This window comes from Dipodomys merriami, unplaced genomic scaffold, assembly GCF_024711535.1.
Source record: "Dipodomys merriami isolate MVZ:Mamm:240054 unplaced genomic scaffold, mDipMer1.0.p SCAF_481, whole genome shotgun sequence".
Classification (NCBI taxonomy): domain Eukaryota; kingdom Metazoa; phylum Chordata; class Mammalia; order Rodentia; family Heteromyidae; genus Dipodomys; species Dipodomys merriami.
The window spans coordinates 579,455-723,633 of NW_027206048.1; the positions used below are offsets into that span (position 1 = coordinate 579,455).

Here is a 144,179-nt window from a genome sequence, read left to right on the forward strand (position 1 = left end):
TTATCCTGATTGGAGATAATGTTTTAACATATTCATTGGCAGAGAAGTAAGCATTCAAACAATCAAAATCTTAAGTTTTGAAAAACTCCCTAAATTTCTATGCTCATTATGCAGCTTGATTTTCAAGAACTATAATTCGTTTTGGGATTGGCTTTTTCTGTTGAAGAAATGAAAAAAAACTATAACTTGACCTTGGGATTTGATATTTATGTGGTTCAATATGGAAGTTGGACAGCATTTAAAAATCCCTTCATTTGCCTCTTTAGGAAGTACGAGATCCTTAACCAGCCTTGTATGAGAAACTGTAAGACTATGGCAGCATTTACAAGACCACCAGGATTAAAATCTGCCCAGATTGGGACACTACTGGACCTCTACAAGATTGCATAGGTGAAAGTGGGACGAGTGAAGTAATATCTTAAAATGTCTAAATTGGTGCCGTTTCAGGTGTTAGAAAAGAATGAAAAGAGGCTGAGAAAATGCAGTCACCATGGAGACGCAGCCAGTATGGGCAGCAATTAACCCTCAAAAGCAAGGCTTAGAACAATTTACCAGATCTCAACCGTGGCTCCTTGCCCCCGGTTACCCTGAAAGTGAACCATTCAGGAGTATGCAATGCCTTGACTCAACCACTTCCATAGCCCTCATGGGCTGGACGCCAGGTTACAACCAGGTTTACAAGGGGAAGAAGCTAGCTGAACAGATGTTTCAAGGACTTATTCTTTTTTCTGCAATAGTTGGATTTATCTATGCATAAATGGCTGAACAGTTTGGATGGACAGTCTATATAGGTATGGCCGGATTTGCTATTCCATGTTTGCTGATGCTTCCTCCATACCCATCTATGCACGACACCCCCTCAAATGGTTATCTGTTCAAGAATCAAGAACAGAAGACAAGAAAATTGGGGATAGAAAAATTAAGAGGTATGTTAAAAAAAATTCATTGGGTTTTTACATTTGTTTTCTCTGAGATGAGCTAAGTTGACATCATACCCAAATCATGAGCCTAAAACTCCCTATGCTCTTAAACACAGATTTCTTTATATTTTAGTTTTCTTTATATTTCTTTTTTGTTATTGTTTTGTTTTCTACCCCTAGTTAATTGAGTGTTGATTAGTTACAAAATAGTCTCCTATTGTTCACTTCTTATTTTGAAGAAGAAGCCAAAGCCAAGCCTGTCATAGTAGCACTAGCCTGGCCCTTCTCCTAGCCATCTGTGAGCATTCATGAGTGACAGTCAGGTTCAGCACATTCTTGGCTTTGCTTCTGTCTTTTTTGTACTTTTTTAATTCTAAAAATGCTGTATAGAGTGGTTACAGTTCATGAGCAAGGTAATAAGTACATTTCAGCTCCCCTATGAACCAGAAATTCCACTTTGGGGCATTTACGAAAGGATCACAAACAAGGCCATACTCAGGCTACCAGCACAACTATGATTATAACAGCATTATTTAACATAGCTAAGATATTGAACCAAACCATATGTCCTTCAATAGATGAATGGATCAAGAAAATGTGATATAGATATATATATATACATATATACATATACATACATACATACTATATATACATATATAAACATACATACAATGAAGTTTTCTTTATATTCCAAAGGCAGTTAGAAATAACTCAGTTGTATTTGACTTACAAATATTTTAGACAAATATTTTAGACTTTTGGAAAACAAAAGTACATGTATGCAATGTTTCTTCCAGGTACAAATAATAATAAATGCCACATAAATGACAGCCAAAAAGGAAAAGGTATGATAGGAAAAAGGTGTATTTAAGAACATAATTTTTGTGATATCAAAGACTATGCATTCAAAGATAATAGGCTACTTATAATCTAATTGGCTTGAAAAAGGGAATGCAAAAGTTACAGTAGATTACTGGTTTATTTGGAGTTTTAAGCCCTATCAATAATTTCCTTTAAAAATTGGGAAGTTGAAAATGACTTTAGAGTGTGATAATATGTTGAACTGGGTGGTTCATACATAATAATACCAGTTACTAAGGAAAATTATCTCTAAGTACCCATCAAAACGCAGGGAGTAATTTGTAGTTTAAGTGGTAAAGTACTAGCCTTGAGGAAAAAAGCAAAAAGTGAATAAGGCTCTGAGTTTGTCAACCTGAACTAGCATGTGTGTGTGTGTGTGCGCGCGCGCACACACACACACACACACACACACATACACATACACGCACACGCATGCTCATGTGCAAGGGATGTTGAAAGACTCAGAAAGAGAAATGGAGTGTAAGTCCTTTCATATGTATATTAGATCTAAAATATGACCATGAAATTTGAAAAAAGTAAAACACATGTCCATTAATTATATATGAGTTCAGACTATATAGTACAGAAAGCAGTAAAATTTTATGTTGAATTAATTTTTTTGTGACAGTATTGTACAGAGGGGTTACAATTACATGGGCAAGATAATGAGTACATTTCTTATCAAGCATTGTAGCCTCCTTCTTTTTGTCCCCTTCCCATCCCTTCCCATCCTCCCCCGCCCCCCCAATCCTCCCAGGCGACCACCCCTCTGCACCAAAGTTTTAAAGTTCATTTTCGACATAATGACTCAATTTTATGTTCTAACCTCTCTGACATAACAGTATCATATGTGAACAGTAAAAAGATGAAGCATATCTTGTCCTTGGGTAGGTGTTAAAGGAGACATGGAAAGAGGCAAAGTAATAGGGAGTAGATGGCTTGGAAAATACAACATAAGATTCAATGCACATATGTGAAAATGGAACTAGGAAAGAAAGGGGATGGGTGGGGTTTTTATAGACTAGAAGAGTCGATGGACACTATGACAAAGTCTAAGAGGCATTGTAAAAACCAATTGATACATTGTACAACTGTTTAAAAAAAACTATCCATGAGGCCTGTAATTCTAATTACTCAGGAGGCTGTGAAATGAGGATTGTGGTTTGAAGCCAGCCATGGCAGAAAAGTTCATGAGACTCTTATCTCCAACAAACTACTCAGAGAAGGCTGGAAATAGTGCTGTGGCTCAAGTTGTACAGGGCTAACCTTCAGCACAGAGAGGTTTTGGAACAGCATTTTGATCTTGATTTGAAGTGCCAAGACAGGCACAAAAACAAAACAAATCAAAAGATAAAAAGAAACAAACCAAAAACAAAAAAGATCTTAATTTTTATATTTTTGAAAATTACAAGAAAAACCCATGTTCCACCTACTTCAAATAGTTAGATAATATACATTACATGGCTGTGCTTATGATGGATGGAAATTTTCTCATTCATGTAGCATCTAATGTTCAGTCGAGGCATGGTTTTTCATGCCTCCCAGGCTATGACTTGTGTAGGCTGAGGTTATGGGCTTGGAGCTGCAGATGCTGATACCCTTCTCAACCAGTGTTTCACCTCTTAACAGGGCAGTCATACCCAAGGGCTCCTTCAACTACAGCTTCATGACCTCTTCGTGGTCCTGTGGGCCCAGTTGGGGGTGCCATCCTGGATACATGTGATTTGAAGTAAGTTCATTCTACTCATTCTCTATGCCAAAAGAGTCAAGTGTGAGAGGGTTTGCAGACATTTGAAGTAATGTACATACACGGTGCTCCAGTGGCCCCACATACCTACCCAGCATATGCCTGTGTATCCTAGGATTATTGGTCTGGAGCAGGGGATGCTTCCAACATATTCCCTAACTAGTGCTTCACCTGCTAAAGTGAATAAATGATTGAGAGCCTCTTGTTTACCTTAAGGAAATCTAAATTCCTGATCTGTGCCAGGCCACAACAGATGCCATCCCACATGCCCCCCATTTCATTTTATGTTAGACATCTCCTGCCACACTGTGGGAACCAAATCACTGGTGAGCAGTTGTGCATGTATGTACACACATTCACACTAAGGCATGTACATAGTGTCAGATTTGACTGGTTGTATACTATATATTATAGTACCAAAGTGAAAGAAGACTTGGAGATTCCTTGACTACGAGCTGTCCTGTTTTGCTATTTAGCTGTGTCCTGTATAGCCCAGGGTTGTGGGATTCGAAGTGGGCATGCGTCCACCTTCCACAACCAGTGCTCCTCCTCCTACAGGGAGAGCATACCCAAAACCCTGTTCTTTCCCTCTTGGACTAACATCTTGCAGGTCCTTCTCTGAAGACCGAGGTGACAGTGCCATTCCAGATGCCCTAGTTTCTATGCAAATAGGACCACTCTCCCTTTGTGGTAACTGAATATTTGTGTGGGGTTGAGTGAGTATATCATTGTGCTTGTGTATACACCAGTTTGTGGAACACAAGGACCTGTGGCAAGATTTTCCCACTTGGGTGCTGATGCCAGCCCAAGGGAAGAAAAGCATAGAGAGTAGGTCTTTCATGTCTCCCTTGCAGAGTATGGCCTGTGCTGCTTGGGATTACCGGGCTGGAGTTTGGCATGGTGCTGCACTTTCTAACCAGGGCTTATCCTGTTACAGGGAAGCCATACAAGGCGGCCAGTTTTTCTTCACTTTGGGACCTCTGGCTTCCTGGTATGAGTCAGCCCATGTGCAGCTATATGTGCCTATGTCCTTCTCAGTAAGTGGTTCCACTCCCGGTTGGAACTGTGGGAATCCAGTTGTGATATGTGTTGTGCATGTGTGTATACACATTCACAGGAGGGCACAAATGTGGTGCCATAGTGGCCTTGTTGTGCAATATATTGGATCCAGAAGAAGGGAAGCCATAGCTTGTCCTTTTTCCTTAGCTGGCTAATTTCAGTGTAGCCTTGGGAGGCCTTCAATTCAAAGTGATTCCATTCCCTCCTCTGTCCTGTGAAAATGAACTAATGGGTCAGGGATTTTGTGCATGTGTATACACATGTTCCCATGAAAGCACTTAACCTATTTTTAAATTAGATAGGTCCTAGGTGTTTTTGGACCCAAGAGAAAAAGTCTGGGGTTGGAGACTGTAAAACATCCCTTTCACAGGCCTGTGGAGCCGGGCTTATATGCCTGGGACTTGGGGTGCTGCCTACCTTCCTAAATGTGCTTACTCCTGCTAAAGAGAGGTCGTGCCTGGTAGCTTGTTCTTCACCATGTGGACTACTGTCTTGCTGGTCCCTTCTGATAGGCCTATGCGCCAGTACACACTTTCATAAGAGGGCACATACATGATGCCAGATAGGCCTGATTGTGGGCATATTGGGCCTGGTCCTGTGTCCATACCCCTGTAATTCCTTTGTAGCTTGGGGTTATTAACTTGGATCTGGGTATGTTGCTACCTCCCTAACTAGTCGTTTACCTGGTACAGTGACTTCATAGTGAGGACCTCTTCTTGTTCATGTAAAGGAACTCTTTATTCATGATTTGTCAGCCTCAGAGACAGTGCCATCTGAGATATATCCATTTTCATGTAAAGATTGCTCCCACCCTGCCATTCTATGGGAACCCATTCATGGAATGTGGACACATGATTGTGTCTATGTGGTGCCAGTTGGACTAAGGGTGGGCTCTAGCGGGCAGAAGAGATGGCACATTGGAGCTTGGAGTATGTCCACCACCCTTCCCAACTATAGCCTATATACTGGGATTATGAGCCCTGAGCAGGGGATACTGTTGCTCACCCCATCCAGTGCTTCCCCTTCCACAAACAGGTCATGCCCAGTAGCCTGTTTTTCTTAATCTTGCAAACCTCTAGCTTCATGATTTGTGTTGTCCTAGATGCAGGTACCATTTGCAGATGACCCCAATTCAAAGGAAGCTGTTCCTCTCCTGCCCTTGCCCTGTGGGAACTGAATTGCAAAACAAAAAAGAAAACATTACGAACTAGTAAGTAGTGGGGTACTTGAAGTTATTTCACAAATGAGGGTCCTTATTAAGGCTTCTTACCCCCTTTTTTCTTCCTTGAAAAATTTTCCAGTGTACTAAAAATCATCACAAATACTTATGACAGTGCATATTAATTGTGATGTACTTCATATTATGTATGAAAATTTTCTTCATGAATTTTAGTCAGTGGTGTTTGATAACTTTTACTCCTCTATATGCAGTTTGCATAATGATAAAGTTGGTATCAATATCCACATATATTCTTATATAATCCTTCTCCAATCATTTGGTATTGTCCAGTATATTTTTAACTTTTCCCTAGTCTGACAAGTGTGATATCTCTTTATTGTTCCTGATAGAATATTTTTCATAAATCTTGCCACATCACATATGCCTTTTCTTGTGAATTGCATGCTCAGATATTTTATTCAATATCATGTATCCTATCTGTCATCTTCTTGATTGAAATGTTCCTTTGTTGAATACATACTATTTAAATGTCTTCAGCCTTAAGAGAGGATGTTTATATTTTTCTTGATATTACTTACTCAACCAAAGGTGTTGCTGTAATGTAAACTTATTGATATTTTCCGACCTTTGTATTCATTTCCTTGGGGAAAATCTCCATTCTTAAAATGTACTCTTATTTCATTCTTAAAGCTTTTAAGTGTTGCTTTCTACCTTTGCCTCTTTGTTTTTAGGAATTGTTTGCTACGGCTTTAAGTTAAGGTCTATTTTGTATCTTATTCCATATAAATAGATAGCTCATCCAAATAGCTATTTGTTGAATAGTCTAATGTCAAATCTCAGGATTCTACATGGGCTTGTACTCAATTCTCTACCCTGTGTAATTCTTTTTCTTCAGCTGTAATACCAGATTGTCTTGATTACTAGGCTTTAGTATAACAAATCCTCATTTTGAGTTATGGTGTGTCCCCAAAATTGTTCTTTCATATTCTTTGTGTCTTTTGATCTTTACAAATCCTTCCCCTCCTCTGTTAGCGGGGACCAAACACCGAGTCTCTTGCATTTAAGGCAAGCACTCTACCACTCAGCAACTCACCTCATAACTTTGAGGAACAACAGTCACTGGGTCCAGGTGAGGTTTGGGGAAGTTTCCCTCTATCAGTAGAAACTCTTGACTTAGGGTCCTTGGTCACAGAATAAAAATTTGCAGAGTAGTCACCATGGTAAGAAAACTTGGCAATACTTTATTGAGTTAGCAAGCAAACAAACAGATAAGCAGATAAACAGGAAGACAGAGGCACACTCAGAGTGTGAGTGCTCTTAACAGTAGGCGCAAAGAGCTCTTTGACATCAGTGGCATTTATATAATAAAAGCAAGTCCTGTTATAAAGCCATATATATAGGTGTTTATCTTTGCTCTTAATCACTCTGGGGTTATACCATCTGAGTTCTTGGTTATTTGGTGATTCAGTCTTTAGTGTATTTCTTTTTTTGGGGGGGAGGGTCCAGTCATGGGGCCTGAACTCTGGGCCTGGGCACTGTCCCTCAGCTCTTCAGCTCAAGGCTAGTGTTCTACCACTTGAGCCCCAGCGCCACTTCTGGCTTTTTTCTTTTTTCTTATGTGGTGCTGAGGAATCGAACCCAGGGCCTCATGCATGCAAGGCAAGTACTCTAACACTGAGCCACCTTCGCAGCCCCTTTAGTGAATTTCTTACAGGAAAGAATGCATATATTTTTGCCATAGAACAGATGCTCATCCTTAAGATGATGAATGCATCCTGAGTTAGAAGCAAAGAAGATAGTGCATGTATTATTCTAAATGTATTATTTCTATCAGAGTTCCTAGATGTCATTTTCCAGGTCTCATTTTTTCTAAGCTATGCAGCCTGAAACTATAAAAAGTCCTGATAAGACTTCTCATAAAATTCCATTCAATTTATAGATTGATTTGATAGAAAACAATACATTCTTTAGATATTGAGTATTCCCATGAATGATTTTTTTTTGGAGGTCCGGTCATGGGGCCTAAACTCTGGGCCTGGGCACTGTCCCTCAGCTCTTCAGCTCAAGGCTAGTGCTCTGCCACTTGAGCCACAGCGCCACTTCTGGCTTTTTTCTTTTTGCTTATGTGATGTTGGGGAATCGAACCCAGGGCCTCAAGCATGCAAGACAAGCACTCTACCACTGAGCCACCTTCTCAGCCCCCCATGCATGATTTTGACATGGCTGTATTTTGCTGTTTTTCAGTTATTTTTTAATGATTAATGTTTGTTACATAGTATTATATATCTTTTGTATGATATGCTTCTTTGTGTGTTTTTGTTTGTGTGGTTTGGTTTGAACAACGTGGGGAATTGAACTGGTGTATGGGAGGAAAGCATTCTACCACCTAAGCCACAATATAGCCATGTTAGTAACTATTGAAGCTACTTAAAATAATCATCCATCTTATAATTTGTTATTTTTACCTTTTTTTCATCCTGGGGAACTGAGTATAGGAGTCTGGTTTGTGTGTGTGTGTGTGTGTGTGTGTGTGTGTGTGTGTGTGTGTGTGTGTGTGTGTGTGTGTATGCACATGCATGCATATAAGTGTATATGTGCCAATACTGGGGCTTGAATCCTCTTAACTTTTTCCAGCCAAGGTTAGCATTTACCATTTGAGCATGTATACACCTTCAGTGTGGCTTTTCTGGTTAAATCCTACTCAGGAGGATACACATGGCAGTTCAAAGCCAGCCTGGGCAGAAAAGTCCAGTAGTCCTAAGAACTACTTTGAAAAACTACTATGAAAAACCTGGAAGTGGTACTATAGCTCAAAAATAGTGCTCAAGCTTTGAATTGAAGCCCTCAATCCTTAGGGCCAGCACATACAAAAATTAATGAACTTTGAATTGTATAACCGTGATGTATTTACACGATGATCTACAGATCTCAGCCTCTCAAGTAGGTAGCATTGTAGGTGTGATCCTGTAGTAATAATAAGTCATTTATTATTGTTACTAATGGATATATTTTAAAGACATAAGTGTATGCTAGTGGCTCAAGTCTATAACCCTAGCCAGTCAAGAGGCTGAAGTTTAAGAATCTCTGTTCAAAGCTGACCCAAGGGAGAAAAATCTATGTGTCTTATCTCCAATTAACAACCAAAAAGTTGGAAACACAGCTGTAGCTTTAGTGGCATAGTAGTAACCTTAAGCAAAAATGCTTAGGGACAGTGCCCAGACCCAGAGTTCAAGTCCCAGAATCAGCCCCCAAAATTAAAATAAATAGAACACAGAATAACTCCAGGTATAGCTAGTGATAGTATGCGTAGTTTGCATGAAATTCTGAATTTGATTGCCACCAGCAAGAAAAATACACAAACCAAGAAAAAATGTTTCCAAAGTCAGAGGGAATTTTTTACTGATCCTTACTAACAGACAATTTTTTTCTTACACAATTTCATTTAGAAAGTTAGCCCAAGGCAGGTGCTAGTGGCTTGGCTCATGCCTGTAATACTAACTACTCAGGAACTTGAGAATTGAGGATAGTGGTTCTTGAGACTCTTCAATAAGCTACTCAAAAATAAGTGGAAGTGGCCTTATGGCTCAAGTGATAGAGAGCTAGCCTTGAGCTCAAAGAAGCACAGGTACAGGGGCCAGGCCCAAAGTTCAAGCTTCATGGACAACAAAAATAAAAATAAAAAGCCAAACAATAACTCCAGTAGAAGAGAAATGATTATGCAATGACTACTTTAGCAAGAATGCATTTCTCAGTTTAAAATGAGGTTTCACTTTGTATAACCTTATAAATATAAGATAATTAAATTTCAAGTAATTATTTAACTTCACTATCCACTAAGCAGCAACAAAAATGATCCTTATCAGAAAAAACAATGTTGGAGGAATATCAGTACCAAATTTCAAACTCTACTACAAAGCCATAGTAATCAAAACAGGTGGTTACTGGCGCAAAAACAGACCTCAGGACCAATGGAATAGAATTGAAAACCCAGAAATGAACCCATCTAATCTTCGATAAGGGAACTCAAAAATAGAATTGAAGAAAGACAACCTCTTCAGTAAATAGTGCTGGCAAAGCTGGTTAACTACTTGTGGAAAACTAAAGCTAAATCCTTATATATCACCCAGCACCAGAATCAACTCCAAATGGACCAAAGACCTCAGAGTCAAAGCAGACACCCTGAAAACATTACAGGACAGAATAGGAGAAACCCTGGGTTTCCTTAGTGTATGCCAAAATTTTCTTAATAGATATCCAGAAACACAATAAATCAAAGAAGTTTGTTCAAATATGCTTTCATGAAATTGCAGAGTTTCTCCATGGCAAAGGACATAGCTAGCAAAATCAATAGAAAGCCCAGGGATTGGGAGAAGATCTTCACTAGCCATACAATGGACAAGGGTCTCATATCTAAAATAATAGTTTCATTTCATTTAAGTGTTTTTTTTTCTCAGTGGTGGGGCTTGAACTCAGAGCCTGGCCACTGGCCCTGGCCCTTTGTGTTCTCGAGGCTGGTGCTTTACCTCTTCAACCACAGCACCACTTCTAAGGAAGAAATGCTTCTGGGGGCTGGGCACTATAGTCTCACCTCTCTAATCCTACTCAGAAGGCTGCTATCTGAAGACTGAATTTGAAAGCACACAATTATCTCCATTTAGCCATCAAAACTGTGGTAATATAGCCTTAGCTCAAGGGATTGAACACCAATCTTGACAGAAAAAAACTAGAGGATAGTACCCAGGCCCTGAGTTCAAGTTCTCATACAAGCACAAAAAAAAAAGAAAACAGCGAGGTCGAGTAATAATGGAGCTTCCTGTTTTCATACCTTTCCAGGACTGCATGGAGGAAATAATCCTGTTATGTGAAAAGAAGTCCCCATTGAAGCAAATGAGTGAATAGTGGAAAATCTTCAGCAGCAACACAAAAGCTTTCAAGGTGGATGACAGGCATAGCAAAGTTAATGAGTGTTAGTAACATGTCTTTGATGTCCTTGTATTAAGGTAAGAAATGACTTGAAATTGCTTCCTACTTCTAAGCTTACTTCACTGAGCGAGGAACCTAAGCATGCCTTTCTTCTACAGTAATCTGGAATCTTTATAAACTTGCAGATTAAAGTTTGATGCTTAAAAAGAATACTTATAATTTGTGCATTAAAAGAGATTGATTATTAGTAAAAAGTTATTATGCATTAGGTTAGTATTGTTTTTTTAGTACTTGGGATTAAAAGCAGAGCCTCTGTTAGAGAAGTTCTGCACCTGTTTCTTTGAGACTGAATCTTCCTGTGTGTGTTACCCAGGATGTCCTTCAACTCCTGGGCTTGAATGATCCTCCCACCAAAAGTGACCAGCCATTGGTAGGATGAGGTATATGATCAGCTATTGCAGGGGACTGAGCTAAGGTTCAATGCTAATACTTGGTGTAGGTCTCAGGAGCGTGAGTAAACCAGATGTTCCATTTTGAATTTGAATTCCAATCCCAATAATCTAGACTATTGTCCTAAAGAAGGAGGTGTTAACATTGACTTAGATGGCCTGTAAGGAGAGTATCTTTCATGAAGCTGGAAGTGAGCCTAACAGTGGTCTGCTAAACAGAAATTCTGGACTAAGGAAAATGAGGCTAAGGATGGGAGGAATTTGCCACATTATGTTAACTCTCAACAAGAGAATGGATAAGGGATATCATTCCTTTTCCCTGCAAAGTCTTGAAGGTGATTTGGCCTTCAAGATGGGCTATTTTTAAGCCCATGGATTGGGAGAAGATAAACTAGACATACAACGGACAAGGGTCTCATATCTAAAATATACTTGGAACTCAAAAAATTAAATCCCCCAACAACAAATCATCAAAGAAACAACTGCACAAGAAATAAGTGGGCTAAAGACTTAAAGACAAACTTCTCTGAAGAGGAAAGAAGGATGGCCAATAGACACATGAAGAAATGCTCAACATTCCTCTCCATAAAAGAAATGCAAATCAAAGCAACACTTAGATACCACCTCACTCCAGTTAGAATGGCTAAAATCACGAACTCTAATAACAACAGATGCTGGAGGGGATGTGGACAGAAGGGAATCTTACTGCATTATTGGTGGGAATGTAAACTTGTTCAACCACTTTGGCAAGTAGTATGGAGGTTCCTCAAAAGACTCCACATAGAGCTCCCCTATGACCCAGCAATCCCACTTTTGGGCATTTACCCAAATTTATACAAACAAGACCACACTAAAGTTACCAGCATGACTATGTTTATTGCAATATTATTTACTATAGCTAAGATATGGAACCAAGCCCGATGCCCCTCAGTAGATGAATGGATCAAGAAAATGTGGTATATACACACACACATACACACACACAATGGAATTCTATGCCTCCATCAGAAAGAATGGCATTGCCCCCATTTGTTAGGAAATGGAAAGGCTTGGAAAAAATTATATTAAGTGAAGTAATCCAGGCCCAGAGAAACATAGGTCCCATGGCTTCCCTTATTTGCAATATCTAGTATATGTCTGAGTTAAGCAGTAAACGTCAGATAAGGTGATGTTAGGGAAATGAAACCTAAAATATATATTCAAATTTTTTTTTCTTTCATGCGATTGTTTCTAACATTTATAAGATTATTTCTTTGTTGCTATGTATGTCCCTTCCCCAAAGTATAACCCCTGCTTTCACTGTATTTGATGTCAGTATAATTTGTGGAGGGGAAGGGGAAAAACAAATCGTTTAAATAGGGATACAGGTGGACCCATTGCAACAATGAGATGTACAAGTGTTTTGTCGAAAACGAACTTTACAACTTTGTTGGGGGGGCAGGGGGATTTGGTGGAGGGGGCGGGGAAGATGAGAAGGAATGGGAAGGTTAAACAGAGGAGGAGGTTACAATGCTTGATAAGAAATGTACTTATTATCTTGTCCATGTAATTGTAACCCCTCTGTACAGTATTTTCACAATAAAAAAAAACTAATTAAAAAATGGGCTATTTTGACACAAGCGATAGAATGGATTATATGAATTCTCTGGTCTTTCTAACCAGGATACAGGGGGACTCAAAAGGTAGAGAGCAAACTGCAAAAAACCATGTCTCTGCTAGCAGGCTTCCAAATTCACTGTATCCTTAAAATTTGAAACAAATTAGTTAGAACAGAAATCTTTTTTTACATGTCTCCAATCTAAATGTTTCTTCCTTGGGTTTAGAACACTTCATAAACAAGCAAGAGCTAAGATAACACTGTATGACTCTCTCTTCCCCCAGAATTGCAGTTCTGCAGTGCTAGAACAAAGACTGTGTGTGAGGAAGGGACTGGACATATGTGTTTCTTGGATGAGAAAACTAGAGCTGATAAATTGCAGAGAACAGAGCAGATGTCATTCCTTTTCTTCCTTTCCTTGGGTAAGACTGATTCAACCATGATGCAAGATGCTGAACCAATGAATGAAGAGGGCATGCTGTGCAGCAGGAGGGGTTGCCCATGCCCAGGTGCAGCTGGGAACTTGGAGCTATTGATTCAACCTAAGGAATGTTTTTTTTTTTCATAAATATTAAGTCCCATTTCAGACTTCAGCACTGTCTGTGGCTGCTGTTCTGGTCTGTTTGTGTCTTGCTCTTTGGCTTTTTCCTTTGGTTACAATAGAAACTGCAGATGAAATGGAGAGTGTTGAGTGTGAGCTCAGCCATTGGGGATTAGTGATGGACTTTCCAGGCATGGGCATGCCTGTGGGATTGGAGTCTGCCTTTGACAAGCAGGGCACAGAGCGGGTTGTGCTGAGTAGAAAATGGAAAAGTCCTCTGATGAGAAAAATGCTCCAGAGAGACAATTAGCTCTAAAATGTATTGTTAACCTTCATGTCCCCAAAAAATGCTGGGGGATATTGGAGTAAATGGTTATTTTACTATAGAGATGGTGAACCTTCTGAAAAGATAAAATGGTTTAGGTCTGGGTGTAATGTTTTAAGCAATTGACAGCTACTCACAAGTTTGACTATTGATTTATTTCCATACTGATTGTTACTTTTGAGTATCTCTATTTTCCTTAGTAATTTTTTTTCATATTGCCCACATTGGAATAGGTATTTTTTTAACTTGTACTATTATTTCTTTGATTTCATGGTACATTATACATAAGGAAAACAGGGCAGAGGTAAATTAATTTCTTAGGCATGACTATGAATTAATTTCAATAATATGCATTGAGTATTTAAATTCTTCAACATACAATGTATGATCTAGGCTCAGTAGTTTATTCTAGAGGGAGTTTACCTTCATGAGCTAAGACAAAAGACAACTTTATGTTTTGCATCTCTATGCATAATTCCTGTAAAAAGAACTGTCTTTGAAGACTGGAAGGGTATGATTCTTATTTTGATTGGTTTCATAGAAAAATATCTCTACAGGTTGAGAGCCTTCACTTTACATCTAGAAGTTTTCTTGTTCTGTTTATTAGACCTGGAATTCAGCTTCAGGAAACCTTACTTCTTTTATGGGGAGGCAGTCAGTGTTATTTGTTATGATAATTTGCGTGTATTTGTATTTATATATGTGTTTAAATGCATGTACATACATATATATGCATATATGCATAAGTACATACATATGTATGTGTATGTATATATTAAAAATTTAGCTCAGAGTCCCTGGGTAAAGCCCTGGGAAGGGCAGAGAATGGAGCCACATAAAGAAACTACTTAGGTGTTGATGTGATGCAGTTTATGCCAACAGGCTGGTTTCTGAATCATTTTTCTTGTTTCTTTCTGGTAATTCAGGATGTACATGTTTCTAAGAGCAATATTAACAAGGCCTGTCTAGCATGGAGTTTGGTGAACTTGGCCATTGGGCACATACTTTCTGACCTGGGAAAGGTGACATTTGGGTTAGTTTCTACAGAGTATAGAATAATACAATTGGCATAATTTTGAAAGTTCTTTGGGGAGTTGTAATTGAGAGCTACATTTTGATTGACATTCATCTGGGACTGATATTCATCAGCCTCCAGATAGAACTTGGGACATAAAACAGATTAAGTCCTGACTGGATGAAACTCTGTAATCTCCAGGTGATTGTTCTCTTTTCCTCTGCCTTCCCTTTTAACATCTGAAGGGATCTTCAGTACTGTATATGGAGATGAGGTTAAAAAGGAGCATGGCTGCAAAAGTTCTCCCATGTGTTCTGTTCTTCACTTCTTATCTTTTAATATAACATAATAATCCCTTCTATGGAAAGAGAATCTAGCAGTCTTGAGTGCCCATCACTTACTCATCCAATGGGTACTTAGGAAGTACCTCCTGTGTTGTATTCTGATGTCTGCTTTTTAAGGGTATAGCTTTAAGAAATACGACATATCCTGACTTACCTTTGAATACTCAGACTGTACACCACCTGAAATAGAGAAATGTTTTTAATCTCTTCTTCAGTAGTACCCATTTCTTAGTACTGTGGACAAGGATTAAGGAATTTGGTAGCATGGAAAGCACAATAGGCACATGTCGTCTGCAGTTAGATGTTTGCTTATTTCTATTTAAGTAATGTTAAGAATTATATGACATATAGAATGTGGAAAAATTTAAAGAATGGTTTAATAATAGAAAATTTAAAACAGATTGACTGTCCTTCCTACAAAATACTTGAGAAAGGAGATATTTTGAATTTCAGATATTGGAACATTTGCATATATGTGATAAGGTAACTTCGTGCTGGGATTAATTCTAAACATAAAATGCATTCATTACTTATATACCTAGACTGAAGATAACTTTATATACTTTTAGTGTGCCTTGATGTTTTTTGTTTTCATTTCCTTTTGTGTTGTACCTGAGGCTTGATCTAAGGAACTGAGCACTTACCTTGAGCTTTTTGCTCAAGGCTAGTGCTCTACTACTTGAGACACAGCTCCATGTCTACATTTTTGTGGTTAATTGGGGATCAGAATCTCAGAGACTTTTCTACCTACACTGGCTCTGAACTGTAGACATCCTTATATCTCAGCTAGCATTACAGGCATGAGCCCATAGCAGCGTGCTCCTATTTTGATGGCCACAGTCACAGGAAGCCCAATGTGGAATCTTCTCACTTGAGACAGCATCACAACACAAGATCCTCAGATTAGAGATGCTCAGCCTACATCTTACTTCTTAACCCCATTGGTTTGTCTGTAGCATTCCATTTTGAATACCACAGTTCTGAAGAAGTCCATAAAAGCATTTCTCCTCCTTCTCAGGGAGGTATTCCTGGGGTTTAGATCTTTTTAAACTCAAGTTATTTTGTTGTTTGTTAGCTTAGCTTCCTGATGCAAACTTATGCCCCCAACCCCTACCCTTTGAAATAAGAAAGTGGGTTAGGGTAAAGTAGAGACAGGTGTTTATAATGGCTTTTGTGCTGTCATTCTGAAAGGTAGGGGAGGGAAGGTGTAAGATTTTTGGGAAGGTCACAGAACATCAGCACTGGAACCCACCAATGGGAAGTCCTCATGACCAAGCCTCTTCTCCAATCAGAGCCCTCCAGGAAGGCAACCCTTTCCAGTTGTTTGGAAACTTTCTTGTCTCTGGGCAGTCACAAGGACAAAATGTTGGTGTGAGGAAGATGGAGCTCTACAGCTGTAGGAACCAAGTAGGCAAGTTAGTTGGAGGCATTGATTCTCATGACCCCATCTGAAGTCTTACGTGCCATGAGTGTGCATATGCCTGCATGTATTCCCTCTGGGGGAAATAAGAGGGACTCCCCTTTCTCCATGTCAGGGCAAAGGCCTGATGCCCAGCTGCCAGACTCAGGTGAAGGTTTGCAGGAAGTGCGATTATTCTCCCCTGTTAATTCTATAGGACAATGCCCAGAGACTCTCTTTGTGTGTCTAAGGAAGCTCACCTGTGCCTTGCTTACTCTTTGCAACCTCTGATCACTGGAGCTACTTCACATTTGTTGACAAGGTTTAATTCTTCCTGCTTACTGACTTAAAATTACCTCTAATTGTCTGTGTTCGTATGAAATTCTGTAAAGTTAACTTTCTTCTCTTTGTCTGAAGATCTACTTTTAGGTCTGTATGCTGTAAATCAGCATGTGATATGTCAACAAACTTTGTCCATACCCACATATTGTGGTCCACTTTCTGCCTATTGATCATGCGTTCCCAGGTCTCACTGAGGAATTGGCAGCAATTTGGGTTACATCTGTTTCCAGAACCAGACTAGCATCCCTTACTCCCTTTTTAATAAATCATGCAAAAAAAAAATGGCTTTGAAGGCAATGTGTTTGCAATAAGAATTGTTTGCAGAATGTTTGCCCTTCAAACTGATCATGCCCACATGCCCTGGCCATTGTCTATTGGCCATTGTCTATTGACCATTGACATTGGTCATTGTCCCAAATGTCCTTAATATGTTAAGTTTCCCACAGTTCCCCCTCAGTACCCAGCTAAGGAAGGTAATCCCATTACCACCATATTCTAACAATGAGATCAAACAAGCCAGGATTCAAAGCCAGGCCCTCACCACCAGCCTGCATGCCTTGCTCTAAGGGCATACACTTCACTATTAAGAATAAACACTCGGTGTTTTCTTGTGAGCTGGGGTTCATAGCTATAATCTTAGCTGCTCAGAAAGCTGAGATGTGAGGGACCATGGTTCAAATTCAGCCAAAGTAGTGTGATTTGTTTCCCTTTTTTGTAGGTGGTTGTATTTTCCCACCTCCTGAGCAGATGTCAGGGACTGCATGAGACACCAAATTTGTGGCAGAGCAACCAGTCCCAGGACAGCACCAGTGAAACAGATAGTGGGAACACCACACTTTTAGTTGTGACAGGATAGCAGTTGCTCTGTTTTTGCATTTGGCATAATTATCTTGTGTCTAGAGCAAAGGAAGCATCATGATCTTGAAATATCACAAGTTAGTCTAAGCTGGTTCTGTTGAGTTGGTCTGCTTTTCCTGTAGCCATTCCCTTAAGTGTTTGGCAGGGCACCTGAAATGCTAGAATGACTGGGCATCTGTGTGTGGAGTCCTCAGAGACTGTCGTGTATACATGGTCTCTGGTGGCCTCAACACATGGCAGCTCATAACTGCAGCAGCTAAAAGGTGGCAGTGACTAGACCTTCTTCAGACTTAAGCCATAATTCTGTGGCTTGCCCTCAGATGAGACAAGTGAGGCCCATCTAATTCAAGAAGAGGGCCAGTGCCTGTGTGCTTGACTGGAAGCCACCAGTCAGACAGAAGCTGGGGGGTCCTTCAGAAGCTGAGGCTACTTCCAGTCACTGTTGGAGGCAGCGATTGGATGAGAAAGGCACCAAGGGCCTTCAAGAAGGTTCTGAGGAATTCTATTCGTGGATTTCACATCTGTTGAACCAATAACGTATGGGGGACAGAGCATTCCAAGGCAGAGCCCCCTCCTGTGCTACCATATGGCCTGGAAAATGGGATGCTATCCTGTCACATTGGTGCCAGTGAACAGCAGGCTCCTGTCAGATCCAACCTATGGTGCGATTTGCAACTGTTCTTCCCTAAGTGCGTTCTCTGGAGACCTCACTCTTCCACTTGTGTGGTGGTGTCATTCAGCAAGAGTATCTCAAAGTAAGTGTCTGCACCTGCAGGGAAGTTAGGGTTATCTTGCCTTGGCTCCTGAAAGAAAGGCCTTGATATCCTTCACCATCAGGAGAGGTCCCTTTCCAGAACCCTGAGGAACTTTGGGCTGTGCAGTGGCTTCCATTGATTCATGTCCAATCCTTCCCATGTCGCTCAGACCTCAAATGGTTTCAGAGAAGGTGTCACCATATTAGGGGGTGTAGTGACTATTTGCCTATCAAGCCTGTAGAGAAGGAGATTCCAACTCAGTATGTGCACACAGGATTGTGAATCCAATGGTCACTACACTTGTCACATTGAATTGTCTGTTTGGAGGGACTGTTTTGAGTCTTCCCTGAGCACAGTCTTTCACCAGATACAAAGCATGTATCTGTTGTTGATTTCACGGTTTTGACTGCTATTTCACAATGATTCAGTGTAGCTTCCCTCCACAAAGCCAGGAAGCTGTCACGTTGTTATGTAAGTGAATGACCAAACCAGGCTCATGGTTTCATAGATGAGTTTGCCAGGTATTTGGTGAGAACGATTTCAGGTTCTCAGGTGAGGTGGATTCTATATGTCATGATGCAGATAGGGTTTGGGAAATGGGGTACTTGACATGCAGATTTTATTGAGAGTTGCTTAGAGATGGACTGTGAGAAAGTGAAGGGGCGCAGGGTCAGAGCAGTCACTATTGGGCAAATCATGAACATAGATGTGATGGGAATGTGTGTAGCCAGCCTACTTTGGGGTGGTTGTTAGACATTCAAAATGCATAATACCCCTTAGCTGGCTAAGTATTTTAAAGTTAGAAGCACAGGATTTTATGTTTTGGGAGAAAATTGTAACACATGTATTGAACTTTTTAAAAACCAAATTTAGGCTCTTAATTTTGTTTTTAATAAAAATTTCATCCCAGCTACAGGGAAGGGCTAAAATCAGGAGCATTGACCTTTCAGGATAGCATGGGGAGAAAAATTGAAAAGCTGAGGGTGGTGGCATGCATCTGTCATCCAAGTGTGGCATGACATGCAAGTAAGAGGATCCCAGAATGTCTGGTCTTGGCATAAAGCATCACACAAAGGGATGTGGCATGGCTACAGTGGTAGAGCACTTGATTATCAAGAATGAAACACTGAGTCAGATGCCAATAATGCCAAAAGTACACAAATTAAGAGAATGAATCTAAATAAACCCCTCATGCCCACTGAATGGCCTTCATGAAATTCAAGGCCACCATTTCCTTCATCATTAGTGATTTTTGAAACACCACATGGGAATATTGGAAGGGCTGTCTGGGTTTTCCTGCTTCCTCTGCTGAGAAACCTGTCCATATGTTTTTAGATTTTAAGAACTACTATGAATTCTTTTTTTTTTTTGGTATTCACGTAAGGGGTAGGTTTATTCAAGATGGCACCAGGCCATCTTGGCCTTCCACAAGGCTGGGAAAGGCCTGGGAAAGGCCTGGGAAAGAGTTGGGAAAGAGCTGGGAAAGAGAACTGGGAAAGAGAGAGCTGGGAAAGAGAGAGAGTTGGGAAAGAGAGCATCTGGGCCTGGGTTAGGCCTTATCTGGGGTATGGGTGGAGAAAGGTGTGGCCACATCAAATTCAGATGTGACCTCAGTGGATGCAGATGTGACCTCTTCCAGGCGTTCCAGGCACCTAGGTAATGCAGGTACTCAGTGGAGACTTTGCTCTCCATCCAGGAGCAGACCTTACATTCCAGTCTTTTAATAATCATGAAATGGGGCACGGATTCTCTCTGGCTACTTCCTGCTGAACAGGGGCATTGACATTAGGGATAAAAGTCTGAAATTTGGTCCCCTCCCAGAGAAGGCAGTGAGCAGCTGCTGTCCCTTGGTGGTGTGAGTCCTTAGATGAACTCTGGAGAGGTCTCATGAGGCATTGAAGGGCTGGAAAAAAATACTAGAGAGCAAATAAATGGCAAGAGGAAGGACTGAAAATGTTGGTTGAAATGTCTCTAGCTACTTATGATATCTGGCAACTAGGTAGAGGATAAGTCAAGTGACAAAGACAAGAATATAAATTCCTGTTCAGTTAATAGGTAGACAGGTATAGACATTGGATGGGCAGGCTTCTTACTTCTATTGACCTCCCAACTGTGGTTAATTTTGAAAGGGCAGGCACAAAGTAGCTGTTTGACAACATCTCCTCTTACACCTATCCATGGTCCCTTGTTCCCCAGACTGGCTGAGTCTAGGTGCTCGTTGCTGGGATGGTTGTCCCAGTTGGTATTCAAGGAGGTTTGAACTCAAGGCCTGGGCACTATCCCTGAGCACTTCTACTCAAGGCTAGTGCTCTATCACATTGAGTTAAAGTACCATTTCCAGTGTTTGGCTGGTTAGAGATAAGAATCTTGAGCCATGCTTCCAACCTGGCTCTTTTCAGGTTAGTTGGGAGATGGAGTCTTAGGGATTTTTCAGCCCAGGCTGCCTTTGAACTGCAATCTTTGCAACAAAGGCCCTTTATTATTTCCAATAAATCAACAAGGAGAACAAATAGAATAGAGAATAGAGCTTACCTGGTCCTTATCAAGAATTGACCAACAAATATTCTGCAATGACTAAACTTGTTAGATGTGATGAAAATTTTAGCACAGATAGGCCCAGTATTTTAAAACCACGTAGTTAGTAGTAGAATACACAACATAAAACAAAAAAGGCAAAACTCAAAATCTGAATTTTTTTTAATTGTGAAAATATTGTACAGAGGGGTTACAATTACATGGGCAAGATACCGAGTACATTTCCTATCAAGCATTAACAACAGTGTGTAGACATCTTTGGTAACAAAGCACATCAGATGGTTGGGCCTCACTTACCAGGGCCTGAAAAAGAGCAACTTGTTAGCAAGATACCTTAGAATAGATGGATGGAGTAGTAAGCTTGGTGGAAGTTGAAGGGTCAGATGGGGCCAAACCCTTAACCCACCATGTGTGGCTTCCCCACTTCCCCAAGAGCCCTCTAGAGAAAAAAGGCCAAGTCCCAAAACCAAGCATCCTAGGCTTCAGAGGTGAGTGGCCTTTTTCAGCTAAAGGCTGTAGGAGCTCTCTGGCATGGTGCCATGTCTGGACAGAGACTGAGCAACTGAGAATTGTAGAGAGTAGTTTCACTCACCAGAGTAGAGAAGTGGTGTGGACGTGGATGTGAAGGCCAGCAATGGTATCGGTGTGATGTGTCCACAGCAGACAGACCAATTCGCAAAAGGCCATCAGAACTGTGGGTATTCCTCAGAGCAAAAAGGGAAAAACTAGCAAAAAAAAGAAAAAAAGAGGAAAAAAACAGAGAGGAATCCCACCTATCCTGACTTTAAGCCCTTTATCCGAGTCATGACACCATTTATGTTAGATTTTTAAAAAGAGGTAGCTGAGTAAGAAGAGCACCACGCACTTGGTATTCAGGTAAGGGGTAGGTTTAGTCATTGTTCTGGCTGGCACCAGGCCATCTTGGCCCTCCACGCGGCTGGGAAAGGCCAGGAAAGACCTGGGAAAGAGCTGGGAAAGAGAACTGAGAAAGATCGCTGGGAAAGAGAGCTGGAAAAGAGAGAGAGCTGGGAAAGAGAGAGCTGGGAAAGACAGAGAGTTGGGAAAGAGAGAGCTGGAAAAGAGAGAGTTGGAAAAGTACTATGAATTCTTGAATCATTTCTAGGAAGAGGGATTATGGGAAAGTTTGCAGGTATCAGGTCTTTGTTATGGTAGGCGTGAGGTTTCTACACAGCAAACATAGAGCCTCCATGATTTAAGGAGCCTTTCATTGGGTCTGGTACTCTTTAATTCTGTTGAAATACTTTCCCTTTTTCCTCTTGAAAAATAAGTTCCAAAATAGAGTTTATTTTAACTTCCATCACTGAAAGTTCTTCCTTTTACTCTATGGGCAGTTCACACATGACCAAAATATAAACCAGCTGGTTTTACTGCATCATATACCTTTGCTATGTATCAAATTTTTCATCCTAATCCTCAAATCATGTAATAATTTGCCTATTTATGACTGAATTGTAGTTCCTTTATTAATAAAAGCTAATGGGAAAGGATTGTGTATTTAGTTGATGAATAGACCTACATTTTATTTCCCTGAGATACTGTAGCAGAGTATTAAAAGGAATGTAATATATATATATATATATATATATATATATATATATATATATATATATATATATATATATTTGGGGGGGGTCCCATCGAGGGGCCTGAACCTGGGCCTGAGCACTGTCCCTCAGCTCTTCAGCTCAAAGCTTGTGCTCTACCACTTGAGCCACAGCGCCACTTCCAGCTTTTTTATTTTTGCTTATGGGATCCTGAGGAATCTAACCCAGGGCCTGCAAGGCAAGCGCTCTACCACTGAGCCATCTTCCCAGCCTGGTATATAATATTTTATTGATAAGTCTATCCCTTAAAATGAATATATTTTGGGGCTGGGAAGGTGGCTCAGTGGTAGAGCACTTGCCTTGCATGCCTGAGGCCATGGGTTTGATTCCTCAGCACCATATAAGCAAAAAGAAAAAAGCCAGAAGTGGCGCTGTGGCTCAAGTGGTAGAGCGCCAGCCTTGAGCTGAAGAGCTGAGGGACAGCGCCTAGGCCCAGAGTTCAGGCCCCACGACGGGACCCCCCTCAAAAAAAGTAATATATTTTAGGATGTCATTATTTTAATGTGAATTATGTAAATGTTGATAATATGCTGTTGGTTATACATTTAGTTTTCAAGAGTTTCACTTAATTGCTTTTTTTGCCCACATATAATACAAGTCTATTTGCAATTGTTTTTTAATGGCACTAATAGTATAGTTTATATAGAGAAAATAGAGTTATTTTAGGACCCTATGATTGGTTATAGTATTAATAACACAATTAATTTGAAGTATCAATATTTCTCACCAATTACTGACTCTTAATGAGGTTGCGTGTGGAGTTTTGGAGTGCAAATGAGATGGTGGATGTATAGAGTTGTAAGGAAGTGTTTAGGGACCATTAAAAGGCATTGGGTGACCCCAAAGTGTAGGTCCCTGGTCTTCTGTGAGTAACTAGCTCTAGGAAGGTCTCAGGAGAGATCTGCATTGCTTGAGACACATTGTGCTCCTGATATGCATACCCCTGGCCCACCTAGATATGTCCTTTCTGGAGGCCTGGCTCTCTTGTGACTTTATCTATGAAGCACCCAGCCCTCATGGGGGATTTGATATTTCAGTAGCTCTTAAAGCCTAGGCAGAATAGAAGACAGAGCTAACCTCTCCCAGTTCCCAGGTCTTGCTTTGAATGGATGGATGGAGAATAGGGGAGATATGAAGCTGTAGGTCAAGCAGGAGTGGCTCAGGTCATGTGCCAGAATCCCAGATGTTCCTTGTAATTGTAGAAGACTCCTATAGCTTCTACAGTGCAGTGCAGGGCAATGAATATTGGCATTGAAGGCAGGGACAACATCAGGTACCAGATGTGTCTCCTTTAAACATGTCCAGGCCTCAGCCTGCATTTCCTCCTCTGAGAAATTGGGATGGTTTTCTTTCCTGATGGTCTTGCTTTGTGTCTATGAGATCCACTTGGAAGTCTTGCTGAGAAGGTGATGCTGTGATTCCCTCATCTGGGCAAGGAAGGCAGGAGGAAGAGAAGAGAGTGTGAGAAACAGAATCCTTCTCTAAGCTTGTCCTAAGGAGGTCTGTCTATGTGGTAGATAGTGCTTCCAATCTGGCTTTGTGTCAGAGCCTCTGCTACCTGCCTCTGGCTTTACTGGATGGCACCCTTGGCTGCAGAGAGTATGGGCTCGGCTTGAATGTTCCTTGTCTCTTGTGTGTTGGTATACTAACCCGGCATCCTGATTGACGGCTGAGAACCCTATCTCACTTGGGGGTAAACTTATCTCCAAGAAGCTCCAGACCAGTCACCCCTCTGGGCATTTGATTTACTAGGGAACTAAAGCCTGAGCATAGCATGCACACAGCTGCTGCATTAGGGTGCCTGACAAACTCATCAGCCCTTTAGTGCTCATTTGTGCATACTTGTTTATGTGGTGCCTGGAGCCTACAAGTCCAGCTTCCTTGTTACCCTGGAGCATTGAGGACTTCAGAGTGAGTACTCAGTGAGTACCTAATGGCGCCCAGTACAGAACTGCTCTGTGTACTCACAGTAGTAGACATAGTGCTCAATTACTGTAGGTGATTCATAAGTGAGTTAAGAGGGCACATGGAAGAAGGATTGGTTAGCTTGAGTTCATACCAAAAATAGATGAGAAATATTTAGGTCTTCACAGGAAGGTGATATTGGTTCTGAATATTGGGGGATGAGATATTCTTTGGTGGTCTCTGGGAAGAGTCTGAGGCCCTGGCAAGCTGTGCACTATTCTATTTGGTTCCTTGGTGCCAAATTGCCTGTCTAATACTAAATGGTTCCTGTTAGCTCCAATCAGATCCTATTATACTAGTGCAATTTGAGTTCCAGCATCAAAAGCTCCTTGTTCAGTTAGCCGAGCTCTTTGAGTTAGTTAGTAAATCTGTCTTTTGTGTGAAGCCTGCATGCTTGTTGTGGAAGAAAGTGCTGAAACATCAAATTATTTATGAAGCCTGTTTTCTTTGCTTACTCATAAAGGGATATATAGCAGTTTTGGAGCCACAGTATTGGCCGGAAAGGAGGAACAATGGCTCATTGTCTTCTCTAGTTCTGAAGGATCACTGTTCCCATGGGGCTCTAAAACAGAGCTAGCTGTGGGTGTGATGGGTTTAATCAAAACTGCTACAAAGACTTTACAAATAGGGCACAAACTCTTGAGAGTGTTTGCATAGATATGAGTCTTTTTTGTATTCATATAAGTAAATCAGTAGTACATTCCTCAGAATAAATACAATTTGTGCATTGTAGAAAATGTGTGTAATAGAGATAAAGCATGATGAAAAACTAATTCCAGGGGTTCCGGGAAGATGGCGGAGGAGAAGCTGGAATCTGAACAAGCTCTCGCATAGAAAGCAGTTTTAGAGTTCCAGTGAACAGGAATAAGCCAGAGAATCACACCAAGTGTGCCATCACAGGACAGAGAGTTAGACAAGAGAGGGGAAGCCAAGGAAACACATCAGCTGCCGCTGCGGCGGCAGGGTCGCGGCGGCGACCACCTCAGCGGGGTCATACCTGAGACACAGAGAGTCCGGGACGAAGGAGCCAGACGCAGCGGACGAGCGGATTCTACTCAACACCAACAAGAACCAACAAGGAGCGGACATCTTCATCCTGCTGTTTGCAGACCAGAGACGACCAGGATCCAAGACTCGGCGTGAGTACAAGCCCGACGTCCTCACTCCTTCTCAGGGAGCAGAGGAGGGAAGGCCACCCCTCCCCCCCCAGCACCGGTGATCTCCATCTTGGATACCGACAAAGCTCGGAGGAGCTGCTAGCTCCAGCTCAGGCCTTGGAATAAAACGAGTCATTTAGCAAGTCACAAGAACTTAACGGCGAAGTGACCTGCCAGACTCAGCTCCATCGAGGGAAAAGTCACCCAGCTCAGGCGCCAGCCATTGGAGTGCCTTGCCTCACTGGGTAACCAGAGCCAGAGGCTGCCCCTCCCTCTAGCAGTCTCAACAATCAATTGAAAAACAGAAACCCTGAGAATGGCTCCAGGCTGGGCGCTGTGAGCTTTATCACAAAATAGCCCCAGGAAAAAGCTACTGTTTGTTGAAAGGCCTCAACTCTACCCAGAACCTAGCCTCATCACCACATCCCCCTCTTTTGTGATTCTCAAAGCAGATCACCCTCCCAGAAAACTAACCTGGGAGGGGGATCTCAAAATCTTGGGTAAAGCAGAGCATTATTCTGCCTCTTCCAACCAACCGAATTAAGAAACCAATCAAGCCACAGGACCTCAAGCTGACCAGAGACTCCAACAAGAGACTGGTTACAGACAAAAGAGAGATACAGGATTCTTCCCACTCCTCCCCCCCCAAAAAAAAAATCAAAAGACTTTTTTTTCTTTTTTTTTTCTTCTTCTTCTTTTCTTTTTTTTTGCTTGTTTTTTGTTTTTTGTTATCTTATATATATATATATATATATATATATATATATAAATTCTTTTCCCTTCTAAAACTTTTATTAATCTTTAATTTTTGCCTCTTCTGAAAAAATAATTGTTTTCCAGTAACTTTTTTTTTCTCATCTTATAATTTTTATTTTAGGAATATGTGAATGAGCGTTTTCCTTTCTTTTCTTGTCTTCTTTCTCTTTTTCTTTCTTTCTTAATTATCTTTTTGTTTTTTGTCTAGCTCTACTGAACTTCTGATCTTTTCTTCTCCCTTTCCCTTCCTTAAAGTTTTTCACATCTCCTCTATGTCCCTCCCCTTCTCTGAACATATTCACATTCCTCTCTAAATAGACGGTCTTTTAACCTCTATAATAACATTAATTTTTACATTTCTATTTTTTTTCTGGTCTCTCTTCATTCCCCTTTCCGTCTCTTCTTTTTCTCTCTCTCTCTACTTGCATCCTACCCAACCCATTTCCTGCATTGTGATTAGGACATAGTTAACTCTCCCTGTGCCTCCCCACACCAATCTACTCCTATTTTTTACCCACATCTCTCCTTAATCCTAATAATTTCTGGTTTTCCAAATTCTTTTCTGTGGTTCGAAGTCCTTTAACATATAGTTGTTTGATGTTGAATAGATGTATCTGTTGAACTAGATTGTATCTGTAGACTATTGACTGTACAAACGCAAACTTTGGTTGATGGTTGCCTTAAGATAGTGTTCTAGCACAAAACTGTTGCAATCTTCATCTCAAATGGGCCGAGTAAGCCGGAAAACACAAGAAAAATGGCAAATTCGGGTATCTCAATTCCCAATCTTGATAATCAGGGATTAGAACAGATAAAGAATAATCCAGAGGAGAGTTCCCAAATAGCTCTACAAACACTAATAGCAAACATGATAAATGAGAAGTTTGACAATGTACAAAGGACTCTGTATGAGCGTGATAGGGAGAGAGAGGAGGCATCCCAGAAGTTTATACAGGAATATCACAAGCGTGAGGAAGCTACTCAAAAACTGATACAGGATTTGCGTGAACAACTTGAGAATACTCAAAGAGAAAGGGAGGAATGGCGTGAGCAGGCAGAGAACACTCAAAGAGAACTGCAGGAATCCCACGAACGGGAAGAAAGAGAACTGCAGGAATCCCACAGACGGGAGGAAGCTAATCAAAGAGTAATTCAGGAATTGAGAGACCAGGTAGAGAATACACAAAGATCACTAAAGGCATTCATGGAATCCATTAACAAAGAGCTGAAGGAAGTCAGGGAGACCACAAAGGGAATGCTGAATGAAACCCAACAGAAGGAATGGGAGTCCAAAGAAACCATAACCAATCAACTAAGTGATTTGAGAACAAACACTGAACACCAAATTAAGGAAGTAAAGAAATTCATACAAGACCTAAAACAGAGCTTCAACAAAGAACTTGAAGCCATCAAAGCTGACCAATTAGAAGGAAAAGAGATAAAAAACAAAGTAGAGAGTCTTGACAGCAGGTTAGACCATGCAGAAGATCGAATCTCAGGGATTGAAGACAGCCTAGATATTATAGAGAAAGAACATACAACCATCCAAGACAAGTCCAAGAAATATGATAGGTCTATCCAACACATGGAAGACACCATCAGAAGGTCCAATCTAAGGATAATGGGTGTAGAGGAGCACCTAGAAACAGAAGTTAATGGTCTAGGAAATTTGTTTAACAGGATCCTAGCAAAGAACTTCCCAAACATACAAAAAGATAGGACTATTCAGATACAAGAAGCTTTTAGAACCCCAAATAGACCAGACCAGAATAGGACATCCCACCGTCACATTATAATCCACACAGGATCAACCCAGACCAAGGAAAAGATCCTTAAAGCTGTCAAGGAGAAAAGGGTAATCACCTATAAAGGGAAACCAATTAGAATCACCTCAGATTTCTCAGCAGAGACAATCAAAGCAAGAAGAGCCTGGAATGAGGTATGCCATGCCCTAAAAACAAACAACTATCAACCAAGAACACTGTACCCAGCTAAACTCTCCTTCATAACTGAAGGCCAAATAAAAACCTTCCAGAGCAAAGAAAAATTGAAACAATACATCTCCACCAAACCAGCCCTACAAAAGATTCTTAAAGATGTCCTACACATAGAAAACTAACAAGACCCCAACAAAGGCCAAGAAACTGCACCCAAACTGAGAATCCAAGAACCTTAGGAAGAACCCAGTTTTCACAGCCCCCAAGAAGGTGGATAACATGGCAGGAACTCCCAAATACCTCTCAGTCCTATCTCTTAATGTTAACGGACTGAACTCTCCAATTAAGCGACAGACTGTCTAGTTGGATTAAAAAACAAGACCCTTCTATCTGCTGCCTGCAGGAGTCACATCTTGCCCGTAAAAACAAACACATTTTCAATGTTAAAGGCTGGAACAAAATCTACCAAGCAAACGGCCCTCATAAACAGGCGGGAGTTGCAATCCTAATATCAGATAAAATAGACTTCAAATTAAAATTCGTGAGAAGAGATAAAGAAGGTCGCTACATACTAATTAAAGGATCTCTCCTTCAGGAGGATATTACAATTCTAAATATCTATTCGCCAAACAATGGAGCACCCAAATTTATCAAAGAAACACTACTTTCCCTCAAATCCCATATAGATCCAAAGACATTAATTGTTGGGGATTTTAACACACCACTCTCCCCACTAGATAGATCAACTCGGCAAAAACTCAACAGAGAAACCGCAGATCTAAACAGCTGCATAGATCAACTAGACTTAACAGACATTTACCGAACATTTCACCCAGCAGCATCAGAATACACGTTCTTCTCAGCAGCACATGGAACGTTTTCTAAAATAGACCACATTTTAGGCCACAAAGCAAACTTGTCTAAATTCAGAAACATTGAAGTTATACCTTGCATTCTCTCTGACCACAAGGGAATAAAATTAGAACTCAACACCAAAAGCCACCAAAGAAAGTCCGGTATCACATGGAGGCTGAACAGCACACTGCTGAATCATGAGTGGGTCATGGAAGAGATTAGAAAGGAAATTCAAATGTTCATGCTATTCAACAAAAATGAACACACAAATTACCAGCTCCTCTGGGACACAGCAAAGGCAGTACTCAGAGGCAAGTTTATAGCTCTGAGCTCCTACATCAACAAATTGGAGAGATCTGAAACTAACAATTTAATGACACATCTAAACCTCCTTGAAAAAGAGCAGCAAGATAAACCCCAATCCAGTAGACGGAAAGAAATAATCAAAATTAAATCAGAATTAAATGAATTAGAATCCAAAAAAACTATAGAAAGAATCAACAAAACAAAGAGTTGGTTCTTCGAAAAACTTAACAAAATTGACAGACCTTTAGCAAACCTTATCAGAAAAAGGAGAGAACACACCCAAATTAATAAACTCAGAGATGAGAATGGAAACATCACCACGGAAACAACCAAGATTCAGAACTTTATAAGGGAATACTTCTCAAAACTTTATGCTAATAAGTTTGAGAACTTGACAGAAATGGACCTTTTCCTAGCAAATATTGACATGCCAAAACTAAATCAAGATGAGTTAAACCAGCTTAACAGGCCCATATCAAGCATTGAAATAGAAACAGCAATAAGAGACCTCCCAGCTAAGAAAAGTCCAGGACCAGATGGTTTTACAGCGGAATTTTACAAGGCCTTCAAAGCAGAGCTCACACCAATACTCCTCCAACTCTTCAATGAAATTGAAAGAGAAAGCTCACTACCGAACACATTCTATGAAGCCATCATAACCCTCATCCCAAAACCAGGCAGGGACTCATCAAAGAAAGAGAACTACAGACCCATTTCTTTGATGAACATTGATGCAAAACTTCTCAACAAAATTTTGGCCAATCGACTTCAACAATTCATCCAAAAAATCATACACCATGATCAAACAGGATTCATTTCAGGGATGCAAAGCTGGTTCAATATACGCAAATCAATTAATATTATTCATCACATCAACAGGAGCAAGAATAAGAACCACATGGTTATCTCAATAGATGCAGAAAAAGCATTTGACAAGATCCAACAACCCTTTATGATGAAGGTTCTGGAAAAATTAGGAATCCATGGAACATTCCTCAATACAATAAAGGCTGTATATGACAAACCTACAGCCAGCATTATACTCAATGGTGAAAAACTAGCCATTTCCTCTTAACTAAGGAACAAGACAAGGATGCCCACTGTCTCCACTTCTTTTCAATCTAGTATTAGAATGCCTAGCTACAGCAATAAGACAAGATGCAGACATAAAGGGGATCCAAATAGGGAAAGAAGAAATAAAACTCTCCCTCTTTGCAGATGACATGATCTTGTATTTAAAGAATCCCATAGACTCCACTCCCAAATTACTCAAGCTGATTCAAAACTTTGGCAAAGTAGCAGGTTATAAAATTAACCCCCCAAAATCAAAGGCTTTTCTATATGCCAACAATGAGAAAAGTGTGGCTGAAATTAGGAAAGCAACTCCATTTGTAATAGCCCCACAAAAAATAAAATACCTAGGAATTAACTTAACCAAAGAAGTGAAGGACCTCTATGATGAAAACTTGAAAATCTTGAAAAAGGAAATCAACACAGAACTTAAAAAATGGCAAAACCTCTCATTCTCCTGGATTGGCAAGATTAACATCGTGAAAATGGCAATACTTCCCAAGGCTATCCACAAATTCAACGCGATACCTATCAAAATTCCACCCCCATTCTTCAAGGAAATAGAAGAGGCAATCCCAAAATTCATATGGAACAATAAAAGACCCCGAATAGCAAAACGCTCCTCAATGGAAAGAACACTGCTGGAGGAATATCAATACCAAATTTCAAACTCTACTATAAAGCCATAGTAATCAAAACAGCTTGGTATTGGCATAAGAACAGACCTCAGGACCAATGGAATAGAATTGAAAACCCAGAAATGAACCTACAGACCTATAGCCATCTAATCTTCGATAAGGAAGCTAAAACAATAGAATGGAAGAAAGACAGCCTCTTCAGTAAATGGTGCTGGCAAAATTGGTTAACTACATGTAGAAAACTAAAGCTAGATCCTTATATATCACCCTGCACCAGAATCAACTCCAAATGGATCAAAGACCTTGAACTCAAAGCAGACACTCTGAAAACATTACAGGATGGAATAGGAGAAACCCTAGGTCTCCTTGGCTCAGGCCGAAATTTTCTGAAGAGAGACTCGGAAGCACAACAAATCAAAGAAAGGTTGGACAAATGGGATTGCATAAGGTTGCAGAGCTTCTGCAGGGCAAATGACATAGCTAGCAAGATCAATAGAAAGCCCACCGATTGGGAGAAGATCTTTACTAGCCATACAATGGACAAGGGTCTCATATCAAAAATATACTTGGAACTCAAAAAATTAAACCACCCAACAACAAATCCTCAAAGAAACAACTGCCCAATAAATAAGTGGGCGAAAGACTTAAAGAGAAGCTTCTCTGAAGAAGAAAGAAGGATGGCCAATAGACACATGAAGAAATGTTCAACATCCCTAGCCATAAAAGAAATGCAAATCAAAACAACATTCAGATATCACCTCACTCCAGTTAGAACAGCAAAAATCAAGAACTCTAGCAACAACAGATGCTGGAGGGGATGTGGACAGAAAGGAACCTTACTTCATTGTTGGTGGGAATGTAAACTTGTTCAACCACTTTGGAAAGCAGTATGGAGGTTCCTCAAAAGTCTTCACATAGATCTCCCCTATGATCCAGCAATCGCGCTTTTGGGCATTTACCCAAATTTATACAAACAGGACCACACTAAAGCTACCAGCACAACTATGTTTATTGCAGCATTATTTACCATAGCTAAGATATGGAACCAACCCAGATGCCCCTCAGTAGATGAATGGATCAAGAAAATGTGGTATATATACACAATGGAATTCTATGCCTCCATCAGAAAGAATGACATTTCCCCATTTGTTAGGAAATGGAAAGGTTTGGGAAAAATTATATTAAGTGAAGTAAGCCAGGCCCAAAGAAGTATAGGTCCCATGGTTTCCCTTATTTGCAATATCTAGTATAGGTATGAGTCAAGCGGAAAAGGTCAGATAATGTGATGTTAGGAAAATGAACCCTTAAATATGTATTTTAATGTTTTCGTTTCTTTCATGCATGTGTTTCTAACGCATTTATAAGATTATTTCTTTGTTGCTTTGTATGTCCCTCCCTCACAGTGTAACCCCCGCTTTCACTTTATTTGATGTCAGTATAACATGTGGAGTAGATGGGGACAAACAAGTCGTTTAAGGATTCAAGTGGACCTGTTGCAACAATGAGAAGTACAAAATGTCATGTCAAAACCAACTTTACAATGTCGGTGTGTGGGGGGGAGGGGGGTATAATTGGGTAGGGGGAGGGGGGAGGCTGGGAAGGGAGGTGAAGGGTAAACAAAGGAGGAGGCTGCAATGCTTGGTAAGAAATGTATGCATTATCCTGCCCATGTAATTGTAGCCCCTCTGTACAGTATGTTCTCAAATAAAAATAAATTAAATTAAAAAAAAAGAAAATGCAAAAAAAAAAAACAAAAAAAAACTAATTCCATATCTCAGCAGAAAAAATGGAACACTACCAACACCTTAATGTACAATGTTTTAAATGTCTCTAAGCATGTGTGTCTATCTTACCTTTAGCATACCTACTAACACTTTTAAAAGAAGGGCATTAAAAGTGTATTTTGTTTTTATTTTCATCACAGCCACTGTCTCTCTCTGGTTCACCAGGTTGCCCATTGACTTGACAACTCTCCCATAGTCTTAGCTGATCTGTTGTCATCACCCTTCCAATAAGAAATATTCTTAGCCTTACTAAGAGCACATAACTTGTGGGGGTGAGGTTATCACAGGAGTTACAGCTCTGTGGCCCTTAGAGTAGGGTTTCTAAGTAGTCCCAGGACAGGAGTTGGAATGGCTCTGTCACTTAGGAAATACCAGGTTTCTCTGAGTCCTTGGTGGAATGCTATTGGATAGGCCCCTTTATGGCTTACCCTAAGTTTTTAGGACAGTCAGGACTGAGTTGTGCTATGTCTCCAGCTCTGTCACTTGTCACTTTGTGGGTCATTGAAGATGCTTTTCACTGCTTGCAGATGGCTCCAGTGATGTTTATAGAAACAGTTTCATCAGAACATGCAGTATTTGGGAAATAGCATGGGAAATGCTTGGCTCTGTGGACCTTCTTGTCAGTGTGGGGAAGTAAAATTACACAAGAAGGGACCAGAAAAAATTGTGTCTTCTCCTGATTTTAAGAAAACCTAGAGTTTTTTTTTTTCTCTTTGCCTCTCATAATGAGTGTCAAAAAGTTCCATCTTGTTGCTGCTACAAAAGAATATTTGCTCAGTGTCCAGGTTCTCACATCCAGCCACTCCAGAAGGGGGAGATGAGTGTGTTCTTGAAGTCTGCCGAGGACTCCATTCTTAGTTGGAGTCCAAGACCCAGGTACCACCTGTTCATCTTGACAAGTTAAAGGCATGAGAGTCTGTGGCTCACCTCACCTCTCCCCTGCAGGACTTGGGCAGGAAATGTGAGGCTCAGCTACTTTGCCAATAACTGGCATATACCCAGGTACTTCCAGTGTCATAAAAAGGAACAGGATTTTCCCTGTGTCCTTTTACTTCTCTGATAGAAAAGAAGTAATGATTAATTTGTTTAATGCTGGTGATATTCAGCTATTGTGATACCAAGCGGTATATCTTTGAAGTTTGAGTCTGAAATGTTCCCTAAAGGCCCATGTGTTATAGACTTTGTGGCCACCCCATGATGAAGCTGGCAGAACATTCAGCTGTGTGCAGTGATCACCTCATAATTTTGTATTATGCCTGTCATCCCATTAATTGGGAAGCATATTAAGATTATAGGGAGGCATGAGTCAAGTGTTAGAGTGGCCTTCCAGCAATCATAGAGCTCTGAGTTCAATCCCTAGGACTTCAAGCAACCATTCAGAAACACACCCCATGCTATGGTAGAGTCAACCTTTTTATTCCACAGCTGAGGTGACCAGCTCCCAGTCTTGTCTACCTTCCTTCCTGCCTCCCTCCCTCTTTCCCCTTCCCTTGCTACCTCTCTTTCTTTCTTTCCTTCCTTCCTCTCTCTCTTTCTCTCTCTCCCTATCTTCTTCCTTCCTTCCTTTCTTTCTTGTTTTTGACCTTATAGAAACTCTTGCCTTGTAATCTGTGTTTACTTCACGTTTGTCTTCTGAGTGTGAAGATAGTTTTTCTCCCAAATGCTACAGCAGGTAATCATTTAATATTTTATGTGTTTCCCATCTGCATATTTGTTTGCTTGTTTATCTTGTTTAGGTTTGAACTCAAGACTAGTTTGCTGGGCACATGCTCACACAGCCACTTGAGACACATCTCTACTCTTTTTAGCTTCAGTTATATTTTATATAGGACCTCATGTTTTTTGTCTTAACTAGGCAGAACCAACATCCTCCTGTCCACAGCTTCCTGGAGTTTGAGATGGGATACATGCACAATCATCCCCCGTTTATTGAGATGATGTTTCAATTTTTTGTGCAAGATGGCCTCCAACTTTGATCATCTTGATCTCCACCTTCTGAGTAGCTGGGATTTGGGGAGACAGACATGCATCATCCCATCCTTGGCTTTGAAAACTTCTTCATTTTATGTGTTTATTGTCTGTTTCTGGGGGCATTTTCCCCCACCGTGCCTCTTTCTTAATGAATAGAGATGTTATTCATTTTGTTCTCTGGTTAGGTTCATGTAAGATGTCAGCAAACTTTTTTGTGTGTGGCAGTCTTGGGGTAGAACTCAGGACCTGAGTACTGTCCCTGAACTTTTTTGTTCTAGGCTAGTACTCTACCACTTGAGCCATACCACCACTTCTGGATTATTGGTGGTTAATTGAAGATAAGATTCTCATGGACTTTTTTGTCAATGCTAGCTTTGAACCATGATCCTCACGTTTCAGCCACCTGAGTAACTAGGATTATATGCATGAACCATCAGTGTCCAGGTGTCAGCAGACATTTTTAAGGGGGAATGAACAAATGGGTAGTATTTCATTTTCACCTGTGTGTAGGTGTTTAATATTGGTCTGATTTTTTTTTTGCTTAGCTTTTCCTTGGGTGGAGTTAAAAGTTTCTGCTTTTCAACAAAAGATATTAATGTCTACTGAAGGAATAAGAGCTATATCTTAGAGAGACCATCCATATTCTTTTTGAATAAATGCTTATCTATGACAATCTGGATATGCATATTTCCTGGCAGGTTTTAGAAGCTCAGAATCTTCAGCATTTCAGCTTACCACAGACTCTAAATTATTTCATTCAGGTCTCCTGTTTCTAGGATTTCTGAAATTTTGAATTCTCTCCTTTCTTAGAAATTACAAAATAGGTAATTCTGTTATGCATTTCCTTTGATTTTACTGGGACTTTAGAGTGGTCTTCGATAAATAAATGGGTGAATAAACAAACTTTCTGTGATCTAACAACATACTTCTGGTGATAAGCTGAAAGTATTACATTCATTTTTCCTAATGATCTCATTCTTCTCTGTTCAAATTGTTGTCAGTCACTGATCAATGTTGCATATAAATTGAGGTCTCAAAAGCAAAATAATCCATAGCCTTCAAAATGGATACAGTCCCGTAATTATGAAGAACAACTACCTTCAAAGACCTCTTGTTATTAGAGATGTGCCTTATAAACCCACTGAGGGAATCTTTGGAGTGAATTTTGTAAGTTTCCTAAGGGCAGGATCATGTTCATACAATTCTGAGCACTTTCTGAGTGTTTTGTTATGTTGGCTTTTTGTCTTTCTTCTCTCAATGTCAAGTCTTAACATGTAAGTACTCAGTAGTACAGTTAATCAGGAGTGCAGCAGACTTGGTTTACAAAGAGGTGACTCCCAGTCACTTGTTTGTACAACTTCCTTCTCATTGGACCCTCTATGGGCTCTTATTAAGACCTTCAATATTGGGAAAAGGGAGGAGGACTGAAAGGGGATAGGCTTGACTCAATTGTCAATAGGTGAGGACTGTTTATTGAGGAACACCAAGGGGCACAGATCTTCCTACAGTTTGGAGGTTGTGGGTAGGAGCTGGGCTTTTCATCTGAGCAAGGAGGCAGAGATGAATGAAAGGGCCTAGTCTAGTGAATTGTGCCTTTCAAATGAGCTCACGTGGGATGTTCACAGCTGGGTTCAGGCACATCAAACAAACATACCTGGGAATTTGTCTGGCATCTGTATGGACCTGGGACAATAGGGTGGGAGTCAATCCTTCACTCTACATCTGATACTGTTGCCTTTGGTAGTCCTGTGACAGAACACCTTTTGACACCTGAATTCTTTCCTGTTCTCCTCACATTTTCTGTCTTATTGCTTAAAGACAAGCTATAAAATACTATTTCCTACTCCTGTGATTATTGAGCTTATGAATTGTCAATGAGCCCTTATACACACGGGATGAAGTAAATTTCTTCCCTGTGGCTTCTGGGCCCTGTTTGGCTAAGGTTAGCCTTTACATACACACTCACACACACACACACACACACACACACACACAAGCACGCACACACGCACGCGCGTGCGCACACACACACACACACTCACACACACACACACACACATGCACACACATGCACACATCTTCAGACTCTCATTGTTTCTAGGCTTTCTCCACGGTATTCATTGTCCCAATCAGAATTACTTAAATACTGAAAATTGGACCCTATTAATAATTATTCTGGGACAATGGCACAAGTTGGTTGGACTCAGAGAACAGGAACACATGATCATTTTAGGTATATCTCACTCTTGTTCCCTTTTCTTTCTTTTCCCATTCTTTTCTATATAGTTCAGCTCAAGACTCTCTTGTCCTTAGTGGCTTATTGCTAGGAAGCTTCTCTGAATGAAGTCTGAGTTTACTAGGTCAAAATGATGAGGCTCCATGTCAGAAGCCATTTTGTTCTTCAGCTCAGTGTTTAACTACTGGGGTAACATTTTGGAGTGTGGGTTCTATAGCAGACTGTGTCCTGGCTATTAGTAGCAAGAACTAGACCACAGAGGGCTCAATGTCACTAAATTGTCTGTGTTTGTTGTACATATATGTCTTACATTTGCCATTCTTTTTGGCTTTTCAAGTCCCCTATTCTTAGAGAAGATCAACATTTTAAAGCAGTACCTATTTAAGATAAAAGCCATTTTATTAATGTTAATGATTAGCATATCTAGTCACTTAGCTATCTTCTTATATCTTTTACAAAAAACTGTTGAAGCTTCACACCTCTTGTTTAAACTTGTGTAAAGGGATTAAAGGATTAATATTAATACCTTAAGAAGTATTTGATAAGCTATAAAATAGTATCCACGTGTTAGTCCTTATGTTCTGTTTCAAATAGTAAAATTTAATTCTTGACCAATAATGCTATATATCAAGTTGTATAACACTCTCAAAGAAGCTCAGCACTTATATAAGGAATCTACTCTCAAACATGGATTTTTAAATTCTTTGTTTTATATTTCTAGATCTATGTTTTCATTGCTTATACCAGTACCAGTTAAATATGTTTTATGGTCATTCTTTTAAATCATGGTTTGGCATTTTGCTCTCTGGAAAGTGTTTGATGATAAAGATACACTTTAATTTTAACATCAACAAATCTGTGCCTGTTTCGTTTTCTACACAATTGAAATGTCAGGTAAAGGCTTTTCAGTTTTCCTTTGAATCAGAGTTCAGGAAGGGATCATTTAGACTCTTGCCTGGCAAAGATATCAGCAGTGACAGTGGGCAGTGTTCCTAATGATGGCTACCATGGCAGATGTGGGTGGCAGCTCCAGCTGAGGTGTCTGCCCCTGGCACTGTGCAATCGGTTGCTTCTTGACACCAGTTCTGCAGATGTGGAGACTCATTCTTGGTGTTGTGCCTCTGCACCAAGAATATTCTTGGTGTGTTCTCTGGCTTTCCTGGATGTTTAGAGATGTTTGCATACATATTATAAAAAAAATTTAGCCTAGCAGAAGTAGAGAAAAATTATATAAGTAATATTTACCTATCAGCAGGCACATTTAAAAATTGTGCAAATTTTATTGTTTTCTTTCTTATCCACTTTACTGTTGCTATTAAAGAATTTAATTAAATTTAATTAAAGAATTCACTCCTAACACTTCAGTATAAGTCTCCAAGAAATAAGGACGTTTTCTTTATAAGTTTACTATTCTTCATCTTTTCTATTAAGTTAATAGCAGTTCTTTAATATTGTCATTTAAGCCTGTATTTCCTCGATTTTCTAAAAAAAAAAACAAACAAACCTCTGCCTTTTTGTGTGTGTGATATTGGAGACAGAACTCAGGGCCTTGTGCTCCTAGTGTTCCTCCACTAGAGTAATTCCTCCAAATGTGCTCATTTCTCAGCTGAGGTCTTGCAAACATTTCTGCCTAGGCTGGTCCCAAACATGTGGTTTGCACAGGAAGTAGAAATAGCCATGAGGAAAGACACATGTGGATGTGTTGTTGTGTATATAGCTATTGAAGGTAAAATATTCTTACACAGAGGCATCCCCCTCTAGAGTCTAATCACCCAATGTAGACTTGTACATGGTATTTGTAAGCAAATTTAGATGGGGAGAGAGATAGTGGTATGGAATAAATTTCTAGGAAGAAGTAATTCTGCAAAGGGCATGTTCAGGGAAGTGAACAACCTAAGAAAATTAGAGATTTGTGACAGTTTCTCAGCAATTGCAGGCTGTGAAGGAAATGGCCCAGCAAGGTAAGTGTGCTTACAGAAGCTATAGGCCAAGCTACTTTGAACAATGACTGGTTTGGTTTGTCACCAGAATGTTCCTGCAGGGGTAAGAGTACTGGCTTATTTCAGATTGCTCAGTCTCAGGTCAGCCATGCTAGGCTCTTTGCTATCGGTATACTAGTTTCATTGTGTGCCATAACAAAAACACTTTCTTTGATGCTTATCATGATCAGGACAATTGTGAGGGCCATAAGGTTTCAGACTATGACAATAAATGTATTCATTCATTCAGTCATTCATTTTTGATGTTTCAGTGTTGTTCTGCCATAGGTCTTGCTGTGCCAGCCACAGTTGAGTCATACCTCCAAGCTTCCTACCAACACCTGAATGAAAGTATTACAGGTGTGTATCCATCTGTTTATCTTCTATGTTGTATGGTTTCCAACCTTGAATTGATTATTCAAAGAAACCGCCAAGACTGTATAATAAAAGAAAATAATTTCTTTGGATGCTTGTATATGAGAGGAACAGTGAACAGCTATGTAAAAGAGCCTTGTGTCCTGAGATGGGTTGCATAGTGTTTATGACTTTTAAGTTATGCCTGTGTGTCCCTGTTTGTATGTCCTGAGGTTTGAACTGAGGTCCAAGGTGCTGTCCTGAATTTTCTTTTCAAGACTAGTTCTCCATCACTATAATCTTGCATTTGAAAATTAATGTTTGTTTGTCATAGGGCTTGAACTCTAGGTTGACATTGTCCCTCAGTTCTTCAGCTCAAAATTAGCATTCTGTCCCTTGAGCCACAGCACCTGTTTTCTGGTGGTTTAATGGAGATAAGAGTCTCACGGACTTTCCTGCACAGACTGGCTTTGAACCGTGATCCTCAGTTCTCAGCCTTCTGAGTAGCTAGGATTACAGGCATGAGCCACTGGCATCCAGCTGGAAATTACTGGGGTTTTTAAGCATAGCAAATATTATTGACAAGTAAACAACTGTGGCCTCATCAGAAAGAAGCCCCTTTGCTTTCCACCATTGTCCCATTCCTATAATCTTACCTCAGAAGGATGAGAACTGGAGAATCATGGTTTGAAGAAACTCCTAAAAACAAGTCCACAAAACTCCATCTGTAGTTAACTAATCATAGTACAGAATGGAGGCCTGATTCAGTTGGAAGAGTGTCAGCTGTGAGCAAGCAAACAAATCCTAAAGAACATGAGTTCATGTTCTTAGTTTAAGTGGTTGCAAAATATGTAGATGACATCTAGGCAGACAGTCAAATAAATAGAAGATGAGAGATCACACTTTCTTGTTGCAAGTTGATCCCACAAGGTAAAACAGCTCATAATACTGGATAAAATATAACTTTTAAATTATGAATTGGATTTGAAATGATACCCAATACATACAATTCTTGCAGCTCCAAAAATAGCTCTTTGCACCCCCACAAATACCAGTTTTTGAAATCAGAGCCTTGCCCTTTCTTGCCTTTGCTTCCTCATCTAGCCGAGCTCTCTCTCTCTCTCTCTCTCTCTCTCTCTCTCTCTCTCTCTCTCTCTCTCTCTCTCTCTCTCTCTCTCTCTCTCTCTCTCTCTCTCTCTCTCTCTCTCATATAACTCTCATTCCATGAGAATCAATTCCCTTGTCTTCCAAAAAATTCAGCAGTTTTCATTGTTCTGTTTCCATACATGAAAATAAGTTACATCAAGACTTAAAACCTTTAGCTTTGGGATATACCACTTGGGGTAGGTGGTGGCATACTCATCATTAGACATTTCCAGTCCTAAGAATGGTTGTTACATCTATTGGGAAAGCAGAGGAGGAGCACTGGAGGGCTGCTTAAGCATCTTGAAGACCAAAGAGTACCAGATGGTTAGAGGAAGCCTTGGTTCTCCATCAGGTACCGGAAGAGGGGTGCAGAAAAGTTCTGGTAACTGTTGATTTTGCTATTACCTCTCACAGAAACAGTACCAATTTTGATTCATGTGACCACCCACAAATACACCATTGGTGTATTTTCCAGGCATGAAGTATAAAGCCAGCAAAGCATGAAATCCCTTGTAATGACTAATTTAACAAGAGCCCATGACTTTTTGAGAAGAATGGACCTGGGGCCTAAACCCAGGATATAGAGTGAAGGGATCGGAAAGGCACTGGGCAGAGCACAGTGACTGTGGCATCCCAAAATGGTTGATTAGAGTAACAGCAATTATTGTGCACTTCAGTCTAGTCTACATAGGTGGGTTTCAATACTGTAGTTGGATCCACTTACAACGAATGGGACAATGGTTGGAGGCAAAGGGGCTTCTTCCCAATGGGGCCACATTTGTTCATTATATTTGTCAAGAATAGTTTTGCCATTTTTTAAAGCAGTAATTTTCAGCTGGGTGCTAGTGGCTCATGCCTGTAATCCTAGCTACTCAGAAGGCTGAGAACTGAGGATCATGGTTCAAAGCCAGGGTGGGCAGGAAAGATCATAAGATTTTTAAGACTTTTTTATGTATCTAATCAAGCCTATTTCCTATTTCACCCTGACAAAAGCAATGTGAAATGTGTAAAAAATGTCAGGTTCAAACAAAAATCAATCCAGCAAGATACATTTGCAGTTTTAAAAGTTACAAGAAAAATAGTGCCTTGTGGTAAAGTTTCTTACTCAACAATTTCAAATGTCTCAGTGTCTGTGTATAAAAAGATTATGGCAAGGCACGAGTGGCTCATGTCTTTAATCTTAACTATGAAGGAGGCTATGGTCAGAGGATTTAGATTCAGTCAGCCTGGAAAGGAAAATCTGAGAATCTTTTCTACAGTTAACCAGCAAAAAGCCAGAAGTGGAGATGTGGCTCAAGTGGGTAGAGTGCCAATCTTGAGGGAAAAAGTCAATAGATAACCTTAGGCCTTGTGTTTTTGCATTCGAGTCTCTGTACACACACACACACACACACACACACACACACACACACACACACACACAGATTATGGAAAGTTTGGCAGTGTGTAAAAATGTGAAAGGAAAATAATTTTCAGAAATTCACATGTATGTTTTCAAGATGACTTACTTTCCTCTTGATGAAAGCAATAGCAATATGATTATGCCCATTTTAAATGTCTCTGGATTTAGTTATCATAGTCCTTTAATAGTTCAGGAGTTTATCACTAGGCTTAATATAAGAACTCCTGTCTTTATAGAATTAAAATAATTTTCTTTATATCGTCAAGTGTGCTGGACATTACAAACAATTCTATATCATTTTAATAGATTTTTTTTGCATTTTGTAAACTGAATATGTCTTTTCTTTTGAATGACTCATGAGAAAGAGGTGGTGCCTCTTTGAATTTGCTTCTTTCAATATTGAACTCGGACATAGCTAAGCATTTCCAATCTCTCTTCTAAAACTCACCTTAAGACTCACCTTTGAAAATTAATTAACTTTAAGATTTCTTGCCATTTAAGTTGCAGACTTTGATTCTGCAAATCTCAGGTGTCAGCTCTTGCAGCGTCATGTAGTTCTTGTGAGACTGTTTATTTTCCTGGTGTGTATAATTTGTCAGATGTACTCAGCTTACAGTCCCATTATAAGTTTCAAATACATAGAAAATAAATCTGACTTTAATATTCTGATAAAACATTTAGCTACTTCATGTACAAGTTCTATATCCATGAATTCAACTCACTTTGGATCACAATTATTTAAGAGAGTGATTTGATCTGTCAGGAAACTGTACATGCATTTCTTTTTCTCAGGGTTTCCTAAACAATAAAAATACTACTTGTGAAGCATTTATATAATATGGAGCATTTTAACTTCTTTAGATATGGGAGGATATGGGTGGGTTCTGAATTGATAATCTGTGTATTTTGGCACTTTTAAAATATAAAAAAAGAAAGGAAGAGTGGGGTGGAAGGAGGGGAGGCCCATCTTGGAGCCAGTTACTAGATATAGGGTCAACCAAAGGAGATCACCTGCTTTCTTGAGGTGGGCTAGGTCTGTAGGGTTTGTCCATTACACAATGGAGGCTTCTCTGCTTCAGAATTCCAGGAATTCCATTGGATGGCCACCAGGAAGCAGGAAGTATGGGTTCCTCAGGCATTCCACTTAGGCTGTCCTGAATAATCCTGTCCAATTCAGGAAGAATCACAAAATGAGTGTGTTGTGTTCAAATAATTTTGGGAAGCGTCGGGTTAAACAGGAGTAAGTGCTTCCTCAATGTCAAACACTTCAAAATGTTAACATGCTGATTTTTGTCATGAAGCTAAAACATAACCTCTTTGCGAGGCAGAGGCTTCAAAGCTATACATGCCCATTGGTGGTTTGCCAGAAGGAACTTGACTGTCCTCTAGCGTTGCTGCTGAGAATTATCCATACAGGAATTACCTTTCATACAGAAATTACCTGTATGAAAGGTAATAGCCAGAGGGCAAGGGGGTGGGGATGGCGGTGTGGGAAAAAAGTCCAGTCTTTATTCTTTTCCTGGGCATGTGGTCAAGCCTGACACTTGCTCCAGTTCCAGAGCAGGTTTGAATGCAAGAATCACTACCTAATTCCTGAGAAGTAGGAGTTGGTGGGAGGAGAAACACAGTGGAAAAGGGCATCATATTTAGTCTACACCTTGATTTATACCTGCATTAAGCACCAGCTGCATCCCTTACAGCTGCACCCTTCTTTCCACTCCTTTGCTTAGGTTGGCATTGGTTGACAAGATGGTATAATAGTTGAGGATCCAGCCTCTGGGCTTGAAAACTGGCCCTACTGTTTATTATTCTGTGTGCATAGAGGAGGTTCCTTGGCTTCTCAATGATTTGTAAAATGAAATCAGCTCTCATCAAGCTGCTGCACACATGAAATGCACTAACGGTTTTTCCATTTGAATGAAGCCACTCAGCAAAATTCCTCATATATATATATATATATATATATATATATATATATTTCTTATATATGTTTATAGATATAGTATGTATTACATACATTATGTATGATATACACACATTATAAATAGTACAAAACACGTACGTAATCACAACAAGAACAGCCAAGACACAGCTTCTCCCCCAAAAAATTTATAAGAAGGCAGGGACAGACAAACACCTCTCAGTCCTAACTCACAATTTTAATGGTTTTAACTCTCCAGTTAAGCATCATAGATTGTCCAGTTGGATCAAAAAGCAAGATCCTTCTATCTGCTTTCTTCAAAAGACACAACTTACCCACAAAAATAAACATTCTGAAAGTGAAAGGCTGGAATAAAATATATCAAGCAAATGGCCCCCATAAAGAGATGGGAGTTACTATATTAATGTCAGATAAAATAGACTTTAAATTAAAATCAATGAGAACTGACAAAGAAGGTCACTGCATTCTAATTAAGGGAACTCTCCTTCAGGTAGATATTATATTATGATTTAAAACATCTACTCACCAAATAATGGAGCACCAGAATTTATACAAGAAATGCTACTTTCTATCAAATCCAAAGACATTAATTGTGGGAGACTTTAATACACTACTATCCCCACTAAATAGATCCACCCAGCAAAAAGTCACCAGAGAAACTTCGGATCTTAAAATTTGCATAGATCAACTAGTCTTAACCAACATCTACCGAATATTTGACCCAGCCCCATCAGATTACACCTTCTTCTCAGTAGCACATGGAACATTCTCCAAATTAGACCATATTCTAGGCCACAAAGAAAATCTGTCCAAATTCAGAAACATTGAAATTATACCCTGCATTCTCTCAGACCAGAAGGGAAAAAAATTATAATTCAATACCAAAAGCCACCAAAGTAAATACTGTAACACATAGAGGCTGAACAACACAATTTTGAACCACCAGTGGGTCATGGAAGATATTAGAAAGGAAAATCAAATGTTCATGATATTCAACAAAAATGTTCACACAAATTACCAGCTCCTCTAGGACACAGAAAAGGCAGTACTCACAGGCAAGTTTATAGCTCTGAGTTTGCACATTATCAAATTGGAAAGATCTGAAACCAACAATTTAATGAGGCAACTAAAGCTTTTTGAAAAAAGAACAACAAGCCAAACCCCAATCCAGTAGATGGAAGCAAATAAAATTAAATCCGAACTAAATGAATTAGAGTCCAAAAAAAAAAACTATAGAAAGAATTAACAAAACAAAGAGATGGCTCTTCAAAAAATAAAATTGACAGACCCTTAACAAATCCTACGGAATGGAAAAAAGAGAACACACCCACATAAACAAACTCAAGAGAGTACAATGGAAATATAACTACAGAAACAACCAAGATTCATAATATATAAAAGGATACTTCTCAAACCTTTATACTAATAAGTTTGAGAATCTAAAAGATACGGACTAGTTTCTAGCAAATATTGACATGCCCAAACTTAACCAAGATGATTTAAAACAACAGACCCATATGAAGCATCGAAATAGAGCAGAAATAAGAGACCTCTCACACAAGAAAAGTCCAGGACTGGATGGTTTTACAGCTCAATTCTACAAGGCCTTCAAAGCAAAACTGACACCAATACTTCTCCATCTCTTTAATGAAATGCAGAGCAAAAATTCACTATCACACTCTTTTTATGAAACCAGCATAACCCTCATCCCCAAACCAGGCAGAGACTCATCAAAAAAGAGAACTATAGACCTATTTTTTGATGATTATTGACAGAAAACTTCTCAACAAAATGTTGGCCAATCGACTTCAACAAGTCATGAAAAGAATCATACACCATGATCAAACAGGATTCATTTCAGGGATGCAAAGCTGGTTCAATATATGCAAAACAATATAATTCATCACATTAACAAGAGCAAGGATGAGAACAACATAGTTATCTCAATAGATGCAAAAAAAGAAACATTTGACAAGATCCAACACCCCTTTATGATGAAGGCTTTGGAAAACTAGGAATCCATGGAACATTCATCAATATAATAAGGGCTATATATGACAAACCTGCAGCCAGCATTATACTTAATGGTGAAAAGTTAAAGCCATTTCCTGTAGTGACCGCCTACTCGACCAGCGAGGAAAAACGACCACCACTCCAGGAGTCTTCTCAGATCACGCTTTATTGGAGAGCCTTTTAGTTGTAGGAGAGCTTGGGCGCGAGAGAGCGTGCACCCGAAATACAGCCGCTTATATAGGGAATTCGAACACGGGTCTTTTCTATTGTTGGTCGCCTGCCTTTTACCGTCACCAGGTGTCATGGGATTGGCTGGGGACACTACCTTGCTCGCGCACGCGCACAGCCCAGGCGTCCCGCCAAGCACCGTCTGGAGTGGTAATCCTCAAAACTGCAAGGGAGTGGGCGGAGTCTCGCCTCGGCTCCCTACAGTTCCCCCTTCTTTGTTTTATGGCAACAGGTAAGAGTAGAGGTTGGGCCTCTGTCTAAGACATTAATGAGAGGACCTTGCACTGGCCTTCGCCTGAGGGGCGCGCCTTCCCCAGTGATGACCAGGCCCGTCCGATGCCTTTTTTGCAGAGGTGGGATCTTGGGCATCAACCCACTTGCAACCCAGCATGCTCTTCTTGAGGAGATGAGAACCATCTCCTCAAGTGCAGTGCACTTGCCTTGCACCCTGTCCCAAATTGCAAATTGCATACCTGTCCCGGTGCAATGGGATCTCCTGATCCCTCGGGGTGCTAAGGCTATGCAGGATGGTAAGGCTTAACTGCCTCTCAGGGCCGACAGCCAAATCTGGGGTGAGGATCCACTCTCCAAAGCGGCTAATGCTTGCAAGATAACAACCTTGTCCCTTCTGGTTTGGGCTCGAAGGCGACAGACCAACCATAGGCAGACCACGCATCCTCCCAAGCAGCAGGCTAAAAACATTCCGACTCCCACCCGCTCTTTGACAAAGGACACCACAGAGGCAATCCAGTCAGTAAATTGTAACAGCCCACAGCATCATTGGTTTAGCTATCACAGGGATTGCTATTAGCACTGTTGCTAACAGCAAGAAGATCAGCTGCATCTTCAAGAGCGGGTTCTGCTGCAGTCTCCACCGGCCTGGTCAGTCTCGTTGGCACCCAGTGAGGTACTTCTTGACTCTGTGGAAAAACACAAACAGCTCCCCTGGATCTCGTTATTACCGGATCCGGTCCATACCATTTATTATTAATAACATCCTTCCACATAACCATGTCTTTAGTATCCATGGAGTCTCTTGTCATATGCCGATCTGCGGCAGACTGATCGTTGTCATTTAGAATTAAAAAATTAAGGGTAAAGAGCGCAAGAGAAAGTCTTTCCCTGGGGGACGCGGACTCAGCAACTCCCCCTTTTTGTTTTTGAAGCATTTCTTTTATGCTTCTATTAGCTCTTTCCACTATACCTTGTCCTTGAGGATTGTAGGGCAATCCGGTGGTGTGGGCAACCTGCATTTGTGCGCAAAAGGCGCGAAAACCATGGGAAGTATAAGCAGGGCCATTATCCGTCTTGAGTCTAAGGGGCTTTCCCCAAGCTGCCCAAGCTTCTAAGCAGTGTATTCTGACGTGAGAAACCTTTTCTCCTGCCAAAGGTGTGGCATGAATGACACCGGAAAAGGTGTCCACAGACACATGTAAATATTTCAACTTACCAAATTCCGTCAGATGAGTAACATCCATTTGCCATAGGGCATTTGGTCTCAACCCCCTGGGGTTTACCCCCACATGGGGAGGATGAAGAAAGGTAACACAAGATTTACAGGCTTTAACAATATCTCTTGCCACATGCCTGGACAAATTATATCTTTTCCTAAGGGTATTAGCAGGTACATGATACAATCTATGAAAGTCTTTTGCCAATTCTACAGGATCAGCAGCGACCAGAGCCATAGCCCGAGTTGCCTGGTCCACCAAATCATTACACTTTGCCATCGGGCCCGGCAACATAGAGTGGGCACGAATATGTCCAATATAAAAAGGATGTTTTCTGTTTAAGATAAGGGATTGAATCTGTAACAAAACATTAGAAATTGTACTGGCCTGCTTAATTGAAGCAGCAACTTCAAGAGAAGCAACGGCATTTACAACATATAATGAATCAGAAAATAAGTTAAAAGGTTGATCAAATCTTTTAAAAACTTCAAGCACAATTAAACATTCAACAGCCTGTGGGACATTCGGCCGAAAATTAAAAACTACCGGCTGTTTGTGTCCTTGAACAAAAAAGGCACCTTGTCCAGATTTTGATCCATCCGTAAAGATGGTCAGAGTATCAGCCAAGGGCTCCTTTGAAGTGACAACAGGAAAATACACTAAATTTTTGTTAACTATGGCAAGCAGAGGATGCTTAGGATAATGATTATCAATTACATTTGGAAATGAGCAAACAAGAATTGCCCACATATCCATTGTGGCTGCTAAAATTTCAACTTGCTCGCCATCGAGGAGCGGACCTTACATTCCAGCCTTTTAATAATCATGAAATAGGGCGAGGATTCTCTCTGGCTACTTCCTGCTGACAAGGGGCGTCGACAATAGGGGTAAAAGGCTGGAATTTGGTCTCCTCCCAGAGAAGGCAGTGAACAGCAGCTGTCCCTTGGTTGCGTGAGTCCTTAGATGAAATCTGGAGAAGTCTCATGAGCATTGAGGGGCTGGAAAAAAAAAATACTAGAGAGCAAATAAATGGCAAGAGGAAGGACTTGGGGCTGAAAATGTTGGTAGAAATGTCCCTAGTTACTTCTGACATCTGGCGACTAGGTAGAGAATTCAGGTGACAAAGGCAAGAATATAAATCCCTGTTCAGTTAATAGGTAGACAGGTATAGACATTGGATGGGCAGGCTTCTTACTTCTACTGACCTCCCGGCTCAGGTTAATTTTGAAAGGGCAGGCACAAAGTAGCTGATGTGACATCATCTCCTCTTACTCCTTTCCACGTTCCCTTGTTCCCTAGACTGGCTGAGTCTAGGTGCTCGTTGCTGGGATGGCTTGTCCCAGTTGGTATTCAAGATTTGAACTCAAGGCCTGGGCACTGTCCCTGAGCGCTTCCGCTCAAGGCTAGCACTCTACCACACTGAGTTATAGTACCACTTGCAGAGTTTAGCTGGGAGATGGAGTCTTAGGGATTTTTTAGCCCGAGCTGGCTTTGAACTGAAATCTTTGCCACAAAAGCCCTTTATTATTTTCAATTAAAGCAACATGGAGATCAAGTAGAATAAGTAGAGCTTACCTGGTTCTTATCAAGAATTGACCAACAAATATTCTGAAATGACAAAACTCATTAGATGTGATGAAAATTTTAGCATAGATATGCCCAGTATTTTAGAACCATTTAGTCAGTAGTAGAATACACAACACAAAACAAAAAAGGCAAAACTTAAAACCTAAAATTTCAACTTGCTCACGGGTATATGGAATAATTAATTTATCTGGAATTTTTGCAAAATGCATTAAACAATACTTTATACCCAAAATTGCCTGCTTTTTTTTATTTTTATTTTTTTATTTTTTATTTTTATTTTTTTATTTTTATTTTTATTTTTTTTAGATCAAAATTGCCTGTTTAGCCACTAATTCAGGAAAATATTGAACAGTTTTTGCTCCCACAGAATCATAGCATTAATAGTTAGCCTTTGAAGCAAGGCAGTGGTATAATTGGCCGTCACTCCATAAGTCCTGACTGCCTCAACTAAATCCTTAAGCTGGAAGTAGGAAACCGGCTCAAGAATTCTCTCATTAGTAATGGGATTTTCAAAAACTGGAAAGGCGGCCTCTAATGGCGACCAGGTGCTGCCTTTTATAAAGTGACTCTTCCCTGCCGGCGGGCACGGCGGGGGGGAGGGGGGGGCCGACGGGTGAGGGGCAGCTCCATTTCCTCTCCCTGGCTGCTGCAGTACTCCCACCCCTAGGGGGCGCCACCCCCCATATCTGTCTGCCTCGTGCTCCGCCACAGCCTCTTCTAACTCTTCACTATCAGCTGGATCGAGCTGCTCTCCCTCCTCCTCTAACATTTCTTCCTCTGAGTCACTCACAAGATTACTATATTCTTGGTCCCGCCCTTCCACATGTAGGGCTGAGCCAGTTTCTCAGTCTTCCACTTCTGATTATCAGTGGGATGTTAACCGTAATCAACCCTATATCGATGATGAATGGTCTGGGTTAAATGGTCTGTCTTCAGCTGATCCCAGCTCTGATTGGAATGCACCAGCAGAAGAGTGGGGAAATTGGGTTGATGAAGAAAGAGCTTCACTTCTAAAGTCCCAAGAACCCATTGCTAATGATAAAAAGGTTTCAGATGATGATAAAGAAAAGGGAGAGGGAGCTCTTCCAACTGGAAAATCTAAAAAGAAAAAAAAGAAAAAGAAGAAGCAAGGTGAAGATAACTCTGTTGCACAGGACACAGAAGAAATAGAAAAAGAGATTAGAGAAGAGCTTCCAGTGAATACCTCTAAAGCCTGTCCATAACTTTAGACCAAAGACCCATGTTAACTCTCCAAGTAGAAGGGAAAAGATTTGAGGGACTGGTGGATACAGGGGCAGATCGAAGCATCATCCAAAGAGGGGAGTGGCCAAAGCAATGGCCAACTCAGAAATCCTCCCAGACCTTGCAAGGGCTGGGCTATGCTGATGCCCCACAGTTAAGTGCAAAAGAATTGACTTGGAGAACAGACGAAGGCCAGGTTGGAAAAATGCAGCCATTTGTGGTAGACGTCCCTGTCAATCTTTGGGGAAGAGATGTGCAGCAACAGCTAAAGTTAACTTTAACTAATGATTATTCTGAGGCCAGTCAGAATATGATGAAACAGCAAGGATTTGTGCCAGCCTTGGGGCTTGGTCGGCGTCTCCAAGGACGCAAGGAGCCGATAGAGCCACTTCCTAAACAGGACAGGAAGGGTTTGGGTTTTTCTTAGGGGCCTCTGAAAACAAAGCTTCCACTGAAGGTGTGGTACCCATACCTTGGTTAACACAAAAGGCGGTGTGGGTTCCTCAGTGGCCCCTCTCTCGAGAAAAATTGGAAGCGGCTCAAACTCTTGTCCAGGAACAGCTGCAGCTGGGGCATGTTGAGCCTTCAGTGTCATCTTGGAATACCCCAATTTTTGTTATCAAAAAGGCCTCCAGAAAATGGAGATTATTACATGACCTTAGAGCAGTAAATGCCCAGATGCAAATTATGGGACCCATCCAAAGGGGACTTCCACTGCTGTCTGCGTTACCTAGGGAGTGGCCTATTCTGGCCTTAGACATTAAGGATTGCTTTTTTTCCATACCTCTTTATGAAAAGGATAGGGAGCGCTTTGCCTTTACTTTGCCCTCGGTTAATCATGAAACCCCGGATGCTCGCTATCAGTGGAAAGTTCTCCCCCAAGGGATGGCTAATAGCCCAACAATTTGTCAATTGTTCGTGGGGGCTGCATTAACCCCTGTTAGGGAAAAATTTCCAAAAGTACGGATTGTCCATTATATGGATGATATCTTGTTGGCTGCTCCCTCGGTAGAGACTCTTCATAAAGTGTTTGGGCAGGTAACGGAGACCTTAGCTAATAAAGGATTAATTATTGCCCCTGAGAAGGTTCAGCAGACTAGTGTTGTTCAATTTCTGGGAACCATTGTTTCCCCTACTGAGATTAAACCACAAAAACTTTCCATTCGAACTGGTCATCTTAAAACACTTAATGATTTTCAGCAGCTGGCAGCTGCTCTCCCTCCTCCTCTAACATTTCTTCCTCTGAGTCACTCACAAGATTACTATATTCTTGGTCCCGCCCTTCCACATGTAGGGCTGAGAACCGGTTTGCTTTTAAAGAAGGGCACGGAGGTCTCCTTGAGACCCCCTCCCTAAAACCCTTCTCCTTTTGTGAGGGCTGCAGCCCCTCTCGTTTCAATTCTTTAGGATCCTTCTGTCTTTTTTCCCTTTTTCTTTTAGGCCTCTTTTCCTCCCCATTACTGTATACTGACTCTGATAGACTATCCTGATGCTGCGTTAGTACTTTGCGTCCTTCCTGGATTAAATCAAACCCTCCCTCCTTGAGGCAAGTGCGCACCATCAAAAAGACAAGCCACAAGGGAAGAAGCAATGCAAGCAACCAATAAATATCTAAATCTACAGTGAACAGCATACCGGGGGATGTTTACCAACGTCTCCTCTCCGCGTGTTGAGTTCTGGCTCCAATTCGGCCTCTCGCGCGGGTCCCGTCCCAGGTTCGTTCCCGGGTTTCGGCACCAGTTGTAGTGACCGCCTACTCAACCAGCGAGGAAAAACGACCACCACTCCAGGAGTCTTCTCAGATCACGCTTTATTGGAGAGCCTTTTAGTTGTAGGAGAGCTTGGGCGCGAGAGAGCGTGCACCCGAAATACAGCCGCTTATATAGGGAATTCGAACACGGGTCTTTTCTATTGTTGGTCGCCTGCCTTTTACCGTCACCAGGTGTCATGGGATTGGCTGGGGACACTACCTTGCTCGCGCACGCACACAGCCCAGGCGTCCCGCCAAGCACCGTCTGGAGTGGTAATCCTCAAAACTGCAAGGGAGTGGGCGGAGTCTCGCCTCGGCTCCCTACAATTTCCTCTAAATTCAGGAATGAGACAAGGGTGTCCACTCTCCCCACTCCTCTTTAAACTAGTATTAGAATGCCTAGCTACAGCAGTAAGAGAAGAGCACGGCTGAAATTAGGAAAGCACCCCCTTTTGTAATAGTTCCACAAAAAATAAAATACTAGGAGTGAACTTAACAAAAGAGTCACCTTCACAGGAACTCTATGACAAAATCTTTAAAACCTGAGAAAAGAAATTAAAGCAGAACTAAGCAAAGGGAAAAACCTCCCATGCTCCTGGATTGGGAGGATTAACATCGTGAAAATGACAATACTGTCAAAGGCTAAGTATAAATTAAATGAGATACCTATGAATATTCCAACCTCATTCTCCAATGAAATAGAACAGGCAATCCAAAAATTCATATGGAACAATAAAAGACCCCGATGTCAGTATAATTTGTGGAGGGGAAGGGGAAAAACAAGTCATTTAAATAAGGATACAGGTGGACCCGTTGCAACAATGAGAAGTACACATTCTCATGTCGAAAACGAACTTTACAACTTTGGTGGGGGGGGGAGGTTTGGGTGGGGGAGCGGGGGAGGCTGGGAAGGGATAGGAATGGTAAAGAAAGGAGGAGGCTACAACGCTTGATAAGAAATGTACTCACTATCTTGCCCATGTAATGGTAATCCCTCTGTACACTATTTTCACAATAAAAAAATAAAAATATAAAAAAAGAATAAAAGACCCCGAATAGCAAAAAAAAAAAAAAAATCCTGAGTAGAAAGAGCAGTGCTGGAGGCAGATCAATACCAAAATTCAAACTCAACTACCATAGAAAACTCTCCTCTACTCAAACTCTACTCTACTCAAATTCTACTCTACCATAGAAATCCAAACAGCTTGTACTGGCACAAGAACCGACCTGAGGACCAATGGAATAGGACTGAAGACCCAGAAATGATCCCACAGACCTATAGCCACCTAATTTTCAGTAATTGAGCTAAAGAACTATATTGGAAAAAAGATAACCTTCTCAGTAAATGGTGCTTGCAAAATTGGTTAAACACTTATAGAAAACTAAAACTAGATCCATATATATCACCCGCACCAGAATCAACTCCAAAATGGATCAAATATCTCAAAATAAAAGCAGACTCCCTGAAAACATTACTGGAAGGAATAGGAGAAACTGTAGGGTTCCTTGGCACAGGCCAGAATTTTCTTAATAAAGATCCAGAAGCACAACAAATCAAAAAAAGTTTGGACAAATGGGATAGTATGAAACTGCAGAGCTTCTGCAAGGCAAAGGACATAGCTAGCAAGATCAACAGAAAGCCCAAGGACTGGGAGAATATTTTCACTAGCTATACAAAGGACAAGGGTCTCATATATGAAATATACATAGAACTCAAAAAACTAAATCCCCCAACAACAAATCCTCAAAGAAACAACTGTCTGATTAACAAATGGGCTACAGACATAAAGAGAGACTTCTCTGAAGAGGAAATATGAATGGCCAATAGACATCAAGAAATACTCAACCTTTCTAGCCATTAAAGAAATGCCAATCAAGACAACGCTAAGATTCCATCCACCCCAGCTAGAATGACTATAATCAAGAAATCTTGTAATAACAGGGAACCCTACTGCATTGATGGTGGGAGAGTAAACTTGTTCAACCACTCTGGAAAGTAGTATGGAGGTTCCTCAAAAGACTCCACATACAGCTCCCTTATGACCCAGTAATCCCACTTTTGGGCATTAACCCAAACGATCAAAGACAAGGTCATACCAATGCTACCAGCACAGCCATGTTTATTGCAGCATTAATCACCATAGATATGGAACCAACACAGATGCCCTTCAGTAGATGAATTGATCAAGAAAAAAAGAATGATATTGTCCCATTTGTTAGGAAATAGAAAGACTTGGGAAAAATTATATTAAGTGAAGTAAGCCAGGCCCAAAGAAACATAGGTCCCATTGTTTCCCTTATTTGCAATATCTAGTATATGTCTGTGTCAATAAGAAAAGGTCAGACAAGTTGATATTAGGGAAATGAACCCCAAAATAAGTATTCAAAAGTTTTTTTAATGTGATTGTTTCTAACATATTTATAAGATGATTTCTTTGTTGCTTTGTATGTACCTCCCTCACGGTATAACCCCTGCTTTCACTGTATTTGATGTTGGTTTAATTTGTAGAGGGTAAGGGGAAAAATAAATCGTTTAACTAGGGATACAGGTAGACCCATTGCAACAATGAGATGTACAAGTCATTATGTCGAAAAACGAATTTTAAAATTTTGGTCGGGGGTGGGGGCAGGATCTGGTATGGGGTTTGGTGGGGTATGGGAAGGGATGGGAAGGGTAAACAAAGGAGGAGGCAACAATGCTTGATAAGAAATGTACTCATTATCTTGCCCAAGTAATTGTAACACCTCTGTATAGCATTTTCACAATAAAAATGTGATATATCTCTATCTATATATCTATCTATATATAGATATAGATCTATCTATCTATATCTATCTATGTATGTATCTATCTATCTATATAGATAGATCTATATCTATCTATGTATGTATCTATCTATCTGATAGATAGATACATACATAGATAGATATAGATAGATACATACATACATATATATAGATATAATTATATAAAATGTTATTCTATGTCTCAGCCAGAAAGAATAACATTGCCTCTTTCATTAGGAAATGGAAAGAGTTTAAAAAAATTGTATTAACTGAAGTAAGCTAGGCCCAAAGAAATATACATCCCAAGGTTTCCCTTATTTGCAGTGACTAGTACATATCTAGGACAAGCAGAGAAAATCAAAGGCTATATACATAAGACCACATGAGATAATGTTAAGCAAAATGAACCCTAAGACAGGGTCAAGAGGTTTGTTTTCCTTTCTTGCAAGTGTTATTAATGTACTTACAATGCACTATGTGATTCTTTTGTTTCTATTGTACGTCCTTCCCCGATGGTATAAACCCTGTTTCCACTGGATTTTATGCTGGTGTTCTGCACCTTGTATAAACATTTTTGTAATTTGGGGAGGGGAAGGGATATTGCAGAACCGCTTAAAATGGGGATGCAGGCTGACCCATTGTGACAATGAGATGTATAGGACACTATACTGAAAATGAACATTACAAGATCAGGGTGGGGGGGCTGGATGAGTTGGGAAGGCGGGGAGGGAAGTAATAGTAGGGGGAAAATAAAGGAGGAGGTAACAATGCTTACTATGAAAAGTGCTCATTACCCTACTCATTTAACTGTAACCCTTCTGTACCCTACTCATGTAACTGTAACCCTTCTGTGCATTTTTACAATAAAAAATTTAGAAAAATAAATAGTAGAAAATATATTTATATATTATATAACATATATTTTATTATACTAGTTATATATTATAAAATATATATTAAAATGTTTCAGATGTACTATATATTTTACATATATAATATATACACATTTTATACAGATTTATTTATATACTTTATATACGCTTTATACATATATATGTAGAACTTTTGGAAGCACAGTGCCAACTGTCTGCCAGGAAACCATGCTGTGTAAAGGTCAAGCCCTCCTTTGCCATTTTTATTGGACATTAGCACAGGTTCTTGCAAGTTTGTGTACAAAATTTCCTGGTGCTGGCTTTGGTGGATTCTGTGTCTTTACAGGCTGGCTTCTCCCACAATCTCCTAACCTCACATACCTACTCAAGTTGTCTGGAATTGAAAAGCTGAAAATCACTTGATTTACTTAACTAGGGTAAAATACAAATCTATTGCCTCAGTTCACGTGGTGCATCATGCATGTAACAATGAAATGGATTTGTTGCTGTCCTCCCTGATCCTGATAGGTTACCTGGAGGAGCTGGAGAAAAGATGGATGGGATCAGGCAGGGAGGGGCATGGGAGGAGCAATAGCTGCCCACGTTGTGTTAGACACATCCCTGAAGAGCTCTGCTAGAGCCTCCAAGCAGACAGAAGGAGCAAAAGGAGCAAGCTAAAGGTGAGGTTAAGACGAACATGGGTAGCTGAGGTTGGTTCCAGTGGGACCCCATAGGGCAAGGGATACCTCCTAAACTGTCTAGTGTCCTTCTGTCCTTGGGTTTTGGGAGATCTTCTCCCAGTGTGTGCTCCACCGCGGGCAAGAGGCCTGCCCCAACTTCTCTCTGCTCTTCTGCCCCTATTATAATTGAGTGGCTCAGATCTGTAGGGACCCACGCTACTCTGCCTAAAGCTCCTTCTTGTCTACTCCTAATCCCAGGCATATTCTTTCTGGCCTTCTTTATTATTTGTTATCTCTAAAGAGAACCATGCTCTTTCCTCTAGGGGATAGCCATTCCTCTCTGCCTAATCAGTGGCAGGCCTTTTCCATCTGTCTGCTCACTGAGTGGAAAGGCCTGGTCTATGCAAAATGGAAACCATTTCCCTCCATGTTGCCTGCCTTGGAACCCAGTGAACACTACAGGCCTCTGCTGGACTGAATGAGGCAGGTGGAATGAAGGCGGCACCAGAGACACAAACCTGGCACTCCTGGATTGTGTTCAGTGTAACCAGCCACCACACTGGATGATAATTGGCCATCCATAGGGAATAGACACACAGAGCAAATCATTTCTCAATTAGGCAAATGATCTGGAAGTGGTTTTTCATTGTGTCTAATGTAATGATTTTTCATGTAATGATTGCTTATTCAAGTCAGTTTGGGCCTTAATTACAACATAAATTTCTGATTAATTACTAGCAGGGATACTCATCAGGTTATACAGCATTATCCCCTTCAACATTACCTTTGCTTGTAGATATTTTTGTACTTATGCCACCTGTGATTGGCAAGGTGTGTGCAGGTGAACTGATGGTTAACAGTCCATCGAGGTCCCACCTCTACAGGATGCATCAAGCATTACCCTTCTGCCGACCAAATCTATAGATCACACCTCTCTCTGGTATGAAGTGAGCTTCAGAGAAATAGTGGAGCCTTTTAGCAAGGCTGCTGCCAGCAAGGAAGAGCTAACAAAGCAGGCCTACTGCAGGCTCAGCATTGGCTATAATCTGGGATCCTGGATCTTGGGAGAGCTTTGTCCAATTCTCCAGGGAACTATGTCTTCCTAGTAGTCATTTGCTTGTAGCATAGCTCACCATGTTTTTAATTGAATGTCCAAAGAATGTGGCCATGAGGAAGCTTACTTTCCTCTGGAGTCTGGAACTTGGTATGTTCCATGAAGAAAGGCTAGGGATCCGCGCCAGTGGACTTCCCAGATGTTGGCTTTCTGCTTCCCTTCCCTCCCCTGCCCTGTGCTGCCCTGACCTTTTCTTTCTCTTCCTTCCACTCCCTTTCTTTACTGTTCCCTTCTTTTTCTTCTTCTCTCTCTCTCCTCCCTTCCCATCTTCTCCTCTACCCCTAAACAGAAAATCAAAATTCACTAAATAATGATACCTCCTGCCCTTTCCCCAGCCCTTGACAGTTACCATTTCACTTTCTAAGAATTTTTCAATGCTAGTTACCATATGTGAGTGAAATCATACAGTAACTCAAGCTTAGTACATTGACAAAGTATCCTCAAGGCTTGTCTGTTTCAGACCTACATGACACAAGTGATGCACACATGACCCATAGGACTATGTATACATTGTGTGTGAGTATGAATTTGTATATGTGTGGCTCATTCATGGTTCATACATGGTTGTGTGTCAGTATTTATATGCGTTTGTGTGTATAAATTATTATTATGCTCACATACATACCATGTGAGTGAATGCATCACCATGATTGTGGTTCGGTTATATATTCCTGTGTTTTCACATACATGTCATTATATATGCATATTTATAGATGTATATGCAAACATGTTTGTTGTTCCAACTGAAGATTGTCAGTTAATCTTTCCTGCTGTCTCCTGCACATTGTTGCCTGCATTAATGTTTCTGCACTAGCCATAGCATTGCTGGAACAGGGAGTAATTAGCTTGCTCACTTTGGGTGAAATAAATATCTCAATGTGCAGAAACTCTTAAGAAATGTAATGTTCAAACTTTGAAAGGTACTTTGCACTAAAAGGTAATAAAGCACAGAAGTGCAAAGGCAAATCACTTCAGAAATAATTTTTGAAGCTTTCTGGAAGAGGGTGAGTGTCTGAATCTCCCTCCAAGTTAACAGTGCACTCTTGGGCTGTCTCACCTAACGATGTTAGTACAAAACACACACACATGCCATCTTGGTCATTTATATCACAGTATCTTGAAATGTTTTTAGTTAGAAAATGCTTCTGTGTCTTTGGCTGAAGAACCAGAATGCTGAAAACCTATTTTATTAATTAACTAAGTTCCATTCTTCACATTTTCTTTGATTCTTTTCCACTCCAGCACCCATCTAGGTGACTACATTATGTTCAGCATCGTGCTTTCTTTATTTGACAGTCTCCTAGACTTTCCTTGCTTTTGGTAACTTTGACAGTTCAGAGGCATATTTGTCATGGGTTTTATAGCACTGCCCTCAATTAGAATTTATCAAATATTCTTGTTACAATTTGATTGAGTTTGTGTGTTGGGTAAAAAAGTCACAGCAATACTTATTTTCAGAATCAATTGTATCATGAACCCAGGGAGTTGGCGTGGTGGGGCATAACTGTAATCCCACTACTCAAGGTGCAGAGCTAGGAGGGACTCTTCTATATGTAGATATGTTTTTCTCCCTCATTACTTACCTATTCCATTACTTATTTCTCTGTATTTTTACCTATGTATTGGATATGCTGTGGGTTATAACCTGACATTGCTGTCTTTTTTATTTATCACTAGAAAATTCTGTCTATTGGTCAGTAGCAAGTCTGCATATTGGGTCCTGTGTCCCACTGACTTCCTGGAGTTTTCTATTATTTTGCTAAGATCGTGTGTGTGTGTGTGTGTGTGTGTGTGTGTGTGTGTGTGTGTGTGTGTGTGTGTGTGTGTGTGTGTGTGTGTGTGTTGTCCCAGCCCTAGACCTAGTCATTTCTACAAGGAGTCTGGCTCTCCCCCATTAAAAAAACAGTTTGTGAAACTGTAATATGGATTTTATATGTTCTCATTGATGCCAGAAGTTATTGATTCTATTTAACTGAGACATAAGTTCTATATCTTTAGGTCTATGCCTTTTTAAAATTATCATTATAATGGTGATGTACAGAAAAGTTACAGATGTATAAGTCAGATAATGGATACATTTTTTGGACAATATCTCCCCTTCCCTTACTTTCTCTGTTTTTCTCTCCCATCTCACCAACAAATTGTATAGTTCATTTTCAACATAGTGTTCAGTGAATTTGTATGACTACTGAATTTGTTTGACTTTTGTATGACATATTTTGCAAGTTGTGGGGTTTGAACTCAGGGCCTGGGCACTGTCCCTGAGTTTCTTTGTGTTCAAGGCTAGCATTCTACCACCTAATCCATAGTGCCACTTCTGGCCTTCTCTGAGTAGTTTATTGGAGAGCCTCATGGACTTGCTTGCCTGGGCTGGCTTCTTACTGTGGCCCTCACATCTCAGCCTCCTGATTAGCTAGGAGTACAGGTATGAGCCTTTGGCACCCAGGATCTATGACTGATTTTTAATGCTGGAATGGTGCTCTCTCTCTCTCTCTCTCTCTCTCTCTCTCTCTCTCTCTCTCTCTCTCTCTCTCTCTCTCTCTCTCTCTCTCTCTCTCTCTCACACACACACACACACACACACACACACACACACAAACACACACATAGATTTCCTATGATGTAGATACTTCAGGGAAACGTATGCTAAAAATCTTTTTTTTTTTATTGTGAACACACTGTACAGAGGAGTTACAATTACATGGGCAAGATAATGAGTACATTTCTTATCAAGCCTTGCAGCCTCCTCCTTTGTTTACCCTTCACATCCCTTCCCAGTCTCCCTCTGCCCCCCACCCAATCCTCCCTCCCACCAAAATTATAAAGTTCGTTTTCAACATGAAAACTTGTACTTCTCATTGTTGCAACGGGTCCACCTGTATCCTTAAATGACTTGTTTTTATAAGGATGTGAGCAAAGAGAATTGAGAAGGTGTAACCATCTTGGCTGGGCTTATGGGAGAAAATACGATATTCATGAAATGGAAAATCCTGGGAAATTTAGAGCTAGGAAGAGTGAAGCTGGCCAAACAAGGTGGCTTCCTACTGAATTTTGTAGTATTTATTTTTCCCAGTTGTTGGCAAGGGAGGGCCTCATCGTCAGGGGCACTAGAGACTTTGATTCCACTCATTTATGAATGGGACATTATACAGGAATGAGACGTTTTAGTCTTAAAAAAATGAAGTCATGGCCCTCTGTGGCTGCATTATAATTGAAAAGCGGATTATTTGAAAACACAATCTGTGCAATTACAGAATAATAAATTATTAACTGAGAGGACTTTTTTACGGCTCTTGGTGATGTATCCTGCAATTTTTGCAATTATTTTTTTTTCTTTTTTTTTATTTTTTTATTGTAAAGATACTATACAGAGGGTTACAGTTACATGAGTGAGGTAATGAGTACACTTCCACTTCCTCTTGAACATTGTTACCCCCTCCATTGTTTTCCCCCTACTATCCCCTCCCTCCCTCCCTTCCCCGAGGTTCTTTTTTTTTTTTTTTTGATTGTGATTAAGTGATTACATAATTTCCGGAAATTCACAGTATTGTGGAATAATGATGCTCATTTAAAGTCACTAGTTCATTCTAACTTTCCTGGAGCAAATTGTCTATCACAGTCTGTAATATATAACGGTGCTCACATGTTATATACCATATATGTGATCAGCAGCATGGGGATATTTGGTAGTGGTTCAACCAGATGAGTGGGAGTTCTTTGTTTCTTAAGTCCTGTTAGTTTTGTCATATCACCTAACATTTTGGATTTAGCATCCACTTATCAGGGAGACCATGTACTGTTTGTCTCTTCATTTTTGGCTTACCTCACTCAACATGATTCCTTCTAGCTCCATCCATTTCCCTGCAAATGCCATTATTTTGTCATTTCTAATGGCTGCATAGTATTCCATTGTGTATAGATACCACAATTTTTGGATCCATTCATCTGTGATGGGGCATCTAGGTAGTTTCCATATCCTAGCTATTGCGAACAATGCTGCAATAAACATGGAGGTGCACGTGTCCTTGTATATTGGTTCCTGTTGTTCAGGGTAGATGCCTAGAAGTGGTATGACTGGGTCATAAGGGAGGTCAATCTTTAGCTTTCTAAGGACCCTCCAGACTGCTTTCCAAAGTGGTTGTATAAGTGTACATTCCCACCAGCAGTGCAATAGCGTTCCTCGTTCTCCACATCCCCTCCAGCATTTGTCGTTGGCTGATTTGTGGATGTGGGACATTCTGACTGGGGTAAGGTGGTATCTCAGGGTTGTCTTTATTTGCATTTCCTTCACCACCAGGATGATGAACATTTCCTCATGTGTTTCTTTGCCATTTTTATTTTTTCAATTGAGAAGTCCCTCTTTAGTTCCCTTGCCCATTTAGTAATTGGTTTGTTGGGTTTGGGAGGGATTAGTTTCTTGAGTTCCCTGTATATACAGGATGTTAACCCCTTGTCTGATATATTGCTGGTAAATATTTTTTCCCAATTAGTTGGTTGTCTTTCTAGCTTGGTTGCGACAGCTTTATCTGTGCAGAAGCTTTTTATTTTAAGGTAGTCCCATTTGTCGAGTCTCTCTCCAACTTGTTGTGACCCTGCGACTCTGTTCAGGAAGTTCCTTCCTGTGCCTATTAGTTCAAGTGTCTCTCCTACTCTGTCCTGCAGTAGTTTCAGAGATTCAGGTTTAATGTTAACGTCTTTAATACATTTTGCGTTGATGTTGGTGCATGGTGATAGGTTGGGGTCCACTTTTAGATTTCTGCATGTGGCTGCCCAGTTTTCCCAGCACCAGCGGTTGAAGAGGCTGTGTTTCTTCCATTGTATGTCTTTGGCTCCTTTGTCGAATATCAGCTGGCTGTAGGCCTGTGGATTTATTTCTGGATGGTCGATTCTGTTCCATTGGTCTTCGGGTCTGTTTTTGTGCCAGTACCATGCTGTCTTTGTTATTATAGCTCTGTAGTAGAGTTTGAAGTTCGGCATGGATAGCCCTCCAATATTGTCTTTATCCCCTAGAATTGTTTTGGCTATTCTAGGTCTTTTGTTGTTCCATATGAATTTTTGGACTGTTTTCTGTATTTCAGTGATGTACGTCATTTGGATTTTAATATGAATTGCATTGAATTTGTATATTAGTTTTGGAAGTATTACCATCTTTACTATATTAAGTCGGCCTATCCAGGAGCATGGGAGGTCTTTCCATTTCCTAGTGTCTTCTGCAATTTCTTTCTTTAACTTTTTATAGTTCTCATTAAATAGTTCTTTTACATCTTTGGTTAGGTTAATTCCTAAATATTTTATTTTTTGGGAGGTTATTGTGAATGGGGTTGCTCCCTTTATTTCCCTCTCTTCCTGTACATTATCAGTGTATAAGAAGGCAACTGATTTTTGTGGGTTTATTTTGTATCCTGCTATTTTGCCGAAGTGATTTCTGATTTCTAAGAGTTTGGGGATAGAGTTTTTGAGATCGTGGAGGTATAGTATCATGTTGTCTGCAAAAAGTGATAGTTTAACTTCCTCTTTCCCTATGCGGATCCCTTTAATGTCTTTTTCTTGCCTTATTGCCCTGGCTAAGGGTTCTAGGACTATATTGAAGAGGAGTGGAGACAGTGGACATCCTTGCCTTGTTCCTGATTTTAGGAGAATTGGTTGTAGCTTTTCCCCATTAAGTATAATATTGGCTATTGGTCTGTCATAAATGGCTTTTATTGTTTTTAGAAATGTTCCTTCTATTCCTATTTTCTCCAGAGCTTTTAGCATGAATGAATGTTGAATTTTGTCAAAGGCCTTTTCTGCATCTGTAGCGATAATCATGTGATTCTTGACCTTGGCTCTGTTGATATGTTGGATTACATTTATTGACTTACGTATGTTAAACCATCCCTGTGTCTCTGGGATGAAGCCTACCTGGTCATAGTGAATTAATTTTTTTATGTGTTTCTGGATTCTGTTAGCTAGAATCTTGTTAAGGATCTTTGCATCTGTGTTCATCAAGGAGATTGGCCTGTAATTCTCCTTTTTGGTTGGGTCTTTGCCTGGTTTAGGGATGAGTGTGATATTGGCTTCGTAGAATGAGTTTGGGATAGCTCCCTCCTTCTCTGTTTCTCTGAAGAGCTTGAGGAGTATGGGTATTAGTTCTTCTTTAAAAGTCTTATAGAATTCTGCTGTGAATCCATCTGGTCCTGGGCTTGTTTTTGTTGGAAGACTTTTGATAGCTTCCTGTATCTCATTATAGGATATTGGCTTATTTAATTGGTTAACTTCTTCTTTGCTCAGTTTGGGCAACTTGTATTTCTCTAAAAATGCATCCATTTCCGCCCGATTTTCTGCCTTTAGAGAATATAGCTTTTGAAAGTAGTCTGTTAGAATTGTTTGGATATCTTGGGTACGTGTTGTGATGTTTCCCGTGCCATCCCTAATCCTATTAATATGGGTTTCCTCTCTTCTTTTTTTAATTAATCTAGCCAATGGGCCATCAATTTTGTTTATTTTTTCAAAGAACCAGCTTTTTGTTTGGTTTATTTTGGTTATGGTTTTCTGATTTTCTAATTGGTTAATCTCTGCTTTTAATTTGGTTATCTGGCTTCTTCTAGTAGCTTTAGGTCCCATTTTTTCTTGTTTTTCTAGCTGTTTTAATTGCAACATGAGATTATTTACTTGGTCTGTCTCCATTCTCTTGATGTGGGCACTGAGGGCAATAAATTTGCCCCTCAGGACTGCTTTTGCTGTGTCCCACAAGTTTCTTTGTGAGGTGTTTTCATTTTCATTGAGTTGTAGGAAATACTTTATTTCTTCTCTGATCTCTTCTGTTATCCAGGCATTGTTAAGGAGTGTGCTGTTCAATTTCCATGTATTAGAGAAATTTCTGCGGTATGCTTTGTTATTGAGAGCTAGCTTGATTCCACTGTGGTCAGATAGGATACAGGGGATTATGTCGATCCCTTTGTATTTGCTTAAGTTCCTTGCATGAACTATGATATGGTCTATTTTGGAGAAAGTTCCATGAGCTGCTGAGAAGAATGTGTACTGTGTTGTTTTAGGGTGAAATACTCAGTAGATGTCAGTTAATTCCGCTTGGAGTATGGCCTCTCTTAATTCGGTAGCTTCTTTGCCAATCCTCTGGTTGGTAGACCTGTCCTTTGGTGAGAGTGGTGTGTTAAAGTCTCCTAGTATTATTGTATTGGGATCTATTTTATTCTGTAAGTTTGAGAGCATTTTTTTGACATATCTGGGTGCACCAATATTTGGGGCATATAAGTTGATGATGGTTATATCCTCCTCTTGGATTGTTCCCTTTATTAATATGTAGTGTCCGTCCTTGTCTTTCTGTACTGATTTTAATGAAAAGTTTATTTTGTCAGATATCAGGATAGCTACACCTGCTTTCTTACTGGGGGCATTTGATTGATAGATCCTTTTCCACACTTTCACTCTGAGTTTGTATGTTTGGCTGAGAGGTGGGTCTCCTGAAGGCAATAGATGGATGGGTCTTGTTTTCTGATCCATTCCTCAGTTCGTTTTCTTTTAATTGGCGAATTCAGCCCATTTATATTAAGAGAAAGTATAGAGAGATGCATTGTTGTCCCTGCCATTCCGTTTTCCTACGTTTTTCTTCTTTCCTTTCCTCCTGTGCTTGCTCAGTTAGACTTTGAGTAACGCCTGTTTGGGGCAGGCCCCAGTTCCTGGTTGCTTTCTTCAGGTTGTGTCCCCCCTCTTAGAATTCTTTGTAATGCTGGCTTAATGTTTATGTATTCATTTAGTTTTTCTTTGCTATTAAAATTTTCAGTTCTCCATCGAATGTGAATGCTAGCTTTGCCGGGTATATTAGTCTGGGTTGGCAGTTATTGGCTCTCAGGGCTCGTATGGTCTTTTCCCAGGCTTTTCTTGCATTCATTGTTTGTGTGGAGAGATCTGCAGTGATTCTAATTTTTTTTTCCCGTTGTAGTATAGCTCCTTCTTCATTTTTGCTGCATGCAGGATTTTTTCCTTATTATTCAGATCTATCATTTTTACTATAATGTGTCTAGAAGTGTTTCTCCTGGGGTCTTGCTTGTTGGGTGTTCGATAAGTTTTTGTGATGTAGTTAAGATGGTCGTTTTTGAGGTGGGGAAAATTTTCATTGATTATCTTGTTAAATAGGTGTTGCGTTCCCTTGCTCTGGGATTCCTCACCTTTGTCCACTCTGATTATGCGAAGGTTAAATTTTTTAGCATTATCTGCTTGCTCTTGAATTTCCCTTTGGTTTAATTTGAGTGATTTTGCCATATCTGTCACTCTTTGGTCCATTTGGTGTATTCTGTCTTCTGTATCTGACACTCTACCTTCCATTTCATTCACTCTGTTCATTCTATTGTGGTTTGCATGGAGGAAATGGATCCCTTTATGGATTCAATGTTGGTTCTCAGAGTACTGATCTCACCTCTCAATGAGGTATGCATTACATCTAATTTGGCGTTTATCTCACTTCTTACTGAGGTTTGTGCAGCTTCTATTTTTGCATGCATCTCTTGTTTGATACCCTGTATCTCTTTTGTTAGTTCATCCATGTGCTCTTTCAATTTCTGATCAATTTCTCGCTTTATTTCTTGAGTCATTGCCTCCAGCAACCCTTGGATGTAGCTTTTGTCTTCCATTCATGCTTTGCTCCCACTGGGGCTCTCCCCTGCGTGGCTGCTGGCTTTTGAGGTTAGCTTGCTGTCCTGGGTGGTGGTAAACCTTGTGATATTTCTCTGTGATTTTCGCATGGAGGTTCAGGAGACTGCTCTTCAATTTTGTTTTGGTGTGTCTGTCTTTGCTTGGTTGCTGATTCTGTATTGGTAGAGAGAGTCTGTGCCTGATCTGGGTTCTGTTGGGAGCCTATTTCCAGCTGCTATTCTGACTTACTTAGGATTCTCAGCTCTCCGCTGTAGATTGCTGGCAGTTCCCGCCTTTGGAAGGGTTGAGCAGCCTAGACTGCTTGTGTTTGCTCCTACGGGTGCTCTTGTGAAGAACAGATGCTCTAGATGCACTCTCCCAAATACTGGAGTCTGCTATGGGCTCCTGATGCATTTTTGTTTGTTTGTTTTGGGCTGGTTGTGGGCTTGAACTCTAGGTTTGGGTGCTGTCCCTCAGCTCTTCAGCTCAAGGCTGGCACCCTCCCATTTGAGCCACAGCACCACTTCTGACCCTTTTTGCTTTTGTGATGCTGAGGAATCAGATCCAGGGCCTCATACATCCAAGACTATCACTCTATTGCTGAGCCACCTTAACAGTCTGACCTCCTGCTTACTATCAGGTGCTGGCAGCCTGTGTTGCCCAATTCCCAGTCTAGGATATATGGGTGGAGTTTTGGTGGGGTTTGGGCTTCTCTTGTCCTGGGCCTCAAGGTCTTTTGTTGTCACAGGCGTGCTTCCCGGGGAGTGTTGTTTCCTGGTTTTCTCCCCTCTGTTGAGGCATATGCTCAGCTTTTTACTTCAGTTGGGAGGAGTTAGTCGTGTTGTTCAGGCGCCGGATCCCGGGGCCTGGTTCCGGCCCCAGCCTGGAGCGCGCTTGTTAGGCCTGTGCTGATGTGTAGACCACCTAGGTTATGCAGCCTGGAGCGCACTTGTTAGGCCTGTGCTGATGTGTATACCACCTAGGTTATACAGCCTGGGGGACACAGTTCAAATTTCTTCTACTGTTGGTAGTCTTGACCCAGGGGCCCTGTTCCTGGCTTGGGCATTTAAGCTCCCTTCCAGGGCACTCTTGCTCTAGCCTGGCCAGCTGAGTGTGCTCCATGGGCTGGTGGAGCTCTCAAATAGTTCCCAGTTTTAGTGGGTCCTGTGGTCTGGGTGTTGGGGTAGGGAGTCTAGGTCAGGGTCTGGGGATTCCCTCCAGCTCTGGTCTCCCTGGAGGGATACACTTCCCCTGTGGGATACTCACCCTGGAGCTGGTTGTTTCTGTGTGGTGTACGTCGTCAGTTCTTGTTGCAATCCGAGTTCAGTTGTTGTGGTTGCGGGCTGGGTTGGGTGGTGGTGGCTCTGTGTGATTCTTTTCTGTCTCTGCCTCTGTCGAAGCTGTCGGGTCAAAAGTGTCCATGCTCAGGCAGCTTCTTCGCGGTGCCTCTGGGGCCCGGGCGGCCCCGCCAGGTCGTTGCGATCGCGATCGGGCAGGTGGTCTGCCGACAGGTCCCTTTGTGGCGTTGCTGGTGCCGAGCGGCTTTGGTGGGATGGAGCCTCTCTGCTCCGGTGGAGAGTGAGGGGTGGGGGTGGGATCCTCGTGGAGACTCCCGGAGACTCTCTGTTCCTGGCGATCCGCTGTTCTGCAAACCGGTACCTGGTGATCTGAAAGTGGCCCCCTGTGTGTCTTGGGCTCCGGCAGCCCCCGCCGGGCAGGCTGGCCGGCGGCTTGGCACACTGCCGCGCGGCCAGTAAAGGTTTGGGGAGGGGTCTTTGCTTTTCTCTGTTCTGAAATTCTTCTTTTCCTCTCTTTCTTTTTTTGTTATTCTCCGCCTCTGGTTTTTCTCTGAGTGTTCATCTTTTTGTTGTTGTCGGTCTCTTGGGGAGATTAAGCGTTGGAACTTGAACTCTCTTTTTGGTTGGAGAGAGCTGTGGCGTTTCCCTACTGCCCTGTCGCAATCTTCCCCACTTCTGCCGCAATTATTTTGTATGAGCATTCTAAGGTACTGTATGATTGATCTTCTTTTTTTTTAATTTAATTTTATTTTATTTGAGAACATACTGTACAGAGGGGCTACAATTACATGGGCAGGATAATGCATACATTTTTTACCAAGCATTGCAGCCTCCTCCTTTGTTTAGGTGATTGATCTTCTTTTGAGAGTTTTCCTTCCCTCTTTCCAACTTCCTAACTTCCTAACTTTCTTCTCTTGTACATGTTTTTGTGCCTTGAGCTGAAGAGCTGAAGGACAGTGTTCAGGCCCAGAGTTCAAGCCCCACAAAAAGAAAAGTTTTCTGGAGAAGGATCTAAGCCTGGAGTCACAACTCTGTCAGCATGGACTGACCTCTGTCACTTGCTGACACCAGAGTGACAGGAAGCAAACAAGTATAAATTCCTCACTTAGTGCAAGCTTCAGGATCTTCATGTTCCCCTGTGCTCCCCTGCTTGCTTACATTCTGTATTTGCCCATTTATTTACAAGTCTTGACACAATTTTTCGTAATGGTATCTGGCAAGTCTCACATTTGGTAAGTAGGTGTTCAATCCCCATTTCTCCTGGAAGGTGCATGCCTTTGTTTAAATCTCGAAGTATTTCATTGTTCCAGTGTCTCACCTCAATGAGAAATTCAATGGAATAGTTGTGGGGATTTTTTCTTTTCTGTTTTTTGTAAGGCATGGGGCTTGAGCTCTGGGTCTGGGCACTGTTCCCGAGCTCTTTTTGTTCAAGATTAGCACTCTACCACTTAAGCCAAAGTGCCACTTCTGCTTTTTTTTCTGAGTAGTTTATTGGAGATAAGAGTCTTACCAACTATCCTGCTTGTGTTGATTTTGAACTAAGATCCACAGATCTCAGTCCCTTGAGTAGCTAGGATTATAGATGTGAGCCCTGCAACCTGCTGAAGAAGTTTTTGACTTGCAATTTGTCTGGACATTTTTTGTGCACATTTGGTTTGATGTTATTTGTGGCTTTCTTCTGGCTGGAAATTTTATGCAAATATTTCACTTACTTGTGTGAGAATTGCTTTGACACATTTATTAATCACAGAATAGGGTCTGGGAAAGCAAATTCCCAGCCCTAAGCTGTGGTTTCTTGTTTCTCCATGGTTCTCTAATAATTTACCTGCACATGGACTCTCCAGAGTGACTTTCACTCTTGTGCTGTGAGTCTTCTGTCCACAAGATGCTTCTCACATGAAGTGCACTCTCTCCTAGTCCATGAATGTTAGCACACAGCTCCCTGTGTAAAGGCACATTGAACAACACCCTCACAGGCCTGTGACTACCTGTGTACCATTCAGAACTGCAAGGTCCATATCTTTCTAATCCAATAGACCTATACCAGAATCAACTAAATACCTGAAAAAGATTTAATAAACAGAAACATCAAAATTTGGCAAGAATAAACAAAAACCTCACATTGCATTAGTGTAATTGGCTGGTGTGTCTGTCTCCACTACAAATTTATGAGCTACAGCCAGGATTTATACTGCCCATTGGGGTGTAGCATAATCCAATGTTTATCATTTTATAAGGACAGAAATCAAAAGATGAAACATAGAATGTCATGTGCTACTTCAGGAGAGGAAAAGAGAGAAAAGATGAATAGAAGAGAGAATCACAAGGAGAAGAGCCCAGAGTCAGTTTATCATCAGTCCCCAGTCAACTGAGGAATGATGATTTATTGAAACACCTGGCAGAGTTCTGCAAAAGCCGTTCTTTTTTTATTATTTTAATAAGTTTTATTGTGAAAATACTGTACAAAGGGGTTACAGTTACATGAGCAAGGTAATGAGTACATTTCTTATCAATAATTGTTGCCTCCTCCTTTTTTCCCCCTACCATCTTTCCCTCCTACTTCAACAACTACACTCACGACTCCTCGTCCAACTCCCCTCCATCTCACCCCACAACCCCCCTGCTGAAATTGTAAAGTTCATATTTCAACATAGTGTCTTCTACATCTAATTGTTGCAATGGGTCAACCTATATTCCTATTTAAACATTTTGTTTTTTCCCTTCCCATTCTGAAATTATACCAGCATTAAACACAGTGAAAACAGGGGTTCTACAGTGGGGAATGGACATACAAAGCAACAAAAAACATCACAAGGTACCTTATAAATATATTAGAAAAAAATAGAAAGAAAGAAAAACATTACTTATGTCCCTATCTTGGGGTTCATTTTGCTTAATGTCATCTTAACTGGTAATATGTATATAGCTTTTGACCTTTTCTACGTGTCCCAGACATATACTAGTTATTGCAAATAACTAGGGAAACCGTAAGGCCTATGTTTCTTTGGGTCTGGCATACTTCACTTATTATATTTTTTTGTCTTTCCATTTCCTAAAAAATGGGGCAATGCCATTCTTTCTGATGGAGGTATAGAATTCCATTATATATGTGTATATATATATATATATATATATATATATATATATATATATGTGTGTGTGTGTGTGTGTGTGTGTATTGTGTGTGTGTGTATCACATTTTCTTGATCCATTTATCTACTGAGGGGCATCTGGGTTGGTTCCATATCTTAGCCATGGTAAATAATGCTGTAATAAACAGTAGTGCTGGTAGATTTAGTATGGTGTTGTTTGTGTTCATTTGGGAAAATGCCCAAAAGTGGGATTTCTGGGTCATAGGGGAGATCTATGTGCAGTCTTTTGAGGAAACTCCATACAATTTTCCAAAGTGATTGAACAAGTTTATACTCCCACCAACAATACAGTAGGGTTCCCTTTTGGCCACATCTCCTCCAGCATCAGTTGTTATTAGAGTTCTTGATTATAGCCATTCTACCTGGGATGAGGTGGTATCTCAATGTTATTTTGATTTGCATTTCTTTTATGGCTAGAGCATTTCTCCATGTGTCTATTGGCCATTCTTCTTCAAATAATAACAAAAACACAAATAAACACAAAAACGAAGGATCCACACTTAAAACTGGTCCCAATTTTAAAACAAAAGTAGACAACAACCAAAGGCTGAGTTGGGGACTAACGGGTCCCCAGTACATCCCTACCAGAATTCTGCCCTGTTCTCACTCAGCAAGCTGAATGCAGAGTCTGCTGAATGAGCCTGCCATGCTCACCCAGAACTTCCCTACCTCAGAAAACATAGAACAGAAAACACACTGAAGTAAACAAGACAGACAAGTGGCCACAAAAACAAAATCAATTCTCAGTGAATGGGACAACATCTCACCACCATTCACTAAAAAGAGGACTCTAACCCCACCCCCCTCCACTCACCTCTGGAGGATTTTTCTTTTAGATTCTGGCAAAAGTTAACCTAGGGGCATTCCAAGGTGGAGAAGAATTCCCAGTCATCTTCAGGCAAGGAAAAAATGTCCTTAGCAGTGGTCCCTAAGACTGACAGGTTCTCCTCTATGCTCAGACCCCCTGAGCAAGGCCTGAGGCTGAGATCTAACTGGGGCCACTTGCAGGTGGTCAGTGGCAGTTTCATAATTGACAAATATTTAAGCAAGCTCCCGTCCAACTAGGACTGCTAGGACAGGTAGAATTGAGGGGTTGAGGCGTCCCTGGACCTCCTCAGCCATAGGGGACTCTGCTGCGTCCAGCCTCACCCTACTTTTGGCCTCACTCTGGCGCCTTCTCTACCTAGGTCTACCCCGCTTACCTCGAGGCTTTTCTCGGAACTTCTCTCCAACAGCCAAGTGCTCACACACTGTCCTACCAGCCAGGGACTTCAATCCCCCTCAGGTTGGAGTGGCTAAGAGCTCTATCCTGGACAAGCCCTCATTAAATGTAGTAGGAAGACCCCCTACTCAGGGCAGGCAAGCCCACCTAATCTTCTGGAGTGACAGATTCCACTGCAACAAAGATGTTTATAAGGAATCAACTTTATTGAGGTTCCTACACTGACCAGCCAGGGCCTCAGCACAGGCTCGGAAGCTGATACTACAACCTGGAGCGGCCCCCATTCTTTGGTTTTTAAAGACAAAATCCATGAGGTCAAGCCTTGTCACGTGCAGGTGACCAATGGGATTGTAACACACACAAAGGATTGTACGGCCATACCAGACCACACACAGTTGGCTAATAGGTGGAGTTTACTGTAAGCATGTGCAAAAGGCAGGGTTTATCATAAAGCATGTGGTGTCATCAGCTGGAGCCAGATTACAACCTATCTGTTTTATGGGTCAGTCCTTAACTGAACAATCAAGGTGGGTAAGGTTGTTAAGGGGAGAGGAGCATAGAGGCATTCTTTCCATTGCAAGAAATGGGCTGGTTGGAGCCAAGGTCGAGTTAACCTTGTTTAGAGGGTTTTTTTCTCTAAAATCCCTAAAACAAAGACAAAGCCAGGAAAGAAGCTGTACCAGCTCGAGTCCCTGTCAGGGCATACTTCAGTATATATGTGAGAATATAAGTAGAAAACAGGTTGGGTTGGCGTAAGGGAAGGAAGAAAAGTGGAAAGTTTGACAATGATCCAGATGTATTGTACATTGAAATGTACATACACTCTATTCAACATACGTACATACATAAATACATTCTATTCAACACTGACATGATGAAGCAAAACCCTTTTGGACTACTAGCTAAAGATTAAAAAAAAAGTTTTGTTTTAATATTAAGAGACCAGAAGCATAAACCTTTAAAGATAAATAAGAGGATAGCATTAATATATTGTTGAGGCTGCGCTCTTTTCAATACAAAATTTAATAAGTGTCAAGTCTGCTGCAAATGTAAATTTTATTTGCCAATTCTTTTTGCAAATTGCTTAAAATATAAAGAACCAAATTCCAATATCCCTTCACTTCCAAAAAAATCTTATAGATCTCTAGGTTTCTCAGTTGTTTCTAAATATCTTAATGTAATGCACTATTGGAACTAATTTCATTCCACATTTCAATTTAAATTTAAAATCATTAAAGTCTTTTAAAAGCCTCTCACTCCGGCACAGGTATGGATAAATAACTGATGTTGTCAGAAGCAGAATTATTCAGAAGACTGTAAATGGATGCTTACCTAGTTTCCTCTCTGCTGGATCATAGAATACAACTGTCCTAATTGAAAAAAGTTAGCCTTCCCAGGTTTTCTGAATATAAATACTCCATCAATATTTTGTTATTAGAGGATTATTCATGATTAGCTATATGTTGATTGATAATGACCGAGCATGAGAGAAATTTGAGGGAAAACTATCTACACTTCAGTAAGGTTCTGACTTGTGTTTCACAAAGTGTTATGAAAGCTCTCCATGAGAAATCTAGCAGCTGCATTTCTAAAAAGTCCTTGTGTGCTTACACTTTCTGATACTGTCTCAATTCAAGTACTTCTCCTTGGCGTTCCATACTATTCAGTGATGCTGTATTAGCTCCTTGTTTTGCAGACCGGTCTTGGTGATGAAATTTGTGCTTTTCAAAATTGCTCTCCCAATTCCATCCACAAAATGTGGACAAAAATTATCTGAAAAAATTGTATCTGTTGATAGTGCATATACTTTTATTTTTCATTACAAACATAGAATGTAGTAAAAATTTTCATAGCAATTACTCTGCACTAGTTTGTGGGCAGATTCTAATGTAAATAATATACTGTGTTCACGTAGAGAATTAGAGTATCCAAAGTTTAATATGCCTGTGGTCCTAAAACCAATACCTTACTGATATTAAGTGACAAATACAACTTCCTATAAGTACAGAAGTTTTCATTGTATCTTTTTAATATATATTTTTATTGTAAAAATACTGTATGGGAGGGGGGACCAAGATGGCGACGGGGCAGTAGGGAAACGCCACAGCTCTCTCCAACCAAAAAGAGAGTTCGAGTTCCAACGCTTAATCTCCCCAAGAGACCGACAACAACAAAAAGACGAACACTCAGAGAAAAACCAGAGGCGGAGAATAACAAAAAAAGAAAGAGAGGAAAAGAATTTCAAAACAGAGAAAAGCGAAGACCCCTCCCCCAACCTTTACTGGCTGCGCGGCAGTGCGCCAAGCCGCCGGCCAGCCGGCCCCGGCGGGGGCTGGGGGAGCCCCAGAGAAACAGCAGAGACACAGGGGGCCACTTTCAGAACATCAGGTACTGGTTTGCAGAACAGCAGATCGCCAGGAACAGAGAAACCTACCAGCTGGGAGTCTCCACGAGGATCCCACCCCCACCCCTCACTCTCCACCCGAGCAGAGAGGCTCCATCCCGCCAAAGCCGCTCGGCATCAGCAGAGTGACAAAAGGACCTGCGGCAGACCACCCGGCCCGCCTGATCGCGATCGCAACGATCCAGCACTCTCCACCCGAGCAGAGAGGTTCCATCCCGCCAAAGCCGCTTGGCGCGACAAAGGGTCCTGTCTGCAGACCACCCGCCCGCCCGATCACGATCGCAACAACCCGGCAGGCTCACTTGGGCCCCAGAGGTACCGAGAAGAAGCTGCCTGAGCTTGGACACTCTTGACCCAACAGCTTCGACAGAGGCAGAGACAGAAAAGAATCACACAGAGCCACCACCGCCCAACCCAGCCTGGACTGCAACAACAACTGACAACCTACACCACACAGAAACAACCAGCTCCAGGGTGAGTACCCCACAGGGGAAGTGTATCCCTCAAGGGAGACCAGAGCTGGAGGGAATCCCCAGACCCTGACCTAGACTCCCTACCCCAGCACCCGGACCACAGGACCCACTAAAACTGGGAACTGTTTGAGAGCTCCACCAGCCCGTGGAGCACACTCAGCTGGCCAGGCTAGAGCAAGAGCATCCCTGGAAGGGAGCTTAAATGCCCAAGCCAGGAACAGGGCCCCTGGGTCAAGACTACCAACAGTAGAAGAAATTTGAACTGTGTCCCCCAGGCTGTATAACCTAGGTGGTATACACATCAGCACAGGCCTAACGAGTGCGCTCCAGGCTGCATAACCTAGGTGGTATACACATCAGCACAGGCCTAACAAGCGCGTTCCAGGCTGGGGCCGGAACCAGGCCCAGGGAGCCTGAACAACACAACCAACTCCTCCCAATTGAAGTAAAAAGCTGAGCATACGCCTCAACAGAGGGGAGAAAACCAGGAAACAACACTCCCCCGGGAAGCACGCCTGTGACAACAAAAGACCTGGAGGCCCAGGACAAGAGAAGCCCAAACCCCACCAAAACTCCACCCATATACCCTAGACTGGGAATTGGTCAACACAGGCTGCCAGCACCTGATAGTAAGCAGGAGCTCAGACTGTTAAGGCGGCTCAGCAATAGAGTGATAGTCTTGGATGTATGAGGCCCTGGATCTGATTCCTCAGCATCACAAAAGCAAAAAGGGTCAGAAGTGGTGCTGTGGCTCAAACGGTAGGGTGCCAGCCTTGAGCTGAAAAGCTGAGGGACAGCACCCAAACCTAGAGTTCAAGCCCACAACCAGCCCAAAACAAATAAACAAAAATGCATCAGGAGCCCATAGCAGACTCCAGCATTTGGGAGAGTGCATCCAGAGCATCTGTTCTTCAAAAGAGCAACCGTAGGAGCAAACACAAGCAGTCTAGGCTGCTCAACCCTTCCAAAGGTGGGAACTGCCAGCAATCTACAGCAGAGAGCTGAGAATCCTAAGTAAGTCAGAATAGCAGCTGGAAATAGGCTCCCAACAGAACCCAGATCAGGCACAGACTCGCTCTACCAATACAGAATCAGCAACCAAGCAAAGACAGACACACCAAAACAAAATTGAAGAGCAGTCTCCTGAACCTCCATGCGAAAATCACAGAGAAAAATCACAAGGTTTACTACCACCCAGGACAGCAAGCTCACCTCAAAAGCCAGCAGCCACACAGGGGAGAGCCCCAGTGGGAGCAAAGCAGGAATGGAAGACAAAGGCTACTTCCAAGGGTGGCTGGAGGCAATGACTCAAGAAATAAAGCGAGAAATTGATCAGAAATTGAAAGAGCACAAGGATGAACTATCCAAAGAGATACAGGGTATCAAACAAGAGATGCATGCAAAAATAGAAGCTGCACAAACCTCAGTAAGAAGTGAGATAAACGCCAAATTAGAGGTAATGCATACCTCATTGAGAGGTGAGATCAGTACTCTGAGAACCAACATTGAATCCATAAAGGGATCCATTTCCTCCATGCAAACCACAATAGAAGCCACTGTCAACAGAGTGAATGAAATGGAAGGTCGAGTGTCAGATACAGAAGACAGAATACACCAACTGGACCAAAAAGTGACAGATATGGAAAAATTACTCAAATTAAACCAAAGGGATATTCAAGAGCAAGCAGATAATGCTAAAAAATTTAACCTTCGCATAATTGGAGTGGACGAAGGTGAGGAATTCCAGAGCAAGGGAATGCAACACCTATTTAACAATATAATCAATGAAAATTTTCCCCACCTCAAAAACGACCATCCTAACTACATCACAAAAGCTTATCGAACACCCAACAAGCAAGACCCCAGGAGAAACACTTCTAGACACATTATAGTAAAAATGATAGATCTGAATAATAAGGAAACAATCCTGCATGCAGCAAAAATGAAGAAGGAGCTATACTACAATGGAAAAAAAATAAGAATTACTGCAGATCTCTCCACACAAACAATGAATGCAAGAAAAGCCTGGGAAAGCACCATACGAGCCCTGAGAGCCAATAACTGCCAACCCAGACTGATCTACCCGGCAAAGCTAGCATTCACATTTGATGGAGAACTGAAAATTTTTAATAGCAAAGAAAAACTAAATGAATACATAAACATTAAGCCAGCATTACAAAGAATTCTAAGAGGGGAGACACAACCTGAAGAAAGCAGCCAGGAACTGGGGCCTGCCCCAAACAGGCGTTACTCAAAGTCTAACTGAGCAAGCACAGGAGGAAAGGAAAGAAGAAAAACTTAGGAAAACGGAATGGCAGGGACAACAATGCATCTCTCTATACTTTCTCTTAATATAAATGGGCTGAATTCGCCAATTAAAAGAAAACGAACTGTGGACTGGATCAGAAAACAAGACCCATCCATCTGTTGCCTTCAGGAGACCCACCTCTCAGCCAAACATACAAACAAACTCAGAGTGAAGGGGTGGAAAAGGATCTACCAATCAAACGCCCCCAGTAAGAAAGCAGGTGTAGCTATCCTGATATCTGACAAAATAAACTTTTCATTAAAATCAGTACAGAAAGACAAGGACGGACACTACATATTAATAAAGGGAACAATCCAAGAGGAGGATATAACCATCATCAACTTATATGCCCCAAATATTGGTGCACCCAGATATGTCAAAAAAATGCTCTCAAACTTACAGAATAAAATAGATCCCAATACGATAATACTAGGAGACTTTAACACACCACTCTCACCAAAGGACAGGTCTACCAACCAGAGGATTGGCAAAGAAGCTACCGAATTAAGAGAGGCCATACTCCAAGCGGAATTAACTGACATCTACCGAGTATTTCACCCTAAAACAACACAGTACACATTCTTCTCAGCAGCTCACGGAACTTTCTCCAAAATAGACCATATCATAGTTCATGCAAGGAACTTAAGCAAATACAAAAGGATCGACATAATCCCCTGTATCCTATCTGACCACAGTGGAATCAAGCTAGCTCTCAATAACAAAGCATACCGCAGAAATTTCTCCAATACATGGAAATTGAACAGCACACTCCTTAACAATGCCTGGATAACAGAAGAGATCAGAGAAGAAATAAAGCATTTCCTACAATTCAATGAAAATGAAAACACCTCACAAAGAAACTTGTGGGACACAGCAAAAGCAGTCCTGAGGGGCAAATTTATTGCCCTCAGTGCCCACATCAAGAGAATGGAGACAGACCAAGTAAATAATCTCATGTTGCAATTAAAACAGCTAGAAAAACAGGAAAAAATGGGACCTAAAGCTACTAGAAGAAGCCAGATAACCAAATTAAAAGCAGAGGTTAACCAATTAGAAAATCAGAAAACCATAACCAAAATAAACCAAACAAAAAGCTGGTTCTTTGAAAAAATAAACAAAATTGATGGCCCATTGGCTAGATTAATTAAAAAAAGAAGAGAGGAAACCCATATTAATAGGATTAGGGATGCCACGGGAAACATCACCACACGTACCCAAGATATCCAAACAATTCTAACAGACTACTTTCAAAAGCTATACTCTCTAAAGGAAGAAAATCGGGCAGAAATGGATGCATTTTTAGAGAAATACAAGTTGCCCAAACTGAGCAAAGAAGAAGTTAACCAATTAAATAAGCCAATATCCTATAATGAGATACAGGAAGCTATCAAAAGTCTTCCAACAAAAAAAGCCCAGGACCAGATGGATTCACAGCAGAATTCTATAAGACCTTTAAACAAGAACTAATACCCATACTCCTCAAGCTCTTCAGAGAAACAGAGAAGGAAGGAGCTATCCCAAACTCTTTCTACGAAGCCAATATCACACTCATCCCCAAACCAGGCAAAGACCCAACCAAAAAGGAGAATTACAGGCCAATCTCCTTGATGAACACAGATGCAAAGATCCTTAACAAGATTCTAGCTAACAGAATCCAGAAACACATAAAAAAAATAATTCATTATGACCAGGTAGGCTTCATCCCAGAGACACAGGGATGGTTTAACATACGTAAGTCAATAAATGTAATCCAACATATCAACAGAGCCAAGGTCAAGAATCACATGATTATCGCTACAGATGCAGAAAAGGCCTTTGACAAAATTCAACATTCATTCATGCTAAAAGCTCTGGAGAAAATAGGAATAGAAGGAACATTTCTAAAAACAATAAAAGCCATTTATGACAGACCAATAGCCAATATTATACTTAATGGGGAAAAGCTGCAACCAATTCTCCTAAAATCAGGAACAAGGCAAGGATGCCCACTGTCTCCACTCCTCTTCAATATAGTCCTAGAACCCTTAGCCAGGGCAATAAGGCAAGAAAAAGACATTAAAGGGATCCGCATAGGGAAAGAAGAAGTTAAACTATCCCTTTTTGCAGATGACATGATACTATACCTCCACGATCCCAAAAACTCCATCCCCAAACTCTTAGAAATCATAAATCACTTCAGCAAAATAGCAGGATACAAAATAAACCCACAAAAATCAGTTGCCTTCCTATACACTGATAATGTACAGGAAGAGAGGGAAATAAAGGGAGCAACCCCATTCACAATAACCTCCCGAAAAATAAAATATTTAGGAATTAACCTAACCAAAGATGTAAAAGAACTATTTAATGAGAACTATAAAAAGTTAAAGAAAGAAATTGCAGAAGACACTAGGAAATGGAAAGACCTCCCATGCTCCTGGATAGGCCGACTTAATATAGTAAAGATGGTAATACTTCCAAAACTAATATACAAATTCAACGCAATTCCTATTAAAATCCCAATGACGTACATCACTGAAATACAGAAAACAGTCCAAAAATTCATATGGAACAACAAAAGACCTAGAATAGCCAAAACAATTCTAGGGGATAAAGACAATATTGGAGGGCTATCCATGCCGAACTTCAAACTCTACTACAGAGCTATAATAACAAAGACAGCATGGTACTGGCACAAAAACAGACCCGAAGACCAATGGAACAGAATAGAAGATTCAGAAATAAATCCACAGGCCTACAGCCAGCTGATATTCGACAAAGGAGCCAAAGACATACAATGGAAGAAACACAGCCTCTTCAACCGCTGGTGCTGGGAAAACTGGGCAGCCACATGCAGAAAACTAAAAGTGGACCCCAGCCTATCACCATGCACCAACATCAACGCAAAATGTATTAAAGACCTTAACATTAAACCTGAATCTCTGAAACTACTGCAGGACAGAGTAGGAGAGACACTTGAACTAATAGGCACAGGAAGGAACTTCCTGAACAGAGTCCCAGGGTCACAACAAATTGGAGAGAGACTCGACAAATGGGACTACCTTAAAATAAAAAGCTTCTGCACAGATAAAGCTATCGCAACCAAGCTAGAAAGACAACCAACTAATTGGGAAAAAATATTTACCAGCAATATATCAGACAAGGGGTTAACATCCTGTATATACAGGGAACTCAAGAAACTAATCCCTCCCAAACCCAACAAACCAATTACTAAATGGGCAAGGGAACTAAAGAGGGACTTCTCAATTGAAAAAATAAAAATGGCAAAGAAACACATGAGGAAATGTTCATCATCCCTGGTGGTGAAGGAAATGCAAATAAAGACAACCCTGAGATACCACCTTACCCCAGTCAGAATGTCCCACATCCACAAATCAGCCAACGACAAATGCTGGAGGGGATGTGGAGAACGAGGAACGCTATTACACTGCTGGTGGGAATGTACACTCATACAACCACTTTGGAAAGCAGTCTGGATGGTCCTTAGAAAGCTAAAGATTGACCTCCCTTACGACCCAGTCATACCACTTCTAGGCATCTACCCTGAACAACAGGAACCAATATACAAGGACACGTGCACCTCCATGTTTATTGCAGCACTGTTCGCAATAGCTAGGATATGGAAACAACCTAGATGCCCCACCACAGATGAATGGATCCAAAAATTGTGGTATCTATACACAATGGAATATTATGCAGCCATTAGAAATGACAAAATAATGGCATTTGCAGGGAAATGGATGGAGCTAGAAGGAATCATGTTGAGCGAGGTAAGCCAAGAACGAAGAGACAAACAGTACATGGTCTCCCTCATAAGTGGATGACGAATCCAAAATGTTAGGTAATATGACAAAACTAACAGGACTTAAGAAACAAAGAACTCCCACTCATCTGGTTGAACCACTACTAAATATCCCCATGCTGCTGATCACATATATGGTATATAACATGTGAGCACCGTTATATATTACAGACTGTGATAGACAATTTGCTCCAGGAAAGTTAGAATGAACTAGTGACTTTAAATGAGCATCATTATTCCACAATACTGTGAATTTCCGGAAATTAAGTAATCACTTAATCACGATCAAAAAAAAAAAGAACCTTGGGGAAGGGAGGGAGGGAGGGGATGGTAGGGGGAAAACAATGGAGGGGGTAACAATGTTCAAGAGGAAGTGGAAGTGTACTCATTACCTCACTCATGTAACTGTAACCCTCTGTATAGTATCTCTACAATAAAAAAAATTTAAAAAAAAATACTGTATGGAGGGGATACAGTTACATAAGTAAGGTAATGAGTACATTTCATTTTTTTTCTCTATTGTCGTTCATGAGGCTTGAACTCTGGGCCTGAACGCTGTCGTCAGCTCTTCAGCTCAAGGCTAGCACTCTACCACTTGACCTACAGTGCCACTTCCTGTCTTTGGGTGGTTTATTGGAGATAAGAATTTCTCAGGGGCTGGGAAGGTGGCTCAGTGGTAGAGTGCTTGCCTTGCATGCATGAGGCCCTGGGTTCGATTCCTCAGCACCACATAAGCAAAAAGAAAAAAGCCGGAATTTCTTGGAATTCCTTCCCGGTCTGGCTTTAAATCGAGATCCTCAGATCTCAGCATCCTGAGTAGCTAGGATTAGAGGCCTGAGCCACCTGCGCCCAGCATGAGTATATATCTTATTGAGCACCCTCCCCTTTGTTTTGCCCTTACCATCCCTTCTCTTCACACCTCCCCAACTCATCCCTCCACCCCCTCTTTGATAGAGTGTCTTGTACATCTCATTGTTACAATGGGTCAACCTGTATCTTTTCCTCATATCTTAAATGAAGAAATACTGGCTTGATTTATGCTGATTCTACTTGTGTAGACACATGTAAAATCACTCACCAAGTCCAAGAGCACATCATTTTTTGTCAGTTGGTATAGTTGTTTTCTACACAATTATTGACAGTTTACAAATTATTCTCAAACTTTAATACATTAAAAATACTTTCTTCTTTTCTTATTTTCTTGGCCAGGAAATCAGCCAGACCTCAGTCAGCATTTCTCTCATAGGACTTTTCACATGGGTTGGTTAAATGTTGGTCTGAGGTCCAGTCTTCTGAGGACTCACTCATCTGCTTAGGAATTGATGCTGTCTTTTGGAAAAGAGCTCAAGGAAGGATGCTATTTAGCGCCTTATAACTTTTTTTTTTTTATTGTGAGAATACTGTACAGAGGAGTTACAATTACATGGGCAACATAACGAGTACATTTCTTATCAAGCATTGTTGGCTACTCTTTCTTTCCTCTTCCCATCTCTTCCCATCTTCCCCCTACACCCGGTCATCCCCCCACCCACCAAAGTTGTAAAGTTCGTTTTTCGACAAAACAACATTGAAATTCCACCTCACCCCAGTTAGAATGGTTATAATAAAGAACTCTAATAACAACAGATGCTGGAGGGGATGTGGACAGAAGTGAACCTTTCTACATTGTTGGTGGGAGTGTAAACTTGTTCAACCACTTTGGAAAGCAGTATGGAGGTTCCTCAAAAGACTCCACATAGAGCTCCCCTATGACCCAGAAATCTGACTTTGAGCATTTACCCACATGATCACAAACAAGACCATACTAAAGCTACCAGCACGACTATGTTTATTGCACCCCTATTTACTACAGCTAAGATATGGAACCAACCCAGACGCCACTCAATAGATTAATGGATCAAGAAAATGTATATATACACAATGGAATTCTATGCCTCCATCAGAAAAGATGACATTGCCCCATTTGTTAGGAAATGGTAAGACTTGGAAAAAATTATATTAAGTGAAGTAAGCCAGGCCCAAAGAAACATAGGTCTCATGGTTTTCCTTATTTGCAATAACTAGTATATGTCTGAGTCAAGCAGAAAAGGTCAGATAACTTGATGTTAGGGGAATGAAGCCCAAGATAAGTATTCAAATGTTTTTTTGCCTTTCATGAAATTGTTTTTAACATTTTTATAAGATGATTTCTATGTTGCTTTGTATGTTCCTCCCCCACGGTATAACCCCTGCTTTCACTGTATTGATGTAGGTATAATTTGTGGAGGGGAAGGGAAAAAAATCATTTAACTAGGGATATAGGTGGACCTATTGCAACAATGAGATGTATAACTTTATTCTTTACAAGGATATTTTCCTGCTACTTTGGTTGTTAAGAGTGTCTATAAGAGCAAGCATTCTGTAGGGAGCTGGGAGACACCATATGTTCTTTACTTACTGAGATTCCTAAGTGACTTGTACTGCATTTTGCAAGTCGAATCTGTCAAAACCTACCAGTTGCAAGAGATAAGAGGAGTGGTAAAAGAACTCATGGAGACAAATACATTTTCAACATATTTTGTTCCAAGCATTCCATCTAAGGCATAGTCAACAACTAGTGAAACTTGTGTTGGCTGTAAATATGTGTCTTTCTCCATGTGTGCATGTATACATGTGTATATGTATGTGTGAATTTGTGTGTATAGAAACATACATGTGTACATATATAAGGGCATATACATACATATATGCATATATAAATAAATATAAATATGCAAATATATGTACATATATATAAATCAGTGTTCAGTGATTTAATCAATAGTTCCCAGCACATTGTCATTCTCACAAAGTGTACATGTTAAACTGCTCTGAGGAGCTGTGCTCTATGATGGATATCCTTTGTTCTCACTTGCCCCATTACCTTGTTTTTCATCCCCGTGAACAACTTCGGTCTGCTTACAATAGGATAGTTTTGTTTTCATTACATGTAGTTACTTACTGATAATCAAAGACAAAGGTTTTTTGTAAAAGAAAAAGAACTTTTAGGTCTCAAGTCAAAATATCTTACCTATCCCAATGATTCCTATGAGATAAAATTTATAACAGAAGAAAAGTGAAAAGGAATTCCTAGATCTGTTGTTTTGCCATTTAGAATGGCAAAGAATAATATCACGCCAATCTTATAATTGTTAAAAACTGCAAGGGAAACTGTTGGTCCCTATCATGTTCCCACAAAACCAGTGGATCCTGAAGGATAATAGACCAGCTGAAATTCTAATTAGCAGACATGGAGCCTGAAAGAGAAAGACCATGAATGAAAAAGGGTGAAAGAGAGAAGTACAATAATACTGAAAGTACATAACAGATAAACAAGAGCTGTATGAGAATATTCATACTGCTATCTTTAGACTCTTCATGTACATTTGAAGGTATCTGATGTATGATAACCCATCAATATAACATATAAAATGATTTTGATAAAAAATAAAAATGATGATTCCCTGCCTGGTTTTAGGATGAGGATTATGATGGCTTCATAGAATGTGTTCAGTAGTGAACTTTCTCTTTCAATTTCATTGAAGAGTTGGAGGAGTATTGGTGTGAGCTCTGCTTTGATGGCCTTGTAGAATTCCGCTGCAAAACCATCTGGTCCTGGACTTTTCTTAGATGGAAGGTCTCTTATTGCTGTTTCTATTTCAATGCTTGATATGGGCCTGGAAAGACTTCGAAAAAATTATATTAAGTGAAGTAAGCCAAGCCCAAAGAAACATAGGTCCCATGGTTTCCCTCATTTGCAATAGTTAGTATATGTATGAGTCAAGCAGAAAAGGCCAGAAAAGGTGATGTTAGGAAAATGAACCCTAAGATACGTATTTAAATGTTTTTTTCTTTCATTCATTTGTTTCTAACGCATTTATATGATTATTTCCTTGTTGCTTTGTATGTCTCTCTCCCACATTATAACCCCTGCTTTCACTGTATTTGATGTTGTTATAATTTGTGGAAGGGAAGGGGAAAAACAAGTCGTTTAAATAAGGATACAGGTGGACCCGTTGCAACAATGAGAAGTACAAGTTGTCATGTCGAAAACGAACTTTACAACTTTGGTGGGGGGTGGGGGGAGGATTGGGTGGGGGGGAGGCTTGGAATGGATGGGAAGGGGAAATATAGGAGGAGGCTACAATGCTTGATAAGAAATATACTCATTATCTTGCCCATGTAATTGTAATCCCTCTGTACAGTTTTTTCACAATAAAAAAATAAAAATGACTCAGAAGAAATTATAAGTGCAAATATAATCTTCCCAGAAGAACACTCTCAGAGATATTTCATGACTTTGAAAAGGATAAAGTGGCTCAAGTTAGCATAAATTTAGAAGTATGACAATTCACAAAAATATAAAAAGATATTCATATATTTCATTATATAACCCAAAGCAGAAAGCAAATATTGTTTAGATGATTTTTTAAAGCACAGTCTTTCTGGAGCTGGGAAGGTGGCTCAATGGGAGAGTGCTTGCCTTGCATGCATGGGGCCCTGGGTTTGATTCCTCAGCACTACAGAAGTAGAAAAAGACGAAGGCTCAAATGGTACCGCTAGCCTTGAGCTGAGGGACAGCACCCAGGACCCAGAGTTCAAGCCCCATGACCAACAAAATAAAAATCAACAAAACACTGCTGGGTGCCGGTGGCTCAGGACTGTAACCGTAGCTATGCAGGAGGCTGAGTTCTGAGGATCCCGGTTGAAAGCCAGCCCAGGCAGGAAAGTCCGTGAGAATCTTATCTCTAATAAACCACTAGAAAACCAGAAGTGGTGCTGTGGCTCAAGGGATAGCGTGCCAGCCTTGAGCTGAAGAGTGCAGGGACAGCGCTCTGGCCCAGAGTTCAAGCCTCAAGACTGACAAAAACAAAAAACACAAAAACAGTCTCTCACTTTTGTGGTCTCAACTCTGTAATACCGCCGCTTCAGACGAAGGCTAAGATTTTGGGTGTGGACCTTTATCATCCCTCCTAATTCAGACTGTACTTGATAATTTTTTTAATAAATAATTTGTTCTTAATTTTCTTCTTTGTAAACTCACATGCACCTATAAAAAATGCTTTGGCCATCCCAGTAAGCTTCTCAAAGTACCTCCTGAGGACGACTTATAAAAAGTTGTATTATATTACAAAAAGGAAAACAATGCAACAAATAAAGAAAACGGACAATTAAATATTAATGATTAATCAAATAAAAAAACAAACAATTACCAGTGTTCTACATATTAGATTTTACTACTTTCTCATATTCCTGTACATTTAAAACTGGCTAAGATTATGATGTTTAAAAAGAGGATTTTGTTTTGGTTTTTATTTTGGGTCTGGTCGTGGCCCTGGAGTCTGAGCCTGGGCGCTGCCCCTCAGCTCTTCAGCTCACGGCTAGCACTCTACCACTTGAGCCACATCACCACTTCCAGCTTGTTTTTTGTTTATGGGTGTTGAGGAATCGAACCCAGGGTCTCAAGCATGCAAGGCAAGCGCTTTACCACTGAGCCACCTTCCCAGCCCCTTAAAAAGAGTTTTATAGGCTATGAGTAGTCTTTAAAATTACCCACTAAGATTACTTTTTATGACTCATCTCATCATTTGTATATGCCTTATATCATCATTTGTTCCTCACTAACATGTAAAGTAAGGAAGCCCTAAAAATTAAACAGAAACTATCTAGTTAATAAAGTCTTAACTCTTCACTCTGCTTCTTTACGCAAAGACTTTGCAACTTCTTATTGGTAATGTTTCTATAAACTCGGAAATGTACATAATTAGTACCATATGTCTGCTACCATAAACCTTAAATACTTTATAGAAAAGTTTATCACCTGCCAAACAGTCCTAATTTTGGCATATATATGCAAATTCCCAAAATTAAATACATTTAAAATTTAAAACTTTTAACAACCTTAACACTTGCTGCAGTGTTCATTATGACAGGTGCCTTGTATAGAACAATTGAATTCCTCCTCCTACACATCTCTTGAACAACAAATATCTGGAATTATTTTGTTTTTGACATGCCAGTCTTGACTTTATTCTTAAATGTGTGCTTATGTAAGAAATGCATGGTACTAACAGTTTGTTGTATTGCTAACAAAAAAAAAAAGAAATACATGCTTCTAAAATTTCACAAGAATTCTTTTGAACTTACTTTTTTTTGAATTGTCTAGTTTAAGAAAATCAATTACACTTTATATATAAAAAATGTTCTGTGCTCAATTAGGCAGCAAATACGCTAAAATTGGAACAATACAGAGAAGATTAGCATGGCCCCTGAGCAAGGTTGACATGCAAATTAGTGAAATGTTCCATATTTTTGCAACAACAGATGCTGGAGAGTATCTGGCCACAGGGAACTCTAGTGCATTCTTGGTGGGTGTGTAAACTTGTTCAACCACTTTGGAAAGCAGTATGGAGGCTCTTCAAAAGACTCCATATGAAGCTTTCCTATGACCCAGCAATCCCACTTATGGGCATTTACCCGAATGATCACAAACAAGACCATACTAAAACTACCAGCACAGCTATGTTTACTGCAGCATTATTTACAATAGCTGATATAGAGCCAACCCTGATGCCCCTCAGTAGATGAATGGATCAAGAAAATGTGGGTGTATATAAACAATGGAATGCTATGCCTCCATCAGAAAGAATAGTATCACCCAATTTGTTAGGAATTGGAAAGTCTTGGAAAAAAATTTATTAAGTGAAGTAAGCCAAGTCCAAAGAAACATAGGTCCCGTGGTTTCCCTTATTTTCAATAACTAATATATGTCTGAGATAAGCAGAATAAGTCAAAAGCTATGTGCATATGAGCAGATAAGATGATATTAAGGGAAATGAACCCTAAGACAGGGACACAAGTATGTTTTTTCTTTCTTGTTATTGTTTCTAACGTACTTATGATGTGCAATGTGATTTTTTTTTCTTTCTGTATATGTTCCTCCCCCACGCTATAACCGCTGTTTTCATTGTATTTGAAGTTGGTACACCTACATCCTGTGTATATGTTTCTCTAATTTGGTGAGGGGAAGGGAAATACAAAATGGTTAAATAGGGATACAGGTTAACTCATTGTAACAATGAGATGCACAAGACACTCTGTTGAAAAATGAACTTTACAATTTAGTCAGGGGGAGGGGGGAGGGGAGCGTATTTGTGGAGGTGGGAGGGAAGGGATGGTGGGAAGAGGGAACAATGCTTGTTAAGAAATGTACTCATTATTTGCTCCCATAAATGTGACACCTCTGTACAGTTTTTTTATAATAAAAATTGTATGAAAATGTTCTTATGTCTTGGTAGTGTAAAAATATCAGGAACAGAATAATGAAGGAATGTTGTAGACTGAGGTGAAGTCCATATAAAAATGTGCAAAACTGATGAGCGGTATATTGTGTTTTACATCATTTAAGTTACATTGAAAAAATAGGGAAGACCTAGAAGAATGAATTCTCTTTTTGATATCCTATCATAGTTCCTTAGCAGGATGAACTCTTTCCTCATTGTTGTAGAGGCATCATCAGATGAGAGGAACTGATTTTTTTTGTTGGCTTCCTTACATTTATTTGTCAGTTTATGAACTACTAGTTTATGTCTGAGACAAGAAGAAAAGGTCAGATAAGTTGATGCTAGATGAAATGAACCCCAAGATAAGTAGTCAAATGTTTTTTTTTCTTTCTTGCAATTGTATTTAACATATTTATAAGATGATTTCTTTGTTGCTTTGTATGTCTGTCCCCCACGGTATAATCCCTGCTTTCATTGTATTTGATGTTGTTATAATTTGTGGAGTGGAAGGGCAAAAACAAACAGTTTAAATACTGATATAGGTGGACCTATTACAACAATGAGTTGGACAAATCCTTATGTTGAAAAATGAACTTTCCAACTTTGGCAGGGTAGGGAAGGTAGAAGGATGGGAAGGGGAAACAAAGGAGGTAGCAGCAATGCTTGATAAGAAATGTACTAATTGCCTTGCCAATGTAATTTTAACTCCTCTGTACAGTATTTTCACAATAAAATTTTTTAAAAAAGAAACTAAGGGAAATTAGACACACAGGCTTTGGAAAGTGTAAGGTCTGCTCCTAGATGGCAAGCAGACTTCACCCTCCTCGCAGCAAATTTTGTACCCAGTACTTGCGTTATCTAGGCAACTGGCACAAATGGAAGAGGTCACATCTGCATCTGCTGAGGTGACATCTGAATTTGATGTGGCCACAAATTTCTCCGCCCATAACTTAGATAAGGTCTAGCTCAGGCCCAGATGACCTTTCTCTGCTCTTTTATAGCTCTTTCTCATCTCTTTCCTTCTCTTCTCTTTCCCAGGTCTCTTCTCTTTCCTCGCTCTCTCTTTCCCACCTTTCCCAGATGCTCTCTATTCTAGCTCTTTTCTAGCTCTTTTCTAGCTCTTTTCTCTCTCTTTCTCAGCTCTTCAAGCTCTCTTTCCCAGGCCTTTCCCCACCACGTTGAGGACCAAGATGGTCTGGTGTCAGCTGGAATGATGAATAAACCTACTCCTTACCTGAATACCACGTACATGCTGCTGTTCTTCCTTAGCTAACTCTTTTTAAAATCCTAACAGAAAATGACCATTTAGGATGAATGATATTTGATTTTACAATCAGAAAAATGTTTAAAAAATTATATAGATATAAAATACTCCAAAAGATTTATTCTATGAATCTATCCCTTGGAACAAATGATACGAAGTTGATTAATGTATTTTACGATAATACATATATTCACATACCTATTTATGTTCACATAAATTTCACTTAAACAACAATTAAATGACTATATTTCTACCATCTACTTGGAGTATACTTAAATCTCTAAAAATGACTATGCTGCTGCTATAAACAGCAATTCCCCAATTGTCCTCCACAGAGGGCATCCACAGCGTACTTTGTGATAGGGCCAAAGCCTGAGTCAAGAAACTTCCCAATGGTGCCCAGTGGGTAAACTGTTTTGATTTGGTTTAAAGAAAACTAAAAAGAAACATTATTAATACCTTGCTCTTTCGTGATATGGAGACCACCTATGAGAAAGAGTTCCTACCTTGCTCTTCAACACAGTTGTAATGAAAAAGGAAGGGACAAGACTGTGAACTTACGATGCACAGAGTTGAGTGCCATGCACTGGGAGTCAAGGCGGACCATTAGTCGAGAAACAAGGAGTTGCAAGTCTAACCCACAAGACACGGCAACATCAGGCAGGCCATAGGCAGTGACAGTGAATTTGTAGCCCCATTCATTATTACTGCTGTCAGAATGAAAGAGCACCATCCTTAAACGTCACGTTCTAGAGAGAAAAAAAAGTCATGTGGTCAACAAGATGGAAGGAGGCAACAACTCAGCAGTTAAGTATATTCTTTTTGACTCAAAAAAATCTTAAAAGCGGTCTCCATTTCTATAAGTTCAAAATGATTAAGGGAGAAATGTACACAGATGATACCAAAACACAAAACTCACAACTACATTTAGAAAGCAGAATTAGTAGAAAACTGCTGCTCAGCTTTCTAAAACTCAAGTGACTATCTGCTCAACCAGTGATCACTGGCTCAGTTCTTTGTTCTCAACCAAGACCCTTGATAGGAGAGAGAAGTAAACAGTCTGAAGCAGGCTGCAGCCCAGATATTAAACAGATCTGTCAGCCGGGCTCCTAGCTTTCACCATGGTTTAAGTCTTTCTCTTGGATCCACTGGCCCTTCTGAACTCAGAGATTAACAGCTCTTTAATTTATTCTGGACAACACTGGTATTAGCAAATTTCCTATGAAGAGCCAGATAGTTAAATTTTTAGCTTTTGTAGGCTGCATAATCTCTACTGCAACTGTTCCTTTCTACAAGTAGAGTATCAAAGCAACCCTTAGAAATATGGGTGTGGTTACATTCTAGAAATGTGCCAGTATTAAGGTTTGTACTTAGAGCTTTGAGTATTTTTCAGCTATTTTGCTCATGGCTGTCATTCTACCATTCAAGCCATGTCTCCACTCTGGCTTTTTGCTGGTTGAGATAGGGCTCTCTTAGATTTGTCTACCTAGGCTAGCTTTAAATCTTATTCCTCAAATATCAACCTGCTGAGTAGCTAGGATTTTGAACAATATGACCATGAGCCACCAGAGCCTAGCTAGTCCTTCTCTTTCTACACACCATACCATTATTGCTCTAAAGTTGGAAAAAGGACAAGAATTGCTACAGAAGTACTTATTTACCTTGTTTGGGGAATATGACTTACCTTAGGCCACTTATAAGTACCAACTTTGTGTCAGTGTGTCTTCCCACCTCTAGAGTCTGTAAATTCCAGATAATCATACCTGTGAAGGCATAATCTCTATTATATTCTTTCTCTTGTTTTTGATCCACTATTGCTTGGAAGAAAAAACATGTGAGTCTTAGCGCTTTTTGGTTTCACACCTCTCATCAAATTCCACTTCAAAATAGGTTGCCCTTGGGCTAACAAAGACAGATACTTCATGGCAGTTATTTTCATAGTTATAGGCAGATTTCTTGGACCATATATGTAATACCACAGGCTGTTCCTGCTGCCAGGTCTCAACATCCAGCTAGGCAGACAAATGAGTAAGAGAAAATTCCAGATATTACTACACAACCAACTGTCAAAATAAACTATCAGTGCTGTAGATCACAGGCTTTGACAGCCCTGATGAAATTTTATACAGGCTAATCTGATTTTCCTGTCTACGCAGAGATCAATAGACATCTATCACTTAGCAGAAGTGCATTAGGATTATACTTTAGGGACTCATGCTTTTATCTTTTAGCAGTGACACAACTATTTTTAAAAATAAGTATTAGTATGAATTCCACTGGAGAAAAACACTGAATTAAAAGTTTAAAGAGCTCACATTTTTACTTAGGACCTTGGCATGTCTAAGACCACTCTTTTTTTCCTCTAAAAAATAAAGTTTTCTTTTTAGCTCATGATTCTAATCCTAGTTACCCAGGAGGATGAGATCTGAGGATTGCAGTTTGAAGTCAGCTTTGTCAGGAAAGTCTTATCTGTAATTAAAAGCCAGAAATAGGTCAAGTGGTAGAATGCTAGTCTTGAGAAAAAGGGGCTAAGGGATAGTGCCCTGGCTCAGAATTCAAGCCCCAATACTGGCAAAAAAAAAAAAAAACGATTAAGATTGGATGCTGTGGCTCAAGTGGTAGAGCACTGGCTTTGAGCTGAAAAGCTCAGGAACAGTGCCCAGGCTCAGTTTAAGCCCCACAACCAACAAAAACATCAGGGTTGGAGGCATGGATTAGTTGGTTGGTAGTGCACTACCCAATGAGCCAAAGCAACAGGTACTAAGTTTGAGTTCCAGTCTTACACCAAAAAACAAAATGAGAAAATAAAAAAGATCTGCTAAATGTACATGCCCTTTCTATTACCATCAGGCAGTTATGAAACTCAAAAAGACTGTGAACAAATCTTATATAATAAAAATTAAGTATGGGAGATAATTCTTTTAAATACTAAACCTTCTTATTTGTCTTTCCATGTACATTTTCTCTTTTAGACTTCATTTTTTGTGTGTGTGTGCCTGTCATGGGGCTTGAACTCAGGGTCTTGGTGCTCTCCCTGAGCTTTTTCATTCAAGACTAGCACTCCACCACTTGAGCCACAGCTCAAGCCTACCCCTCCTCATTAGCCCCCCTCCCCCCCAACTGGTTATTTGGAAATAAGAATCTCACAGGCTTTCCTGCCTGCACTGGCTTCAAATTGAGATCCTCAGATCTCAACTCCTGAGTAGTTAGTATTACAGGTATGAGCTACAAGCACCTGGCTAGACAAAAGTTACAGTCTTTATTTACATAGATTTTATGTAACTTAATATAACCTAAAATGATTGGATAAATGATTGGATAAAATGATTGGATATACAGCTTTTTGGCCTCCTTTCTTGTGCTAATGACAAATCAAGATGATATTTACTATCCCTGTTGGCAAAAATACCAATAAAGCTTCTAGAGGCAACTTATTTGTATATATCTGTAGTCCAGTAGGTTTTATATGGTAGAGTCATATCTCTCTGAAGAGAGGAAGCAAAATAGGTTCAGGGCCAACTGAAGTTACCTTGCTCAGTCCTCCTTCAGGGTCATTGTAGAGCTTCTTCAACAGCTCTGTTAAGGTACTGAACTCTCTCAAGAGAGTACATTGTGAAATGTCCAAAGAACAGAAGTCTAGGAGAAAGATGACCTAAAGGAAGATGAAGGAAGTACTCAGTATTCACTGCACATGCTGGTATTTCCACCAGCCCCCTCCTGGTTATTGAAAATAGCCACTTCTCCTTACCAGTTCATGAGCTGCCATGGAAAACACTGAATTACACAGTTTTTCTTTTTTTTTGGGGGGGGGGGAGTCTGGTCGTGGGGCCTGAACTCTGGGCCTGGGCTCTGTCCCTCAGCTCTTCAGCTCAAGGCTAGCACTCTACCACTTGAGACACAGCGCCACTTCTGGCTATTTTTTTCTTTTTGCTTATGTGGTGCTGAGTAATCGAACCCATGGCCTCATGCATGCAAGCAAGTGCTCTACCACTGAGCCACCTTCCCAGCCTTACACAGTTTTTCTACTATGTTTTTTCCACTATACTGTGACAAAAGGGATTCCAAAATCACTCTCATGCTTACCAGAAACTGTTACATATCTATCAAAACATAAAGTAGTTAATATTTTATATGGTAAAAACATCATTTACTACATTATTACCAAGGGCAAAGCTAGGGAGGGCTATAGAAGCTGACTACCAAAACAGGGAGAAGGGAACAGCAGATCACAAGAACATTAAGCATCATCCTAATGAACAATGTCAATCTAATTACCTCTGAAAGGGAAAAGCAGTGAAAACTTCAGTAGTTGGTATGAGTGATAGTTAAGTTTAAGGTGATTTTTTGTGTTGCTTTTCAATGAAGTGGAGATATCACTCTAAGTTATATCTGATCCCAGCACACAGAAGGCTGAGGAAGAACTGAGAATTCAAGCGCAGTCTGGGTAGACAGCAAGTTCAAGGCCAGTATGGGTTACACAGTGAAAACTTATCTAAAAAGAAGTGGTGCTGCCTGTAGTCCTAGCTACTTGGGAGGACTCCAGTTTAAGGTCAGCCTAGACAAGAAGTTTCAGAGAACTCATCTTGAGCAACCACATTTCAACCAATAAAAATCTGAACATATGATTATATATTTGTAGTTCCAGATATTTGGGAAGTACAAATAGGAAAATTGCCGTCCAAGCTGGCACAGACATAAATGTAATACTCTATTTGAAAAATAAGTTAAGTAAAAAAAGGGGTGTGGCTGACTTATACATGCTTAGCAAACACAAAGCCCTGAATTCAAATACCAGTACTGTGAAGGAGTGAAAGAGAAAGGGAGAGGGGAAGGGAAAAGGAAAAGGGGAAAAGAAAAGGGAGGGGGGAAGGAAAAGGGAAAAATAAGAAAAAATGACCAAATGAGTCAGCTCTTACCCTTCCCTTTCCTTTAGTTTACAATGTGTCCATGAATCAAGGGTTCTGATCTAAAGCCAAGGCCTAAGTGGCCTGATCCAGAACTCTAAGCATTTTGTCATAATTGCTGAGACCAAATTTGGCAGAAGTGAACAGTCAATTTCTCACCATCTGTTGGATTTCATACAATTTTCGGTCGATTTACAGGAAACAAGTATCAATATTTTCAGTGACTTATAAAAGTCATAGATTTTAAAGGCTCAATACTTTCTTTTCTGGGTGATGATTAACAGAGATGGAAGACTCCCGTGACATGGAATAATATCATTTAAGAGTGCTGTATGATTGCAAAGAGAATGACTAGGCAGTAGAATGACCAAATTCTAAATAAAAACACTAGTGCTAATGGCTCATAACTGTAATCCTAGCTACTCAGCAGGCTAAGATCTGAGGATCAAAGTTTGAAGGCAGCCCAGGCAGGAAAGTCCATGAGACTCTATCTCTAGCTAACAAGCAAAAAGCCAGAAGTGGAACTGTGTCAAGTGTCAGAGTCCTCATCTTGAGCAAAAAAGCTAAGGGAAAGTGCCTAGGCCCTAAGTTCAAGTACTGGCACCTCCTTCCCCCCGCAAAAAAAGAAAAAAGAAAAGAAGGCTAGGCACTGGTGACTAATGCATGTAATCCTAGATACTCAGGAGACTGAGATATGAGGACTGGGGTTCTATGCCAACTTGACTCTCATCTCCAATTAACCAGCAAAAGACCTGGAAGGGGTGCTGTGGCTCAAGTAGAGCACTAGCCTTAGGTAATAAAGCTCAGCAATCAGGCCCTAGGTTCAAGACCCAGAAATGGCACAAAAAAAGACAAAAATAAGCTGAACAAGGTGGTGACACAGGCTTGTAATTTCAGCACTTGAGAGGCTGAGGCAAGAGAGTCACAAGTTCAGGACATTCATCAGCTACATAGTGAGATATGGTCTCAACAAAACAAAACCTTCCAAATAAAAAAAACAAAAGCAGAAATAACTATAGATCTGAACTGAAATAAGCCATATACATCCTTGATGCATGAGTTATAATTATCTGTTTTCATGGATTGTGTATTGATACTCACATTTTTCTATAAGGTCCACAGTAAGATCTTTGGCTCCAGATCTTTGCTCTTCAGTTGCAGATAGCACCAGGAGAACAGGCTACTTTGCACAGATCAGAACAGAAAAAAGAGCACAGAGCCAACTTCCCCTGGTGCCTCACTGAGCATCATCAGCTCACACTACAAAGAAACAGACAAACAGGAAATGTCCAAATAAGGTGTTCCCCGAACTTGGGCAGGAAATATCTCTATAGAAGCAGCGGTCACTGGCAAAGCAAAAACAAAAAAATACTATGTGTATGGGGCAAAGTTATGAAAGAGCTTTCAATCCAGAATTGAACCAAGAAAAATGGTGTTAGGAAAACTTCCCTATTGCTCTGCAGTTTTGTGGAACCTATAAATATTCTTTTTGCTCCACAAGACATCTTCTGCACCCCAAGACGCCCACCCTATTGTTCATCTCTTTCTTGTAATGAATCTTCTGTCTCTGGGCCCTTCTCCTGAGTCTTCAATCAAATCTCTCGCTAGCAGAGTTGAGGGAGAGTTGAAAAGAAGGTGTGAGTTTGATCAAGGTACATTGCATGAGTTTTATTTTGTTTTGTTTTTGTCAGTCATAGGGCCTGCACTCTGGGCCTGGGCGCTGTTCCTCAGCTCTTCAGCTCAAGGCTAGCTCTCTACTTCTTGTGCCACAACGCCACATCTGGCTTTTTCTGCTTATGTGGTGCTGAGGAATCAAATCCAGGGCCTCATGCATGCAACGCAAGCACTCTACCACTGAGCCACCTTCCCAGCCCCCACATTGTATGAGTATATGGACATGTCAAAATAAATCTACCATGTACCATAAATTGATAATAAAATATGGAAAAAATAAAGATAATCCATCATTGAAGGACAATAGGAAAATCACATTTTCGAGCAATTCATTTGAAAATGAAAATATAAATTCAAACATCAAAAATTGTTATGCTATAGTCATGTGACCTCTTTATTAGGTTTAAACAACAATAACAACAACAAAAACAGCATTGCTTGTGATATCACTGATATTGTGTGACTGGGGGCAGTGATCTCACTAAATGTTAGCTCTTCATTTTTGGAAAAGCATGTCTAATTTCAGGCTAAAGACCAGTGTCAAGGTACTTGAAGAACTAGGAGCTACATATTGTTTTTAAATGGTAAATATATATCACTAAAAAGAACAGAAGCATTTATTTGTTCTTTTGGTGGCAGTTCTGGAGCATGAGCTAAAGACCTGAGTGCTGTCCCTCAGCTTTTTTGCTTGAGGCTACTACTGCTCTATTACTTGAACCACATCTCCAATTCTGGCGTTTCTGGGGAGTGGGGGGAAAAGATGTGGTTAATTGGAGATAAAAAAATTATTATATTCTGGGCTGTGAAGGTGGCTCAGTGGTAGAGCGCTTGCCTTGCATGCATGAGTCCCTGGGTTCAATTCCTCAGTACCACATAAGCAAAAAGGAAAAAGCCGGGAGTGGCACTGTGGCTCAAGTGGTAGAGCGCTAGTCTTCAGTTGAAGAGCTGAGGGACAGCACCCAGGCCCAGAGTTCAGGCCCCATGACCGGATCCAAAAAAAAAAATTATTATATTCTTTCCTGCCCAGACTGGCTTGGATCTCAGCTATCTGATTAGCTGTAATCTAGCACCTGGTGAAACCTTTAATTTTTTAAAAATTTTTTACTTTTGCCAGTCCTGGGGCTTGAACTCAGGACCTGGGCACTGTCCCACAGCTTCTTTTGCTCATGGCTAGCACTCTACCACTTGAGCCACACCACCATTTCTGGATTTTTCTATATATGTGGTAATGAGGAATCAAATGGCAGGCTTCCTGGATGCTAGGCAAGCACTCTAGCACAAAGCCACATTCCCAGCCCAACCTTTAATTTTTAAAAGCGTAATTTACAAAGGATTGAAATTGGACCACTGTGTGGAATCTCTCTATAAGGAGGATGTTTTTAGAAAACATAATATTTTAAGTTAGGAGAATTGACTAAATGACTACAGAATTTATAATTTCTAAATGAAAGAAGTAGCCAAGTAGCTTGTAATCTTCCTACCATTGAAAATGCTTAGAGATGTCTGTTGAAGATGAACCTGTATACTAATGAGCCCAAACTTTAGAAATGCCCATTCAATTTGTGTCTGATTTTTTGTGTACCTGAAAAAAAAATTGTGCCTATATGTTGGAAGGGAAGATGGGATTTTCTCACTTTTTTATTTTATTTTAAAAACCTACTTGAAAATAATTCATGATCTTTTTGTAACTCTTTGTCATCTTTGTTCTTTGGACTTTCTCTGAAGGGGCATCTAACCTCCATAGGGTCTGTCACATAAGAATTATGAAGTTGGAACTGGGAAGGTGGATCAGTGGTAGAGTGTTTGCCTTGCATGCTTGAGGCCCTCAGTTCGATTCCTCAGCACCACATAAGCAGAAAAATCTGGAAGTAGTGCTGAGACTCAAGTGGTAGAGTGCTAGTCTACAGCTGAAGAGCTGAGGGACAGCACCCAGACCCAGAGTTCAGGCCCTATGAACGACATACAAAAAAAATAAAGAAGAAGAAGAAGAAGAATTATAAGTAGCCGGGCATCAGTGGCTCAGGCCTATAATCCTAGATACTGAGGAGGCTGAGATCTGAAGATCGCAATTCAAAGCCAGCCTGGGCAGAAAAGTCGTTAGACTCTTATCTCCAATAAATCACCAGAAAACCAGAAGTGGCATGCCACGCCTACCCCAGTAGAGTCTGCTTAGCATGGGAAACCATCTATCAGACCATGATAGGGGCCTCGAGACCTATCTCTGAGTTTTGGGACTTCACCGAAGTCTACCTCAGAGAATGGGGCTTTACAGAAACCTATCTCCAAGTTTTGTGACTTCACCGAAGTCTACCTCGGAGAATAGGGCTTCTAAGAGGCCTACTCCTGGGAAAAGGCTGGCAAAACCCCTGGAAAATATGTGTTTCTGCCTATCTTTTCCTCATACGAGTGCCTATTAATCTTTTACTGTTTCTACTGCTCATTGTACTTACTCATTGTCAACGTTCCCTTATTCAAAGCTCTTAAGAGTGTTTGACGACTCCAATATCTGATGAGTGTCTTAAAAATATGACTAACTCACCAGAGTTAAGTGCTACCCTGAAACCCCTCTTATGGAAGCTAGTAGACGAGCCATAAGCAAATATAAAAGTATTGGGGGTTTCACAAAGTCACTTCAGCAGAAGGAATTGTAAGAAATTTACAAGAAGCTGTAGGCTCAGCTAGAACAGAAAGAATGTATGGCAATTGCTGAGATAACTACTTAGGAGAAAGAACTTCCTCATTTACTAAGAGACTTGCCAAATCTAAGTCTCCTTGGTGTTTACTATTAAAGAAGAAACAGGAAAGATCTTAATGGGACAGTTAAGGCCTCTATAGAAAAAAGTAGTGGTTAATTGGTGACAATCATCGAAACCCATTGTATTTCTTAAAAATAGAGGTAAAGCCGGAAACAAGTGCCTATCAGGTGACCAGTTGGTGACCACCCAAGGATGAAGCCCTGCAGCAAGGTTGTGTAACCTTTTGCCCTTTCAGGCAACCAGCTGGTGACTGCCCAAGAATGAAGCCCTGCAGCAAGATTATGTAACCTTTTGCCCTTTCTTTTGGAGACTTTTTGCTATAAAAGTTTGTTATCCTCTGCATTAAATCGCACTCAGCACTCAGCATCCACTCCTAATGTGTGTGAGATGTCTGTTTGCCATCTCCCCATCCTATTCCAGGTTCCTCCCCTAGGTATCCTCCGTCGTCCCGACAGAACCCGGTCCGCGGCAGTGGCACTGTGGCTCCAGTGGTAGTGCTCCCCTTGAGCTGAAGATCACAGGGAAAGTGCCCAAGCCCAGAGTTCAAGCCCCACGACCAACAAAAAAGAAAAAGAAGAAGAAGAAGAACTATGAAGTGCCAAATGCTGGTGGCTTACACCTATAACCCTACCTACTCAGGAGGCTGAGATCTGAGAATTGTGGTTCAAAGCCAGCCCAGGCAGGAAAGGCTGTGAGACTCTTATCTCCAATAAACCACCAGAAAACCAGAAGTGGCACTGTGGCTCACATGTTAGAGTGCTAGCCTTGAGTTGAAGAGCTGAGGGACAGCACCCAAGCCCAGAGTTCAAGCCCCACAACCAACAAAACAAAACAAAACAAAAAACTATGAAATATGCTAATATTAGCACTGTCTGTAATTAATTAATTCCTCTAAACTAGAATCAACCCATATGCCTCTCCAAGTTAAGCAGATAATTATGGTATGCCATAAAGAGACTATTGTGGTACACCAGTGAATACAAGTGACAACACATGAATGAAACTCCAAAACATTGTTAAACAAATCAAATATTTCACAGAAGATTGTATGCTATCAAGGTGAAAAAAAAAAACAAGCAATAACCAACACATTGTACAGGGATAACTAGAAAGGAAAACAAGGAACCTGTGAACACACACTTAAGAATGATACTACAGAGAGTTGTTTTCACTTATTGTCCCTCCATATCTATTCTTTTGTATGTGAACCACATTTTGAAATAGTCCCTTCATGCTGTGGCTTTGCTTTTCCTTCAGTCCCATTCTACTGTCTCTATTGGATCACTCCCCAGTTACCACTTGGAGAGCAAAGCCCCTCCACTGAAACTCAGGCTCTGCAAACTCTGGCCCTCTTTAAGTTCTTTCCCTTTCTCTGCCAGAATTTCTTCCTGATACTCCTTCCTACTGTCCTGGTTACCTTCCTTGTAGATTTGCTCAAGATGCCCATGACTGATGTGAGGCAGTCCCCAATCATGACTTCCTGTTCGTTACTGGTTACAAATCTTTAGCCACAATTTCTTTCTTTCTTTTTTTTGGGTCTGGTTGTGGGGCTTGAACTCTCGGCCTGGGCGCTATCCCTCAACTCTGCAGCTCAATTTAGCCACAATTTCTATCTTGAGAGTGCAACTAGGTCTTACCACCTTAAGGCCAATAAAACCATGAATACCTCGTGTTCAGAATCTACCCATTATCATCCCCTTTTTAGTAACCTGTTCCTTCCCATTTATCACAGGCCCATTGTAGGTGTACCTCCCTCCATTTGAAATGTCTCTAACTTCCTCTTTGCTTGTTTAAGCCTATTCAAAGTCCTTCCCTGAGCTCAGCAATTCTTTTCCAAAATGCTTTTCCCTAGTTGCATTCCCTCTCCCTAGACCTGTGCTCATCCTTTGACAGCCTGAATTATGTACAAAACTATGTAATCACACATTTGTTTGGGTTCCTCTATCATTGTATCCTCTGTATCTAACGTGGGGCCTCAAACACAACAGGCATTGGGTAGGCATTGTTGAGCTAACAGACATGAGCAAAAAGCTCAGACTTGGTGTAATTTAGACCATTTTTACTTTTTTTTCTCCTAATGTAACTCTATCTCCCTCCCTATAACCATAAATGCTTGCTTTTACAAGAAGATAATTCAGTGACTGCAATAATCTCTGGCCTAGAAAGTTTAATTGTATATGCAATGTCCTCTGTATCACAGATGAGAGAAAGGGAAGAAAGGTCAAGTACTTGATGTCCCAGTGGTAAGGGATTATGGGAAACTCTCTTGGACAGTCAGTGAGATTTCAGAGTTGAATGGCCCAGTTGAAGAGCCAGGTTTCAGTTTTGTTCCAGCATGTTGAGCTCCTGTTTCTATCAACTTGTGAGAACCCTGAAGTTTTCACCCAGTGGCTTTGACTGAGAATGGTAAGAGCTTGAAGAAGTTTTTAGAGATTGAAGAATATGCAGGATTTAGATGTGCTACAAGAGAAAGAGAAATTATAGAAAATGGCAGAAATAAAAATGGAGATCAGAATGATATGGTGAACTGGAAAGACAGCACATATCAATGATCTTGTAGTGAGAATTTTAAGGAGGACACAGAGATGGGCAGAATAGTCTAGACATATGAGAGAAAACTGATGTGATGGCAAAAACAATACTAAAAAAGTTAAGACTGTAGCCAGGTATGGTAGATCATGCTATAATCGCAGCTGTAGTTCAAGGAACACTCAGAAAAAAGTTCACTACATCTTACCTTAAAGGATAGCTTGGGGTGTACCTCTTGCCACTATAGTTACTTTGGAGACCAGCACCAGGAGGATCTCAGGCCAGACCATGCAAAAACTGAGACACTATCCTCAAAATGACAGGAGTAAAAAGGGCTAGGAGGCACAGCTCAGGTGGTAGAGCACTTGCTTAGCAGGAATGAGGCAGTGATTTCAAACTCAGTACCATCAATCCCACCCACCCTCCAAAAAACCCCTACAATAAATGTCTTATCAAATACTCTTAAAGAAGCATGAGGTAAAGAATGGAGAAGAAAACAGGATGTACCTCTCGAGCAGCCACACAAAGGAGGGTATTCATGACAGCTAGGACTTCACCAATGTTCATGCCAGCAAGGTCACTTTTCTCAGGTATAAGTATAAGGCCACCTGGATCTTTATCACTGAAAGGACACAAACTCACACCTGTTTGTAGGAAGAGGCTTTTCCTGGTCAGGTTCAAATAAAGAACACAGAGAGGTGTCAGCATCAGTTCTATGAAATAGAGGGGTCTGGGTCAGGAAGACAAATCGTAGTTACAACTAGGACTATGCCACTGTCTGTCCATATATCCTTCCAAAAGCACAGGCACATAAATTACCTTGATATCAGTGTTCAATATATCTGATATCATGACTGGTAACTCAACAATCCAGGCTAACAATCCCTGTATCTTCAAATGTTCTTCATGCAACACCTCCAGGACCTATCATCATCTTCGTTAACTGATTCTGAAAGCATTTTATACAAATAGCCCTAAATCTGTCATCCAGACCAGATAGTCCAACTTGTAAGCAGATGCTCAGTTCCCTCCCTCTTTCAAGAGTCTGTGCCTCCATTAAGGAACTCTACAGTCCCATCTGCTTTTCTGATGGGACTGTAAGTCTCCATATACTCTCTTCCTGGAATGTTTCTTTCTACACATTACTACTCTGCATTTTCAGTTGTTGTAATTGAAGACTGAGGACCCCAAACTCTTTTGGTTTTAGTTTTTGTCTTTGATATTTAATTAGAGACTGAAGGTCTGAAGAAGTTTTCACTGGGTTCAATACTACCTTGTCTTATAAGGGCCTTGGATTAAGGTCTTGAGAAGAGTATCAGTCTATCACTATTTTAGTCATTCTCATGCCTAGTAGGAACTCGAGAAACTCTCTAAATTCTGGGTAGAAGAAGCACTACTCCAAAAGCACAGAAGGAAGGACTAATTAAAGAAAAATAACTACAGAGGTTAGAATTATTCAATAATCGAGGAGAATCAAACTTACCTAAAATATGTGCACAGTGAATGGAATGTGAGCTGCAGGGACTGCTTATGATCTTTCTCAGTGATATTCTTCTAGAAAGCCAGGAAAAGGACATTTAGAAAATTTACTTCATGACACTCCACAGACATATGGTACCATGAAATAACATCACATACTTGTCCCAAGTATGAGAAGAGCAGATTCAGCAGACCACTTTGTGGCAGTGAACTAAACCCTTGTCCAGTATCAGGAGAGGGAAGAACCTACTACTTAAACAAAACTGGCAGATTAGTTTAGATTATGCCCAAAAGTAATATCTGCAAGTTTTCCTTCTGGAAGGTTTGACCCAATAGTTGAAGAAGCTGACTTCTAAAAGATATGCACTATCAGATGAAGAGACAAAGGCAGGGATAGAGAATTTTTTTGTGAGATTTCTGTTGCTTAAACAATGTTAAAGATTTCCCTTTATAATGTAGATTTACAGACTATGCTTACAAACATAGGATTCAGGCCTCCAGACAGGGTTATGGAGTTAATTTTGAAGAAACTTACTGTTTTAAAATAAATGTACCAAATAGTTAATGCTGTGCAAGGCATTTGACGGAGGGTTCAAGAAGACCCAACAGGAAGGCTGGGAAGGTGGCTAAGTGGTAGTAGAGTGCTTCCCTTGTATGCATGAGGCCATGGGTTCAATTCCTCATCACCAATACACAGAAAAAGCCAGAAATGGGTGTGGCTCAAGTGGTAGAGCGCTAGCCTTGAGCTGAAGAGCTGAGGGACAGTGCGCAGGCCCAGAGTTCAGGACCCACGACCAACCAAAGACAAAAAAAAAAAAAGAAGACCCAACATGACAGAGACAGTAAGGGAGACAGGGGCGTGGGTCACATGAACATAAGGATGCTGGACAAAGAATGGCTTAGTCAGGTAAAATATTAGTGAAGTTCAATTCATTAGAATAAGAAGGAAAACAAAAACCTTCACCATAGCTTTCTGAAGGGATGATAAAAACAAAGGACACAGGGTTGTTCTATTGATAGTCACTAGTGTTATTCAAGAAGCCATATGCCCTCTACTTTTTTGTGTAGGATGAAGTAAAAATTAGTCAATCAGCTACCTGGTGAATGCAAAGAATTGGGACAATATTCCATTTGCTAACAGAGTACTTGTAAATACTTAAAGCACCCTTCTACTCCACTACTTAGTCTGAGTAACATGACAGTATCTAAAAACTGAGCAATAAAAAAAACTGGAGAAACAACACTTGGTAATATTGTTTTACATCTATATTTTGAAGTATTAATGAATAAAATGGTCATATACTTTCTCTAAAATAATACTGGGAAGGAGGGAGAAGAGTAGGTGAGGTATATTATAAATGAAACAAGATAAGCTTATTATCATTGAAGGTAAGTAATGAGTAAACTTGGGGGTGAGACAACTATCTACTTTTTTTTTTTTTGGCGCTCATGGGGCCTGAACTCTGGGCCTGGGTGCTGTCCCTCAGCTCTTCAACTCAAGGCTAGCACCCTACCACTTGAGGCACAGTGCCACTTCTGGCTTTTTCTGCTTATGTGGTGCAGAGAAATTGAAACCAGGGCCTCATGCATGCAAGGATACCACTCTACCACTGAGCTACCTTCCCAGCCCTCCTCCTCTTTCTTTTTTGTCTGTCATGGGGCTGGAACTCTGGGCCTGGGCACTGTCCCTCCACTCTTCATCTAAAGGCTAGTGCTCTACCACTTGAGCCACCGTGCCACTTCCAATTTTCTGGTGGTTTATTGGAGATAAATGTCTCATGGCCTTTCCTGCCTGGGCTGGCTTTGAACCACGGTCCTCAGATCTCCACCTCCTCAGTAGCTAGGATTACAGGAGTGAGCCACTAGCGCCTGGCCAACTTTACTTATGCATTTGTTTAAAATTTTCTCATAATTTGTTTGTAAGCAAGTCATAAAGCTGGAGATTAAACTGTGACTTGTGACAAAAAAGCTTATACAATACAGATTGGAAATGAGCACAGGGTCATGTCCTTTGAAAGCTATTTTGACCTTCTTTATCTCTTCTCACGAATTTTAATTTGAAGTCTATTTTATCTGAGATTAGGATTGCAACTCCGCCTGTTTATGAGGGCCGTTTGCTTGGTAGATTTGTTCCAGCCTTTAACATTGAAAATGTGTTTGTTTTTACGGGCAAGATGTGACTCCTGCAGGCAGCAGATAGAAGGGTCTTGTTTTTTAATCCAACTAGGCAGTCTATGTCACTTAATTGGAGAGTTCAGTCCGTTAACCTTAAGAGATAGGACTGAGAGGTATTTGGGAGTTCCTGCCATGTTATCCACCTTCTTGGGGGCTGCGAAAAATGCTACCAGCACAACTATGTTTATTGCAGCATTATTTACCATAGCTAAGATATGGAACCAACCCAGATGCCCCTCAGTAGATGAATGGATCAAGAAAATGTGGTATATATACACAATGGAATTCTATGCCTCCATCAGAAGGAATGACATTTCCCCATTTGTTAGGAAATGGAAAGGTTTGGAAAAAATTATATTAAGTGAAGTAAGCCAGGCCCAAAGAAACATAGGTCCCATGGTTTCCCTTATTTGCAATATCTAGTATAGGGTATGAGTCAAGCGGAAAAGGTCAGATAATGTGATGTTAGGAAAATGAACCCTTAAATATGTATTTTAATGTTTTCGTTTCTTTCATGCATGTGTTTCTAACGCATTTATAAGATTATTTCTTTGTTGCTTTGTATGTCCCTCCCCCACAGTGTAACCCCCGCTTTCACTTTATTTGATGTCAGTATAACATGTGGAGGAGATGGGGACAAACAAGTCGTTTAAGGATTCAGGTGGACCTGTTGCAACAATGAGAAGTACAAAATGTCATGTCAAAACCAGCTTTACAATGTCGGTGTGGGGGAGGGAGGGGGGTATGATTGTGTGGGGGGGAGGGGGGTGGCTGGGAAGGGAGGTGAAGGGTAAACAAAGGAGGAGGCTGCAATGCTTGGTAAGAAATGTATGCATTATCCTGCCCATGTAATTGTAACCCCTCTGTACAGTATGTTCTCAAATAAAATAAAATTAAATTAAAAAAAAAAAGAAAGCAAAATGAGAGTAAAAAAAAAAAAAAAGAAGTCCTTCTAAGACAGGCACTGGTGGCTTACACCTATAATCGTTGGAGGCTGTGATTTGAGGACCGCAATTCAAAGCCAGTCCAAGCAGGAAAGTCCATGAGAGAGCCCCACAACTGACAGAAAAAAAAGCAGATTTATGTATCATATTGAACTAATGGTTTATATAATGACATATATAAAAATGTAAGGCATCAGGCCAAGGAATGAATAAAGGCAGTTTTTGTTATAGAATAGTTTGCATGCACAATATTAAGGAAATAATAACAAGTTGCTGCCATTTACTTAATATCAGTAAGATAACAGGAATAACGTAAAACACAGAGAATCTCCCTGGTTAGGCTGACATTTGTGTATAATCCTAGATATTCTGAATGCATATCTGAGAACTGATGTGTGAAGCAAGGCTGGACAGAAAGTTCATAAGACTCTCATCTCCAATTAACCAGCAATAATCCAGAAACGGAACTTTGGCTCAAGTAGTAGAATGCCAGCTTTGAGTGCAAAATGTCAAAGGAGAGTGCAAGTCCCTTAACGCAAATGCCAGAAATGGCATAAAGAATAAAAAGCAAAACATTAAACACATGGAAACACAAAAAGACAAAAGTTATGCAAATTTAAATGCTACATTGAGAGATGGATCACACCAAATACAAGAAATGACATTTAGACATTTTCACTCAGTTGAAAAATAAACCAGGATAAGGTGGAATATATACAAAATGGAATTTTACTTATCTATTAGAAAGGATGATATTGCATCATTTTAAGAAATGGTAAGACCTGGTGAAAACTAGATTAAGTTAAGCCAAAAGAAAGTAAGAATGTGTGTTTTCTCTCACCTGAGGAAGACAGAATTAATCTATAAATATACAATAGACAATTGGGTAAACTTGGTGCACATAATTGTAAGGAGTGAAATATGATAGATTCATATTAGAAATTAAATTATATAATTTATTAGGAAAACTAACTTATAGTCCAATAAAATAAACACCAGGAATCGAGTAATCATATGTGGAAGTGAAATCAAGAGCAGAAAGGCAAACTAATGAAGACATAAAAGGTGTAGAAATAGGGTCTGGGAAGGTGGTTCAGTGGTGGAGTACTTGCCTTGCATTCATGAAGCCCTGGGTTCGATTCCTTAGCAGCACATTAGCAGAAAAAAAAAAGAAAATGGCGCTGTGGCTCGAGTGGTAGAGCAGGTGCTTTGAGCTGAAGGGCTGAGGGACAGCACCTAGGCCTAGAATTCAGGCCCATAAATAACAAAAATGGTGGAGAAATAGGTATGAAATCAAATTTCCAATTAAAATTAATGATTTTAAATATGCATTTAATTTTACATGTATTTATTGTTTATAACTCTAATCTTTTGGTACCTCTTGCCTTTTGTGCTTTTAGGTTATCTTAAAATCTCTTTATTGTGTGGACAATGCATGGACCATGATACTCCTACCTATGTCTCTTGTGTTGCTGAGATTAATGGCATGAGTCACCATGCTTCACTTATTTGTGCAGATTGGGACTTGTAAACTTTTGTCCAGATTATGTCCAAAGTGTGATACTCTTGATCTCTGATTTCTGATAGTGATCATAGATGTGAGCTGGTACATAAGGCCATTCATAATCCTTTATCCCACTTTGAAGACATGAAGTTTAATTTTCCAAATGACATACAAGATGACAAACAGAAAAATAATCCCTTAGTTCTGGTAAAGATGAGCTACTAATGAGAAACAAAATTACTTTCTAAAATATTTGACTATTGTAATTATATTTTCAATCTTACCCTACATTTAATATTTATGCCAGTGATTAAACTCAAATTGCAGGCATGCAACTGTGGTTTGCCCCTGTAATCCGAGTTACTTAGGGTGCAGAGACCCCAGGATCATTGTTCAAAGCCTGCAAGGGCAGGAAAGACTGTGTGACTCTTATCTCCAAAATTAATCACAGAAAAACACCTGAAGTGTCACTGTGGATCAAGTGTCAAGCCAAAAGATCCTAGAGACATTGACTAGACCCAGAGTTCAACCCCCAAGACTGGCACAAAGAGACTATTATTGCCTTTAACCATTCATTTGGATCACCTATAGAGAGGGCAGGCTATTGAAGGTCACATAGTTAACTGAAGAAGTAGAATTTGAGAGGATCACAATTCAGAATCAGTCTGGGAAGGGAGGTAATAAGATTTCCATATCTCCCTAAAGCCAGGCAGGTTGAAATGCATTCTGTGATCCCAGCTAATTGGCAGACCAAGGTAAGAATGAGCTTAGCCTAGTCTCTGTTTTGCCATCAACAAAACTGATAATGTATGAGCAAAGTCAGTAAATAAAAAAGATTGTTGATGTGTCCTTATTTGTAGAATATCTGTCTAACAAACAACGTATCTAAATTAAAATTAAAAGAGAAAGGAAGAAAGAAAGAAAGAAAGAAAGAAAGAAAGAAAGAAAGAAAGAAAGAAAGAAAAGAAAGAAAAAAGAAGGAAAGAAGTGAAGGAGATAAGGAAGGAAAGAAGGAAGGAAGAAAGAAAGAAAGAAAAAAGAAGGAAGGAAGTAAAGGAGATAAGGAAGGAGGGAAGAAAGAAGGAAGAAGGGAGAAAGAGAGAGAGAGTGGTAAAAAGAAATATAAAAAACATATAGTCAACATGTGATAGACGTTAATAGTGACACTATACCATGTTAGATATAATTGTCATTATTTATTTCTAGGAGCAGCCTAGATAAAACAAGAGCAGATTTCAGCCAAGGATACATACATGTGTTCACCACTAACAAACTGTTATTGATGCCTCCTCCTGGACCAGAGGACATCTAAATAAACAAAAATAAAGCCTAAATAAACCAATAACATACATACTTTGATAAAACACAGGACTGGCTTAAAGTGTTGGACCAACAGGATTGCATATCTAGGAGGTATGGTAAAGTGTGTGGGAGACCAGCATTCTGATGATCTTGCAATGATGAAACTGCCTAACCACACAGCTCCTGGGCATATCACTGCTGAAACAAATATTCAGTCAGAGGTTAACAAAAGTAAGATTTACAATGAAACAGACATTCTGACCAAAGGTATTTTTACCTGATTCATTGTATTTCTTACAGTCTCCAGTTATATAACACACACACAACGTTCCTAATTCCCTTCTGCTTCATTATTGTCTTTCCTTGTTTTGGTTTTGTTTTCAGAAATACACAGGGCATATCTTATATTTTTGTATTTTAGCCTTCAGAAGGTCTATAGTTAAATATCCTTAAGTTCCTTTTGTTAGAAAATGAAAGACACATTGGGTGGTTCTTCACCTGTTATAATTATATAACTATATAATTATATAATAATACTTTTTTATTTCTAACATTTTAGCTGTATAATCCCAATTCATTTTTTCCCAAAGGGAACCTTAGTGGAAGGAAGAATCTGAAAGTTCATTCTGGTATTTAGAGAACTTCTGTTATTAAAACTCCAGTACATAGTATGGAATGGAACTCTGAAATTATTCATTAAACAGATGAGGTGAAAGTCAGATTTTGCACTCTAATACTCTTTCCTCAACCAAAATAACTAATATTCTTAAAGTTAATGGGCACAAATGTGCATAAATTTTCTAGAAATAAAATGATCACTTATGAAACATTAATAATACCTGCAAAGAAAGCTTTACAATATAAGATAATTCCTTCACACAATATGTATCTGTCTGGTACCATAACCCCAAACTAGACTAAGGCATCTAATAGCTATCACAGTTGGATGTTTCCTTTTTGTAAAACTGTTTTATCGTGTTGAGTAATATGAATTGTATACCAACTTAAAATCACATTTGAAATAAAACAGTTACTAGGTAAGACCTTCGTGGTTGAGGTGGTGTGGGATTTCCAGTCAACCCCTCTTGAGTTTTCCAGGAAGGAGCTTGCTTTGCCACAGCCTCTGTGGTAGAGCAGGGCAGGGTTTTGAGAGTGGAGGCCAGTCTGGGTAGGGCTTTGAGACATTTGGGAGGAGGTAGGAAGTATTGGATTTGTAGGGCGGGGTTTCCAGTGGAACAGGACAAGGCTTTAGGAAGGAAGTTCAGAGATAGCCATGTTCAGAGGAAAACGGCAGGATTACCAGGGAAGATATTGTTTTCAGGCCCAGCTAAGAGAAGAATGGGGCTGCAAGCGAGGAGATGTAATGACCTGTGAGCGAGAAAATACACATAAGCACAGTTAAAGATGTCAAAGGTGTTTTACTAATGTGTCTGCAACCCTGCCCTAGGTTACTAGAATTAGGAGCAACTGCAACCTCCAGGGGGCAAGTTGTTTTCCTTTTTCCTCCTCCTTGCAAGCCTTGCCTCTCCACTCTCCATTGGCCACTTTGCAAGCCTCTCTACCTCTCCACAGGCCTCTCCACCTCTTCACAAACCTCTGGGCTCTCTGTAGTCCTCTCCGCATTTCACAGGCCTCTCAGCTCTCTGCAGGCCTCCCTGCTCCTCACAGGCCTAACTCTGTGCAGTCCTCTCAGCTGTCTAGGGCTTCCCCAGGTCTCCCTGCCTGACCGGACTTCCTCCAGCCTTCTCTGACAGCCTGGGATTTCCCAGATATCTCCTTGATCCAGCTTCCTCGGGCCATCCCAGATTCTCCTCAAGCCTGAGGAGAGCTGGGCACAGCTCTGGTCCAGGAGCCATGTCTCTTCTCATGTGTCTCTTGTGGCATCTCCTTCTTTCCATCCCCTGCCCAGAAACCCCTGTTGCTACATCTGGTGGCCTGTCCCCCAAGCCACCCTTTGACCCCTCTCCCCCAAGTGGCCTGGCGTGCATGAAGATGGAATCAGCATGGGGCAGGACTTCCCGGACCCTCAAGCTCTCACAGAGTTTACTTAGAGGAGGGGTTACTGGTGGAGCGCTGTGGGCCTGCATGGGATATGTAAAATGGGATTTCCCGTAGAGCAGGGTGGGAAATTTGAGGGAAGAGGCTGATGGAATGCAGGCTTTCTGGTGGAGGAAGGCTGGGCTGACGGGGAGAAGCTTATTGAGGGGTGTGGCTCTGAGAGGGAAGCAGTGTTATGAAGAAGTGGGCTAGTAAAGGACAGCATTTCTGGTGGAAAACCCCATACTTTCTGGCATGTGGTAAGATGGAAGGATTTCTGGCAGAGCAGGAGGGGGCAGCAATGGACGAATGAGCCTTGTCAGGACAGGGCGTTGAGGATCCAAAGGACTAGTTAGGGTGGGGTTTTCGGTGAGGCCAGCCAAGACTTGGAGAGATGGAGTAAGATTGAGTGGGGACTTCAGTGTTAGGAGGCAGGATATCTAAGGAGTAAGCCTATTGTGGGCAGGGTTTCCAGTAGGGCAAGACAAACCTTCAAAGAAGGGGATAGGGATGGACAGGTGCTTCCAGTCAAGCCTGGTAAGCCTTCCAGAAGGAGGCCAACTGGTGGAATGGTTTCCAGTGGAACAATGTGGCCTTCCAGAATGAGCAAGGATGGTGGGATTTTCTGGTGGAGAAGGGCAGGGCTTGGAGCCATGAGGCTAGTTGGAGGTGGGGCTTTCAGAAGGTGGTAAGGCTACAAGGGTTTAGGATAATTATATGCAGGGTATCCTGTGGAGTGGAGTGTGGATTCCAGAGAGAACCCCAACTAGGGGTTGGATGAGGAGCTCAGCTGAGGGTTGGATTATTGGGGGAGAATGGCAGGACTTACAGAGAATAGATGGAAAGGTAGGGAGGTATCTGGTGAAGTACTCGGGCTTTCCAAGGATGAGGTGGTCTGTGCCAGTAGCTTCTAGTGAAACAAAGCAGGGCTTCAAGGGCAAATATAGGGTGGCGGATGGATTTTGATGTAGCAGGACAGGGCTTCATGGGAGGAGTGTAGTTCAGGGAAGGGCTTTGAAAGGGTTGTCTGGGCTGTAGGAGTAGGCTAGTTATGGGGTGGGGGAAGGGCAAAGGGGAGAAATGTTCCCTGGAGCCTCTAAGGAGCTTGAGGGAGAAGGCTGGTTGAGGGTAGGCTTAAAGGGAAGGGTGGGTTTGGAGGGACTAGGTTAGGTAGGGGCAGGGCATCCAGAGAATAAGGGTGGGGATTCAAGGGAGGAGCCGGATGGAAGTGAAGTTCTGGGTAGAACAAGTTGGGTATTGAGGGAGGAGATATGTTTCTTTGGGGCAGAGAAAAGAGTAGATGGAGTGGAAGAGGGATTTCCAAGTAGCAGACCAGGGATTTGAGGAAGGAGGCTGGTTGCAAACAGAGCTTTGAAAGTTTATAGCAGGGCTACTAGGGTGTAGGTTAATTGAGGGTGGGATTTCAGGTGTAGCAGGACAGGGTTTCAAAAGAGGGGCTGAATGGAAGTGGGTCAAGTTGAGCTTGTGAGAGGGGATAGGATAGAGGCAGGAGTTCAAGGGGGAAGGGAGAGGCTATAAAAAAACAGCAACTACTAATAAAAATAATGCAAGAATACCATTTTCAGCCAGTGTAGAATTAATTCTATTTCTGTATGTATGAGAGATATTGGATAAACTAACCAAGTAATTTCTTCCTACTGAAATTTTTCTTTATTCTAATTGAGTGAGAATAAAACAACAGGCCACGTCAGGCTCATAGGCACACAGTAGACTGACACATGAATCACTGGATTTGATTACCCAGCAACTCCTTTAAGGAACACAAAAATTTAAACTCTCTCCATTAGTCATAATGGACACTCTATTGACTTAAAATTGTGAATAAATAGAAATTTTCCTCTGAACATTTTAGAAATTTTAATCTAAACAAAGTAATAGTAATTCTTTAACTTTATACTTCTATATTGGAACATATACTAACACTAAATAATTAGGAAAATATAATAAAATTATACACAGAATGTTCATTCTTGCAACAGCAATTTTAATCTAAAATAATTTAAAACCAGAAAATTGCTTGCCATATAGTGAGATTGCAGTATGGTTTCCTTTTGTGATCAAAATGGTGATTTAAGCAATATGCCTTTATCATTGGACGCATTGATGGTTAAAAGATATCCAAGAATGTGAAGTACCCTAAAAAAATACCCTGAAGAAACTCACAGGGTACTGTGAGTTGATGTTGAAATAAAATTAATTACTGCATACAGTAGGAATTAATATTAAATAGGCACAGAAATATTTTCTACAATAAACGGCTACATTGAAAAATAAACAATGAAAAGGAAGCAGGCAGTCAGACCATCAAGTTAACATTATCTAATGAATAACATTTATTGAGACTTGTTTGCAATCTGCTTGACCTAAATTCTTCCCTGAAGCCAAATAACAAGAAAAAAACCATGGAAATACAGTATTTTCAAGGCATTATTAGACTTTAGAGAGTGAATTCAATTAATATATTGCTAGAAAATAAAGACAGCAAAGGAAATATTCCCAATATTCCCAATCTATGGCTCTCTGCTGTGAGAGGGATACAGGCCAAGGCGTGAATGGACTGAAGAACAGGAGTGCATTCTAGTAGTTCCCAAGATGCAATGATGAATGTAACATGGGAGAAAATCAACATAACTGTCACATGAATTTATCACTGGAGAGTACAGAGAAGTACAGTGAAAATCCCAGGAGATTTATAAAGTACAATCTTACATATTTGTCAGAACAGTAAATTCAAATGTTTTCAGAAAAGTGTCTGGCATTGTGTCCTAAAACACTTGGAAAGACTACAGGAAACTACCGGGCACTCACATGATGCCAAGAAATGATTAACTTATAATTTACAAGACAATGAATAATCATAAAAGTCTTGTTTCAGTAGTGCAAAATTAAGCCTTAATACACTCTGTTCTGAAACAACACATTATAAAACCAAATCAAGAACAATCAAATTATATATGTGACTCAACTGTTTCCAACAATAGAATTCAAAAATTCAAATTACATACTGTATCTGTAAACTGATAAAAATCATACAGGATGACAAACATAATTAATCTTTCAACACTGCATATTTTATGTGAATAGTCCTGATGATAAATGATTTGTTTTCCTTACAGATTTTGGATGAACACAACAACAACAATACAAAACCAAAAACCACTTGGCAATAGATCTGGATACCAGTGGCTCATCCCTATTCCTAAATGCCCAGGAGGCTGAGATTGGAGGACCATGGCTCACAGGTTGCTGGGGTAGCCAAATCCATGAGACATTGATGTTCCATTGATCAGTCAAAGGCCTAGTGGAACATTGGCTCACATGGTATAGCATCAGGCATGAGTGTAAACACCAAGAGTTCAAGGCTGGAGTCAAATCTCATTACTACACCCCACACACACAGTCACAACCTACACACAAAGGGGAAGATACAGGAACAGGGAGAGAAAGGGAATCTTAAGAGTTTAAAAAGTGAAGCCTATCCTAGAAAAAAAAATCCTTTCCAAAAATATACAACTGTAAGATTACTTGTGAGGGATTCTAGAGCTGAGCAGTGAGATCTGGAAAGAGATAAAAGATTAGAAAGCCATCTTAAACAAGACTCAGAAGGCTGAGATATGTACCCTGGAAAAGTCAAATCATCAAGGCAAGATAGTGCTATAAGTTACTACCTTAAGTGTGTTTAAGATACAGCTGTTAGGACACTAAAATAGTAAGATCTTGGAGATGAGACAAGATATTTTATGGCTAAAATATGTATTCCTCCCTTCTGCTCCCTAACAGTAAGAGAGTTAATTGTCACTATTTATACAAAGTATACCTCATGTTAGTGGTTGTAACCACAAGATAGATTGATGACCTAGTTTGTGCAAATAACTTTAGCCACACCCCTATATTAAGTTGGATAAAAAGTTTGTTAAGCAGGACCACCAAAAACTGGTGGTGAGCCTTTGGGTCCCCTGGTGTCCCTCTTTCCTTTCCCTCTCTGTAATTTCTCAGTTCATTGGCCAGGTATCCCTTCATCTCTGCTGTTCCAGAGTTGTGGACAGAACTGATATTCTGAGCTCCTCAATACAAACGGTGGAAACACACTTTATCAAAGAAGATACACAAACATATATGAGCACCTGGCAAGATACCAATCATCAGCAGTCATCCTGTGAGTCCTTAGTGAAGAAGTGGAGTTCCATTATGGTGGTCATAATGGCTAAGTGTAAAAAGTATGTAATAAAACCTTTGGAAGGTTATTTTTCTCTTTTTTCTCTGTAGTCCCAGATGGCCTGGAACTTTCCAGCCTTGTCTCAGCCACAGAAGTGATGGGAGTTTGAATATGTGCTGCCATGCCTGGCATTTAGGAAGTTCACAACAAAGCAATAACAAAGTACATGAAAGCAATTTTGTAAATGATGTACATTTGCTTCCTCAATTGTAAAATAAAACAATACGAAAGTGCATGAAAAGTCTTTTTTTCTTTTTTTTTTTTTTGTCGGTTGTGGGGCTTGAACTCTGGGCCTGGGCGCTGTCCCTCAGCTCTTCTGCTCAAGGCGAGCGCTCTACCACATGAGCTACTGTGCCACTTCCAGCATGAAAAGTTTTGTAAGTGATATGTATTTACTTCCTCAATTGTAAAATTAAACAAATATATGTCAAAATATCACATTATTAACATTATTTATATATATGTATATGTATATATATATATATATATATATATATATATATGCAGTTCATCAGGCATCACTATACCTCAACAGATCAAATGCAAAGTCAAATTTCTACTTCTTTCTAGGAGAAGCAGAAAAGGTCAAAATCTATGGATATATGACCATATAAGATGATATTAAGTAACTGCTTAAATAGGGATATAGGTTGACCTTTTGTAACAATGAGATGTATAAGACACTCCATTGAAAATGAACTTTAAAACTGGTGAGGGGGAGGGAGGGAGTAGCTGTGGAGGTGGGAGGGAAGGGATCGTAGGGGAAAAAACAAAAGACGAGGCAACAATGCTCCATAGGAAATGTACTCATTACCCTGGTCATTTAACTGTGACCCCTCTGTACAGTATTTTTACAATAAAAATGTACAAAAATTCTACTTTAAAATCTAACATCTAAGGCAGTGTCTGGAATACAAGGAGATAAAATAAATCTACAGGAGGGATATCTTTAACACTGTGACAATGAGACGTGAAAGCTGGATTTTAAATCAGGGTTTGACAAGATCAAATGTCCACTAAATATGTGATTACAGCTACAGAGCTGACCATGATCGTAAGAATGGAGGTACAACTGAAAGTCAGCTAAGGCTGCTACAGCATTGTATGTAGACATAATGTGACCTCTCCAATAATTGTAAAGCACAAAATAGAAGTTAAGTCAGTAAAATACATGGGAGGGTTTACCCACTGAGAAAAATTGCAGTGGGTGATCATTGCTCTTTGGTTGAGAGTATACAGTCCATCTCATTTTACTTTAAGCTAAAGTATATTTCTGATATGAACACAATTGTAATATATCAGTGTTTCATGAGTGCAGACTAGTGTAGGTGCATGTTACTCTAATATATATAAAGGCTCTACCTTCACACTCCATTCTATGTTGTTAAGTTTGCATGGAGAAATGTTCATAACTAGGAAATTTAGACTCTTGTGAATCTGATTCAGGAAACTGAAATAAGACATTTGGGTCATCCACTCCAATTATTTGGTTTGTGACTATGAAATAAATACCATTATTTAAAATGCACATGAATTTTTGAAAATTCATGCAATACCATATGGCAAACATACAAAAGATACAATTACTCATCTTCTTATATGAGCTGAAGGGAAGTTATTCCTGACATGCACTCGTTTTTTTAAAGAAATACATTTAATAATGTCTACCCTTTTTATATTACTTTTTCAAAATGTAAATATACATACTTGAGAAAAGATTCTGTGCTTTTTATTAAATACTTCATTATATCTATAGCTCTATCTATCTATCTACCTACCTATCTATCTATCTATCTATCTATCTATCTATCTATCTATCTATCTATCTAATCTATTTATCTATCTAAAGAACTAGGCAGGCAAAGCCAACCAAATTTCCCAAATACTTGAGACTGACCAGTTGCAGACCTAGAATTCAAGTCCAGTTTTCCATCATGCTTATCTGAGGATGTTCTGTGAATGTCACATTACCTTTTAAGAGATAAGGAACAGAAGAATCTACATTATTTTTCTAATTATAGCTATAATGGCAATGAAATTGCTATAGAAGGAAAATATTTTTTAAATGAAAAAGGTATTGGGTACAAATTTGTTAGTAATCAAATCAAGATTGGTTAATTTTCTAAAGAAATTCCTGAATGACCATCATTCAAGCTTCCACTGTTTATGCTGCCTGGAGTAAATGCTTTAGGAGAACAACTCCATGCCAATGACACCAGTGCATATGAAGAAAACATGCTTTTAACATTCAGCATCTTGAATGCAAAAGAAATAATTATACAAATATAATCTAAAAGGAAAAATTTTTGTGACTGTTACTTCCTCATTATACCAAAGAAAACTTACTCCCTTTTCTAAAACATATATCTATTTTACTGATATTACTATAATTACTATTAATAATGTAGGAATAATATATTATAATATCATTAATGTTATGTAATCTATAAGTAATATATGTATAATATGTTTATAATAATTGATACTACTATAGTAACTATAATTAATACCTGTACAAAACTGAATTTTGTGTTATATATACTACGAATGGCATAAGAAATGAGAACTCTAATATACACCACATGCTTTAGTCACATAATTTATTGTTTTGCATGAATACGGAGGGTTGAAATAGGACCCAGGTGCTGTCCCTGAACCATATTACTCAGGGCTTGTACTCTACCACTTGATCCACACATCAATCTCCTACTTTTTTTTTGGAGGCTAATTGGTAATATGAGTTTCACAATTTTTTTTCTGTCTGGGCTGGCTTCAAACAGCTATCCTCAGATCTCAGCCTCCTGAGCAGCTGGGATTTCAGACATGAGCCTTGTTACATATTTTTTAATTCCATGCATGGCAAGTTGTTAGGTCATTATTTTTGTGTGTTCAAATATATTATGGTGGTTCATTTCTAAACTGATTCAGAATGAACAACCACTTATTGGGAAAGACTATATGTTGGAATTGAAATTGTAAATGCACTTATCTCACTATCAATTTTCAAAGATAATGTTAAATATTTCCAATTCCTGGAACTAAAACATTAAATAAGCATCCCTTCCTTAACTGTCTCATTTTCAACAGTATAAAACCTACTCTATAAACATCTATATTCAAGAAAGCAAGCCTCTCTAACCACATATTCACCTTCAGTTATCCTCCTCATCTCTATATGGCCTTTTACAATGGATGTCCTCTAACATTGACTACACATCCACCAGAGTCAGCCTACCACATCCAACACTTTTTAAAACTTCCTAGATAAAGTTGTTTGCCCCATCCTCATCAGCCTTTCTGCAGCCTCAGTGGAGAGCTTGTTCTCCTGCTTTACCTGTAGACTATATCCTGTTATATTTCCTAGCAAAGAAATAATAGCTAGCAGGCCTGAGCCTTGGTATATTCAGAGGTTCATTGGTATTCAATGTTTCCTTTTCCATTTCCTTTCCTTCCTTGGTAAGTGAGTTGGAATAACAGAACAAATCAATTTGAAAAGCAGTGTGTTTTAGTGTAAATGAAAAGATACTTGTACATCTCATTGTTGCAATGGGTCCACCTGTATCCCTAGTTAAACGATTTGTTTTTGCCCTTCCCTTCCACCAATTATACCAACATCAAATACAGTGAAAGCAGGGGTTATACCGTGGGTACGATATTTTCACAATAAAAAATAAAATTTTAAAAAAAGAAAAGAAAAAATACTGATTTGAAAATACTACAAGTGTTTGTTCTTTACATTTATATTTCAATTCAAATATAATAGGACTGCTGCTAGTGGTTCATGCCTTTAAACCTAGCTATTTAAGAGCCTGAAAGATGAGGATCATAGTTCCAAGCTAGACCAAGTAGAATAGACCATGAGGCTCTTATCTCCAACTAAGAACCAAAAAGCTAAAAGTGGAGCTGTGGCTCAATTGGAATAGTGCCAGCCTTGAACAAAAAAGAAAAAAGAAAGCACATAGCCCTTGAGTTTAAGTCCTATTATGAGCACACATACACCATACATACACACACATATATACATATATATGTATACAGACATATTTAATCTACTATGTATAAATTATATGCATACATATGTATATATAGTTATATAATAAAATATTACAAAGTGTCAAATATATACAAGCAAATGTTTGATCTTTCTCTTCGAAACAGATTCATATAGAGTTATAGAAGTCCTGCTCAGAGCAACGCATAGTCCCTATTAAAGGAGCAAAGCCAGAGAGAGATGTCTTGGCCTGTGAGCCATGGTAAATCACAGCAAACAAACACCAAAAGATTCACTAGTACAAGGAAGGCCATCTGTTTATGGGACCACCAAATAATCAGTACTTGGCTTTTCAATTTGAGATCAAGAAAACAAACAAAAATATTTGCCTACAATGGATTATAAATGGTAAACATTGGTCCTTTTTTAGCCTAAAAGCTACCACAAATGGAGGACAGGTTTATTATCACAAGATCCAGATGGTTCTTTACCAGGGCTGGGCCATACAGAAAAATCTCGAAATTCCTAAGGCCTGTTTAAAATTTCATTGTGTGTAAGTACAATTGGGTTTTTTTTTTTGATCTACTCATTTAATGTGGGGAAGCTGGGCTGTTTCCATATTTTGGCCACTGTGAATAGCTCTGCAATGAACATAGGTGTGCAGGTGTCTTTTGGATCTAGAGCAAATCATGTTAAGTAAGGTAAGTCAACACACAGTTGCATGTTCTCTCTGATATGCTGAAGTTAGACCTAAAATGTACTGGAATATGACAAATTATACAGGATTCTAGAGACGCACATACAGGGAGAACAAAAGACGCTACTCTTAGGAGAGAAACTCAAAGGCACAATGCATAAGTGCCTTTCCATATTTATATAAAATAATATACATAATGAAACAAACTCTAAGACTTGGAAAAAAAGGATTTTTTGTTTTTAATTATGGATGATTCTATATTCTTTATCTTATGTATGGTGGATTCAAGTGTACAACTTCGTAAGTGTTGGGGGAGGGTACAAAATTCAAGAGAAAAGGGGTGAAAAGTGCAGCCATAGAACTCACTGGACACGGATGAAAGTGAACTATACAATTCACAGATGGAGATGAGAGGGAGGGCCTGGGAGAGAAAAAGGGAACAGAAGACACTGTATGAAAGGCAATGTTCTGGGGCTGGGAAGGTGGCTCAGTGGTAGAGTGCTTGCATTGTATGCATGAAGACCTGGGTTTGATTCCTCAGCAACACATAAGCAAAAAGAAAGAAACCAGAAGTTGCGCTGTGGCTCAAGTGGTAGAGCGCTAGCCTTGAGCTGAAGAGCTGAAGGACAGTGCCCAGGCCCAGAGTTCAAGCCCCACAACCGGACCCCCAAAAAAAACAAGAAAGAAAAAAAGATAGGCAATGTTCTCATTACCTGATTCAGGTAATTGTAACCCCTCTGTACATCACCTCTAAAAGAATAATAAAGCAAATTAACAATAATAAAAATCTCTACATTCCACTCAGCTGAGTCAATCCAAATTATAAGAATCTTTCAGCAAACTTACTTTCTCATCTTTACCACCTCCTCCATCCTGTAGATTTAAATGGAAAATAAATGGCAAAAAATGAAATAGCTTTATTGGCTCTTTTGGAAAAAAGAATTAAATCAACTATCTAATATCTATTTGGCTGATTATTAAATAGTTGAGTGATGGTCTGCTAAGAGGCAGACCATCATCCTAATGGAGCTGTTATCCTGGGATTTCTTCTAAAGCCAGATGTGCCCTGAATGAGGAATTTATTTATAATAAAATTTCTAAGGAATTCACTTATAACTGAAAAAAAATATTTCAGTGGTCAATCGTGAGCGTCTATTTGCTTTTCATATGACTAGCACTCAGGCTTCCTCTACAGATAGGAATTTATTTTAAAAAGATCTACCCAGAAAAGAAACTGAGTAAAGGGGAGGGGAAATATGGTATACAGGATCTCCTGGAGAATTGAAGGCAATTGAAAAGCAGTGTTGATACATGTGAGTCTTATTTCTAAGACAAGTCACTAGTGATGGTCAGGCCATGAAGTCTGATCACATGACTTGAACCTCATTCCAACACCTTCAAGACAAACCTTAGGACATGATTTCACTGTGCTCTTCCTCCTGAGAGCCTCATCTCCCCGTGCTCTGGCTATGCTGGCCTCCTCATCCCACCACACAGAATCTTGGGGCTGAGAATCTTTCTTCTCTCTACACTTTTTGAACTGATTCTTTTTCCTCAGGTGCCTCTTGTATGACCCAAGACACGTTTTCAGAACGTCTCTACCAGGTTCACTGATTTTGTTCTGAGAGATACTCTTTACATCCAGTAGGCTGGACTTTGAAGCTAGCCTTGGCAAGAAAGGCTGTGAGACTCTTATTTCCATGGAATCATTAAAAAAAAACTGGGTGTTGAGCTGTAGCTGAAGTGATGGAACATTAGCCTTAAGAAAAACAAAAACCAAAGCAAAACAAATATTCTCAGGGAAGAAATGTGGAAATCTGGGGCTGATGGCTCATGTCTGTAACCCTAGCTACTCAGGAGGCTGAGATCTGAGTATTGGTGTTCAAAGTCAGCCTGCACAGGAAAGTCTAATGAATCACCAAAATAGCTGGAAGTGGAGTTGTGGCTCAAGTTGTAGATCACTAGCCATGAGCAAAAGAGCTCAGGGACAGTGCCCAGGTCTAAAGTTCAAGCCCCAAGACCAAACAAAAAGCTGGAAGCAGTGCTGTTGCTCAAGTGGTAAAGTGCTAAGCAAAAAAGCACAGGGATAACACCTAAACTCTGAGTTCAAACCCCAGAAGTGGCAAGGAAGGAAGGAATGATGGAAGGAGGAATGGAAGGAAGGGAGGGAGGGAGGGAGGAAGGAAGGAAGCAAGGAAGGAAGCAAGGAAGCAAGGAAGGAAGGAAGGAAGGAAGGAAGGAAGGAAGGAAAGAAGGACCTTACACAATATCACTGGGGAAATTCTATAATCCATGTGTGGTGACTAATGCTAGGTTAACTTGACCAGGCCCTGGAGAATGCAAATACTTGTTCAAGCATTCTGTCATCCAGGTTTCTTGATGAGATTAACACTCTGTAGACTCTCCAAAGCAGACTTTGCTCCCTAGGCAGGATAAGCCTCGTCCAATCAGGTAAAAGCACAGACTGAACAGAAGCAGCAAGCCTCCCCCAGACACATGCTCCTCCCCCGGACCACCTGCTTCTGCTGGGGCATGGACCTCAGCAACCTATAAGCCAGGATAGGAACAAGGCTCTTCTGTGCCTCAGGTCTGGCATATACCCCGACCAGTGCACTGACTACAGACTTGAGGGGGTGAGGATAGAGAGGGACACTTGCATATTCTTTCTTTCTTTCTCTGTCTCTCTCTCTGTCTCTCTCTCTGTCTCTGTCTCTCTCTCTGTCTTTCTCTCTCTCTCTCTCACATACACACAGACACACACAGACACACACACATACACACACACATACACACACTGGTTGTACACTGGTGGGGAAGGGCCTGGGAACCTCTAGGGAGAACTTACTCTTAAAGGAGGTGTGATCAGATGACCTGCTTGGCCTGTGATCAAAAGCCTCATCCTGGGATGGGAAGTATCAAGCATCAGTAGACTGAAAGCAAATGGTGAAGTTAGGGCTCTCCAGAGATGGCATCTTGTTTCCCTGTAAACCAAAGTGATGATTCCATTTGTGTCCTCTCAGCTCAGATGATCTTCTTTTTAATTTCCCCCTGAACACAAGACAGAATTAATTTGCATGTTCAATTCACCCATAGACATGGTGTAATTTGATCTTGGCGAAGCCAGCCTGTGCTGAATGATCTCAGTAAGTGAGGAATTCTCAGCTTCCATATGGATCCAAGGAGCTACCATGCTCAGGAGTGCAGAGAATGTGCTCACCTGGGACAAGGCAGAGCATAGACCATTCAAACACATGGCGGCCATCCTCTCTCAGGCAAAGACAGATGAATCCGTCTACCCACCCTGAGTGATCATAGTAGACATGAGCCTCCATGCCTCTCATCTCCTGCCCTTTCTACAGCCTTCCAATCCCCAATCACTAACTTTGTTCAGAAACCCATGTACTATTATATACAATGTTGTTAGGCAACTCACTTTTTTTTCTAATCACTGCATAACTGGGATATTTTCTCATGTGATTAAGTACTTCATTATTTGGTGGATTTGAATCACTCAGACTGAAATATCATAACACAATGAGAGTTTCCTTTTATTGGAAAGGGAAAGAATTCCTCCATGTCTGTTATCCTATTTAAAACAAAAACAAAAACAAAAACACCACGATGGATGTTCTTGAGCTATACTCTTTCTCAAAGGATTTCCTGAGTTAAATAATTAGAGGCAATATCACTTCTGGATCAAAGGAAGTGTCTATTTGGAAGAATTTTGGAACACATGTGTACAGTTCTTAGAGATATCCTCATAGGCACATATCTTGGGGAGAGCATGTTTCTCTGATAGTGGGTGAGATGGATTCAGAAATACTTTGGGTTCCATAAGGCCATGGACAAAAGCTAAGCTTACAGCTCAGCAGTACTTATTAGCAATCTCATAGTCCTTAGTGGCAGCATGCCCTTGAAATATATGTGGTGTCTCCCTGGTCAAAGTTGTAGACTCTATCACTTTTTTTTTAGTCCCCCTGAATACTGTTAAAGACATTAACAAGGAACCGCTGGGCTGCTTGTGAAAGAGCCCTGAAGAAACCAAGGCTCTAGACACTTGAAAGCACTGGCCACTAGGGGGCAGTGGAGAGCCACAGACAGCTGTCAGGATGCCTGTAACAAGGTTGTTATATTTGAAACTTTCTTTCTTTCTTTCTTTCTTTCTTTCTTTCTTTCTTTCTTTCTTTCTTTCTTTCTTTCTTTCTTTCTTTCTTGCTTGCTTGCTTGCTTGCTTGCTTGCTTGCTTGCTTGCTTGCTTGCTTTCTTTCTTTCTTTCTTTCTTTCTTTCTTTCTTTCTTTCTTTCTTCCTTCCTTCCTTCCTTCCTTCTTTTCCTTCCTTTCTCCCTTCCTTTCTCTCTTCCTTTCTGTCTTTCTTTCTTTAATAAAATGTTATTGCAAGTCAATGCAAATGTTGGGTTGCGTGCAGCCTGTGGGGCATCAGCTTCAGTTTTAATTGGATGACTCAGGTCCGTCCATCTGAGGAGCACCCAACTCAGCACCCCCATCATCCTTCCTCCACTCCGTCCCCCGCCCCGGTTTGCCACAGTCATGGTCCTTTGCCTATATATAGCAAGCCCACGAGTTTCAGTTCTGCCTTATCCAGCCCTGCCTGCCCTGCACCTGTGCAGACTCGTTCCCTTCAGACCAGATGTGCACCAAACTGGTTGCACATTTCTGGTACTTTCTGATCAGGAACCAAAGAACTTCGCCTTGAGTCCCAGGTCCTGTCATATCCTACTAGGAAATCTTGGTCACATCTACCATCTTCACCAGGTCTCAGTTTTGCATCAGGAAAATGGGTGTATTGGAATACATCTGCCACAGTCTCTATTATCATCTTCCTACTCTTCTTTGATTCTACAAAAAAACAAAAAACAAAAAACAAAAAACAGAAAACAAAAAAACAAGAGAGAGCCCATTTCTGGGTTCTGGTGCCTTATTCCTGTCATCCTAAGTACTCAGGAGGCTGAGATTCGAAGATCACAGTTCAAAGCCAGCCCGGGCAGGAAAGTCTGTGACACTCTGATCTCCAATTAACCACCAGAAAACCGGAAGAAGAGCTGTGACTCAAGTGCTAGAGAGCTGGCCTTGAGCCAAATAAATCTCAGGGCAGCATTCAGGCCCTGAGTTCAAGCTCCTGCCCACCCCACCCCACCCACACAGAAATCATGTACTATGTGTTTGTGTGTGTGTTTGTGTGATGGTACAAAGACTTGAATTGAGGGCCTTGTGCTCTTGCTTAGCTGTTTTTTTTTTTGATCAAGGTTGACACTCTACCACTTGAACCACACCTCCACTCATGATTCATGGTTCAATAAAAGGGCTTTAGTAGCAGCTCATAAAATGACATTACCAAGCACCAGAGGAAAGGGTGGTCTTGCTTTGTTCTCTCTAGCTTCTAGAAAACATTTAAACTCACGGAAAGGAGCAGACATTACTGGCAGCTGTCTGAAATGTCCAGCTTTTCCTTTGGATTTTTCTGTTCATCCTTTCACAGAGATCAGCTTTTTATTTTTTATTTTATCTGTGCCAGTCTTAGGGCTTGAACTCAAGGCCTAGGCAACCGTCTCTGAGTTTTTTTACTCAAGGCTAGCATTCTGCTACTTGAGCCACACAGCTCCATTTCTGACTTTATTTTAGTGGTTTATTGGAGATAAGAATCTCACAGACTTTCCTTCCCCGGGCTGGCTTTGAACTTCAATCCTTAAATCTCAGCCTCCTGAGTAGCTAGGATGAGAGGTGATCTTTCTTTACCTGGGTTGCTGTGCTGGTTGCATGTTTTGTGTAATGTCTTACCAAGTTGCTTCATTCATAATAAGGAATCCAAGGCTGAGAACACTTAATTGGGATTGTGAAGTATGTGCATAAATTAAATGACAGCCTCGAGTCAGACTCCAGTTTTCAAGTGTCACTCTTTCATGACATTAAAATACTCCTCAGGTACCACAGAAGCCTTCATTCCAAAATGAATACTCTGTGTAACTCATTAATGGATACAGAATAAAAAGAGAAATGAATCCTGTTACCTACCAAAAAGCTAGCTCAGCTCCTTAGTGATAGGGGAAAATAAATATTGCAAACACAGGTTTGAAATGAAATTTTTTAATTTTTATTTTATTTTATTTGTGAACATACTGTACAGAGGAGTTACAATTACATGGGCAGGATAATGTGTACATTTCTTACCAAGCATTGCAGCCTCCTCCTTTGTTTACCGTTCACATCCCTTCCCAGACTCCCCCCTCCCCCCCAATCCCAATCCTTCTCCTTCCCCCCCATTCCCCCCCCAAAGCGACGTTGTAAAGCTCGTTTTGGACATGACAACTTGTACTTCTCATTGTTGCAACAGGTCCACCTGTATCCTTAAACAACTGGTTTTTCCCCATCTCCTCCACAAGTTATACTGACATCAAATATAGTGAAAGCAGGGGTTATAATGTGGGGGAGGGACATACAGAGCAACAAAGAGATAATCTTATAAATGTGTTAGAAACACATGCATGAAAGAAAAAAACTTTAAAATACACATCTAAGGGTTCATTTTCCTGACATCACATTATCTGACCTTTTCCGCTTGACTCATACATATACTAGATATTACAAATAAGGGAAACCATGGGACCTATGTTTCTTTGGGCCTGGCTTACTTCACTTAATATAATTTTTTCCAAGTTTTTCCATTTCCTAACAAATGGAGCAATGTCATTCTTTCTGATGGAGGCATAGAATTCCATTGTGTATATATACCACATTTTCTTGATACATTCATCTACTGAGGGGCATCTGGGTTGGTTCCATATCTTAGCTATGGTAAATAATGCTGCAATAAACATAGTTGTGCTGGTAGCTTTAGTGTGGTCCTGTTTGTAAACATTTGGGTAAATGTCCAAAAGTGGGATTGCTGGGTCATAGGGGAGTTCTATGTGAAGTCTTTTGAGGAACATCCATACTGCTTTCCAAAGTGGTTGAACAAGTTTACATTCCCACCAACAATGAAGTAAGGTTCCTTTCTGTCCACATCCCCTCCAGCATCTGTTGTTGTTAGAGTTCTTGATTTTTTGCTGTTCTAACTGGAGTGAGGTGATATCTGAATGTTGTTTTGAGTTGCATTTCTTTTATGGCTAGGGATGTTGAACATTTTCTTCATGTGTTTTTGGCCATCCTTCTTTCTTCTTCAGAGAAGTTTCTCTTTAAGTCTTTCGCCCACTTATTTATTGGGCAGTTGTTTCTTTGAGGATTTGTTGTTGGGTGGTTTAATTTTTTGAGTTCCAAGTATATTTTAGATATGAGACCCTTGTCCGTTGTATGGCTAGTAAAGATCTTCTCCCAATCCATGGGCTTTCTATTGATCTTGCTAGCTATGTCATTTGCCCTGCAGAAGCTCTGCAACTTCATGCAATCCCATTTGTCCAACCTTTCTTTGATTCGTTGTGTTTCCGGGTCTCTATTCAGAAAATTTCGGCCTGAGCCAAGAAGACCTAGTGTTTCTCCTATTCCATCCTGTAATGTTTTCAGAGTGTCTGCTTTGAGTTCAAGGTCTTTGATCCATTTGGAGTTGATTCTGGTGCAGGGTGATATATAAGGATCTAGCCTTAGTTTTCTACATGTAGTTAACCAATTTTGCCAGCACCATTTACTGAAGAGGTTGTCTTTCTTCCATTCTATTGGTTTAGCTCCCTTATCGAAGATTAGATGGCTATAGGTCTGTAGGTTCATTTCTGGGTTTTCAATTCTATTCCATTGGTCCTGAGGTCTGTTCTTATGCCAATACCAAGCTCTTTTGATTACTATGGCTTTATAGTAGAGTTTGAAGTTTGGTATTGATATTCCTCCAGCAGTGTTCTTTCCATTGAGGAGCGTTTTTGCTATTCGGGGTCTTTTATTGTTCCATATGAATTTTTGGATTGCCTCTTCTATTTCCTTGAAGAATGAGGTTGGAATTTTGATTGGTATTGCATTGAATTTGTAGATAACCTTGGGAAGTATTGCCATTTTCACGATGTTAATCTTTCCAATCCAGGAGCATGGGAGGTTTTGCCATTTTTTAAGTTCTGTGTTGATTTCCTTTTTTAAGATTTTCAAGTTTTCATCATAGAGGTCCTTCACTTCTTTAGTTAATTCCTAGGTATTTTATTTTTTGTGGGGCTATTACAAATGAAGTTGCTTTCCTAATTTCAGCCACACTTTTCTCATTGTTGGCATACAGAAAAGCCATTGATTTTGGGGGGTTAATTTTATAACCTGCTACTTTGCCAAAGTTTTGAATCAGCTTGAGTAATTTGGGAGTGGAGTCTATGGGATTCTTTAAATACAAGATCATGTCATCTGCAAAGAGGGAGAGTTTTATGAAATGAAATATTTTAGAAAGAGCAACATCAGGATTATTTTTACTCCTCTTCTTTTTGTTTTTTTATTTGTTGTTTATTGTGGATTCCATTGCATCATGAAAATAAATGGACAATGTCAGCATTTTCTCCTCCCAGCTGGATCCCAGGTTGGCAACGTTTTACTCCCATATAGGAAAAAAAAAACCCTACAATCTCATAAAATTTAAGGTTATTAAGTTGCAACTGAATAATCCATGAGAAAATTATGAAACATTTATGGTGGAATATTGAGAACTTCCAGAGTAAAGAAGCCATTTGGGGGTTTCCCCCTTGCCAAACTTGGGTAGCTCCACCTCGCTCTCCTGGCTTTTTGCTGTTACCTCAGATGATCCGAGGTGGCTAACGGCCCTTCTGATTTGTCTAAAAGATACCTCAGAACCTGGCAAAGCTAGGCACCGGGATGGCTCACACTGATAATCCTAGCTGCAGATTCCTAATGAAGACCCTGAGATCTGAGGACTGTAGTTTGAAGCCAGCCTGTTCAGGAAAGTCCATGAGACTCTTATCCCCAATGAGCCACCAGGAAACAGGAAGTGGAACTGTGGCTCAATTGGTGGAGTGCAATGCGCAGGCCCTGAGTTCAAGATCCAGTACAGGCACACATACAACATTTGCCTCTGATTAGGAAGCTGAGTTCCAAGAAGAGGCAGGTTTTACCCAATCCAAGTTAAAGGTAGATTTCAACCCTAAATCTTATGCTACTGTACTGGAACCTTACTTATTTTGTTCTTATTTATTTATTATTTATATATTTATTTATAATAATTATTATTATATATTTAATATATTTTTGTCAGGGGCTTGAACTCAGGGCCTGGGTGCTGTCCCTGAGCTCTTTTGCTCAAGGCTAGTGGTCTACTATTTTGAACCACAGCACCACTTCTGGTTTTCTGGTGGTTCATTGGAGATGAGTCTTGCAGACTTTCTTGCCCAGGGTTGGCTTTGAACATGCATCCTCAGATCTAAGCCTCTTGAGTAAGTAGGATGACAGGTATGAGCCACTAGTGCCTAGCTCTGAATCTTATTTACAGAGGAATAAATTAAGACACATAGTCACTCCTGTCAGAACTTCTCAGAGCAAGGACCAAAGCCAGCATTTGTCCCCAGTGCTTTTTTCCTAATGTGAAGAAGACAGGTTCGGAGTTTCTTAGAGGGGTTGGAATGCCAGCCTCAATCCCCGACAGTAAGGAGGAGATTCTTCATCTGTGCCTGGATGGTTATTCTAAAGCACAGGCATTTGGCAGTGAAGTGCTATATCCTGTCATGGTTACTGTATGGGTATAATGTGCTCCCTGATCAAAACACACACATTTGAATTCCAGTGTCATCTGACTCATTAAACCAGGGCACCAAGGTTGATACTCTTCAACTCAAGATAGACATGACAAGGAAGTCCAAACTCATCTGAAGCAGCATTGGTTGGTATCTGCAGGAATGATATCAGACTAAAGAAATCTCTCAAGAGAAAATTCTACACTGCAAACCCCAGGCAGAGGAAATCTCGAACATGATATCACAAAAGCCCTCAATTGTCACTTGATCATATTCTGTAATACTCCATTTACCAAGATCCAGCACCTAAAATTAACATTCTTTCAGAACCACTTAGAATCACCAACCATCTATCACTATGATTGATCTCTTCTGTCCATCCTCACATCAGGCCCTAAAACAGGGAGAGACCAATCATAGGGGCACAGCACCCCCTGCTGCCAGGTTTGCCACAGGACACTGTTAAATGAACAAAGAACAAGTGCTAATATTGGGTACCATCTTGGATTGGCTTGCATGGGCAATCTGTCTTTTACTGTGTTCTTTTTTATAATCTAAGCTCTGAGACTCTTATCTCCAATTAATCACAGTGAAAGCTGGAAGTGAGCTCTGGCTTAAATGGTGGAGTGCTAACCTTGAGCACAAAAACTCAGGGACAGCACTCAGGCCCAAAGATCAAGCCCTGGGATGGGGGAAAAAAAGAAAAGAAAAGAAAAGAAGGAAGGAAGGAAAGAAAGAAGGAAGGAAGCAAGGAATGAAGGAAGCAAGGAAAGAAGGAAAGAAGGAAGGAGAGAAAGAAAATTTCTTATCACAGGGACAGAAACAGGAATAGCAGAATTAATTGAAACCCACATTGTACTATGCACATCACTGGAGAAAACCCACAGACTTTAGATTTCCAGAGTGGTAAACTACTATTCTTCTAGGAATTCTGCTCCATTTAAGGATGTGGTATACCGATTTGTTGTTGGCCTTCCATTCTCCCCAGCATCCTTCTTTCTCCCATGCCTCCCTGCTCTGTCAGTAGATCATCTAGGCCCCACCCAACAGTCAAGAAGAAATTAGAGCACCTCTTTTCCCATGCTTCTGATTTTCAATTACACCAGTATAATGTACTTAAAAGTCAGTCTTGTATTTGGAAAGAGAAATCTAGCCAGGTGGTAATTTCATTGCTCTGTCAATTTTTAAAGAAGATTCTATGTAAGTGCAGCGATTGGCTCTCTGCCACACTGCCAGCCAACAGCAAGCTAGTGTCTATATGGACAAGGAGATGCCAGTCCCTGCCTCCCTTCTAGTACCTTCTGGGACTTTGCAGGAGTTTCCTTTGGGATAAAACCTAGAATTAAACACAAAAATATTGAATTATTATCATTATTATTATTATCGTTATAATTATTATTATTATTGCTTTACAGTTTCCAGATGCTTTGCATCAAGCTCATAGCAAATAATGAGTCCAGCCCTACTTTCTACTCACTAACCATTCACACCTCAGAAGCCTCCTTTGTTACTAGCTGACTTTTGAGAGAAGTGAATTTGAGAGAAATTAGACAGTGTGAACAACATCTCTCTCCTATTTGATATCCCAGGCACAATCCCATGTTTGTCTGTTCACAGAGGTGACACGTTTGGTCCACTGAAAATGGATTGCTCCTCCACTGTCCTGCTTATGCTAATCATAGTCCTGCACATGTTTGTGAGAGAAAATGAAGGTATAAGCTGGGTGCTGGTGACTCAGGAGGCTTAAATCTGAGGAGCATGGTTCATCAAAGTCAGCCTGGGAGGGAAAGTCTGTGAGAATCTTACCTCCAATTAATCAGCAAAAAGATAGAAGTGGAGATGTGGCTCAAGTGGTAGAGCACTAGTCTTGAGCAAAAAAGCTTAGGAACAGTGCCTATGCTCTGAGTTCAAACAAACAAAAAACAAACAAAAACAAACAAAACAGAAAACAAACAAAAAACCCGGCTATGGAAAATAAATGTCAAGTATCTCCATCATTGACTAAAGCTGGAAATGGATAAGATTATCCAAAAATTTTCACTGCAAGCAAATCTTGGAACACAAGATTTAATGTGTAAATCATTTAGGGAAAAGATGAACCAGGGGAAATGATGGCATGATATTCATATTTGCATTGTTCAATTAGTTCTTTCATCAAGTATTTGCTGGATGTTCATTTGGGGCCTGGTTGTAGACTACAGTATTGAAAAGCAAGTCCATTCTTAGCAAACTGCCTTGGTCTGGTTTAGAGCTCTCCATATCTCAAAGAAAAGGGAGCTTCAAGATTGCTTGCTTCAGGTCACACAGACTCGATGATGTCAGAATGTTCTAGAAAGTTCCAGAAAGTTCCCTCCAGTTGACAGAGGCCTCAGTGAGCCTGGGTCGGAGTGAGGGAGAGTCTGTAAGTCTTCAGTTCAGGTTAGACTTTAGGCTACAGCTTGAATCAGGGATCACTGGCTGCAATCAGAGGCCCACCTTGATAGAACAGGAGAATTCTCTGGCTGACAAGAAAATCACATTATCCATTGAGGATCGTCTATGTTTTTATAGACCCAGGCACCAATGATTCACATCTATAATCCTTGTTAATCAAGAGGCTGAGATCTGAAGATACGAGTTCAAAGTTAGAAAAGTCCATGAAACATTTATCTATAGTTCACTGCCAAAATAAAAACCCATCCCACAACAAAACAAAACAAAACCCCCCTGAAGTGGAGCTCAAGAAGTAGAGTGTTAGCCTTGAGCAAAAGGGACAGCTCCCAGGCCCTGAGTTCAAGCACTGGGATCAACACACACAACAACAACAACAACCACAACAACAAGAGGCAAAGGAACAGAGATTGCCCTTAGTTCAACAAGGAGAAAAAAATATTTGCAGTAGACTGACCTGCAAGGAACACAAAGAACTATTAGTTCTTACCAAAGCTACTTACCTCCTTCCTAAAATTCTACAGCCAGCCAGCACCACTGGCTCCTGCCTGTAGCTACTCAGGAGACTGAAGTCTGAAAGTCAGCCTGGACAGAAAATTCCCTGTAAGACTCTTATCTCCAATTAACCACTCAAAAACCAGAAGTGGCACTATGGCTCAAGTGGTAGAGCATTGGCCTTGAGCTCAAAGAGGCTCAGTGATAGCACCCGGGACCAACACAGAGACACAGACAAACAGAAACACACACACACACACACACACACACACACACACACACACACACACACACACACACACACAATTTCTGCAACCACATTATACCCAAGTATAAAACCAAACCTCCCCAACCTGGCCAAATGCTGGAATCCACCAGACAGCCCTCAAATAACATAGCTACCTTCGGCCTAGCCCAAGGGCTTCTGATGACACAGCCTGGGATAGGGTCTTGGCAGTGGGAAGCTTTTAAAATCTCCCCAGTAGGTAACTTGACTGTGTAGCTAAAACTGAGAACATAGGGGCTATAAGGTTTTCAGAGCAGTTTTCACAATCAATACCACATCCATCCATTTGCTATTCAAGGCAGGAGGTCTCTAACTTTACTATATATGAGAATCACCTGAGAGGACAGTGGTAAGTAGCTTTGGTAAGTGAGGGAGTGTCTGTAAGTCTTCAGTTCAGGTTAGACTTTAGGCTACAGCTTGAATCAGGGATCACTGGCTGCAATCAGAGGCCCAGCCCCTGATGGGCCAGGTCAGTGATGAGAAGGAACGGCTGTCCACAGTGTTTTAAATAACATATTTCTGCTGGGTATGTTGGCTCCTGCCTGTTATCCTAACCACTCAGAGAGGCTGAGATCTGAAGACCATGGTTCAACACCAGCCCAGACAGGAAATGTCTAATTGCATGCCTAATTACCCATGAGCACATGGCACAATGGCTTATTTAATTCTGCCTTGGCTCAGAGTAGAGACAGGTCCCCATTCCAGTTGGAAAGGTTTCAGTCCTTTCGGGGAGGGGCAGGAGAAGAAGGAAAGGGAGTTATTGAAATGCAGAAATCTTTTCTTCATTACTTTGCATCTGGCCATCTTTCCTTGTCTCAAAAACTACTCCCTGCAAATGAGGGGAATTTTTCACCTTTGGGTTTAGCTACCCATGATATGCTGGCCATGGCGCTGAGATCGGGGAAGAGCCACTTCCACTGCCTTGCTAGGCAGTGGACAGTCGTTCCTTCTCATCACTGACCTGGCCCATCAGGGGGTGGGTTGGCTTAGGAAGCTGTCAGGATGTGTACTGTCTCCTTCCTAGGTTCCTTCTCACTTTGTTGGAGTAGAATCCAGGCTTCACCCGCGCTGGAGAGGCAGTGAGTGTGAGCACAAGGCCAGGCCACCCCCTCCACACAGTGAGCACACAACCAAACCATAGTGCTGGTTAGTTCTTTTTTTCCCCCTTCCCATCCCTTCCCATCCTCCCCCCAATCCTCCCCTCCCCCCCCACCAAAGTTGTAAAGTTTGTTTTCGACATAATGACTTGTACATCTCATTGTTGCAATGGGTCCGCCTGTATCCCTATTTAAATTATACCGACATCAAATAGAGTGAAAGCAGGGGTTATACTGTGGGGAAGGGACATACAAAGCTACAAAGAAATAATCTTATAAATGTGTTAGAAACAATCGAATGAAAGAAAAAAAAACATGTGAATACATATCTTAAGATTCATTTCCCTAACATCAACTTATCTGACCTTTTCTGCTTGACTCAGACATATACTAGATATTGCAAATAAAGGAAACTATGGGACATATGCTTCCTTGGGCCCGGCTTACTTCACTTAATATAATTTTTTCCAAGCCTTTCCATTTCCTAACAAATGGGGCAATGTCATTCTTTCTGATAGAGGCATAGAATTCCATTGTGTATATATACCACATTTTCTTGTCCATTCATCTACTGAGGGGCATCTGGGTTGGCTCCATATCTTAGCTATAGTAAATAATGCTGCAATAAACATAGTCGTGCTGGTAGCTTTAGCTTGGTCTTGTTTGTGAACATTTGGGTAAATGCCCAAAAGTGGGATTGCTGGGTCATAGGGAAGCTCTATGTGGTGCCTTTTGAGGAACCTCCATACTGCTTTCCAAAGTGGTTGAACAAGTTTACACTCCCACCAATGCAGTAAGGTTCCCTTCTGTCTACATCCCCTCCAGCATCTGTTTTTATTAGAGTTCTTGATTTTAGCCATTCTAACTGGAGTGAGGTTGTATCTCAATGTTGTTTTGATTTGCATTTCTTTTATGGCTAGGGAGGTTGAACATTTCTTCATGTGTCTATTGGCCATCCTTCTTTCCTCTTCAGAGAAGTTTCTCTGTAAGTCTTTAGCCCATTTATATATTGTGCAGTCGTTCTTTAAGGATTTGTTGTTGGGAGATTTAATTTTTTGAGTTCCAGGTATATTTTAGATATGAAACCTTGTCTGTTGTATGGCTAGTGAAGATCTTCTCCAAATCTGTGTGCTTTCTATTGATCTTACTAGCTATGTCCTTTGCCATGCAGAAGCTCTGGCATTTCATGCAATCCCATTTGTCCAACATTTCTTTAATTTGTTGTATTTCTGGGTGTCTACTAAGAAAATTTTGGCCTGTGCTAAGGAGACCTAGGGTTTCTCCTATTCCAACCTGTAATGTTTTAGGAGTGTCTGCTTTGACTTTGAGGTCTTTGATCCATTTGGAGTTGATTGTAGAGCAGGGTGATATATAAGGAGCTAGTTTTAGTTTTCCATAAGTGAGTAACCAATTTTGCCAGCACCATTTACTGAAGAGGCTGTCTTTATTCTATTTATTTAGTTCCCTTATGGAAGATTAGAAGGCTATAGGTCTGTAGGTGCATTTCTGGGTTTTCAATTCTATTCCATTTGGCCTGCCGTCTGTTATTGTGCCAGTACCAAGCTGTTTTGATTACTATGGCTTTGTAGTAGAGAATGAAATTTGGTATTGATATTCCTCCACCATTGTTCTTTCTGTTAAGGATCATTTTGACTATTCGGGGTCTTTCATTGTTCCATATGAATTGTTGGATTGCCTCTTCTATTTCTTTGAAGAATGAGGTTGGAATATTGATAGGTATCATATTGAATTTGAAAATAGCCTTGGAAGTATTGCCATTTTCACGATGATGATGTTGATCCTTCCAATCCAGGAGCATGGGAGGTTTTTCACATTTTAAATTCTCTTTTGATTTCCTTTTTCAGGTTTTTAAAGTTTTCATCATAGAAGTCCTTCACTTCTTTGGTTAAGTTAATTCCTAGGTATTTTTTGTGGGGTTATTACAAATGGAGTTGCTTTCCTGATTTCACCCATGCTTTTCTCATTGTTGGCATGCAGAAAAGCCATTGATTTTTGAGGGTTAATTTTATACCCTGCTACTTTGCCAAAGTTTTGAATCAGCTTGAGTAATTTGATAGTGGAGTCCATGGCATTCTTTAAATACAAGATCATGTCATCTGCAAAGTGGATGAGTTTTACTTCATCTTTTCCTATTTAGATCCCTCTTATGTCTTCATCTTGTCTTATTGCTGTAGGTAGGCATTTTAATACTAAATTGACGAGAAGTGGAGAAAGTAGACATCCTTGTATCATTCCTGCGTTAAGAGTAAATGGCTTTAGTTTTTCACAATTAAGTATAATGCTGGCTGTAGGTTTGTCATATACAGCCTTTATTGTATGAGGAATGTTGCCTGGATTCTTAGTTTTTCCAAAACCCTCATCATAAAGGGGTGTTGGATCTTGTCAACTGCTTTTCTGCATCTATTGAGATAACCATGGGCTACTGATGCTCAGCTAAGAACATTTTTATAAAAGAAAGAGTATAAAAAGTTTCAGGAATAGTGCTCTCAGAGGCCCATACAGTGGTTCGATAAGCCCATACATATAGTCAAGCTGAAGGCATTATGCATGTCCAAGGTGTAAAGCTGACCTGAGTTCTCATGTTTCCTTTTTTTTTTTTTTTTGTTCAGTCATGGGGCTTGAACTCTGGGGTTGGGCACTGTCACTGTGTTCTTCAGCTTAAGGCGAACACTGTACCACTTGAGCCACAGCACCACTTCCGGTTTTCTAGTGCTTTATTGTAGATAAGAATCTTATGGACTTTCCTCCCCGAGCTGGCTTTGAACCATGATCTTCAGATCTCAGCCTCCTGAGTAGCTAGGATTACAGGCATGAGCCATCGGAGCCTGGCTGAATTTTCATCTTTCTATGGCACAATTGAGTTCACTTAATTATAAGTGAAATAGATGTTGCTTTGGGACTCTGTAATTGAGTGATCTCTTAACTTTATTCAGCAAGTCATTCAGAAGTTTTTCATATTTATAGTACTTCTCAATTTCCAACGCATTTTTTAACATACATTATTCCAATGGAGTGTTATCAGAGCTACCAGGTCTCTTCAGAATATAGATGAAGACACTGAAGCTCAAATCATTAGTACCTGAGTGCAGAGCCAAGGGTTGTGAGAACGTGGAATGTCTAAGAAGTTTAAAGTCTATATAACAGTTTTTCTCAGAAAAAAGTGCTTCAATAATGCTTCACTAATGACTAATTCCACCTGTGATCTTAAGTAATCAAGAGGCTGAGATCAAAGAACTGTAGCTGGAAGGCAACGAGAGCCGGAAAGTCTATGAGACTCTTATTCCCTTTAACCAGTAAAAAGCAGGAAGTGAGCTGTGGCTCAAATGGTAAAGTGCTGGCCTTAAACCAAAAGCTAATGGACAGCACCCAGGCCCTTAGCTCAAGCCCTAGTACTGGCACGTGAACACAAAATCTATCTCCCTAAGAATAAAAGTCATAAGTCATCACCCACCACATTGACCTATATTAGATTGAGGTAAATAGCAGTTTCCTTGGAAAAGTCACTGGCAGCTTAGGTATCAATCAAAACAGCCATCAGAAAGTAAGCATTATTTTTCAAAGTATGCCAAGTCATTGCTTTTTATTTCTACAATAATGGCCAAATGTCAATGTAATTATTTGAGAATATGTAAGAGTGATTGTGCAAGTGCAGAAATGGAACCTGCAAGCCTTTATTAGTTGTGGATGACATAGGATAGCAAGAACTAAGTTGCATTCTAATTTCTATGACATGACAGATATTAATAATCAACCATGATGCACTTCCTCATTGAATTCAGATGAGGCATTCCTGTTCTCAGTTCTGACTCAGTTACCAAGTAATTGTTCAGTTGTTTATTTACCATCTTGTTTTCAGAAATCTGCACAGAGGACCCATCTCAAAACCATACTTGAATCCACATTTTATTTTGGAAGTCATATGTAAAACTATTTTTAAAATTTCTTATGCCAGAAACCTGTAAACAAAATAGGCCACATAACTATAATCTGTGCAAAATTATGTCAACATTTCCAACATGAAATTTGCAGACCTGCAGACTCAATATATAAAAGTGGCACTCCCTTCATAATTGCTAAACTTTCCTCTTGAAAGGTGTGTCTGTTAAGTGCTTGTAGCAATTGTGGAAATTAATTTTATTCCATGGACCCTATGGAGTCAGGCATTTCCTTACAAAGAAAATTTCACCGTGGCGTTATTCATTGTGAGTCTTTCAGAAACCAGCAGTTTCTTTCACAAAGTGGAATGCACTGCTTTAAATTGGAAGCTTAATCCTCCATAATTAGACCTTGGGCACTCAGTGTAAAAAAGCAGCCCATGACCAAAAATTGTTTTAGATTTAAGGATGTGTTACTCTCTTAAGAGAGCTTTCTCAGAACACATTTACTTCTTGCCCAAGCTCCATTTTTTTTAACCTCCAGCTCCTAACTTCCTTTTTTTATTTTTTTTGATGCTAGAACTAAGGCTTGAACTCAGAGCCTGGACACCACTTCTCAGCTTTTATCTTGAGCGTGGAGGTCTACCATTTAAGCTACAACTCAACTTAACAGCTTGCTGGTGGTTAATTGGAGATAGAAGTCTCATAGACTTCCCTTTCCAGGCTGGCTTTGAACCATGATCCTCAGATCTCAGTCTTCTGAGCAGCTACGATTACAGCATGAGTCACCAGTGCCTGGCTGCAACTGATGACTTCTGAGCATATATATGTGTAGATAGATAGATAGATAGATAGATAGATAGATAGATAGATAGATAGATAGATAGATAGATGATATAGTTGTTTTTGTTGTTGTTGTTTTAAATTGCCTCGAAATTATTCCATCACCAAGTCTCTATTCTTTGTAGTTAGAGTCACTAATTCAGTGAAAGTGACACTTAGATTTTAAGTTAGGAATCTGTTGGATAGGAGTCTTCTCCTGACACTTTTCAAAGTAGGTTTATCTGTAACTTGGTCTGAATTGGTGGCAAGCAACAGAAACTCAAGTCTAAATTGCTTTAGCAAAAAAAGGAGTTTTTCATAGGCATGGGTTTTAAAGGCAGAGCAGGTAGGTGGAGACAGTGAGAAGGAAGTGGAAGCCATAATAAAGGCTTAGTAAGGGTCATTGTTTGGGAAGGCCGAAGTCAGGCCTCCTCCTCCTTGCCCACAACAAGAAGCCCTGTGCTGAAAACTGCACTGGTCATCTCTTCATCAACCTTTTCCCATAGAGAGAGGCCAATAAAGCAACATAAAAACTGCCATCTATATACACCCACCTGCCAGCTCTATTATATGATTCATCATTTATTTGATTCATCATTTATCAGTGTCTACCATGGAGCAAAATCTTCAGCTAGACATTTTTGTTGTGTTGTTGTTGTTGTTGGTCATGAGGCTTGAAATCAGCTTGGGTGCTTTCCCTGAACTCTTTGGCTCAATGATAGCACTCTCTCACTTTGAGCCACAGTGCCACTTTTGGTTGTCTGGTGGTTAATTGGTGGTAAGAGTCTCACAGACTTCCCTACCCAGGCTGGCTTTAAATCACATCCACAGATCTCACCCTCCTGAGTAGCTTGGATTGCAAGTGTTTTCTAGCACCCATGACTAGAAAACATTGATACTTACAAAATTCTAAAACTGGATGCTGGTGGCTCACACCTGTAATCCAACTACTCAGAAGGCTACAATTGATCTGAGAATTGCAGTTCAAAGCCAGTCTGTGTAGGAAAGTTTGTGAGAGCCTTATCTCCAATTTACAAGCAAAATCTCTTCAGAAGCCATGGTCCAGGTGGTAAAATGGTAAGAGTCAGCTTTGAGCAAAAAAGCCAAGGGAGAGAATGAGGCTCTGAGTTCAAGCCCCAATACTGGCACAAAATTCAAAAACAAAAGAGACAAGTGCCAGTGTCTCATGCCTATAATCCTAAATACTCAGGAGTCTGAGATCTGAGGATTACAGTTTGAAGCCAATCCAGGCAAAAAATTCCACAAGACTCTCATCTGCAATAAACTATTCAGAAAAAGCTGGAAGTAGTGCTGTGGCACAAGTGGTAGAGCCCTAGCCTTGGGAACAGAGTCTCAGAGACACTGCCCAGGACTGGCAATGAAAAGGAAAAAGAAAAAGAAAGTTGAGCAAAATGAGTAATAAGGGGCTGGGAAGGTAGCTCAGTGGTAGATTGCTTGCCTTGCATGCATGAGGCCCTGGGTTGGATTCCTCAGCACCAAATAAGCAGAAAAAGCTGGAAGTGGCACTGTGGCTCCAGTGAGCTGAGGGACAGTGCCCAGGCCCAGAGTTCAGGCTCCATGACCACCTCCCTAAAAGAGTAATAATAAGGGCTGGGAAGGTGGCTCAGTGATAGAGAGCTTGCCTTGCATGCCTGAGGCCCTGGGTTCGATTCCCCAGCACCACATAAGCAAAAACAAAAAAAAAGCTGGAAGTGGCGCTGTGGCTCAAATGGTAGAGCACTAGCCTTGAGCTGAAGAGCTGAGGAACACCACCCAGGCCCAGAGTTCAGGCACCATGACCATCCCCCCCAAAAAAAGAGTAATAATAATAATTAATAGATGTGTATATATACCGCAATAATCAATTATAAATGATGAAAATAGAAAAATATTCACTTGGTATGTATATTATTCTCTCTTCATATGTGTGTCTATTTATATACGCATATATAAACTCACCTATATGTAAGTTTACATGCTTGTATATATGCAGTTATTTTTTCATATATGTACATAACTATAGGCAATTGTTCTTGTGTAAATATATGCATATGTGTAAACATAAACACATATGAAAATATATACATATGTGTTTATATACACACATCTTACTAGAAAATATAGCTAACTGATAAAATTCCCAGAATGTTTATTTACTGAAAGCTTTTGAAAGAAAAGAGCTGACATATCACCTTAAAAATAACTTGACTTGGGCTGGGAAGTTGGCTCAGTGGTAGGGTGCTTGCCTTTCATGTATGAGCCTCTGAGTTCGATTGCTCAGCACCACATAAGCAGAAAAAAGCCAAAAGTGGCACTGTGACTCAAGTGGTAGGGGACTGGCCTCGAGCTGAAGAACTGAGGGACACCACCCAGGCCCAGAGTTCAGCCCCCACAACTGACAATAAAATAAAATAATTTGACTTTGTAAATCTGACACCTCTTGCTGTGGAGTTGTGTAAGAGGGTAGGCATGCAGACTGCACACATGCTATGTTTGGTGGTGACACCAGGACTTTTGCAGTTTGGGTTGCTCAGTTTGGGGCTGGAGGCAGAGAGCTTTGTTTTTCGGTTGTCACTTTTGTTGGCTTCATCAATTTAGAAGTGGTCAAGAACTTGAGTTCCTAATGTGTAATTTTTGAATACGTGTGTGTGTGTGTGTGTGTGTGTGTGTGTGTGTGTGTGTGTATTTGTCTATAGAATCCCAGCATGTTATTTTGGGTTCAGATCCAGGAATGTCATGTTTAAAATGAAAGTGAAAGTGTAAAATCTTTTGCTTCCTTGTGAAATGGCATTGTGTGTGACAGAGGTGCTGATTATTACTCTGTAATGACTAATGCTGATGGAAGGACTGCTTACCCTTTCCAACCTTGCCCACTCCAGCACCAGGCCAGCACATTTATTCTCTGTGAATGATGTGTTTTTCTGGTCTCTACAAGAGACTGCATTGTTATCCCCAGAGTGTTTTGTGAGATCACTGTAATGCCAACAGTTCTTTCAAGCTTTCCACAAGCAACAGATCATTGCATAGCCCTGAAATAGTCTCAGAGAGTGGTAGGGGCCTTATCTGCTTCTTTTGTTGGTGTTCTTGTTGTTTTGTCATTGGGGGAGTTGGTGTGGAGCTTGAACTCTGGGCCTGGGCGTTGTTCCTCAGCTCTTCAGCTCAAGGCAAGCACTCTACCACTTGAGCCAAAGCCCCACTTCTGATTTTCTGGTGGTTAATTGTAGAGTCTCATGGACTTTATTGCACAGGCTGGCTTTGAACCGTGATCCTCAGATCTCAGCCTCCAGAGTTCCTAGGATTACAGGGGTGAGACACCAGTGCCCAGCTCATCTTTCTCTTTCTCACAGAGAACCTGAAGCCACCTCTGCTACCTTGGGTCAGTGGATGATGTGTGCACAGAGCTGACCACATAATGGTATTCTTAACAGTTTTTTTTTCCTGTCCTTTACTTTCTTTTTCTTTCATGCTGATATTGGAGCTTGAACTCATGCTTAGGTGCTGTCCCTTAGCCTTCACTCCTTAAGGTTGCAGCTCTACCACTTGAGCTACAGCAGAGTTTTAGCTTTTTATGGTCAATTGGAGATAAGAGTTTCATGGGCTTTCTTGCCCAGTCTGTCTTCAAACTGTCAACCTCAAATCTTAGCTTCCTGAGGGACAAGGATTTAAGGCATGAGCAACTGGTGCCCAGCTGCATTTACTTCTCTTCCTCAACTTTCTCCTTGTACTCTGCCTTAGAGATGGATCCTCCTTAGAGGATCTGCTCTGCCTTTTTGGAGGGTGATTGAAGATAATTATTTCATGGACTTTTTTTCCTGTCTCAGATACCTCCAAATCATGATCCTCAGATATCTCCTGAGTAGCTAGGATTTCAGACATGAGCCACTGGTACCTGGCTTTCTATTTTAATTTTATTTTATTGCTAGTGCTGGGGGCTTGAAAACTAGGACATGTGCTGTCCATTAGGTTTTTTACTCAAGGCTGATAGTATAGCATTTGAGAAACATGTTCACTTCCAGCATTTGGTTGGCTAATTGGAGATGATACTCTTCTCTCTGGAGCTTTTCTCCCTAGGTTGATTTTGAAATGGGGCCCTCAGATCTCTGCTTCCAGAGTAGCTAGGATTAGGTACATGAGACACTGGTGCCAGATATCAGTAGTGCTTCTTGAGAGAGGCACATCATAGATATGAAAAAGAGGGGCATGAGTCATGTGACTACTGGATTGGGGAGAGTGTCTATCAGGGAAGAAGGGTTTATGAAAATAGGACAAAGCCTGTGAATGTGAGGGGAAAGGGATGGAAGGGATGCGAGGGCAGAGATGAGTATGCTATGATGGATCCTGGAGGCATAGGGTATCCTGAGGGCATTACTCCTAATAAACTAAAACACCATTGAGCCTTGAGCAGAGTGGTGACAAGACCGCTCTTATAAAGCATCATCCTGACATTCAGCCATTGATAATCAGTTGCAGAAGAACATAGGTGGAGGTAGTGAACCCACTTAAGTTACTCATTTGCCATGTGAAGAATCGATACTGACTTTTAGTATGAGACACACACACACACACACACACACACACACACACACACACAGAAGTTGGGGCTGAGGAATGGGGCACTTCCAACTCTACAGCATGCTGCCTCTTCCACCTCAAGAGATGCTCACTTCCAGGTGTGGACACTTGCACATGTGCTTGTGAAGACACTGGTAGAGTTATGCAGAGAGCCCGAGAGAACAGATAGCACAGAACAGAAACAGAATAATTTAGGACACCCCAGAGCTCATAGCAGAGGCACCTACACCAGACTGAGAAAGGAGGGAAGATTAGCTAGAATGAGCTGCCAGGATCCAGACCTAAATGATAAAAAGACATTAGTAACTGGGAACAAGTAGCCTTAGGAGGAAGTAGTGCAAGAAGTCAGAGCAACACCATGTGGGAAGTTCTGAAGCGAAATAAAGGAGAGTTTAGAAACCAGTCCAGAGTGTGAGCAAGGAAATGGAATATCATCATAACCATGAGGGGAAGAACAAGTAGCCTAAGGAGAAAATAGTACAAGAAGTCAGGAACCAAACCATATGCCCCTCAATGGATGAATGGATCAAGAAAGTATGATATATATTATATACATTATATATTACATATATAATATATAATATGTATATAATGGAATTCTATGCCTCCATCAGAAAGAATGACATCACCCCATTTGTTAGGAAATGGAAAGCCTTGGTAAAAATTATATTAAGTGAAGTAAACTAGGCCAAAAGAAACATAGGTCTCATGGTTTCCCTTATTTACAATAACTAGTAAATGTCTGGGACAAGTAGAAAAGGTCAAAAGCTATGTACATATGACCAGATAAGATGAAGTTAAGTGAAATGAACCCCAAGATATGGACACAAGTGGTTTTTTTCTTTCTTGCTATTGTTTCTAACATAGTTTAAGGTACCATGTGATTTTTTTGTTGCTTTGTATGTTCCTCCCCCATGGTATAACCCCTGTTTTCACTGTATTCGATGTTGATATAATTTGGGGAGGGGAAAGGAAAAAACGAAATGTTTAAATAATAATACAGGTGGACCCATTGCAACAATGAGATGTACAAGACGTTATTGCAAAAAACAAACTTTACAACTTTGGCACGGGGGTTGGGGGGTGTATGGGAAGGTATTGGAAGGGGAAACAAAGGAGGAGGCAACAATGCTTGATAAG

General features: G+C 40.4%; 1 long non-coding RNA gene and 1 other non-coding gene across 2 annotated transcripts; both read left to right on the plus strand.

Annotated features, from left to right (window-relative positions):
* Positions 1–5,717: 5,717 nt before the first annotated feature.
* Positions 5,718–115,053, plus strand: LOC138809081 (uncharacterized). The gene is made up of 3 exons (XR_011366701.1): positions 5,718–5,800; positions 10,604–10,770; positions 113,995–115,053. It is a non-coding gene; the product is annotated as an uncharacterized lncRNA (long non-coding RNA).
* Positions 87,214–87,320, plus strand: LOC138809082 (U6 spliceosomal RNA). The gene has a single exon (XR_011366702.1). It is a non-coding gene; the product is annotated as a U6 spliceosomal RNA (small nuclear RNA).
* Positions 115,054–144,179: the final 29,126 nt, after the last annotated feature.